This window comes from Chenopodium album, chromosome 11 (genome assembly GCF_948465745.1).
Source record: "Chenopodium album chromosome 11, dcCheAlbu1.1, whole genome shotgun sequence".
In the NCBI taxonomy this organism is placed as follows: domain Eukaryota; kingdom Viridiplantae; phylum Streptophyta; class Magnoliopsida; order Caryophyllales; family Amaranthaceae; genus Chenopodium; species Chenopodium album.
The window spans coordinates 39,090,634-39,234,812 of record NC_137844.1 but is presented as its reverse complement, the minus strand read 5'-3'; the positions used below and the strand labels follow the sequence as shown (position 1 = coordinate 39,234,812).

Below are 144,179 nucleotides of genomic sequence, written 5' to 3'. Positions count from 1 at the left end.
GCTTCTTTGGGTATGAAAAAGGTACTTGGGCATTTAAGAAGTACATTTGGTCATTAGGTCCAAAGGTTCGATCTTTTGGGATCCAGGGGATTTTCACAACTTTCCTCCTAGGTTCATACTTGCGCTCCACACAGTGCAAGTCCCTTTTAAGGCTAGACATGGTTGCCAACCACTTCCCTTCATGATGATGCTTCTCATTCCACATTGTTCCATCTTCCTTGATCACATCCCCATATTTGTCAAAGAGAGGTTAGTATTTCTTAATCCTAGGTAAATGGGCTAAAGCCAAAAGGACCATCCAAGGTTGTAGGGTCAAGGCTTCCTCACCATACTTCTCACAAAGGGTCAAGGCCAAAGTACAAATTCTAGTCATGAATTCACTAATTGAGACTCCACTATCTTTCAAATAATGAATGTCAAAATATTGATGTCTCATTTGATCAATCTTTTCCATCTGTTTCACACACACACATGCAAAACAATTAATTAAATGTCAAATCACAAAAATAATCCAATTCAAAATCCATTTGCAATAAGCAATTCATAACTCAATAAACCAAGTATAACTCAAAATCACCCAACCATGGGTAATACTCCAAAATTTCGGACCCTTTATACACACTTTCAGGTGTTTTAACACCAACTTTAATGCACACATAATCACATACTCAAGTTTCAAATAATTTCAATTCTTTTTATTTTCAAAAATAATAAATATGTACTTGAATCATGATTATAGGACGGTCGAGCCCGCGTCTCCAGGAAAGTTACCTACGACGTTAAGGAGAGCCTTTCCTAGACAGAGATTCGTACCCATTATAGGCCTCCGTAGAGAAATCGAGCATCCTTTTCTCATTCATCTTTCCACAAATAGGAAAATAGTTTTTAAGTAAAATAAGGCTTTTAACTCATACACAAATGCGAAACTCTATCTATCATATATGCCCTCTTAAGTCTACCCATAATTTTAATTACTATTCCAATTTTAATCTTTTTAGGACCTTGAAAACTGATACCACTTTGTAACACCCCCAAATCTCCCTCTACGGAAATACCAGTATAATACGTATAATTATACCGTAGAGATAGACTTAGGCGTATTACCGCCGCGTGATTACGCAAGGCTACCCAACTTACTAACAAAACCATACTTTGCAGCGGAAACTTCAAAACTCTTCTTTATTAATAATAAATATAGATAGAAACCAATGTTATGAGTACTAAAAAATAGATACAAAGACCAAGATTCCTAACTTAGTGAAACCAAATCCCAGGACTCCAATGCATCAATTTATTCACTCCACCTGAAATAACACTGCTTACCATTACGGTAAACAGGGCGAACCAAAACAAATAAGAAATACGGGTTAGCAAAATATGCTAAGTACGGTAAGTGCAAGATAATTAAATTCAATTTATTTGCAAACATGCTTTTGAAATCAATTCCAATAATTATTCCAATAATTCCAAACTCATGATTCAAAACCAATTCTCAATATTCAAATCCCAATAATCAATAAAACCAATTCCAATTATTTTAAAACCAATTAAACCAATTTAACCAATTCCTCTCCCAAGTGTGCACACCCCCCAAGCTAGTCTCCTTATGTTACAAGGCTATTCTTGAGGAAAGACCCGGTCATACAAAGTCCAAGGCCTTATCAAAATACCAAATCCGCATAGTGGGATTACTAACATGCTTATAAAGCATAAATAATAAATTTAATTCAATGATTAAATAAATCCTCTTTAAATCCAATAACTCCAATCTTTAATAATAATAATTCAAACTCCCTTTTTTTTTTTTTTATAAATCCAACAAGCTTTCAAAACCAATCCTTTTTAAACATGAATAATAAATTAATTAATCAAAACATGTTATAAAAATCAATACTCCAATTTAACTATTAAAACCAATCTTTTAAACATACTTTTATTTCATAAACCATAATTCAAGTCAATTTAATTCAATCACCATAAAATCATTCAAACATGCTCATTCAAATCGATCACTTTCAAGGTATCTAGCCACCTAACGTACCTTGATCCTTGCTTAGCCAAAATCACTTCAAAAGAACTCTCAAGTAGCTTAATCAAAAACACCCTACAAATAAATATAACCTTAATTAATATAAGGTTAATAAATAATCACAACAATGAAATTAAAAACCCCCAACTATATGTACATGAACCTTTTAAATTAATTTTCATAAACATCATTAAAAATCTAATTTATATAATTAAAACTACTCATAATAATTTTTATAAATCCCCCATAATAATAATAATAATAATAATTGAATAAGAGAAGAGAAAGAGAAAAGATAAGAAACCAAGGAAAAGAGAAGAATTGGATTTTCGTTGGAAAGAATAGGCAGAACTTGCAGAGGCTACAACTCCTTTGATATAACTCCGAATTGGGTGATTCTTGAGCCTAACCTCAAGGATTTTTCGAGAGGAACAATCTTTTGTGAAACAGCAATACCCCAAAAACTGACCAGAAGTGCCCGAAAATTGGCTTCAAAGATAAACGGGATGATTTGTGTAAAAAGAGGAGAAGAAAAGAAGAGAATTGGTGTGAAGAATGTGAGAGGTATGGAGGGGTATTTATAGGCTAGCTCATGCAAGAATTTTGGTAAGAGAATTTGGGAAGAATTATGGTAAGTAGGGTTTAAGGGATTACTTGGAGAAGTGAGTAAAGATTTAAGGAAAGTTTTGATATTGAAGAGATTGTGTATAATTGAATATGGAAGGTATGATTGTCATGAAAAATATTAAGGAAATTGGAATTACTTGGGGAATAATTAAGAAAAATAGATGACAAGAAAATATAATGATTGGATACTAAAAAGATGGAGAATTAGATTTAAGGAAAATAGGTGATTTTAAGGAGATAATTAAAAATACAATTTACCAAAAAATATTTTTCCCAAAATCTACATGGGATGGCTAAAATTTTTGAGCTTTCCTAAGCTCATATTTTCAGCCCTCCTATTTAGTACTTTAGGAAATTATTTTGCTAGTTTTAAGGAATTAAAATAATTGTGTAAATAAAATTTATTGTAATAAATAATTAAATAATAAAATACCAAATAATTTAACTAATAAAATCAGATTTTCTCTTAGGAAAATCTGAAATTTATTAGCCAAATAAATGGGATTTTCGGACTTATTAAAATAATAATAAAATATAGCTATTGCCTTAATTAAAATATCCAAAATATATAAATAATCCGGTTTTTAAAATAGGATAAATGGATAATAAATCTTATCCAAAATACTAATTTGTTTTTAAAATACTTTTGGCGCCAAAATTCAAATATTGTTTTGGCTCCAAGATTTAAATAGTAAGTTAAATTACTAAAATACCCTTTTTAGAAAATAATAATTAATTAATTAATTAGGAAAATACGTATAAAAATACGGGGTATTACAAATTCCCAATACGATGGTAAAGCACCGAGTATAATCCCGAAGATTTACTCGACAAAACACATTGTATAGCTTAAACTCCCAAAGTACAAGGATTCTAGGCGGCAGAAATGTCAAATAGAAATCTCAAAGGTACTCCAAAATGCAGGAATTCAAAGCCTATGCGTCAAATAGAATTCTGAAAGCAAGGGCAAGAAGTGACAGATGGTCAACTTTCGCCCCAACTAAGTCCGAGCCCAATTGAGTCATAAGTAACAAGGGCATAGGACGAAACTTCTTGTTAATAAGAACTTGAAGTTATTGAGAGGGCCAAAAAGATAATGTCAATTGACCTCTCAAAGGTTAGTCCAAACAACTAAAAAATCGTTGGACGCCTAGAAAAGACAAAGGAAAATTCATCCCACGTGGCATAGAGACGAGACTAAGAATCTCGACAAATGCTATATCTAATTCGGCACAGACACGAGGCAAAGCCCCTTGGCAAGTGCTAAATGTTTCTCGGCATTTTCCTAGTCTAAGTTAATTGAAACCTTCTAGACTAGATGCCGAATGAATGCAAAATTAGCATCTAAGCCTAATTGGCCATTAAAGAAAAAGTGTCTAAATGACAAATATCTTTTAACAAGCCTAGGTCCAAAATAATCCTTAAAAAGGATACACCAAATAGGGCAAACCTCATGAATAAGAGGAATTGAAAAAAGCTTAATAGCCAATCAAATCTTGTAAGAAAGGTACTTTAAGTAACCCATTAGTCGCAAGACAATCAAAGTGGGGCTTAAAAGCATAATGATCGACATCTATCTAGTTCAAGGACAATCATTATTATGATTGATTAACTTAGAAAATATCATACCGGCCAAGGTATAAAAATTTTCCAAGTTAATCAAACCTTTTTTAATTGAACTAGACAAGATGTCGAATCCAAAGAAGTTATAAATTCATTTTCGAGAGGTATAATCCCTCTTGAGAAGAGAAATCACCCCTCTCGAGGAGCTTATGTTTCGGGGTATTTTTACCCCCTTTTATAGACAAATGAGAGGCCAACACGTGGCCAAATTATAGGCCGACACGTGGCATCCTGCTCAGCTAAATAAAGGCCAATAAGAGCATGACACGTAGCCTAAAAAGAGATATCATAAAATAAAGGGCTCAAAGCCCATCAAGGAAACATACCTAGCATGAAGGAAACCTTAATACACATGTCAATCACGTATAGGGCAGCCGATCTTCCTAGGTTATGAAACCTTAGGAGCATGATCTCCCATCTTCCTATAAGTACCCCATCATTTCATGATAGAAGGAAACAACACACAATTCCCAAAGGCACAATGCCTAAAATATGCTCTCACTTCTCTCTACTTTCTCTCTCTAAAATTCCGTTTTCCGGTCACTAACTTGATTGTCGGAGGCGGATCTCCGGTAAATCGGAGATTCGTTGTTTTGTAGGTGTTCAGGCCATACGAGTGTTGCATCCCGGATCTGTCTCCCGCGGGAATCCATACCCCCCTTTCGGGTTATCCAAAAAATCCCCGAAACAAGTACGATGTACAATCAATACTCTATAATTAAAAAATTCCAAAGATTAAGATACGGGTGATTACGAGAAAAAAATATAAACATACTACTCCAAAATATTAATAGTGTGATTACCTTTTGGGAAGAAAGAAAATGATACTAAAAAATTATCATTCAAGGCCACGTAATCACGCATGAATGAAATTGCTAGGAAACTATCAAACTAGCAAAATTTTGATGATGAGAAAACACTCAGGGATGAAAGGAAACGAAGAAAAAAAAAGAAGAGAGTCAAAGCATTTAATAAAAGCTGCAAATTTCACTTCATATAATTAGGGTTACGAGGCTATTTAAATAATATCTTATAAAAAGAATCCTAGTAGACTTAAAATAGGTTTTATAATTTAATAAAATAATAAATTAAATTGTAACTTATATAGAAAAATAAAATTTATAAAATCACAAAATTTACGGGTATTACAACTTCTAGCTCAAATCTTCCGGGATTTCCCAGCAATCCATCTACCATTGTCTCCTAGAATCACACTACCAGCACCTGCTCGTCCGTTGTTTCTCCAAGTCCCGTCAGTATTAAGTTTGACATATCCCTCTTTAGGCTTCTTCCACTTTATCTCGTTGATGCCAATCACAACCTCTTTGCCATGTCCCTAAATGCATTAATTGTGGCCAACAGATCACACGCAAACTTGTTAAACATGGATACTGGATAATCAAGGATAACTAAAAAAAAATTCGTTCCTAGCTCTCCATGAGTGCTAGAGAGCTACTGAAAATGTAGTTTTCGTCTTTTCGAGCCATTATCTCTCCCAAGATTGTAATTAATCCATTTCTTCCATAATATGTTAATTTAATCTAAAACTTGATTAATTTTAGATAATAGTAGATAGAAAGAATGCTCATAAGGAGTCCTTTAAAACCAAGAAATATAGGCCTGCCTGCCATCCACACCAGAATAAATAGATTTTGTCGAAAGAAATAGTGAGAATTCTTAAATCTCTCTCAATATCTCTCTCAATTGGAAAATCAATACATAAATTATTTTAATGCCGAATTAAATTTATTCAAATAAAATAATTTTGGGAAATTCTCTTTGGTAACACCTAATTTCTTATTTTTCTCTTTGGTTAATTAGGGAAAAAGTTATTGTCTTTGGTAAACCTGAATTTTTTATTACCAATAATAGTAGTTATTTTAATTAAAAATACTTAACCACAGTTAGTTTTATAACCACAGTTAATGATGGAGGGGTTATATATATATATATATATATATATATATATATATATATATATATATATATATATATATATATATATATATATATATATATATATATAATATATATATATATATATATATATAATATATATATAATATATATATAAATTTTAAAAACCCATCCATCACTAACCCGACCACCCTTTCCCCTCCCCCTCTACTGCCTGCGCGGGATGATCTTCTCCCCTATCGTAGCCTCGAATTCTCCCCTGTTGCCGTCCCGAATTCTCCCCCGCTGGCTGATTTTCCCCCACCCTTGAACAAATTTTTGGGAAAAAAACGCATAAAGATTTTTCACTTTCTTTCCTCAATTTATCCCCCAAAATCTTCCCAAAATTATTTACAGTGTTTTCCCAAATTATCAATGCCATTTATGGGTTTTATTCGACTCCAATTGCGGGTGCTCCCAATAGAGTGGCAAACCCTAATGGTGGCGTTGTCGTCGGTGGTTCTGGTACGACATTTAGGATTTGGAGGTGATAATTATTCAGGGAGGGTGATGGGAAGGGGAAAAGGGAGTGGGATTTTCGGGCTGGGGAGAAGGGAGTGGGGTTGGGGTTGTCGATGGGGATAAGGCTGGACGCCAGCACAGGGGATGGGCATCGGGCATTGGTACCGATGTTGGTGGGGAGGGAGGTGGCTGGTGGGGCTAGGGAGGGAGTTGGGATAGTTTTTTTTTTTTAAAAAAAAAAAAAAATTATAAAGTAAAAATTTTAATTTTGTAAATATATTTTTTAATTGTTAAAAAATTAAAAATTCCTAACTAGAGTTAAATATTTAATTTAATAAAAAAAAACCATCATAAATGTCATATGTAACTTAATATCAATTATACAATGTTACCAAAGATAATAACTTTTTTCTCAATTTATCAAAGAGAAAAATAAGAAATTGAATGTTACCAAAGAGATCAGATTTTCCCAATAATTTTCAAAAAAAAAAAAAAAAACTCACTGTTTAAAACTTTAGGTGCCTAAACACTTTAAAATGACTTTAGCAGTAATTAAAATGTAACCTAAGCTCTGACACCAATTTGTAACACCCTTATAATTCTCCCCTTTCCAAACCACGCACATACTTTAAATAAAATAGAGGAGAACTATTGATATGTTACCGCCACGTGTTAAAACGTTTTATCGTAATATTGCAGCGGAAAATCCAAACTTAAATCATAAAATAATATAGTAAAGAAAACCAATAAGTCAAAGCTTATAAATTGAAGCCATATATAAGGCCCTTATTTAAAACCAAACCAATATTCAAAATTCAAAGCATAAACTAAATTCATATATAAGTTCAACACAAGAATCGATTACTCTTAATCACACCAATCCCTTCACAATGCGTATGCTAAATTCATGAACTTCACATCATCAATAATCTAACATGTGCAATATTTCTCCCTAATAACACAAGTGTAATATATAATTGGATCATCACTAGGTCATTGAAAGGCGAAGTCCATGACGAAAGAAAACACACAAACAAAGCACGTAATTAATCAACAAAGCTGAGTATATACAATAATTTATAATGCACTAAACCTAACATGCTCAACAATTTAAAGTAGATAAACATAAAACATGACTTCATTAAAGACTCCACACTTAAGTAATTCAATCACCTCAACATTCTCACTAACCAATTCTAATCACCTCAAATACTCACTAACCAATTCTAATCAATTGAATCTTTATGTTTTATTTATCTAATTAATTTAATTTGGATTAAGCAATAAACAAGTTTCTCTAACCCACAAAATCATTTTGGTCAAATTACCATTTAAAATAAAATATAGTGTGGCTGCAAGAATAGGCGAGACTCCAATTAATTTTCACAAAATTAGTCTAGGATCCCATTTAACTCTCTTAATAAAATGTAATAAATATTTAAAGAAAAGAGAACAAGTTGATCAAACAAGACTCGAAAAGTAAAGGGCTACCATCGTGTACCCCAACCTATAATTGTCAATACTCTAAAAGGGCATACTTTCCAAAGTTTTATTGCTCATCCATGTTTCACTTTACGTGTTTACAACAAGTTTAATTATTAACCAACTCATTCAATTAAACATACATAATCATATATAGGAATTCACTTTTAATCTTATTTAAGACAATGATGATCACATCACAAAATATCCTCATGGAATAATTTATAAATTCATTATTCCACTTAAACCATTCAATTCCAATCCTTCAAACCAATATGATTAATAAATCGATCCTATAAAACATGCTTGTATCAATATTCCATACCAACAGTTAATCTAATCCAATAATTTCATACAAACATAATCAACTCACCAAAACATGTCTCATAAACATAAGCACATGCATTAATTTAATGTTTAACCAAACAATTTCCAATCAAGAGTACTATAAATATGAAACTAAGTTTTTGCTCATTTGGTACCTAAACATAGTACTATGTACAGCGAAGTAGGCATGTATGTACCTCGTATAAACAATTCTTTATGATGCCACTTTTAACCACTTAAAATAATTCTAGAAAATAATCTCCTCTTAGAAAAATAACTAACATTAATAACCCAAATAATTTCCTGAAATATAATATGATGAAAAACCTCTCAAAACTTAATTAAAAACATATATTTATGCTTAATTAATGATTTTTAGCATAGGTACAAGTACAATGCCCTAAATCAATTTCTCATAAAATCCTAAAAATCATAAATTCAATAATTAAAAACCCTAGGTTATAAAATTTACATAATCTGAAAAATTTTATAACATTTATAAAATCTGAAAATATAAATTTTAAACCATCAAAATGTAATTTATCATACTAATTAAACTAGTTTCAAACAATTAGTCAAAACCCAAAATCAATTACCTACATATTTACACATTTGATATCAACAAAGGAGAAAGAAAGGAAAAGGCCACATGGGTTGATGGGTACGGTTGCTGGTGTAGTGGTCGAAGGGTGGTGGTGTTGCCGACGGACATCAAATGGCGTCAATGAGTTCTCGTGTAAGGAAAGAACAAAAGAAAAGAATAAGAAAAAAAGGGAAATTCTCAATGGTAACACTAAACTTTCTATTTTTCTAAGTGGTAAACTACAAAAGTACTTATTATCAATGGTAAACTCTAATTATTTACTTATGCCAATGGTAACATTAATGATTAATTTCTTTTTATTAATTTCTTAACTGTAGTTAAAGTTAAAAAAAAAAACCAATCCCATAGCCTACCCACCTGCCACCATCTTACCCCTCGCTGGTCGGCGACCCCCTAGCTCCCGTCGGCGACCCCCTAGCTCCCGCCGATGACCCCCCACCGCCCCCCTATCTCCCCTGTCGGTGACCCTGACCTACTAAATTCCCCTATTTTCTTTCTCCTCTTTCCGCCATGAAAACACACACAATTCTCCTCAACTCCACTCTCTCTCTCCTCCATTGTCTTCGGTCATCTCTTCTCTCTTTCTTTCTCTCTCTCTCACACACACACACACACACACACACACACACTCTCTCTCTCTCTCTCTCTCTCTCTCTCTCTCTCTCTCACCCAATCTGGGCTGCAACCTACCACCACTAAACTGGGCAAAATCCTAATTTTTGTATCAATCGATTCTTTTGTCCTTAAATCTCGAAACCTATAATCTCAATTTCACTAGATTATTAAGCTTGTTCAAACAAATTTACAAGAAAAGAGGCTGATTTATAAGACATTGTTGTGCGTGGATTCCGTGGAATGATGCATATTGTCGCATTTGGCGTTTAGGGTGGCAGGGAACAAGGAAAAAGGGCGTTTCGGGGAAGGAGAGACAAGAGGGTAGGTTTTTGGTCGGGATAGGAATCGGAGTGGGAGAGGAGAGATGGGAATCGAGGGTGAAGGAGGGTTGGGGATGGCCGGAAGTACGGGAGGGAGGGGTAGGGAATCGCCGGTGGAGGTGGGGAGCTCGGCGCCGCCGGCCAGGGAGGGGTCCGGTGGTGGTTGGGTGAGTGGGGAGGGGTTTTTAAAAAAAAAATTAATACAATTTTATTATTAAAAAATAAATAATTAACCATGGTTAGGCTTTAGTTAACTAGAATTAGGCTTATAATTGCATATAAATATCATTAATGTTACCATTGACTATTACAGGTAATTAGAGTTTACCATTGATAATAAGTATATTTGTAATTCACCACTGAGAAAATTAAAAAGTTTAGCGTTACCATTGAGAAATTCCCAAAAAAAAGGAAAAGAAAAGAAAAAAACGCGGAAATTCTACATGGTGGCCTCTAGGGAGAGTGCCCAGGTTACTCTCGGTGAGATTTTTAGCTGTTTCTCTCACCCGCCACGTTGGACAATTGTATTTTTAAATTATTAACACAATATGGGACCCATCAGTCGTTAGTAGGAGTAAGTTAACTCCGTCAGTTCCTTTTGCTCTTTCTCTTTCTTCACTTCACCCCCACCTCTTTACTGTTGTTCCTCTTGTTCCTCCCTCTCTATAATTGTTCGTCAGTCTCTCTCTCTTTAGTTGCTCGGTTGCTCTGCTCCTCTTTGCTTGATTCCCCCCATGAATTATCTCTTGAATTGGTAAGGCCCCTAGATCTGATTTATCTCCTATTCGATGTTATCCCAGTGAAGCATTTTCCGTAGATCTGATGTAAATTACGCAACTTTATCCAGTTAAAATTCTGTCTAGTCTTACTTTGAATTGTTGTTGAATTGCTAATTGTTGTTGAATTGTGAATTCTTAAGCTTAATTGTCTTGTTTTGGCATTAAAGTTTCAATTCAATCTTAATTTGAATTGTTGTTGAATTAGTAATTGTTGTTGAATTGTGAATTGCTAAACTAATTAATCTCATAAGTGGCTTAATTGTCTTGTTTTTGCAATATGCTTTCAAATTTCATATTAATTGAAATAATGTTGAACTCGTACATCTGTTGTTTTTTTAATTCTGGTAATTGGTAACTATAATCTTAAAGTGGTTGGAATATGTGGTTGGGCTGTTATGCGTTGGATTTATTTATTGGTTCTTGGTAGCTTAATTTCATAATGATTTACATTTAATTGACCTGGGTTAACAGTGCGTGCTATTGTTGTTGGGATAGGTATGATAGTTGAGTAATGGTTTGATATGGCTGAGATGGATGAGTTTCTTGTAAGGGATGTAAATGAAGTAGGTGGGTGTGATCAAGTATGTAATTTGAGTGATGTTGACTGTAGTAGTGGTGATGATGATGAGTATTTAGATACAAAGAAGTTGGAAAGTATTTCCCTTACCAAAAATGTGGAGAATAATGATATTAGGGGTACACCAATCTAAACCTCTTCCCTAATTCAGTCTTTGCATATTTTGAAACAAATGTTTCAACAAATAAGGTCTCTGTTGTGACTGATGTTGATCCTCCAAAAGTTGGTATGATATTCAATGATTGGGAGGAAATTCAGGTGTATTATAAGTCTTATGCAGAGCAATGTGGGTTTAGAGTTAGTAGAGATCAAACCGCATATACCACTAAGAAAGAGATTAGGGGAATGACTTAGAAGTGTGAATGTTAGGGTCCACCCAATATGAGGGCGCAGCGGGAGGCAAAGAAAAGAGCAAAGCTAATGGAAGTTGGAGGAAGTGTTGGGAATAGGAATGGGGATATAGTAGAATGACCTTGCGCGGTGCAAAAGAAAATACAAAAAATGTGAGTGTCAAGCTAGGATTTATGGTAGTGTTAATAGGGAAGGGCTTTGGGTCTTGATAACGGTTGAATTGGAGCATATTGGACCCCGCTATGGCTAAGTTAGTTAAAGAATATCGTATGAAGAAAATGACCTCTACAATTCGTAAGAGGTTGATTTAATTATTTTGAGGTTGGAGTACTGGTGACTAAAATTCGTGGTTGTTTGGGAACTAAAAGTGAGAACTTGCCTAATGTCAAGGATATGCAACATGAGGTGTATAAGAAAAGACGTTTGAAGATGGCGGGGGGAGATGCAAATGCTATGATGGAATACTTTGATTACATGCAAGCAGACAACCATAAATTTTTCCATGTCCATCGGTTGGATGAAAAAGGTCGTTTGAAGGATGTACTTTGGATTGATGCGTGGAGTATAGTAGCATATGAAGATTTTGGAGATGTGGTGTGTTTCAATGCAACGTATCTCACCAATGAGTATGAGCTCCCGTTTGTTAATTTTGTCGGAGTTAATCATCACGGTCAATCATTGTTGTTAGGTTGTGCTCTTGTATCTCGTGAAGATTCTGACACATTTCGTTGGATATTCCGTCAATGGTTGTCCTATATGGGAAATAAAGCTCCCAAAGCCATCCTTACAGATCAAGCACCTGCAATGAGGAAGCCCTTAGTCGAAGTTATGCCAAACACACGGCATCGATGGTGCATATGACATATCTTAAAGAAATTTCTCGAAAAACTTAGGAAGTGTGAACTGTAAGTATTTATTGTTTCCTAATGGATTACGTGCATTTAGATGTTCTGATTTAGTGTATGTAATTGCCTTCTTCATGAGCACTCTTTTTCTGCATTGTATTCTGCATATGTTTCCATGTTCCCTTATTTTTCTACATGAGCACTCTTTTTACAAATATCAATTTCTGTTGGTATTTAGAGTATGTTAAAGTGTACTTACAGTATGTAAATTTCATGCATTCTATCTTCAGCTAATGGTAATGTCTTGTAAGGACTGTTTCATCATAGAGGATTGTCCCTTGTGATGTACTAGTGGACTAATCAGATATTAGTTTTCCACTACTATATTGATAATGTTGCTTGTCTTGTAATGTTGAGGTGCTGTTAAGTCCTGGTCCTGCCTTGTAAGGACTGTTTCATTTTGTTTACCCTTCAGCTATGTCAAGTATAATGACTTTAAGAATCCTTTGAAGAATGTTATATACAACAGCTTCACTATTGATGAATTCCAAAAACGATGGTGTGAAGCAATGAAGTTGTATAAGTTAGAGGATAATGAATGGCTGCAAGAGTTGTTTGTAGAAAGGCACATGTGGGTGCCTGCTTACATGAAGAAGTACTTTTGGGCGGGGATGAAAACGACGCAGAGGGTAGAGAGCATAAACAAGTTCTTTGATGGTTTTGTTGATAGGTACACTAAATTATGTGAATTCCCTGAAAAGTATTGCCAGGAAATGAAGAAGAGGGTCACTGATGAGACTGATGCCGATGATAGGGATTCAAAATACATCAGGCGGCTTGTTAGTGGATTTAAAGTGGAGAAGTTTTTTCAAAAAATATACACTGATGCAAAATTCCAAGAAGTACAAAAAGAATGTGGCCATATGTTGTATGTGATTCCCAAGGTCCAGGATATTATAAGTTCTGGGGCTATTCAGTACTTAATTGAAGATAGAGTTTAGATTAAAAAAAAGTGGAACCACTGAGGAAAAGCTGACTGACTTCAAAAGATTTTACTCAGTTACCTTTAACCCTGTTACAAAAGACAGTTCTTGAGACTGTCGCAAGTTTGAGAAGGACGACATTCTATGTAGGCACATCATAAGAGTGTGGGATGGTAATAGGGTTAAAGATATTCCTCCCAAATTTGTACTTGTTCAGTGGCGGAAAGATGTTGTGAGGAGGAACACCCGTGTAAAAGTCGCTTACCATGATCCGTCATAGACCAAGCAGGCCCGTAGAACACCATGTGCAAGGTGTTCCCTTGCACAGGGCCCCCAATTTAAAGGGGCCCAATTTTTTTCCAATTCTTATTTTAAAAAAAAAAAATTAATCTTGTTTATAACGCCAAAGCAGACAACAAGGAGCAAACAACACTGATAACATTCATGCATTGAATCAATTACCCAATTCCCATTCAATCAATTCAACCTTCTTTATTCAACCTTCCATATTAGTTTCTTCAAGTTTCCAAATTCCTCCATAATTACATCAATCAACTTATCAACTATGGAAAATTGTAATGCATATTTTCCCATTGAAGGATTTTCAACGGAAAAAAAAATAAACTCAGTCAAGAAATCAAATTCAATCTATCGAAATTTTTGTTATCAAACGGTTATTATTTTCCCATATATATGGGTTATCTTCCATTCAATCATCTATTCATCTTCATCTATCTATTCCCAATTGATATAATTATACAAAATCAAAAACGAATTGAAGGTTTGAAGCAATTTTTTTTTTTTTTTTCTGTTTGAGGGGAACAAATTGAAGCAATCAATTTTAGGTAAATTTTTGATTTTTTTTTGTTAATTATTTCTGGTTTTGATAGTTTCAATTGATATGAGCTTTGAGTTGTATTGAGTTACTATTATCAATATGAATAAAATATCCGAATTTAATTTTGCATAATTGAATTTATCATTTTTATATGAAAGCATTTTTCATTTTGCAATATATATATAGGAAAATTGTGCATTGTCTAAATTATAAATTTTTTAAAAAATGTATAATTTTCACATTATTAAGGGCCCCTTTTTCGATTTGGAACAGGGCCCCAAAAATCATTTCTACGGCCCTGAGACCAAGGAATGAAAACGGTACAGCACCTTGATCCCTGACCTTGAGGCTTTGTATGACGATGCGTCTGCAGTAGATGATGATACGGTTGAGGCTGTTCGAGAAGAAATTTCCAAGCCTCGTGCGGTGGTGAAAGAGAAGCGTGCAAAACTGTTAGAACAGTTGGTGGTACCAAATCCAGAGATTAACTCAACAACTTATCCCCCTGTCCCTACTCCGATGTCAACCCCTCTTCATCAAGCAACACCCTCCGCAACAACTTCTCCCCCTGCCACTACTCCATTCGCTGCTATCAGCCCACAAATTTTAGGGGGCGGTACCTCCGAGTTGATGCCCTTAAGCAATCATCCTATTAACTCCACTTGCAACATTTTAGATCCGATTATTAAATAGAAGCCTAGAGGGCGACCAAATGGGTCTAGGAACAAAACCCTTGCTGAATTAGGGTACAAGACCAGCAAGTTAAAAACTGCTAAGGTATTACTATTGCCTACTTACTTAGTTAAAAAACATTTATAGGGGCACTGACTACTTATTTAGCTAGTGCATTCTGTGTTTTGCCTTTAGGGCTGTCACACTCAGACGCAACCCACTGATGCTCCTGAGTCAAGCAAATTTGTGAAGAAGCCGGTATATTAATATTGTTTATGTTAATTATTTGTATCTTGATGAAGCTTGAGTGTTTCTAAAGCTTGATTGTGTCAACTCAGGTGAGGCGTAAGAAGAAGGGTCCAAATTCTTATGTTGAGTTCTGGGAGGCTGCTGGTGAAGCTCAAGTATTAAGCAATGATTAGTTACTGGATGATTTTAATTGTTACTCACCAACTTCTCCCCCTGCCACTATTCCGATGTCTCCATTCTCAACTCCTTCTCAGCAAGTGATAACTTGTTATTTGATATGATTTTAGGGAGATTTTGAACCTTGTTTACTTAGTGTTTTGGTTCATTTTTACTCTATTATCGTGCATTTTGTGTGTATCCTTTGCTTCACGGTTGTTATTGTTTTTGTTGAGTTTTTAGGTCCAAATATTACCATTTTGAAGCATATGGATGATAAACCGAGGTTAAAAGCCGAGACATGGGAGCAAAAAAAAGAAAAGGAGAAGAAAAGGGCCTAAGAGACCCTGCACGGTCGTTCCACATCCTACACGTCCGTGCAGGGGTGTTCCAGCAAGCACCATCCTTCTGCTAGAGCCTGCACGGACGTGCAATGATGCAGCACGTCCGTGCAGACAAAATTTGATAGGCTATCTTCAAGCTTACCAAAGATAAAATCCTATGTTGGTATCACTAACTAATGGCAAGGGTAAGAAAGGGTCGAACCCAAGAGAGGCATTGAATCAACCACCGAGATACTACCGTTTAAATAAGCTAAATGAAATCGACATTGGATTGGTTTTACGTAACATGAACTAATTCAAATCAACTAAGGCTAAGGGGAGATTAACAATATTTAGAGGATTCTAGGGCTCGGGATATACCACTCAACTTCATTACAAATCACAAATGTAGCAAACAATGGTAAATTAAGGGGATAATATAGGGGAAGTCATCTAAAGCACCCAACTACTCTCTCAAGCTAGAGGGATTACTTGAATCATGAATACAACCTAGTCTCGTGGTTACAAAGCATAAAACAAGCAATAAAGCATAATCACGATGACAAAAACATTCCCTTGACTGGAAATTCCTATTCTCATGGCATTTCAAGTCAATTAAGCATAAGGGAGCTAACTCAAGTTCATCTCTCGATCCTTCGTTGAAAAAGCTTGGATAGTAGTTCTAGCAATGGCCATATACAAGAACTACGCAATTAAACCACTTAAGCTCAACTAATTAACACCCAACAATTACCAAATTAACACATGCAACAAGTAATTAGTAACTACATTGAGGGTTTTACCTAAACCCTAGAAAATTAGACTACTCACAATCCATAGAGATTAAAGCAATTAAGGTTTTCAAGCTACTCATGAATAAGATTCAAACTAAAGATTAAGCTAATTAACAATCTAAGCATACAAGAATTAGGCAAATAATTAACAATCAAAGTAATTAAAATGGAAGAGAAGAGTAAGAAATGTTACTAGAAGCTTCAACTTTGAATAACAATGGTGAAACTTGTCTTCTACTATGATTGAGATTGAAATTTCCAAGCTAACAATTAAATTCTAACTAATGATTTGAGAGTATTTGTGTTTCTAAGATTACAAACTAAGAGGAGAGCTCTAAAAACTTGGATCCTCATACAAAAGAGTTAAGGGGAGTATTTATATGAAAATAAGAGTCGGGCTCGTCTACAGGTCAGCACAGACGTGCCAGGATTGGCACGGACGTGCAGCCTAAGCTGCACGAACGTGCCACCTAGTGCACGGCCGTGCAGAGCAAGGCAGAAAGCCTGATTTGATCTGGGCAAGTCGCACGAACGTGTAGACTTTTGCACGGACGTGCTTGGGGTGATGCACGGACGTGCTGCATCATTGCACGTCCGTGCAGGCTCTGGCAGAAGGATGGTGCTTGCTGGAACACCCCTGCACGGATGTGCAGGATGTTGCACGACCGTGCAGGATGTTGCACGACCGTGCAGGGTCTCTTAGGCCCTTTTTCTTCACCTTTTCTTCGGTTTTGCTCCTATGTCTCAGCTTCTAACCTCGGTTTATCATCCATATGCTTCAAAATGGTCGTATTTGGACCTAAAAACTCAACAAAAACACTAACAACCCGTGAAGCAAAGGATACACACAAAATGCACAATAATAGAGTAAAAATGAACCAAAACACTAATTTGTCAAGTAAACAAGGTTCAAAATCGCCCTAAAATCATATCGAATGACAAGTTATCAAATCCCCCCAAGCTAAGCTTTTGCTAGTCCTCGAGCAAAACAAACATGTCAAATCAAGAAGGATAATAACTTGCTAATGATCAAACTAAGGAAAGGTGATAAAGAGGAAGCACAAAAACACAAATCCGCATGGTAACAACCATAATCACTTTTAGCACAAGTGAAAAGCAATTTAAACCCCTAAATCGCCTAAGAGGATGAGTTTTTATCTCGTGAGGGTTTCCATTGAGCTTAACCCACAACTCACACAAACCACAACAAAACATCGAATTACACCAATTTCAATGTTTTCATCACCCAAGTCAACTCATTGGGATATAAATCACAAGCAAGAAAAGTGAGCGACTTTTCAAGAATTACTAATCATACAAATGTGCACATGAGTTGGGGCTAAAGAGGACAACTAAGCAAGGTTGTACTAGGATACTTCTTTAGACCTTTTACTAGTTCATTAGAGCACGTCTAGATATTCCAAAGTTGCAACAAGCCCTCTTTCAGTTATAAAATCTCAAAATGCAAGTCCACCTCCCAAAATGCACTCCCAAACCCCTTTAACTACACTCTGACTTGGGAATTACACAAGAAACATCATAATATAAAATGTGTGGGAGACATCCACAAGTTGACCTCTAAATTGGAAAAAGTGAAAATTTTTGAGAATTTTGGTGGAGTTTTTGTTCTCCTTTTCTTTTTCTTTTCCTTTTCTTTTACAACATTTATTGCCCTCGCCTCTTTTAACTGTGAGAGGCTCTTTCTTTTATTCGAAACATGTGGCTTATTATGCCACTTATTACAAAAGATACAAATAGAACCAATTCCCTAATAGAGTTTCATTTCGGGAAGGAAAGGAGACACATCAAGGCACAAGGGACCGCAATTCGATGCAAACATATCCTACTCTGGGAAAGCTTGACAATATCCTATGCTAGACGTGAAATTGAGCATTCATCGGTTTTCATTTCATATGCTCTGATGCAATCAAGATTAATAGGTCTCTAAATGACACCAACACTTGCACACACCCATTTAAAAGAACTTTTACTCATCACTCAAGAGTAAAGCAAGCAAAAAATATAAGCATCGTCATTTGAGTCTCATCCTTAGGCTATTTTTTTCATTTTTTCATTTTTTTTCTTACTATAAAGCAAGAATAATTACAAAGTTAAGCTAAGCTAAGCATAAAAATAAAGCATAACTATACATCTAAATAAGGGGGAAAGAGAAGTATTCACAAAGTAAGAGATTTAGATTTAGGGTATTGGTTTTCAAAGGGAGCAAATTTGGATTCAAGGGATTTGGATGTTAGGGGAAACGAACAAACAACATGCAAAATCAACACCATCGACACAAGAACACACATGAATTAACATATGAGCCAATGACTCCCCCCCCCCCCAAGCTATCATAAACATTGTCCCCAATGTTAAAACAATATATGCACAAGAGGAGGGAAAAAGGAATACTAACTCATTGGCTTGGGCCACCTTGGGAGCTTGAGCCCCCGAGGTAATAATGTCGGTATATGTTTCGGAATTCACCCAATTCCGATCGAAGACCTTCAAAGCTTGTCCTCATATTGTCGTAGGAGGACCTCATGTTTTCGTGAGAATTTCTCAAAGTATCAAATTTGGTTGACATGCGGGTGAAATCCGCATTCATTAGCTGCATTTGTTGCTCGAATGAAAGGTGTGGGTTGTCCTCACCCACACCTTGACCTTGGTAACCTTGTTGGTACCCTTGTTAGTGCTCATGTTGTTGTTGTTGTTGTTGATAGAATTGTTGTATTTAGAGTTGTTGTTGATGTTGGAATTGTTGTTGTTGTTGTTCTTCTTCTTCTTCTTCTTGTGGTTGCTCTTGCTCTTCTTCCTCTTCACCGGGAAGCCATGGGAGGTCCCTCTCAAAGACCCAGTTGCTCTCGTCGGTAATGAATGTCTTCTTTGGGTCGGGAAGGTATGCATAAGATCGCCCACCCACATACCACAAGTATGGGTGTGCCCCTTCTGCGTCCACGACCCATCTCATGGTCCTCAATGATTGCATATCAAGCTGCATCGGTCCTGGAAAAACCTCCTCATCTGCAAAATCAAGATTAAGAGAAGCAGCAATAATAGTGATCATGCCACCTATGGTGATGTTATTGGACATTGTTGCAACATCCTCAAGGTGGTCAACTAGCCAAGACCCTACATCTAAGGCCGTGCTCCCCTCAGTCAAGTGCCAAAGGAAGTAAAGCTCACTTCTGGACACTACCCCTGAGCTATCACCCCTAGCAAACGTCGTGTTTGCTATAGTCCGCTAAGAAAGCCTAAAACCGGGGTGGATGATGGCCGTGGCATTATCGGTCCTAGGGTTGTACTTAAAAAGGCCCGTGATTTTTCTCCAAAATTCACCCGCATTATAATTACGGGGGTACCTATCCCTTAGACCTATGGTTTCGGTCGTGGGCCACCCAAAGGCTTGGTTCACCCTCCTTATGGTTAAGTTATGTAGGGATTTCATGAGTTGGAAGGTAATGCGGCGGGGGGTTTTATTGGTGTCTCGTTGCACTTGGAGGGTAGAAAGGAACTCGAGGGTTAGTCTCTTGTAGGTTGGGGCATGCAATCTTAACCAAGACCCTAGGTCGGCGCCTTCAAACAAAATCCTCACATCGTCCCCTACCCCTACTTCATTGGCCACCTCATCATTGTAGAACTTAGTTGGCCTAATTCGCCTCCTACTATTTCTAAGAAAATTAGTCAAAAAGGTTGGGTTATTAAAGATTATTCCCATTGTGTCCACTTGTGGTGGATCAACGGGGGGAGGAGGCGATGGGTTGCGGTACATAGCATCGGTGTTTCTAGGTCGGTTTCTACGAGACATGGTCGGTCTTTATGCAATGCAATCAAACAAACCAAGACAAGGAAATCACCACACAACCACACAAAGAGTACTAGGTCCACTAAGCCGACAAATCAAGGCTCACACAAGACCAACAAGCACAACACAATTAAGCCAAGCTCTAAGTCCACCACCTAAAACAAGGCAAGCAAATCACCAAACAACCAAGGCTACCTCAATAATGAAATTCACAACAATTTCAACATTACTTTCATGCACTATTATCAAACAAACCAACACAACAATTCACTTAAACATGCATGTTCTTCATTCACAAAAATCAACTCCTTAATTCCATACTTACTTACAAAATTTCAATTCTCACAACATTCACCAAATACCTTCAGATTCACAAAGACTTGACTATTTCCAACAATCAATCACATACAACTAATACAAGCAAACCTTCCCAAGCAATTTCATACAAAAATTCAAGAATTTAAGTAAGAAAGTAGTGAAAGGAAGGAACGATTATACCGAACGTATCGTGGGTGTAAATGTAATACCCCGTATTTTTATACGTATTTTCCTAATTAATTAATTAATTATTACTTTCTAAAAAGGGTATTTTAGTAATTTAACTTACTATTTAAATCTTGGAGCCAAAACGATATTTGAATTTTGGCGCCAAAAGTATTTTAAAAACAAATTATTATTTTGGATAAGATTTATTATCCATTTATCCTATTTTAAAAACCGGATTATTTATATATTTTGGATATTTTAATTAAGGCAAAAGCTATATTTTATTATTATTTTAATAAGTCCGAAAATCCCATTTATTTGGCTAATAAATTTCGGATTTTCCTAAGAGAAAATCTGATTTTATTAGTTAAATTATTTGGTATTTTATTATTTAATTATTTATTACAATAAATATTATTTACACAATTATTTTAATTCCTTAAAACTAGCAAAATAATTTCCTAAAGTACTAAATAGGAGGGCCGAAAATATGAGCTTAGGAAAGCTCAAAAATTTCGGCCATCCCATGTAGATTTTGGGAAAAATATTTTGGTAATTTGTATTTTTAATTATCTCCTTAAAATCTCCTATTTTCCTTAAATCTAATTCTCCATATTTTTAGTATCCAATCATTATGTTTTCTTGCCATCTATTTTTTTTAATTATTCCCCAAGTAATTCCAATTTCCTTAATATTTTTCATGACAATCATACCTTCCATATTCAATTATACACAATCTCTTCAATATCAAAACTTTCCTTAAATCTTTACTCACTTCTCCAAGTAATCCCTTAAACCCTACTTACCATAACTATTCCCAAATTATCTTACCATAATTCTTGCATGAGCTAGCCTATAAATACCCCTCCATACCTCTCACATTCTTCACACCAATTCTCTTCTTTTCTTCTCCTCTTTTTACACAAATCATCCCGTTTATCTTTGAAGCCAATTTTCGGGCACTTCTGGTCAGTTTTTGGGGTATTGCTGTTTCACAGAAGATTGTTCCTCTCGAAAACTCCTTGAGGTTAGGCTCAAGAATCACCCAATTCGGAGTTATATCAAAGGAGTTATAGCCTCTGCAAATTCTGCCTATTCTTTCCAACGAAAATCCAATTCTTCTCTTTTCCTTGGTTTCTTATCATTTCTCTTTCTCTTCTCTTATTCAATTATTATTATTATTAATATTATGGGGGATTTATAAAAATTATTATGAGTAGTTTTAATTGTATAAATTAGATTTTTAATGATGTTTATGAAAATTAATTTAAAAGGTTCATGTACATATAGTTGGGGGTTTTTAATTTCATTGTTGTGATTATTTGTTAACCTTATATTAATTAAGGTTATATTTATTTGTAGGGTGTGTTCGATCAAGATTCTTGAGAGTTCTTTTGAGGTGTTTTTGGCTAAGCAAGGATCAAGGTACGTTAGGTGGCTAGATACCTTGAAAGTGATCGATTTGAATGAGCATGTTTGAATGATTTTATGGTGATTGAATTAAATTGACTTGAATTATGGTTTATGAAATAAAAGTATGTTTAAAACATTGGTTTTAATAATTAAATTGGAGTATTGATTTTTATAACATGTTTTGATTAATTAATTTATTATTCATGTTTAAAAAGGATTGGTTTTGAAAGCTTGTTGGATTTATAAAAAAAAAGGGAGTTTGAATTATTATTATTAAAGTTTGGAGTTATTGGATTTAAAGAGGATTTATTTAATCATTGAATTAAATTTATTATTTATGCTTTATAAGCATGTTAGTAATCCCACTATGCGGATTTGGTATTTTGATAAGGCCTTGGACTTTGTATGACCGGGTCTTTCCTCAAGAATAGCCTTGTAACATAAGGAGACTAGCTTGGGGGGTGTGCACACTTGGGAGAGGAATTGGTTAAATTGGTTTAATTGGTTTTAAAATAATTGGAATTGGTTTTATTGATTATTGGGATTTGAATATTGAGAATTGGTTTTGAATCATGAGTTTGGAATTACTGGAATAATTATTGGAATTGATTTCAAAAGCATGTTTGCAAATAAATTGAATTTAATTATCTTGCACTTACCGTACTTAGCATATTTGCTAACCCGTACTTCTTATTTGTTTTGGTTTGCCCTGTTTACCGTAATGGTAAGCAGTGTTATTTCAGGTGGAGTGAATAAATTGATGCATTGGAGTCCCGGGATTTGGTTTCACTAAGTTAGGAATCGTGGTCTTTGTATCTATTTTTGAGTACTCATAACATTGGTTTCTATTCATAGTTATTATTAATAAAGGAGAGTTTTGAAGTTTCCGCTGCAAAGTATGGTTTTGTTAGTAAGTTTAGTAGCCTTGCGTAATCACGCGGCGGTAATATGCCTAAGTCTATCTCTACGGTATAATTATATGTATTATACTAGTATTTCCGTAGAGGAAGATTTGGGGGAGTTACAAAGTGGTATCAGTTTTCAAGGTCCTAAAAAAATTAAAATTGGAATAGTAATTAAAACTGCGGGTAGACTTAAGAGGGCGTATAGGATAGATAGATTTTCGCATTTGTGTATGAGTTAAAAGCCTTATTTTACTTAAAAACTATTTTCCTATTTGTGGAAAGATGAATGAGAAACGGATGCTCGAGTTCTCTACGGAGGCCAATAATGGGTACAACTCTCTATCTAGGAAAGGCTCTCCTCAACGTCGTAGGTAACTTTCCTGGGAGACGCGGGCTCGAACGTCCTATAATCATGATTCAAGTACATATTTATTATTTTTGAAAATAAAAAGAATTGAATTTATTTAAAACTTGAGTATGTGATTATGTGTGCATTAAAGTTGGTGTTAAAACACCTAAAAGTGTGTATAAAGGGTCCGAAATTTTGGAGTATTACCCATGGTTGGGTGATTTTGAGTTATACTTGGTTTATTGAGTTATGAATTGCTTATTGCAAATGGATTTTGAATTGGATTGTTTGTGTGATTTGGCATTTAATTAATTGTTTTGCATGTGTGTGTGTGAAACAGATGGAAAAGATTGATCAAATGAGACATCAATATTTTCACATTCATTATTTGAAAGATAGTGGAGTCTCAGTTAGTGAATTCATGACTGGAATTTGTACTTTGGCCTTGACCCTTTGTGAGAAGTATGGTGAGGAAGCCTTGACCCAACAACCTTGGATGGTCCTTTTGGCTTTGGCCCATTTACCTAGGATTAAGAAATACCAATCTCTCTTTGACAAATATGGGGATGTGATCAAGGAAGATGGAACAATGTGGAATGAGAAGCATCATCATGAAGGGAAATGGTTAGCAACCATGTATAGCCTTAAGAGGGACTTGCACTATGTGGAGCGCAAGTATGAACCTAGGAGGAAAGTTGTGAAAATTCCCTCGATCCCAAAGGATCGAACCTTTGGACCTAATGACCAAATGTACTTCTTAAATGCCCAAGTACCTCTTTCATACCCAAAGAAGCGACATGAGTATGTGGAATCTAGTGATGAGTCCATACCACCTCTTGGTAGGAGCAAGCATTACCGTTCTCTTAGCCAAACTCCAAGCTATGAATATTCAGAACAACCTAGCCCAAAAGTCCATTTCCATGTTGCAAAAAGGCTTAGAACTCGTTCACAAACTGCAAAAGAAAGAGCCTAAAACCCTAAAGCTTCTTCAAGCCAACCTCGTGGGGATGTAAGCCTAACAAAAAGCCCAAGTTACACTCCTGGCCCGGACAGAAATATAAGTAAATCTGGGTCAAGCTCATCAGGCCTTATTCCAAGCTATAGTGGTTATAACCCAACTTTCATGGCCGAACCAAGTAATAGAAGTGAGGATCCGGATTATGATCCTATTGAAGATGGTTATGCTCATAGTGTTATGTGATTAAATGATTTTTGAACTATGGTTTTGTTTCATGTCTCAATAATTATCCTAAATGACAAAGTTGTATTTTCATTAATTATTAATGAAATAAAATGAATTATTTGAAATTTCTCTATGTTGTTAAGTGAATTAAATGCTTATATGATAAAAACTTGTTTTAATTTTCAAAATGTGATAATTAAACCCAGGAAGTATGTCTCCAAGAATGAGGGATCAATTAAGGAGTAAGCGCACTGGTTCCAAAGTTGGGAAGGTCCTTAAACAGTTAGCCCATATTACTGAGAACATCACGAAAGTGGTGAAAAAGGAACACCGAAATCCCGAGCTTGATTCCTATAGTGAAGTCTTTAAGAGGGTAGCTACAGCTAAACCACCTGTTTATTTGGGAAAGGAGGACCCTGCCAGTCTTGAAGACTGGATTAGGGAGTTTGACAAGTTGTTTGATGCTATCAATTGCCCAAGTGAGATGAGGGTGAAGAATGGGATTTACTACTTGAGGGAGGAAGCTGATTTATGGTGGCCCAAAGAAAAGATGAGCTGTTGAAGAAACCAAACTTTGGGTGGGATGAGTTTAAGGAAGCCTTGAGAGAAAAGTTTTACCCTTCGTACCTGAGGAAGCAGAAGTGCATGGAGTTTACCAACCTAAGGATGGGGAACATGTCAATCAGTGAATATTACAACAAGTTCATTGAGTTGATGAGGTTTTCCCCGGAAGTAGTCCCTACTGAAATCATCAAAGTTCAGATATTTGAGCAAGGCTTAACCATGACCCTCCAAGGGAAGCTAGGGGGAGTAACCTTTGAGACTTTAGATGAAGTTTATGGCCGTGCAGCCCATCTGTACGGAATTAAGGGGAGAGAGATGGAGCAGGTTGGAGAGAAAAGGAAGAACCCGGACTCTTTTCACAGGGGTGAAAAGAGGCACAAGCCCAATGGGAATTACCAAGGGAATTCTGGTGATAGGAGGGACAACAAGGGAAACTTTGGGAAGGGGAATGGAGGCCAGTCGTCCAACCATAAGGGGAATGGGAACCAAAGGGGTGAGAAACCCAAGAGAAGGTATTTCTACAAGCGGTGTGAGAAAGACCACCCAGGGAAGGACTGTGAGGGAAACCCGGTAACTTGTCGTTACTGTCAGAAGTTGGGACACCATGAGTACGAGTGTTTCAAGAAGGAAGCTGATGTTAAGTCTGGGAAGGTGAAAGAGTCTAGTGCACCTAGCAAACCACCTCAATATAGTGGACCTACAACCAAGGCTGGAACCAGTAGCGGTGCGGGAAGTGCCCCAAAAGGTCGTGTGTTCGTGATGAATAGCCGTCAGGCTGAGTCTGCTAGTGATGTGGTAATTGGTGTTTTCTTTATAAGTTCATCTCCTGTGAGAGTCTTGTTTGATTCAAGGGCGTCGCATTCTTTTATTTCTAAGAAATTAGTTGGGAGTCTCGGTTTAGAGAGTCCTGAGTCAGTTTCTCTAGATGTGTCTATCCTGTCTGGGGAAGTGAGGAGTTGTTCAAGATTGTTTTTGAGAGTGCCTATTTCTATTTCTGGGGTAGAATTTCTGGCAGATTTGATCGAGTTCGATTTGAACGACTTCGATGTAATTCTGGGTATGGATTGGTTGGGAAAGTATGAGGCAAGGATCGATTGTGCGGCTGAAAAGGTCACCTTAACTAGCCCAAATAAGACGAAAGTGGTATCCAAAAAGGAAGGGAAAACTTCAGGGTTGAGAATTGTGTCTGCAATGCAACTACAGAAGCTGGTTAAGAAGGGTTGTCCTTTGTTTTTGTGTAGTGTTCAAGAGATTGAAAGTGAGGAAAAGAAAGGTGAAGAGGGTATTCCTGTTGTAGAAGAGTTTCCAGATGTGTTTCTAGACAAGATTCCGGGTATGCCGCCAGTAAAGGATGTTGAGTTCACTATTGACCTAGTGCCTAGAACTGGACCTATCTCTAAGGCTCCATATAGGATGGCTCCAGCTGAGTTGAGGGAGTTAAAGACCCAGTTAGATGATTTATTGGAGAAAGGTTATATTAGGCCTAGTTCATCACCCTGGGGAGCTCCAGTATTGTTTGTGAAGAAGAAAGATGGGAGTATGAGGTTGTGTATAGATTATCGAGAGTTGAACAAGGTGACAGTGAAGAATAAGTATCCATTACCAAGGATCGATGATTTTTTTGACCAGTTGAAAGGAGCAGGAGTATTTTCAAAGATAGATTTGAGATCGGGTTATCACCAGTTGAGAATTGCGGAGCAAGATATTGCAAATAGTGCTTTCAGGACCCGTTATGGTCACTATGAGTTCACAGTTATGCCATTTGGTTTGACCAATGCACCTGCAGTGTTCATGGATTTGATGCATAGGATTTTCAGGCCATACTTGGACAAGTTTGTGGTAGTGTTTATTGATGATATTTTGGTCTATTCAAAGGATGAAGAAGAGCACAAGGAGCATTTGAGACAAGTGTTATTATGTTTAAGGGAACATCAGTTGTATGCCAAGTTGTCTAAGTGCAAGTTTTGGTTGGAGGAAGTAGCATTTTTAGGCCATGTGATTTCCAAGGACGGAGTTTCAGTGGACCCAAGCAAGATTCGAGCTATGAGTGATTGGCCAACCCCAAAGAATGTGTCAGATGTAAGGAGTTTTCTGGGTTTAGCAGGCTATTACAAAAGGTTTGTGAAGGATTTTTCAAGGATCGCGAAGCCCATGACAAGTTTGATGAAAAATGAGCATAAATTCTTATGGACTCCAGAGTGTGAGGAGGCGTTTAAGATCCTAAAAGAAAGGTTAACCACAGCACCTGTGCTGGCCTTACCGGATGGGAGTGATCTGTATGACGTGTACAGTGATGCATCGAAGTTGGGATTGGGATGTGTGTTAATGCAAAATCAAAGAGTGATTGCGTATGCCTCGAGGAAGTTGAAGGTTCACGAAGGGAATTAACCAACCCACAATTTGGAGTTAGCTGCAATAGTGTTTGCCTTGAAAATTTGGAGACATTACTTGTATGGGGTGACTTGTAGAATTTTCACAGACCATAAGAGTTTGAAGTACATTTTCACCCAGACGCACTTGAATGGGAGGCAGAGACGATGGTTGGAGTATATGAGTGATTATACATTGGATATTCAGTATCATGAGGGAAAAGCTAATATGGTGGCAGATGCTTTGAGTAGGAAGTCAGAACATACGGTGAATGTGATGGTAGTACCAGATCAGTTGTGTGTGGAATTTCAGAAGTTGAACTTGGAAGTGAAGGAGAATGGTGAAGTGGCTAGGATGTTGAATGCCTTGGTGGTTCAACCATCCATTTATGATGAGATAAGGGATAGCCAATTGGAAGATGAGAAGTTAAAAGCAATTAAGAAGAAGATTGATGAAGGACAAGTGTTGGATTTCACCATTGGCGATGAGGGAAGTATTCGTTTTAAGGGACGATAGTGTGTACTGCAGAATCGTGGTGATCTGAAACAAAGATTGACGGAAGAAGCTCATAATTCTCCTTATTCAATGCATCCTGGAGAGGATAAGTTGTATAAGGACATGAAGAAAACTTTTTGGTGGCCCAATATGAAGAGAGAAGTGGCTGAATTTGTGGCGAAGTGTTTGACATGTCAGAAGGTGAAGATTGAGCATCGCAGGCCTCAAGGAAAGGTCCAATCCTTGGAGGTACCCAAGTGGAAATGGGATTCGATTTCTATGGATTTTGTGGGAGCTTTGCCAAAGACTAAGGAAGGGAATGACACTATTTGGGTAATAGTGGACAGGTTGACGAAGTCAGCAGCGTTCATACCCATGAAGAGTACTTGGACTATGGATCAGTTGGGAAGAGCATACGTGAAGTTTGTGGTGAAGTACCATGGGGTACCCACGGATATCATTTCGGATAGAGATTCAAGATTTTTGTCTAACTTTTGGAAAAGTTTGCAAAAGGCGATGGGAACTAAGTTGCTAATGAGCACAGCATTTCATCCAGCAACAGATGGTCAAACGGAAAGAACGTTTCAGACATTGGAGGACATGTTGAGAGCTTGTGTGATGGAGTATCAAGGGTCTTGGGAAGAGCACCTGGATTTGATAGAGTTCTCTTACAACAACAGTTACCATGCAAGCATTGGAATGGCACCGTTTGAAGCATTGTATGGTCGGAAGTATAGAAGCCCAGTGTGTTGGAATGATATAAGTGAGACTATGGTTCTTGGGCCAGAAATGATTGAAGATATGGTGAAGCAGGTCAAGTTGATCCAGGAAAAGATTAAAGCAGCCCAGGATCGACAGAAAAGCTATGCTGATTTAAAAAGGAGGGAGGAAGAATATGAAGTTGGAGAGAAGGTTTTGTTGAAAATTTCACCCATGAAAGGGGTGATGAGGTTCGGAAAGAAGGGGAAACTGAGCCCAAAGTACATAGGGCCTTATGAGATCATCCAGAAAGTGGGAAAAGTGGCTTATAAGTTGGATCTGCCTAACGAGCTAGAAAGGGTTCACAATGTGTTCCATGTGAGCCAAATTCGAAAGTATATTCCGGACGTGACACATGTGTTGCAACCAGAAACCATCGAGATGGATGAAAATTTGACTTATGAGGAAACACCAGTAAAGATTCTTGACTCTAAGGTAAGGAGCACAAGGAACAAGGATGTGAGCATTGTGAAAGTGTTGTGGTCAAATCAGAAAACTGAAGAGGCTACATGGGAAGCTGAGGCTGATATGAGGAAACGATACCCAGAGTTGTTTACCTAAGGTTAGTGGTCGAGTTACGGGGGCGTAACTCCTTTTAAAGGGGATAGAGGGCGATAGAGTTTCGCGCGTCTACTTTTCGAATCATTTTTTAAGTGATTTCGAGTCTTATTTGAGTTTAGTTGGAGTCTTGAGTCAAATTAGGATGTGCATGAACCAATAATTTGAAAATGATTTTCGTTTCTTTTGACTAAGTTTCGGGTCGAAACTTATTTTAAGGGGGGTAGAATGTAATACCCGGTATTTTTATACGTATTTTCCTAATTAATTAATTAATTATTACTTTCTAAAAAGGGTATTTTAGTAATTTAACTTACTATTTAAATCTTGGAGCCAAAACGATATTTGAATTTTGGCGCCAAAAGTATTTTAAAAACAAATTATTATTTTGGATAAGATTTATTATCCATTTATCCTATTTTAAAAACCGGGTTATTTATATATTTTGGATATTTTAATTAAGGCAAAAGCTATATTTTATTATTATTTTAATAAGCCCGAAAATCCCATTTATTTGGCTAATAAATTTCGGATTTTCCTAAGAGAAAATCTGATTTTATTAGTTAAATTATTTGGTATTTTATTATTTAATTATTTATTACAATAAATATTATTTACACAATTATTTTAATTCCTTAAAACTAGCAAAATAATTTCCTAAAGTACTAAATAGGAGGGCCGAAAATATGAGCTTAGGAAAGCTCAAAAATTTTGGCCATCCCATGTAGATTTTGGGAAAAATATTTTGGTAATTTGTATTTTTAATTATCTCCTTAAAATCTCCTATTTTCCTTAAATCTAATTCTCCATCTTTTTAGTATCCAATCATTATGTTTTCTTGCCATCTATTTTTCTTAATTATTCCCCAAGTAATTCCAATTTCCTTAATATATTTCATGACAATCATACCTTCCATATTCAATTATACACAATCTCTTCAATATCAAAACTTTCCTTAAATCTTTACTCAGTTCTCCAAGTAATCCCTTAAACCCTACTTACAATAATTCTTCCCAAATTCTCTTACCATAATTCTTGCATGAGCTAGCCTATAAATATCCCTCCATACCTCTCACATTCTTCACACCAATTCTCTTCTTTTCTTCTCCTCTTTTTACACAAATCATCCCGTTTATCTTTGAAACCAATTTTCGGGCACTTCTGGTCAGTTTTTAAGGTATTGCTGTTTCATAGAAGATTGTTCCTCTCGAAAAATCCTTGAGGTTAGGCTCAAGAATCACCCAATTCGGAGTTATATCAAAGGAGTTATAGCCTCTGCAAGTTCTGCCTATTCTTTCCAACGAAAATCCAATTCTTCTCTTTTCCTTGGTTTCTTATCTTTTCTCTTTCTCTTCTCTTATTTAATTATTATTATTATTATGGGGGATTTATAAAAATTATTATGAGTAGTTTTAATTTTATAAATTAGATTTTTAATGATGTTTATGAAAATTAATTTAAAAGGTTCATGTACATATAGTTGGGGGTTTTTAATTTCATTGTTGTGATTATTTGTTAACCTTATATTAATTAAGGTTATATTTATTTGTAGGGTGTTTTTGATCAAGCTACTTGAGAGTTCTTTTGAAATGATTTTGGCTAAGCAAGGATCAAGGTACGTTAGGTGGCTAGATACCTTGAAAGTGATCGATTTGAATGAGCATGTTTGAATGATTTTATGGTGATTGAATTAAATTGACTTGAATTATGGTTTATGAAATAAAAGTATGTTTAAAAGATTGGTTTTAATAGTTAAATTGGAGTATTGATTTTTATAACATGTTTTGATTAATTAATTTATTATTCATGTTTAAAAAGGATTGGTTTTGAAAGCTTGTTGGATTTATATAAAAAAAAAAACGGAGTTTGAATTATTATTATTATTAAAGGTTGGAGTTATTGGATTTAAAGAGGATTTATTAAATCATTGAATTAAATTTATTATTTATGCTTTATAAGCATGTTAGTAATCCCACTATGCGGATTTGGTATTTTGATAAGGCCTTGGACTTTGTACGACCGGGTTTTTCCTCAAGAATAGCCTTGTAACATAAGGAGACTAGCTTGGGGGGTGTGCACACTTGGGAGAGGAATTGGTTTAATTGGTTTTAAAATAATTGGAATTGGTTTTATTGATTATTGGGATTTGAATATTGAGAATTGGTTTTGAATCATGAGTTTGGAATTATTGGAATAATTATTGAAATTGATTTCAAAAGCATTTTTGCAAATAAATTGAATTTAATTATCTTGCACTTACCGTACTTAGCATATTTTGCTAACCCGTATTTCTTATTTGTTTTGGTTCGCCCTGTTTACCGTAATGGTAAGCAGTGTTATTTCAGGTGGAGTGAATAAATTGATGCATTGGAGTCCCGGGATTTGGTTTCACTAAGTTAGGAATCGTGGTCTTTGTATCTATTTTTGAGTACTCATAACATTGGTTTCTATTCATAGTTATTATTAATAAAGGAGAGTTTTGAAGTTTCCGCTGCAAAGTATTGTTTTTTTAGTAATTTGAGTAGCCTTGCGTAATCACGCGGCGGTAATACGCCTAAGTCTATATCTACGGTATAATTATACGTATTATACTAGTATTTCCGTAGAGGGAGGTTTGGGGGTGTTACAGTAAAACCCGCAAATGAACCTTCCTAAGCTTCCTTATGCTTGCTTGAGTACTCTACTTCAACCAATTGCTTCAATTTTTAGCCCACAAGAAAACCCCCAATTTCAGTTTTTGTATGTTAGGTTTTGAGAGATTGGGTGATTTTTGGATTTGAATGTGGAAAAAGGAGTAGTAGTTTGTGAAATTGTTGAAAAGGAGTGAAGATTTTTGCAAAATTTGTTGAATTTGAGTGAGAATTTGGGTGTTTGAGAGGATTTGAGTGAGTGTGGAGGAGGAGGAAAGAAGTTTAGAGAGAGAAGGAGAAGGGGAAATCGTGGGTGAGAATGAGGGAGTGTGAGAAAATTTCTTTTTTGGTTTAAAATCGTGCTGCTGCCACGTCTTTTTGGGGCTGCACGGACGTGCCGATGTTGGCACGAACGTGCGGCCTCGGGCAGAATGGCTGTCACTTCTGGTATGGAGCGCACGGACGTGCAACAGAATCTGCACGGGCGTGCTTATATTGGCACGTCCGTGCCAATCTTTGGATTTTCAAATTTGGGTTTATGCCTACCTCTGCACGGACGTGTCATATGCTGCACGTCCGTGCAGACCTGATGATGTACGGATTTTTTTTTTTATATAACAATAAGGCATAATAATAATAAAATTATTATTATCACCATTATTATTATTATAGCTACTACCTCACTTCCAAGGATATTTTTCTTACTTCCTTTTCTTCATCAATACCTACAAAAGATATTAAGAGGAAAGTTAGTAATAATAAAAATGATTGACAGGAAATAATAGTTTATGAGAGAGAGGTTGAGAAACTTGGGTTGCCTCCCGGAAGCGCTCTTTTAACGTCACTAGCTTGACGACATTGCAGGATCAATGAGAGTAAGGAACATCAAACTCATCAAGGTGAACAACCTTGGCTTCTTTATGCACAAAACCATCAAAGTATGCCTTAAGCCTTTGGTCATTCATTTTGAACGGTTCACCATTGTCATTTGAGATTTCAATTGCACCATATGGAAACGCCTTCTTAACGGTAAAAGGTCCACTCCATCTTGACTTAAGCTTACCTGGAAACAACTTCAACCGGGAATTGAATAGTAGGACCTTGTCACCTTCTTTAAACTCCCTTTTGCTAATATGCTTGTCATGCTAAGCCTTGGTCTTTTCTTTGTAAATCCGTGCACTCTCATATGCATCCAACCTTAATTGTTCCAAGGCATGGAGGTCAAGCAACCTCTTTTCACCGGCACTTTAAAGGTCAAAATTCAATGTTTTGATAGCCCAATGAACACTATGCTCAAGTTCAACCGGCAAATGGCATGACTTTCCATAGACAAGCTTGTATGGTGTGGTGCCAATGAGATTTTGAATGCGGTGCGGTAGGCCCATAGAACATCATCAAGTTTCGTTGACCAATCCTTTCTAGACCCATCCACCGTCTTTCTCTAGGATCATTTTTACCTCCCGGTTTGAAATCTCGGCTTGACCACTTGTTTGTGGGTGGTAAGCCAATGACACCTTGTGCCTCACACCATACTTCTCTAGGAGAGCTTTAAAGGATCGCTTTGCAAAATGTGAACCTCCATCACTAATAACGGCACGTAGCTCCCTGAACCTTGGGAAAATTACTCTTTTGAAAAGCTTGACCACTACCTTAGCATCATTAGTAGGAGATGCAACCGCTTCTACCCACTTTGACACATAATCGACAGCCACAAGAATGAACTTATTTCCAAAAGAGGTCGGGAAAGGCCCCATAACATCTATGCCCCATACATCGAAAATCTCTAGCTCAAGAATGTTGTTCAAAGGCATCTCACTTCTTCTTGAAATATTACCGGTTCTTTGACACCGGTCACAAGCCTTCACCACACCCCACACATCTTTGAACATTGTAGGCTAATAAAAACCACATTGCAAGATTTTTGCCAAAGTTTTTTTAGCACTCATATGCCATCCACAAGGTGAGGAGTGGCACATTGTGATAACATCTTCAATTTCATCATCCGGGACATACCTTCTAAAAAGGCCATCAACACCTTGTTTGAAGATCAAGGGGTCGTCCCAAAAATATTGGCGAACATCATGTAGAAACTTCCTTCTTTGTTGATAGGAGAGGTCGGGAGGAAGAATAGAGCAAGATAAATAGTTTGCAATGTTTGCAAACCATGGTTCCAGTGCTTGAAGAATAGCAAATAGTTGATCATCCGAAAGTGAATCATCGATTGGCAAGTTATCAAGATCACCTACAAAGATAGGCAACCGTGAAAGATGATCGGCCACAAAATTTTCGGCACCCTTCTTGTCTCTAATCTCAATGTCATAGTCTTGTAAGAGCAAGACCCACCGTATCAATCTTGGCTTTGGTTCCTTCTTGGACAAGAGGTACTTCAAGGCCGAATGGTGGGTGAAGATTATGACTTTAAATCCCAACAAGTAGGACCTAAACTTGTCAATTGCATGAACAATGGCTAGAAACTCCTTTTCATGGTTGTGTAATTCCTTTGTGCTTCATCCAATGTTTTGCTAGTGTAGTAGATAGCATGGATCTTCTTGTCCTTCCTTTGTCCAAGAACGGACCCAATGGAAAAATCCGAAGCATCACACATGAGCTCAAAAGGAAGCTCCCAATTAGGGGGTTGAATGATAGGAGTCGAAATCAATGCCTCCTTCAACCTATCAAATGCTAGCAAACAATCATTAGTAAACATAAAAGGGGCATCCTTTACCAACAATTGAGTGATCGGCTTTGCGATTATTGAAAAATCCTGTATGAACCGGCAGTAAAAACTCACATGTCCAAGAAAGCTCCTTATCCCCTTCACATTTGTAGGGGGTGGGAGGCTCTCAATTATCTCAATTTTGGCACGATCTACTTCAATGCCCCTACTAGAAATCACATGACCAAGAACAATACCCTCCTCTACCATGAAATGACATTTTTCCCAATTCAAAACTAAGTTCACCTCTTGACATATTTTTAACACTTTAATCAAATTCGAAAGACAAATGTCAAAAGATGAACCAAAAACAGAAAAGTCATCCATGAATACTTCAATTGATGATTCAAGCATGTCGGAAAAGATAGACATCATACACCTTTGAAATGTGGAAGGTGCATTACATAGTCCAAATGCCATCCTTTGATAAGCAAAGGTGTCAAAAGGACATGTGAATGTAGTTTTTTCTTGGTCTTCGGGTTGGATTGGGATTTGAAAGAATCCCGAATATCCATCCAATAAGCAATAATGACTATGTGATGCTAGTCTTTCCAATATTTGATCAATGAAGGGGAGTGGGAAGTGGTCTTTCCGGGTGGATTTATTCAATTTTCTATAATCAATGCACATTCTCCACCCCGTGACCGACCTCTTAGAAATGGTCTCACCCTTATCATTATTGATGATGGTCATGCCTCCTTTTTTAGGCACAACTTGAACCGGGCTAACCCACTTACTATCGGAGATAAGGTAGATTATACCGGTTTCAAGAAGTTTTAAAACTTCTTTTTTCACTACTTCCTTCATGTTTGGATTGAGCCTTCTTTGGTGCTCAATCAAAGAAGCATGACCATCATCAAGTAAAATGTTATGCATGAAAATGGTTGGACTTATCCCCTTAATGTCATCAATTTTGTACCTAATGACATCTTTATACTCCCTTAAAACAACTAAGAGTTTCTCAAGAGAGATATCATCGAGCTTGGCATTGGCAATAACGGGATAACTCTCACTATCATCAAGAAAAGCATATTTAAGTGGAGGGGGAAGGGGTTTAAGTTCAACCTTATGAGGAGGCGTAGTCCTCTCCTCTTTTACTTCCACATTAAGCACTTCCAATTTCATTTCGTTGTGGACTAAAGGTTGGTTGAGCAAAAGATCATACCCCCTTGTTTTTTCACCTTCCTCAACTAAGCCTCCCCTTAGGTTAGCTTATATAGGATCTACTTCAAACAAACCTTCTTGGAACTCCTCTAAGTCCCTTTCTAACGTGTCGATTCTATGAACTTCATCAAACAATGGCTTTTTCAACGTTTGTGAGAATGGAATTGAAATTTTCTCATCTCCCACATTCAATGTCAATCTTCCTTCTTTTATATCAATTACTACACCCGCGGTGTTCAAAAATGGTCTCCCCAAAATGAGGGGTACCCTTGTGTCTTCTTCCATTTCCATCACCATGAAATCACAAGGAAAAAATACTCTCCCAACTTGAACCGGTACATCTTCAAGAATTCCCAAAGGTAGCCTAACTGTGCGGTCGGCCAATTGTAAGGACATTCTTGTTGGATTCAAGTCTCCAACATTCAAACTCTTCGCAATAGAATAAGGCATCAAGCTCACACTTTCCCCAAGATCACATAAAGCATGCATAGCTCCAAGTCTCCAATCTTTACCTGTATTGCATAGATACCGGGGTCACCAAGCTTTTGAGGAAGCTTGTTTTGAATGATTGCACTCACCTCCTTAGGAAGGGAGATGGTTGCACTCTCCTCAAGCCTACTCTTGTTGGGTAGAAGATCCTTCAAAAAAAATTGCATACGTAGGAATTTGTGACATAGCATGAAGAAAGGGGATATTCACTTGAAGTCCTCTCATGACTTTAAGAAATTTTGAAAACTTCTCGTTTAACTTCTTCTCTACAATCCTATGAGGAAAAGGAATGGGAGGCCTATATACTTTCATTGGGGGATTTTCTATTCTTTCCTCATCTCCCTCATGTGGCTCCTTCGTCTCTCTTTTGTGGCTCCTTTTTCTCAACATCAACTATTTCATTTTCAAAATCATCCTCACCTCTCACCACAACTCCCTTATCTCTCTTTTGTGGCTCCTCTTCACTCATGACCGGCCCTTCATAACCTCTCCCCGATCTCAAGGTAATAGCCTTAGCTTGCTCCTTTGGGTTCACAACCGTTGAGCTTGGGAAGTGACCACTAGGATTGGAGGGTGAACTTCCAACTTGTTGCGCAATTTGAGTCAATTTATTTTCAATTATATTGTTGTATGCTTGGAGTTGTTGGATCTTTGTCATCATATCCGCATTGTTTCTTACTTGTTGTGTCATGAAAGTTTCAAGCACGGATTCAAGGCTAGTCTTTTGAGGAGGTGGAGGAGAAGGAGTGGGTTGGTTATATTGTTGTCTTTGTTGGTTTTGGTCCCTTTGATTAGGGTGACAGTATGGAGCTTGTTGGTTTTGTGGATGGGGTTGGTTGTATTGGTTTTGAGAGGGGCCTTGGTTTTGTTGCTTCCACCCCGTGTTTTGTTAGGGTTTCCAACATTGATTGTAGGGTTGGGAGTATTGCTCATTTCTTTGCCCAATGGCCGCCGCTTGTTCTTGGTTAGTTGAGTTGCAATAGGAGGACTAGTGATCATTTCCTCCACAAGTCTCACAAGACATGACTTGTGAAAAAGAGCTTGGAGATGTAAGGGTGGCTTGATCTAGCTTGTGAGCTAGCATATCAAACTTTGATGCAATAAGGTCTATTGCACTAAGATCGTGGATTCTGCCCTTCTTTGCTTGAGGTTGCCTTCTACCACCTCCATATGCATAGTGTTTTGCCACTTCTTCAATTATCTTGTATGCATCATCCACCGATAGCTTTTTAAGGCTACCACCGGCCCCGGAATCAAGGTTGGCCTTTGAAGTAGGAGTAAGACCATCATAGAAGCTTTGAATAATGATCCATGATGTGAAACCATGGTGTGGGCATTTCCTAGTGTAATCCTTGAAACGCTCACAAGCTTCACTTAACGTTTCATCAATCTCTTGGTTGAAATTGGTGATTTTTCTTCTTAATTCGGCGGTGTTTTCGGGGGGACAATACTTTCCAAGGAAAGCTCTATTGACTTCATCCCAAGTGCTCAATGATCCCTCTTCTACCTTTCTCAACTAATGCTTTGCTTTGTCACGCAGGGAGAATTCAAACATGTGCATACGGATGAACTATTCCGTAATGTTGTTTTGCTTGATGGTTGTGCACAACTCGAGAAAGTTATCCGAATGAGCAAAAGGACACTCATGAGAACTACCCCCAAATTGATCACTTTGAATCATATGGATGAGTTGAGGTGAAAGCTCAAAATTATTTGCATTCGTAATGGGGAGACGTATGCCACTCTGTAGTTGGAATGCGTTAGGGTGGTCATAATCTCGAAGCAACGGTTGAGGAGGAGGAGGATCATTATCAGCCATGTTGTCTTCTTCGTTGTTCCCGAGAACCTCTTCTGATTCGGAATCCGAATAGACAATGGAGAATTCTGGAGTACCTTGCAAGAGTCTCCTTACGTTCCTTAAGGTCTTGCTCAACTCTAAATCAATGGGAATAAGCGGTGATTGCTTACTCTTTCGTGTCATGCAAAGTCAAACAAAGCTAAGAAATCGTTAGCAATGACTATCACAAGTTAAAAACACAATTAAGCAAAAATAAATAAGAAAAATTATGATATAAACACACACACTTAGACTCATTCAACAATAATACATTCAATGTGACTTTGCCTCCACAGCAACGGCGCAAAATTTTGATAGGCCGTCGTCGAGCCTACCAAAGACAAAATCCTATCTTGGTCTCACTAACTAATAGCAAGGGTAAGAAAGGGTCAAACCCAAGAGAGGCGTTGAATCAACCACCGAGATACTACCGTTTAAATAAGCTAAATGAAATCGACATTGGATTGGTTTTATGTAACATGAACTAATTCAAATCAACTAAGGCTAAGGGGAGATTAACAATATTTAGAGGATTCTAGGGCTCGGGATATACCACTCAACTTCATCACAAATCACAAATAGCATGTAGCAAACAATGGTAAATTAAGGGGATAATATAGGGGAAGTCATCTAAAGCACCCAACTACTCTCTCAAGCTAGAGGGATTACTTCAATCATGAATACAACCTAGTCTCGTGGTTAAAAAGCATAAAACAAGTATTAAAGTGTAATCACGATGACAAAACATTCCCTTGACTGGAAATTCCTATTCTCATGGCATTTCAAGTCAATTAAGCATAAGGGAGCTAACTCAAGTTCATCTCTCGATCCTTCGTTGAAAAAGCTTGGATAGTAGTTCTAGCAATGGCTGTATACAAGAACTAAGCAATTAAACCACTTAAGCTCAACTAATTAACACCCAACAATTACCAAATTAACACATGCAACAAGTAATTAGTGACTACATTGAGGGTTTTACCCAAACCCTTGAAAATTAGACTACTCACAATCCATGGAGATTAAAGCAATTAAGGTTTTCAAGCTACTCATGAACAAGATTCAAACTAAAGATTAAGCTAATTAACAATCTAAGCATACAAGAATTAAGCAAATAATTAACAATCAAAGCAATTAAAATGGAAGAGGGTACATCCGAGTTTGTTGAATTCACTAAACCGTGAAGCGAGTTTAACTCGCGAGGTCCCATCCACTCGCCCCAACCCTTCCAAAGGTAAGGCTTCCGCGCGGTGCATCTGGACTCATAACCATGGACCCTCTTTGACTAACCCATATCCTTGAACTTTAGAGAACTAGAGCCATGGTTAAGTTGAAAACTCATTGCATCATATTGTGACTATTTGATTACTTGTGCATTATTTGTTTGTGCATAACCTATATGTGTTTGACTTGTGAATGAGTCTAAATGAACTAATTAATGACTAAAGGACTTCGCTAAATTAATTAATTAATATAAATGATTGAAGTTTAAATAAATTGATCCAACTTGGCTTAGTACGACTTTAGGCTTGTCCCTTTAGAGTAAAATACTGGTAACAGTCCCAGACCAATGTTCTAGCAATGGCGCAAAATTTTGGGCTGTAGCACCAGGCGCCATTGTTGTCGTCTGGCGCTGGTCCTTAGCATTTGGCGATAGTCCTGTTGCTCCGGCGACAGTCCATGTTTTTGCTCGAGCCCTCATGACGAGTCTAATTAATCAGTTTGCTTAATCGGTTTAATCAGTAGTCATGTTTTTTAATTGAGTCTAAGCACATAGTCCCATGGTCTCACACAAGATTCAAAGCATGTCACTCACCATTAAAGCACACACCCAATATGTATGTCACACTTTGACCATGTCTAAAGAGTCTTGTATGCGCGTGTTTTCCGTCATTTTTTTAGGGGGGTAAGTCGGATATTAATCCTCCAATTAAACCATACTTGTTTGAACCCTTACTTGATTCCCAAAATATACACCCTAATTTTGCTTTTTTTTGTTCTTTTTTTTAAACCAATAAAGTCAAAGTCAATTTGAGTCAAGTTATTAAAACAAATAAATGGTTTAATTTACAGCGCTTAGTCAAGAAAGGAAGGGCGATTAATCAAGGACAGCACCTTTGTTCAAGTACTACTTTAGTTAGAAAAGAAAAGCTAAGAGGATAATGGAAACTCAAGAAGAAGTCAATGAACTTAGGAAGGACGTGGCTAACATAACTAAATTGATGAAGGCTATGGCCCTTCAAATCAATGACCCTATGAAGCAACAACAAATGAAGCTCATGCAAGAAAGCTTGAGCAAACTCTTCAATGACTATAGATTCCAGGGCATTAGCTCACAAGAGGTCTCAGTGGACAAGGAACTTCTTCCGCATAAGTTCAATGCCAATGACATCCGTAGGTTTAAAGCGACAGACAATCCTTATTTCCACCTAAGGGCTTTCGAGACCATAATGAATATTAAGGGGATTGATAGGAAAGTCTTCCATTCATTGTTTTCTCTATCTCTTGAAACCGTTTGTCAACAATGGTTCTTTTCCCTTAACAAAGAGAAAACCTCTACTTAGGATGCTATTGTAAACGCTTTCATTGATAGATACAAATGTAATATTCAAGTTGAAACCGATCATAGGGAACTTGAGACACTTAAACAAAAAGAGAATGAAGGTTTTACTTCTTTCTTTAGTAAGTGGAGGGAAACTTCCGCTAAGATGATTGGGGTGCCTACTGAAAAAGAGTCTGTGAGATTGTTCATAAAGAATCTCCAGGAAAAATATTCCAAAACCTCAAGTACCTAAGCAACTTGAATACTTTCAAGGCCGTTTATGACATTGGAATCAATATTGAAGACGACTTTGCAAAGCAAAAAGCTGTTAACAATAATTCCAACAATGGCTGGAAAGGAAAGAAGAGCGACAATCCTTCTTCTTACAAAACCACCCACTCAAATAATGTTAGCACCTTTAATTTGAATGAAGTCCTCGCTATGAATAATCAAGGATAAAAGAAACCATTTAGGAGAAACTTTACTCCTATTGGTATGAGTTATGACACTGCATTTGACCGTCTTCATGCAAAAGGTCTTATAACTCCTATTGGACCATTTGGGGATCCACCAGTCGAATGGAGAATGGCTAATTGGAATACCAATATACACTGCAAATCCATTTACATCCGATAGGTGTGTAACCTACGGGTAAATAAACCAAGTCCCATACTTGATTTTCAAACATGGAGTCCATTTCGGATTTCATGGCCTCTTGCCATTTTGTAGAGTCAGGGCTCGTCATAGCTTGCTTGTAGGTTGCCGGCTCATCTCCATCGGCTACTAGGATGTCCTGATCTTCGGTTAATACAACACCGAGATATCTGTCAGGTTGAGATCTTGGCCGAGTCGACCTACGTAGGGTAATGGACTGAGCATTTGCATTATCAGTTTGAACAACGTCAACAGCTGCTTGGTAAGCACTTTGATTGTCAACTTGTCCTTGTTGCTCGTCCTCGTCCTCCCACTTGTCATTTTGGAGAGATGCTCCTTCTCCAAAAAGACACCATCACGAGCAACAAACACTTTGTTCTCGGATTTGTTGTACAAGTAATACCCTTTGGTTTCTTTTGGATAACCCACAAAGTAAACCTTATCAGATTTTGGATGAAGTTTGTCAGAAATGAGTTTCTTGACATATGCTTCGCATCCCCAAATCTTGAGAAAAGACAACCTTGGTGGTTTATTAGTCCATAATTCATATGGAGTCTTTTCCACTGCTTTTGACGGAGCATGATTCAGTGTGAGTGCCGTAGTTAAAAGTGCATGTCCCCAGAAAGAGATTGGAAGTTCACTAAGACCCATAGTCGATCGGACCATGTCTAACAGGGTTCGATTCCTCCTTTCAAATACTCCATTCCACTGAGGAGTTCCCGGAGGTGTCAACTCTGAAAGTATTCCATGTTCTTTCAGATGGTCATCAAACTCTTGGCTCAAATATTCGCCACCTCGATCCGATCGAAGTGCCTTGATTTTCTTGCCGAGTTGGTTTTCAACTTCTCTCTGAAATTCTTTGAATTTATCAAACGATTCAGATTTCTGCGACATTAGATAGACATAACCATATCTACTAAAGTCATCCGTGAAGGTTATGAAATACCGATAACCATTTCTTGCGGGTGTACTCATTGGTCCACATACATCGGTGTGTATAAGTCCCAATAAGTCACCGGCCCTTTCTCCTAACTTGGAGAATGGTTGCTTTATCATCTTGCCTAATAAACATCCTTCGCAATTCTCAAAGGATTCTAAATCAAATGAGTCAAGAATACCTTCTTGTAGAAGTTTCTTGATGCGTTTGATGTTAATGTGGCCAAGGCGACAATGCCACAAGTAAGTTTGACTAGACTGTGTAGTCTTAGCTTTCTTTGCAGGATTATTAACGTTATAAATTTCTTTGTCTAGAGATAACACATAAAGACCATTTTCTGAATGTGCCGTACCATATAAAACATTATCGAGATAAAATGAACATGTTTGGTCTTTAACTCGAAATTCAAAACCTTTGGCGTCCAACGCCGAAATTGAAATGATGTTTTTGGTAATGTTGGGAACACAATAAACATTGTCAAGTTCCAAAACTAGCCCCGTGGGCAAAGACAAACTGAGAGATCCTACAGAAATAGCACTAATCCTTGCTCCATTTCCTACTCGGAGCTCGATCTCTCCCTTCGCTAGCTTCCTAGTGTTCCTTAGTGCCTGTGAATTGGAACAAAGGTGTGAGCCACATCCTGTATCTAATACCCATGAAGCCGAGCTAGTGAAGTTAAAATCTATAACGTAAATACCTGATGTAGAAGCAACGGTTCCGTTCTTCTTATCTTCCTTGAATTTGAGGTAGTCTCTCTTCCAATGTCCCTTCTTCTTGCAATAGAAGCATTCAGAATCAGACTTAGAAGATGCTACCTTTTTCTTCTGGTTGTCTTTGGTAGCTTTCGGCTTAGGCGGAAAGTTCTTCTTCCCTTTCCCCTTGAAGCCCTTCTTCTTTTTGCCTGCCCTTTTGAACGGCTTACCCTTCTTAACATATCATGCTTTCCCTCATCATTGAACGTCTGCTCAGCTTGCTTCAACATCCCATGAAGCTCGGTGAGGGTTTTCTCCATGCTATGCATGTTGTAGTTCATTTTGAACTGGTCATAGCCTTTGTGAAGGGAATGGAGAATGATGTCAATAGCCATTTCGGTTGAATACCCCGCATCAAGCCTTCCCATGTTCTCAAATAATCCGATCATTTTGAGCACATATGGGCTGACTGGCTCTCCTTTCTTGAGCTTAGTCTCAAGGATCTGCCTGTGGGTTTCAAACCTTTCAGTTCGAGCCTGTTCTTGAAACATATTCTGTAACTCAGAAATGATCTCATAGGCCGATTGCTTCTCGAAGAAGGTTCTCTGAAGTTCAGGAGACATAGTGGGTAGCATTATGCACTTGACATCCCGATCGGCCACTTGCCATCGGTTAAGGGTCGCTTGAGTTACCTCCTCATTGGGAGCCTCAGGCATTTCCTCATCAAGGACATACTCTTTCTGTTCTTGCATAAGAACGATGCACAAATTCCTTTGCCAATCAAGGAAATTGGTACCACTCAACTTCTCTTTGTCGAGAATTGAGCGTAATGAAAACTAGTTGTTTGAGGTTGAAGACATGATTCTACAATTGAAAGAATTTTTAATGAAAAACCATTCAAAAATTACTTAAATAAGATTGAATTTTATTCATGCAAATTTTCAATACTTATTTAACGTCTTATTTACACGTAAAATTGTCCCTATTTGGTGAAAATAAGGCGATTCCAAGATCCGAAGAAACAAAGAGTGGTTAAGCATGCTTTGGCTTGTCTTAAACACTCAATCTTCTAGGGTAAGCATTGCCTTGCTAATGGCTCTAAGCCATTCTTGGTTAGACAATCGTCGCATCTAATGCATCTTTGACGGTGTGTCTCTTTTGCCACGGTATGTGAGGACTCCTCACTCATACCGATGAGTTAAACCAAAACCAACGTGCACACCCGGTGTGCCTTATGCCCCTTAGAGGAGTGATGGCACCTCGCTTTGGCGTAGCCTACCATCACCATCGTCCGGTTAGTAAGTGTTGTTTTGGAAAGGCAAGTTTTACTCAATATTATTAGGGACCTAGGATTTCTATGTTGGTTGATTTAAGTGAACTTAACAAATCATCGCAACATCAAGAAAACCTAAACATGCATCTAACGAATATTTCACACACATATATATAACCATAAAATATAAAGCGAAATAATAGATGCATATTGACAACTAGCATGACCCCTTGAAATCTTCATATCTTCAAAAGGTCTTCATTTGCATTTCAAGGCTTTGTCTTCCAAGATACGCCGTCTTCAAGACTTAACCAAACTATGCAAAAAACTAGTGTCTATAACTAGGAATAATCTAAATATTAAAGTACAAAAATACTTAACGGTGCGTAGACCGTATTTAGATTTACAAAAATACATAACGGCACGTAGTCCGTATTTTCTATCCTAGTCGGGTCCCACTAGTTTCCATTTCATAAAACCTGTGAGAGAGAGAATATATATATTCCATTCATCCATTCACTATTTGTGAATGGCCCATGCAATTTACAAAATTAACAACAAGTAAAATGCATTCAAACAACGCGCGCACTAGTAACTAATCTAGGTGGTTAATCCGATTAACACGCCTAATTAAACTAGTCAAAGTTGTTTAACCGATTATATAAATTACGTCATTAATAATTGAAGCTCCCACTAAATTCCGCATTTCCTTAATTAATCCAATTAATTAAGTCGGTAGCACCCATACTTGTCAAAATGAAATTTTGCCAATGCCGCTCAATAAACCCGAGGCCTAGCCTCCCAAAATTTTAATTAAAAATAACAAAATTAATTAAAATATATAAACGGAAAAATAATTAACATCAAGCCTACTACGGCTAGTCACCTCACCGCACCAAGCATACGCACACGCCAAGACCACGAACATACGGCCCACGGCACACGGCCGCAAGCCGCTGCCACAGCACAGCCGCGCGTGAGCTGCTGCTGTGCGTGGCTGCTGCCGCGCGTGTGGCCCACCATCGAGGCGTTGCAACCACCGTGGCAGCCACATGCGGGCTGCTGTGCAGCCCGGCTCGCCATGGTGGTGCATTGCCTCGTTTTGCGTGCCACTACCTTGGGATTTGATCCCTTTTCCGCGAGACAAAAATAATTAATTCTAAATTAATTTTAGAACTAATCTAGTGAGCAAAGTAAAATTTTAAACAAGTCTAACTTAATAAAATTTTCAAAGTGCAATAACCAAAATAATTCCAAGAACCATCTTTAATTAAATTGGTTTAGCTTGGTGCAAAATAAAATTGAGGCAATTTCTCACTTTCAATTTAATCATTTTAAATTAAACTTGAGAATTTGACAAAGTAAAGGGAAGTTGGAAAAATATGAACTTTAATGTTCAAATGAAAATTCCAACATCTAAAATTTGTGAATCCTTGAAAATTATATCTTCCAACATGAAGATAACCAAATTTCTATCACAAAAATCGAAACTTTATGTTTCTAATCAACTCAAAATGATTAAAACATCAAAGTTCAACTCAAAATAACATGGAATTTAGTGGTTTTTCAAAGTTTCAATCACTTATCATAAATAAAGATTGAATCTTTAACACTTAGGAAGCCTCAAAAATAAAATTTTCACACTAAAAAGCAATTAGTTTGCAATTATGTGAAAATAAATCAACCTTTAAGCATCAAATACTACCAAGTAAGTGTGCTATAAGGGGACATAAAAGTGCAGAAAAATATGCAAATAATCAACCATATAATCAACAATTTATGCCATTAATTTCAAGGTTAGAAAAGACTTAAAAAATTTCGTCAAAAACGAAAAACCCCTCGAAAAAGGCATTTCTGGTCAGAATTTGGCTAAAATCACTGCCCCTACAGAGTAAAACCATTTCCAGAACACGTTTTCCACCCAAAATTCACTAGTCTTGGGCGAAAATCTGGGTTCTGGGCCAAATTCGACATTAAAAACGGGATTAAATAAATAAAACCGAGCTACTAATCTAATTAGCAACATAAACCAGAAAATTAAGCCAAAAATAAACCTTGAAAAACATGATTATAAAAATAAACGAGCGGGGCTCCGATACCGCTGTTGGGGTTTGGTGAGTCCGACTCACCGCGGAAACAACCCCTTCCCGAGGAACCACTCGCAATAATTAAAATCACAAAGCATAAATAAATATTCACAAAGAAAAGATAACGAATCTTACCCTCGAAGCGAGCTTCGCCCAAAACCCGGGGCTCTTACTTGAAAGCTACTAGCACGTCAAGCGCCGCGCCTCCGACGGTTTCCACCCACGAATGGGCGAACACAACTTTAAGGTCTACTACCTTGGGGTTAGCAAGGTCCGACCCAAACCCGAGTGTTATGTGAGTTTAAGAGTTTTCCCAAAAATTATGGAATGCTCTTTTTAACTCCCACTCAAGCACTTTTCTCCAAAACCCAAAGCTTGGTATTTATAGAGGAAAGTATGAGTGGGAATTTCTATCCCATCAATGTGGGATCATGAAATTCCACAAATTAATTTAAAGCTAAATTAAATTAAAATTGCAAACTAATAATAAATCTACAAGTGGCATTACCATGTGAGATGGGTTGGTGAGGACCACATGGAGAGTAGGGGACCATACTTGATCCCCACTCAATACTCTCCTTGTGCCACATGTCCTCTCCCACTTACTCCCATATTCCAAGCTTCCCCTTTATTTATGGCCCTATGGCCCGAGCCAAGCCACGAGCCAAGCCCGGCCCGAGCCCGGCCCACACCTGGCCCGAGCCCAGCCCGCACCTGACCCGAGCCCAGCCCGCACCAGCTGCTGCTGTGCGGCTACTGCTGCGGTTTGGTGCGGCTGCTGCTGTGCCTAGCCGCGGCTGGTCGGGGCTGCTAGCACGGTGTGCTAGCTCGTATTGCCCCTAGCATTCGGATGCTCGGGGCACACCGATGCTAGGGGTATTTTCGGGAATATGGTCGATTTATTATTATTTTGCGCGTCTCGTCTTTTATCATTTTAGACTCGACTTCCGACGATCGGTTTCGACGCTCTAAACCCGAATTACCGACGTCTAAATATTTAACACTCAGGCGACGAATTAATTTCTTCCGAATTAATTCGTCGAGTTGGTTCGCATATATTTGCTTGGGTGTGACCCGAAGGGTTCAGTCAAGATTAAGCTGTAATATTAATTATATTAATATTACTGATCGGAAGCGGCCTCCACCCAGGCATTCCGATCACTTGACCTTATTGAATATATTAGCTTTCTAATAATTCTGAACCCGCTATCAGAATAATACACTTGTTCAAAGGACACCATTCCTTTCAAAAATATTGTTTTTCTACCTGTAATAAAGTTGGAGAGCCTCGAAGAGGTACTTTTGGATTTTTCTTTAATTCATCTAAACTAAGCATAGTTTCTCCAACAATTAATGGCATTGGATTCCTCCTTGATTCAATTTGTTCCATGATAGATACTAAAATTGCTTGACCCTCGGGAATGTTACCACTAGTGAGGAGATATTGGCTAAACATGCAAAAGAGGAAAGTTCTCCTCCTATAAACATGAAAAAATTCAGAATGTGGTCTATCAAAATAACGACGTGCAAATTCTTTCAGATTAACTACATTCCCATCTACAATATTTGTTAGATCCCTGTCCTTAAGATTAAAGAAACGCTCAGAGTCTTTATAATAATATTCATTACATTAGGAAGTACCGCAAGATCTAAAGAAGGGAAGCCTAGAATGGCACCAAATTCTTCCGGTAAAGGACTAATTTCATCATAGCCTAGTCTAAAGCAATGGGTGTCTGGATCCCAATATTCTAAGGCGGTATGAATAAAATCTATGTCTATATCTACCCCCTTAATACCATAAATACCTCCCAAGTTAAAAATGTCAAGCTCTTTTCTCTCCTTAGCAGTCAAAGACCGGCACCACTCACGAGTAAAATCACTAAAACTCTTAGACATGATTGCTTGATTAGAATTAAAGCTATAACTATTTTTTTAAATCTGTTCGAAAATATACAAAAATCGGCAAATTTGGGGAATATTAATGCACAAAACTAGGCTAATTTGAATCCCGAAAGGATTCGGAGAAAACAAGATTAGCGCCAGGCGACAAGCACAGCGCCTGGCGACAAGGCCTATCGCCTGGCGACAGAGGGCAGCGTATGGCGACAGAAAGCCAGCACGACGCCAGCTTTGCGCGCTATGCAAACCAAGTTTTTCCCGGCTATGACTCGATTTTGTACATTAACTTTACGATTTTGACCTCTTGTCTCAAAGCCTTATCCAACATTACCTCAAACACTTTTTTCGATTAATTTGAGCTTAATTAATTTTGGGCTCATTTTAGTCAAAGTTTATTTTATTTTTCATTTTTTTTCTTTTGGGGGAGAAAGTCGGATACCCTCCATTGATAATAAAAATGACGGAATTTTTTGCGCAAAATTAGTCACATTTTTCACACACTCACATGCACATAAAATGAAAAATAAAAAATGAAGAGATAAAATAAGCGTAAATAGATAAAAGTTTGTATACTGATGAGCGTCATTTATGTCACTCTTCAGGTAGTGTTTATGCTTTGTTTTAGCTTGTCTTAAGGTGTTTTATAGTTGTTTTGTTCAAATAATGCGTTCATACATGTCTCAATGTGTTTTGGGTGAAATCGCGTATATGCTTAAATCCTTCCCTTTATTGCGTGTTTTCACCGTTGTCTATACCTTATTTCTTCCCTTGGTGCTTGTGCTTAGGTATTTGAAGTCTTGGATTGCAAAGAAGAAGCCAAGTAAGCACGAGAGTAGAATCGAAGAAGCAAGATGCGAGGGAGCGCAAAATGTGCGCGAGAGCACGGCAATAGTGCGCGGGCACGCAGCCTTGTCAGAACCCGCGGGGAAGGAAGTAAATTTCAGAATCGAGGCAAAGAGCTTTGCGCGGGTTGTGCGCGACCTATGCGCGGGCGCTCACCCAAGGCGCGCGGGCGCACAACTCAGCCAACAAGTCGCAACCCACGAAGACGCAGAGGCACAGCCCGTTGTGCGGGCGCGCAGCTGCCTTGCGCGGGCGCACAACGAGCCCTGTTCAGCGTTTTTGCGCGATTCTATTTATATTCGAGGCTTGTTTTTGTACGGAACTTCTTCATATTATTAGATCTTTTTTCTCTAGTTTTAGGAGAGCTTCTCTCTCTAGGTTTAGCTTAGGATTAGAGTAGTTTAGAGAGATAAAGTGAGCGTTTCACCATTGTTGAGCTTGGATTTTGAAGAAGAAGATTGATCATCTTGTTTGCTGACTTTCATCTTCAATCAATGAGAATCTCTAACTCTCTCTCCTCTATTTTATTTGCTTTCTTTTGATTATTGTTTTAGTTGTTAGTGTTTCTTGTTAATCATGTTGATTCTTGGTTATTTGTTAATTAATCTTCTTATTATCATGATTAGTGAGTAATTTCCCCATTAAGGGGATGGTTGTGGTGTAGTTGGATCTTGAGCATGTTCTAGGGATTAGAGTTGATTTGTTTGTGATTAAAGTCTTTATATGCTTGATATTCTTCAATCTACTTGCAAAATGCATGTTGTTAGTTGATTGGGAGTGAATTATTGTTAGAAGATGCGATAGCAAACCTAGCAAGATTCATTTATATTGATTCTTATTTGATAGCACCTCCTAGTATATGGTTCTAATGTGGAAGCATAGAGGCTATGTTAGGAGAAGCCAATTGACCCTAAAAGGTGGCTAGATTGGACCCCTTATATCGATATTCATGCATGTTTAGTTCATGATTAATTCAACTTCTATGCCTTTGTTTATGTTCAATTGAATGCTATACCTAAACCATTTCCCTTAATGTTTTATTATTTGTTTTAGCATTTTTAGACTTTAGTTTACGTATCTCCTATTCCGGACTAGATTAATTGTTGATAACATTTGGTGGTGTTTATTTGTTCCCTATGGTTCGACCCTATGCTTGCCTTATACTCGTATTAGGTTTGTTTAGGTTGTATAAATTGTATTTGATCTAGGGATAGGCATTTGACGACGTGTTTATTCCCTTGTCATATACAGTGTGTCTAAACATATAAGTCATATGATACAAACTAGCAAAGTCCTACAAAGTCAAATAAAATTAAATACAAGTACAACTACGGTGTTGGAGGACGCAGGTGGGGAGGAACTCCCAACGTGTCAAAGAACAGTGTAGTCCATGGGGTATGCCCCTCACCAACTCTAGAAACATGTGCACCCTCAGACGAAGAGCCTAAACCCTCCGATCTCTCAGTAGGAGCCGTCTCCGACCGGCCACCCTGGCCCCCGGAAGAAGTACGACGACGTCTCGAGCCAGACCCGGATCTCTCTCTCCTAGCCTCGGGTCTCGTCTGAGTATGTGGCGGAGGAATAGGATGTCCCTATAAAAATAAATCAAGTCAGACTCAAAATAGACAAATAAAACATGTAATAAGGTTAAGAGAAATACCTCTGCAGCAGTGTCGTCACGACGGCAGGAGGCTCGATCTCTCAATCTCACCAGCTGATAGCGAAAGGCGTCTATACCCCTCGCCATCCTCGATACCACCTCGCGAGAGAACTGTCAAGAGACAAAGTCAGTAACGATCAAAGATATATGTATGAATAAATGGAAAATAAATGACTCACCCAGGTCTGGTGCCGAGGTATCGATCGCTCGATGAAGCAATGATCCGGAGGAGGCAAAGGAATCATTTTCTCAACCGGACCATACATCCCCTAATAAGTGATAGATACGGGGGGAGGAACGAACTCTGCACGCGTATCCTGACAAAATAAATCCAAGTAATTAGTATCTACTTGGGGGCTACACAAAAGAAAAACACAAAAAATGAGGAATACTTCTGCCCCCTCTAACAAAACAGGTGGTGGAGCCAAAAGCGTCAGCAACGTCTCCCCATAGCACAGCTCCGCACGGGCATGAGTCTGCCAATGTGTTCCCGCTGGTGACCTACTCGGGTCCTCAATCTCCTCTGGTCAAACATGTGCCGAGGAGGGCGAACAAGAACAACAAAAGCCTCTAAGGAGTGCTGAATAGCCACTCTCTCGCCTAAGTACACCACAGCGTCGTACGTCCCCTAAAAATACCGACGCTGAGCAGTGTACTGCGCAGCAAGCGCAGGAATGTCCAAATTGGCTCACGGCCAAAACTCTACAGCAGGCTCCTACAAAACGCATATTCATGAGATGAAGTCCTACTAAAAGGTGATAAAAGACAAGTACTCGAGGAACATACCGAGAGGATCAACTCTCGAACGCGAGCGGTAGTAGCCTGGTCATTGAGGCGGCCTCCCCAACAGGCAGCAACGGGGAGCTCGCGAGGCAAAGGTCTCGCCGGCGCAAGAGACGGGAAATACTTGTAGAACCAGATCTACGAAGTAAAGAAGTATCAATAAATGCTAATGCACATCTAGAGTTAACTTTAGTAAAGGAAATAAAGTATACCTCTACGAGTCTCTAAAAGCTGGAGAGCGCGATATTTCCCTTGAAAGAACCGTGACGACTAGAAAGTTGTAATCCGAATAGGAAGTCCGCATAGGCCAAGCTGGCCCAATCATATGACCCGACCATGTAAAGGTCGCGAAGAGCAGGCAAGTAGTAGAGTAAGACTCGACTACCTCTGTTAGGAGAAAAGGTCCCCGACAACAAGATAAGAGTAAAGATGCACACCCGCTGCTCTGGGGTGGACCGGCGAATACACCGAGAGCTAAGATGCAACGGCTCGGCCTCGCTACGAGCCCGGATAGTAATAGGGCTCAACAGCTCCAGTACCACCGATGAATAAACTATGATCTCGCTATCGAACGGAAGCGCGACCGAACGAAATTCTAGCCCCGTGATGAGACTGAAGTCAGTAGGGGTAATAGTCATCTCACCCCAGGGGAAATGAAAGGTGTTGGTGGTGTCCCAGAAGAACTCCACCAAAGCTCGAACCACGTAACGGCTCAGCCCAAAAGAATACAGAGCTTGAGTGGCTCGGAACAGAGGAGTCAAGCCACAAGACTCCCACAGTCGGCATAAACCATCGTGATCGCGAAAGTAGGTATAGTACAAGGAGCTAATGGTGCCGTTGCCTGAACCATGGCTACGAACTCTCCCACTATAAATCCCGCACCGAACGCGCTCCGAGATGTGGAACTCGGGCGCAAAATACAAAGTACGCTTGTCCCACTCCGGGAACTCCCCTTGAGAAGAAGAGGTCCCCACACCGGCGTCAACGGGATCGTCCTCCCGGTGAGCCTCCCTAGAACGAGAGCCGAGAACCGCGTCGTCTAGCCATGCTATATTATGCAAAGTAACAGTAAATTAAGGATTCTATAGTATCTAAGGTTCACCTAGCCGCATGATACTATGTTCGTCAAAACAAAGTACATAGTACTAAAACAAAGCATAATTTCAATACATGCAAAAATAGCATTTTTCAACAATCAAACAATTTCTTGCAATACTATGACAAATAATGTGACAAATTGGACAAGAATGGCTAGCAAAAATACGAAAAACAAGCCGCATTGTTCTCACGAACTCAAAGGGCTCAACAATGGCAATTTGCTCATTTCTTCACCAAATTGAGTCAAACCAGTCTCAAAATACTCCCAAGGCAATATACAAGCATAAAATTCAACAAATAAAGCAAATTAAGCAAAACATGCAAAATTCAGCAAAATCGAGGTGAGTTTGAAGAAAACTTACATAGATTGGGAAACTAGATGAAATAAGCTTTGATTTGCAACAAATTTGAGCGAATTTGGTTGAGAAACGGAGGAGAACGAGCAAGTTGAACTTCCGAGCAAAATCGAGCAATCGAACAGCAGCAGCAGCGGAAATGGAGAAGAAAGGGGTTTTATTTCGAAAACCCGACTCCAGCGCCAGACGATAAGATTGTCGTCGGGCGCTAATACCTGTCGCCTAGCGACAGAGCAAAATCCCGGCGACAGAATGTAGCAGTGTACGCTGGTGCGGCGACAAGATACGTGGCCCCCATAAATGACTATGCATACCTTATACAGCAATTTCGGGTTCCTTGGTACGCCAGTTAGCCCCTATAGGCAATTTGACATGATTAAGTAGTCGACTCAATTACAATCGCAGCAAGTGTATCGACCTGACAAATGATCTTCTCACTAAGCTTAAAGCGCCTAAGTATTGGCTCATCGCAAGCACCGAAGTAATGGTTCACAAAGACGCATAAGCGCCGAGGTACCGGCTCATTCACAAAATGCGTCGTGGTATTGGCACAGCGACAATTTCAGCGAAGCATCTGCACAGCAAATATTCAAGCAAAGCACTGAGGATCAACAAGCGATGGTCTTCGATATTTTTCCTCGGAAGATTATCACTATGAAATTGAAGATAGCTACATGTCTTCGACGATGTCCTGAAGCAGAGAGGAGATGTCTATAACGCCGAGGCACCGCCACAACCCCTGAAGATGGCAGGCACAGTCACCTTCGACGATGTTCCCGAGGCACTGTAGAGGATTGTCACAAGAAAATGAAGATAGCGAGGCACTGTTACCTTCAAATGGTGTTCACGAGGCACTGTGGAGGTCGTCACACCAACAATAATGCAGCAACAAATCGGTTACTCTAGAGACGTGTGCTCGACGGTGCAAGATACGCGTTTCTTAACTCTTCTATCTATTTTACTAATGCTAGTTTGCAAGTATCGACGTTACAAGAATGATTTAGGATCGCAGAACGTTCTGAATCATTCTCCGTCCCTATCGCTTCTTTGACTTTTGTTTTCGAAACTTGCGTTTCTCCAAACTCAGTCAAAGTGGGGGCTTCTGTAGACACCCAAATGTGTCTCCCCAAAACCAAACCCAGTGATGAATACCTTTCGTGTCATTTGATTATCGATCAAAGTGAAAGTGTGAAAAGTCTAGTGATGAGGTTGTTTTTATTAAAATATCTCTCTTTCTGTTTTCGAAAATATTTCTTTTTTATACTCTATTTATGAAAATAGCCAGTCCAATTTAGTTTGTTCCATGATAAGTTTCAATAATTGTGTGGTGGGATTGGGCTCGAAAAGAGCTTTCCAACGATATATTATAAGCCCAATTACGATGAATAATGAGGAAGTTATGGCCAAAATACTAAAGTGGGCCCGAAATGAATTTTATATGCGACCCAATGATCTAGAGGAGGGACTATTAATTATTATTCCTAATGTTATTAGGATTGACTTTTAATCTTCTAGAATAATCTAGAAGGTTCTTTTAAATTCTAATGAGGTTAGGATTAATAATTATATTTTAAAGAGTTTCATTTTGAATAAAATAAGTGATTTATCACAAACCTGATTTTAATTTGATAAACGCGGAATTAGCTGCTTAATCGTATTAAGAAGAGGATTCCGCGTACAAAGCGCGTTTTATTCCTGACTTAGCGCAAGACGACAAGTCTGTCGCCTGGCGCTAATAGCTGTCGCCTGGCGCTAAGCTTGTCGTCTGACGCTAACTCCTGTCGTTGGCGACGGGAGGTATTTTATTCCGAATAGGACTTGATTTGTTTCCGGACTATTTTTTCTATAAATAGGGGTCGTATCTCCCCATTTTCATTCATTCACAACCATCATCTCTCTCTATTCACTCTCTAAAATCTAGAAGCTTTCTCTCTCTATTCTTTTTCTAAACCTTCCCTCTCACAAAATTCCACATACATTAGTTCTAGACACACCTAGCCAAGTTCGAAGTTGCCTTCTCCCTAGACGTAAAAGGTTTATAATTTCTGAGGGTTTGGTCCCAAATCTCTGTTTCTATTATTTAATTTTTTACGGATTTTTCACCATATACCACTGAGTTTTAACTTAATTCACCATACACCACCAAAAACTTTCTAATTCACCATGTACCACTCAATTTCTTTACATTACCACAAAATACCTTTTTTGGTAACTGTTGAAGCTTAAAGGTTTTAATGATGATAGACTTAAACTCAAGCAAACTTGACTGAAGATTTCTTTAAGTGTTTGACTAAGAACAGGTGAAGTGGACCTTGGTGATGGAAGAGTAACCTTGACTAAGAAGAACATGAAGAGAATACTTTAAGAAGGTTAAACAAGATAAAAGAAGAGTTCCCTAACAGGAACTTAGTTCTCTAACAAGAACTATCTAAGTTCCCTAACAGGAACTTGAAGACAGCAGGAACTTGGTCCTGGTCTGCGTGAAGCCCAAGCAATCTTCGAGTACAGAATAAAACGACGCAGCAACTTAATTTAGTTAAGATATTATCTTCTAGATATGTTGTTAAATATGTTAAGTAGGATATGCAAGAAACCTATTAGAAGCGTGGCAATAGCTTGGTAAATCTAATAAAACGAAAAGGATAAAAATATAGATTTTAGGAAAAGATTTTCCAAGTAATTATTTCTTAAAATCAGAATATCAAAAAGATATTATTCTTTTTGATAATCTTTCTTTATCATATTTTCCGAAAAGATTTTCTTTAAAACTAGATTTACTTAAAAAAAACCGTGTTTTGAGATTTAGTTAAAATTAACATAATCATCTTTTGAAAACCCTATTTGCTATACGAGTTAATCTTGTATAAATAGTAGAGATCTTATTTCATAGTTTTTGTGAGTTTATGCTTGAAGAAATCATTCGTGCTTTAATTATGTAAGTTTGCCAAGCTTATAACTTTGTCATATTAGTTTCGGGTTTTGTGCATAGCTTGCCTAACATATACTAGTGTATTTTGTATTGGTTGGGTTCTTGGGTAAGTGTGTGAATTATATTTTTCATACAGTGTGTAAGCTTCTATTGTGAGGTTGTGAGAGTACTTTGGGAGTATGAGTGAATCTAAGTTTAGGACTTAGATTGGGTAGGATAGGGTCCTACTGTGTAGCAAGTTCAGTGTGGAACTTGTGAGTAAAGGTCTGTGTATAATAGGTTGTAATTCGGGATTGCCCTATTATAGTGAAGTGATTTGGTTTTGGAAATCCCTTAGGAAGGGTTGAGGTTTTACTTCCAGTTGGGCCCTGGAAGGTTCTCTCGTAAAAATCTGTGTGCATTGCAAGTTTCTTTACAGTTTTATATTCCGCAAAAAGTAGGTATAGAAACTCACATACAATTCCCCCCCCCCCTCTTGTAGTGTTCCTCTCAACTAACAATTGGTATCAGAGCACGGTTCTCACGTGCAAGCAGATAACTTTGCTGAGTAAGTTCCTGAGGAGAGATTAATTACAAGGAGAAACTTGAAGAAGGGTATTCTACCCAACGTCCACCTATGTTTAATGGTAAGTTTTATGCCTACTGGAAAAATAGGATGGAGATTTTCATCAAGGCTGAAAATTACCAGGTATGGCGTGTGATTGAATCTGGTGATTTTGAGGTAACCGCAACCAACGACAAAAACGAGGTAGTTCCTAAACTTATTTCTGATTATGATAAAGAAGACTATCAGAAACTTGAGTTAAATGCTCTAGCTATTAAATATTTAAACTGTGGACTTGGACCCCATGAACATAATCGTATTATAGGATGTAAGATAGCTAAACAGATTTGGTATTTGCTAGAGGTAACTCATGAAGGAAGTAATGAGGTAAAACGTTCTAAAATTGATTTATTGATGTCTAGGTATGAAAGGTTTGAAATGCAGTCTAAGGAAATCATAGAAGAAAAGTTTACAAGATTTAATGATATAATTAATGAACTGAATTCCCTTGGCAGGCACATTCCTATAGATGAACAGGCAAGAAAGATCTTGAGGAGTCTACCACATGATAAACGCTGGAGATCCAAGGTTACTGCAATGTAGGAAGCTAAGGACTTCACTAAGTTTAATATGGAACAACTAGCAGGTTCCTTGATGACTCATGAACTTCACCTGAGTTCCAATACTGAAAGTTCCAAAAACAAGAGTCTCGCACTTAAGGCACAAGACTCAGGTGACTCGGAAGTTGATGAGGATGAGATGGCAATGCTAGTAAGAAGATTTAAGAGAATGATGAACAACCGGAAGTTTGATAGGAACAAGAAGGCTACAAGTTCCAGAGACACTACCTGTTTCAAGTGTGGCTCAAAAGATCATTTTATCAAGGACTGTCCAATCAAGGAAGTAAAGACTAAAGGAAGGATCAATCCAAGGATTCCAGAGTCTATAAGCCATAATTTACTAAGGACAATGTAAAGAAGGCTATGCTTGCTGCCTGGGGAGACACAGACTCGGAAGAAGAAGAAGACCAACCTTCTACGCATCTATGTCTAATGGCCAAAACTGATGAAAAGGCCAAACTGAAGGAACTCGAGGCTGAGGTATGGTTTTCTCAAAATGAATTAAGACATTTTTCTAAAGATAAACTAATATGTGTTGTTTTGGACATTCAAGAAGAGCTAAAAGAAGTTCAAAGAGAAAAACAGCAAAGTGATAAGACTTTGTTAACTTACAAAGAAAACAGTGAATGGGTAGACAATATGAAGTTTGATATTCAATACAGGTTCTTTAGTCTCTTTGATGACAATGTTTTCCTAAAAAAAACTATAGAAAAACTGAAACATGATAACATACTTTTGAATGTGGAATTATCTTTGTTAAAACTTAGTATTGATACCCCTAACTCTGAAGTTCCTCCACTTATGCATTATCCGAATTTTGAAAAATTAAAATCTGATTTGAAAGATCTAAAAACGGATAAGGCAAGACTTGAGGGGGAACTTGAGAGAGCTAGGAAAGGAAAGAAACCCATAGAATATAAAGTTCCAAATTGGATTGCTAAAGCTCAGACCAAGAGAACAGAGGGACTAGGTTTTAAAAAGAAGTTCCTAAAGGAAAAGAAGTATGTAGATCTGCCAAGTAGTATTGTTTGCTATTTCTGTGGAAACACAGGACACAAGCAGGTTAAGTGTCCTAAGAAAGAAAAAGGCACAGAAAAGAATAAAAACATGTAGAACAGATTTGGGTTAAGAAAGATAACCCCACTCATGTTACACAGGAACCCAAGGAAACCTGGGTTCCTGACACTAACGTTTGATTCTTCATGCAGGTTCCAGTGAGGGGGAACAACACTTGGTACCTCGATAGTGGTTGTTCTAAGCACATGATTGGAGACAAATCTAGATTTCTCTCACTGGATGCCTATTATGGTGGGAATGTGACCTTTAGAGATAATATGAAAGGAGATATAGTGGCTATTGGCAAAGTAGGAAGGTCAAGTTCCCATGCTATTGTTAATGTATTTTTGGTCAAGGGTCTCAAACACAATTTGTTAAGTATCTCATAATTTTGTGACAAAGGTAACTCTGTTAGCTTTACTTCCAATAAGTGTAAAATCAGCCACAATGACACTGGGAACATAATTCTAGAAGGAACTCGTAAAGAGAACACATATGTTGTGGATCTAAACGAGGTTCCTAATAGTAGTCTAACATGTCTTAGTGTTATTGAGGATGATCCTCTATTATGGCATAAAAGATTTGGTCATGCAAGTTTTACTTTGCTTGATAAACTTAGATCAAAGGAATTAGTGGAAGGACTTCCTTGCGTGAAGTTCCTATATGATAAAGTATGTGATGCTTGTGTTAGAGGAAAACAGACTCGAATTTCCTTTAAATCTAAAAAGATGGTAAGTACCAAAAGACCTTTGGAACTTATTCATATGGATCTCTGCGGTCTAATGAGAATCCAAAGTAGAAGTGGTAAGAGATATGTAATGGTTATTGTTGATGATTATTCAAGGTATACTTGGGTGTTCTTTCTTGTTAGTAAAGATGAAACGTTTGATGAGTTTGTTGCCTTTGTGAAGAAAGAACAGAGAAGAATAGGTAATCAATTGATACATCTCAGATCAGACCATGGAACAAAATTTGAAAATTCCAAGTTTGATGAATTCTGCACAGAACATGGAATGGATCATAACTTCTCTGCACCAAGAACTCCACAACAGAATGGTGTTGTGGAAAGCAAGAACAGAAGCCTTGAAGGCATGGCCAGAACTATGCTAATTTTAAGTAGACTGCCTAGAACTTCTGGGCAGAAGCAATGAACACAGCATGTTACATTCTCAACAGAGTATCTGTTAGAGCCATCACCAACAAAACTCCCTATGAACTCATTAAAGGGAGAAAGCCTAACATTTCTTACTTTAGAACTTTTGGTTGTAAATGCTTTGTTCATAACAATGGTAAAAGGAATTTGGGAAAATTTGATGAACGTAGTGATGAGGCAGTATTCTTAGGATATGCCTCAAATAATAAAGCCTATAGAGTATATAATAAGAGAACAACGTGTGTTGAGGAATCTGTACATATTATATTTGATGAAACTGAACAACTGATTGATGTACAGGACTGTGATGATGATTTTGAAATTGGACTTGTACGCAAGCCAGATCCAGATGAAGAATCAACATCACTGCAGAAGCAGCAGGTTGAACATGAAGGTGAAGCAAATCCAGAATTAAATGAAGCACCTACAATGGAGAATGCAACAGGAACTCCACAAGATTTAGAACAAAATGTAGAAAATGGAGAAGTTCATGAAGAAGCGCAAACTGAGAATCAAGTTGAAGTTCCTACTGAAGAACCAATCAACAACAATGAAGAAAGATTGTATCCAATCAAGGATTTTACACCAAAACCTTGGAAATATCAGAAGTCACATCCAGTGGATACAATCATGAGCGATATCTCAAAAGGAACTCAGACCAGATCTCAGCTTAGGAACTTCTGTGCATTCTATGCATTCCTTTCCTCTATGGAACCTAAGAACTATGTTGAAGCTTTAAATGACGCTGACTGGATTAGTGTTATGCAAGCTGAACTTAATGAGTTTGAAAGAAACAAAGTTTGGCATCTGAAACCCAGACCTAACAAGAAGAAGACAATTGGTTTAAAATGGGTGTTTAGGAACAAGCTAGATGAGCATGGTATTATTGTCAGGAACAAGGCTAGACTTGTTGTACAAGGTTTCAATCAACAGGAGGGAATTGACTATGAAGAAACATTTGCCAGGTTAGAGGCTATACAATTACTTATTGCTTTTGCTGCTTATATGGGATTTAGGCTGTACCAGATGGATGTTAAATGTGTGTTTTTAAACGGATTTCTTGATGAGGAAGTCTATGTGGAACAGTCTCCTGGATTTGAGAATCCAGAGTTCCCAAACCATGTCTATAAGCTTGACAAAGCTCTTTATGGGTTGAAGCAAGCTCCTAGAGCATGGTATGAAAGATTGTCTAAGTTCCTTTTGAAAAATGGTTTTAAACATGGTAAAATTGATAAAACTTTGTTTTTAAAATCAAATGGAACTGGTATCTTAGTTGTACAGATTTATGTTGATGATATTTTTTTTTTGTGCAACTAATGAATCTTTGTGCAAGTATTTTGTTGACCTAATGAGTGGAGAATTTGAAATGAGTATGATGGGGGAGTTAAACTTCTTCCTCGGTTTGCAAATCAAACAAACTGAAGAAGGAATCATGATCCATCAACAAAAATATATCAAGGAACTGATCAAGAAATACAAAACGGACAATGCAAAAACCAACAAGACTCCTATGGGTATTGGAACTAGGTTGGATGAAGATCCAACTGGAACTTGCATAGATCAAACTATGTATCGAGAGTATGATTGGCTCTCTACTCTACTTAACAGCTAGTAGACCTGACATATCTTTTAGTGTAGGTCTATGTGTCAGGTTCCAAGCCAATCCAAAGGGATCTCACTTGATAGCAGTAAAGAGAATCTTTTGATACTTGAAAGGAACTGATGACTTGAGTCTCTTCTACCCTAGAAGTGATTCTTTTGATTTAAATGGCTTTACTGATGCTGACTATGCAGGTGATTTGGTTAATAGAAAAAGTACTTCAGGTATGGTACAGTTTTTAAGACCTTGTTTAGTTTCTTGGGGTTCCAAGACGCAAAACACAGTTGCATTATCTATAGCTGAAGCTGAATATGTGGCAGCAGCAGCATGTTGTTCACAAATCCTATGGATAAAGCAACATGTTAGGGATTTTGGTATTATATTTAAATGTGTTCCTATTTACTGTGATAATACCAGTGCTGTATGTATTTCAAAGGATCTAGTTCAACACTCAAAGGTAAAGCATATCCACATTAGGCATCACTTTCTAAAAGATAATGTGGAACAAGGGAATATTAAGTTAGAATTTTGTCAAACTGAAAATCAATTACAAATATTCTAACCAAGCCCTTGAACAGAGAAAGATTTGAGAAATTGAGACTGGAACTTGGGATGATCAAGCTGATTTGATTGCTTCTAAAGTTCCAAGATATGGCAAAGTCAAAAACAATGTAAATAGAGAAAAAAGAGCATTTAGCACAATCTTGGTGTGCTAAACATAGCTAAAGTGTCACCGTTGTTGATCACTGAAGGTTAGTTCACTAAACACTTAATTGTATAAGTAATTAGTAATGTACATTACATGTGTGTAAAAAGCGTGTTCCAAATACGTGTAAGTAAATTTGTTTTGGAAATTAAATGAATTTGGAAAGAAAACATTTTATGAAAATACATCCTGCTTAATTGTATTTGAAAAAAATAAATTTAACTTATTCAATTAATGACTAAAAAGCGAAAACCATTCAATTTTCTCACATTGCTTCATTAAATATAAAAGCCATCTTCACCCTCCTTACATCATCACTGTCAAATCAAATTTACTCTCTGTGAAAAATTTCTACAACCTTCCTAAAACCCTCAATTGCTAACTATGGCCATCACTACTTCCATCACCTCCTCCGAAAACTCTCAAAAAAACCACAATTCTGAACAGGAAGAGGTCTCCTCACTTCCTATTGTAACCTTCAAAAACACATAAGCCGAACCAACCTCATCCTCCAACATGCAAAACCCTAAGTCCGCTGAAACAGAGAAGTTAACCTCTGAGTCGATTCTTCAAAAGCTAAGAGAATGGAAGGAGATAAAAGAAAAGAGAAAAACAATTGAAGAACACATTCAGGAAGTAGACGATTTTGCAGAGAAAATGGAGAATTCTGAGAAAGAAGATTCTGAGAAGGAGGAAGAAGAGGAAATCGCTGATCAAGTTGAACTTGAATCACAAGCAGGGAGGTATGTTGTTGGTCATCGAATTGATTTTAGTTGGTGTAGAAAAGCTAGGTTTCTAGAATTCATTTATTTGATTAAGTTCCAAGGATGGGAATATTTGTTGTCTAAGGCGTCCGATTTGTATCCAATTGCTATGACTGAATTCTGCCATAATTTTCAGGCAAAATTAGGAGTAATTTCGAATGAAATTAATGGTGTAAAAATAGAATTCAATGTTGAAACCCTAGGCCAAATCTTGAAAACTCCAACTGAGGGATACGAGACTTACATTAAGGGTAAGTCAAGTGTTAAGGTAGGAAATTACCTGAGTGGTGAAATTGTTGAAGCTTTAGGAGGAAAAAGGGGGAAGAATGTAATGAGTCATAATGATTTAAGCCCCATGAACAAGCTGTTGTTTAATCTTGTCAAGAAAACCATTCTGCCTAGAACTACAAAGAAAGGGGAAGCATGTTGTAGACACCTAAATGTGTCTCCCCAAAACCAAACCCAGTGATGACTACCTTTCACGTCATTTGATTATCGAACGAAGTGAAAGTGTGGAAAGTCTAGTGATGAGGATGTTTTTATTAAAATATTTCTCTTTTTGTTTTCAAAAATATTTCTTTTCTTAGTCTATTTATATAAAAATAGCCAGTCCAATTTGGTTTGGTCCATGATAAGGTCCCAATAATAGTATAGTTGGATTGGGTTTGAAAAGAGCTTTCCAATGATATATTATAAGCCCAATTCCGATGAATTATGAGGAAGTTATGGATTAAATTAAATTAGGCCTAATGATTTTAAATGTGGCCCAATGATCTAGAGGATGGTCTATTAATTATTATTCCTAAAGTAATTAGGATTGATTTTGATCTTCTAGGAATATCTAGAAGGTTCTCTTTAATTCTAATAAGATTAGGATTGATAATTATATTTTTAAAAAGATGTTTTATTTTGAATAAAATATATTAAATCTGATTTTAAATCTGCTTGGACGTAGAATTACCTGTAACTAGTTTAAAAGGTAATTCCGCATGTAAAGCGCGTTGTACTTTTGAACCAGCGTGAGACGACAGAGTCGTCACCTGGCGCTGACCTTCGTCGTCTGGCGACGAGCTTGTCGTTTGGCGCTGACTCCTGTCGTTGGCGACAGGAGGTATTTTATTCCGAATATGATTTTCTTTGATCCCGTGCTATTTTTCCTATAAATAGGGGTCGTATCTCTCTGTTTTTAATCATCTACAATAATAATTCACGATTCAGCCATCATCATCTCTCTCATATCTCTCTAAAAGCTAGAAGCTTTCCTTCTTCTCTTTCTAAACCTTCCCTTTTACAAAATTCCTCATACATTAGCTCTAGACACACCTAGCCAAGTTCGAGGTTGCCTTCACCCTAGACGTGAAAGGTTGATAATTTCTGGAGGTTTGGTCCCAAACCTTATTACAATTCTTTGATTAGATTTATTGTTTTAATATTTTTCCTTGAAGTTACTAACGCGTGTATTTTGTTATTAGAAAGAGATACGAGGCATCCAAGTAAGTACTTTAATTGTTTTATTGATCTTTTGATATAGAAATCATGCTTAGATTATTTTGATTCCCAGTATCATGTTAGGATGTTTTATTGCTTCCTAGTATCATGTTTAGGGTAATAATTAAGATTTCTAATATCATGATGCTTCATATTCTTTATATCATGTTAGTATCATGCTAGAAATAAAGCTTTGATTATTAATGTTTAGTGACATGCTAAGGTTTGTTATTAATATTGTTAGTATCATGCCTAGGATCTTGCTAATCATATTATTATGCTTTATTATGATTGATGATTGTTGTTGTTATGTTGCTTGATATATATATTGTTATATTATTGTTATTGCTTGATCACACCTCTCATGCATGTTTAAAGGGAATTTGTACTTGTAATCACCCTTAATAAGATAATTAATAATCTTGTTTAGGCTAATATGATTATAATTCAAGTGATCACCAATAATAGATTTGTTTGTGCATTAATATTCAACCAACATAGATTAAACAGGTTTAGGGTTAACCTAATGGTTGCATGTTAGTCAGAAAGTGCACATGAATACGAGAAGAATAAAGTAGAGACCTTTTTAACACTAGTAGAAAAAAGTGTTATTTGTAACTGGCGAAATTGATTTTTTGTAACTAGCATTGTTGGGAATGCCACCGTTACAACTAGTGAAAATTATTCGTAACCGGCTAATGTTAGTTACAAATAATGTATTATTCGTAACTGGCATAACCCAACACCAGTTACAAAAAGTCTATTTTCCAAGTAAGAAATCACACTATTTGTAACTGGCATTAAGTTACGTCGATTACAATAAGGGTACTATTCGTAACTAGCATAACCCAACGCCAGTTACAAAAAGTCTATTTTCCAAATAAGAAATCACACTATTTGTAACTGGCATTAAGTTACGTCGGTTACAATAAGGGTACTATTCGTAACTGGCATAACCCAACGCCGGTTACAAAAAGTCTATTTTCCAAATAAGAAATCACACTATTTGTAACTGGCATTAAGTTACGTCGGTTATAATAAGGGTATTATTAGTAACTGCAAATCATAACGCCGGTTACGAATATATTTTTTATTTTTTTTTAAAAAAAATACTATTAGTACCTAGCACTAGATTACACCAGTTACTAATAAATAATTTTTTTTTAAATATTTGATTCGGATACAAAAATGGTAGTATATCCTACCAAACGACCCATCGTCAAATGGGTTATAACCTGTTACAATTCAACCAACAAAACACGTACTACGAATACTTCCATATAACTTAAAGTCACCCACAACATACAATACAAACACTCTAAATAGTTCCACACAACTCGAATTATTCATCCACAACCATACAATACAAAAAAAAATAATTATACTTTAATTTCCAAAAAACAATTAAAACTTGAATTAAAAAAGCATTGATTTATAATTTAGAAATGTAATAACAATAACCAATAGGCTAAATAAAATTAAAGTAGATATATAAAAATGTGTTATTTTATTTTATTAAGCTAAATGCGATTAATCATAACATCGATTAATAAGATAACTAGTCTTTCAACAAAAAAATTAAGCCTAAAAAACTTAGCCCATTGTTCTCGAATTTCATCCAATTCTACATCGTTGTAGGCTGCAAGTCTTGCCAAATACTCCTGAAAAAAAAAACGTGTATATATAGTATACTTTATAAAAATAAAACATCAACCAAAACTCGTAATATATCTCATCACTAACCTCTTTCAAATTACCCTTGCAATCGCTATGGACAGATACTATCTCATACATATATCTCATCACATAATAAGCACGTTCGGTACCACCACATTGTTGAGCACACTAATTCAAATGAACATAGTACAATTATTTAATATATTAAATAATACTTTCATTATTAATAGAACGAAAAAGCAAAAATTATACGCTTACCTCCATTCTTATGTGTAGTAATTGTGGCTTACTCATTTTGAAAGCATTTCCTTTGAGATGTGACCTATATACATTGTAAGGTCTAAAAAAAATCATAAAAAGCATTAGATTAAACGAATGAAAAAAAAAACTTTTAATCACATGCATATGAGTACGTAGTACTAGGAATGTTGAGTACTAACATCTTCATTATTTTGGACAACTCTGAGTTTCGAGCGTTCGGAGGTGATTGAATAACAGAATCAAATTCATACACAAGACTCATACGCAAATCAATCACATAGAGTACCCAATGATTCCTACATTTCAATAAACTTGTTTATATTATTCACATGATTAAAATAATAAAATTATGAAAAAGTAAGGATTTCAAGGATCAGTAGTACACATGCTTCCATATATGGAGCCAAAATGAATTTGCATTGTGCATCCTTTTTCCTTAATTCAGCAAGAAAAGCATTTTTCAAATACATTTGGACTTCAAGGAAATCTTTCTTGATTTCAGCTGCAGAAATTTTTTAGGGGCACAAGAATTTGATTTTAATCTTCTAAAATAATGAGATATGCTCTTCAATTAAGTACCTGCATTTTACAGAAAAAATAAATAATTAGTATAATAAATGGATCTAATAAAATATATTTCATAGTGAAACAAATTCAAATAACTTAAATGTATGTTAGTATTTACAATATGTAGACATGGATTAATGAAATATTAGCCCATGCTCCTCGTAGTAATTCAGAGACATCATCACTAGTAACATAAATTTGTGTGTCTTCCTCTTGATAAAACAATGGAGCCTTCAATGGAATTGTCGTAGTATCATAATCTCCACTTCCTGAATTCATGCAATAATACAACATAGAACACTGTTCACCAAGACTCTCAACAATATTTTCCGGAATAGTTATGCCTTTGCCTTTAATAGTTGAATGCTCTGAGTTAATAGGTCCGCAACTATCAACTTTCTCTTTGGTTTGCACCAATTAATTATCCGTCTTTTTTGCCAAAGTCATAACCTTCAAGAAAAGATAAATATTAATATAATTCAGTTACAAATATCTTAGATCATTACGTAGTATATCAATGAATTACCTCATCAGTAAAGAAGACTAAATCTGCCGGCCACCCCAAAAAATAACCTTTCGCCTGACCCAACTTAGTGATACCGTCATCAGTCTCTTATGGGAGATTTAAGTGAGAATAATCACTGTAAACATGGTCAACACTAACTCTGTAGATGTCACGGTTCATTTTCTTGTTATGAATCACTCCACTAGGACAAGGTCCTGCCGTTCCATCGGCCATAATCACTGAGTTCCCACTGAACTCATCAACTAAAGTAAGACGAAATTTAGTTGGGACCTACATAATTGATCATGTCGTAAGAAACATGAAAGCAAAACATCTACATAGTACATTACAGACATTTTTGAATATGCAATCTAGATATCTTTCGAGTTTTTTAGCTATCATGCTGGTTGATCCTAATCTACAAGTATACTAGTCAGGTGTACTGAGAGACTCAGTTAGAATTAGTGTAAAGATGAGCTCAGAATCAAGGTTGCGAAAGAAGTAAAGAAGGTTTCAGACACGAAAGATGGTGAGAACACTGCAGAATTTGCAGCCGGTTTAAATGAAGAATTACTCAACAAAATGCAGTATCTACACGCAGCATTTATGCAAGTGGCTCAAGAGCCGCGGGTAGTCTCTCCACCTTGTTCAACTCTATTGATCAAGACATTCAAGACAAGATTGATGACATTTCAGAGCGCTTGCAAGATATACAGGACCAGACCCATAGTTTGAGCCTCACTGCAGCACACATGTTGCAGCAGCAGACCCTCCAAAAAGAAACTATTTGACGCTAGAGAGAATCCACTTCTTTGGTAGGCAAGGTTTTTGGAAGGGATGACAAGAAAAACAAGATAATTACACTACTATTGAAAGATGATCAGAGTGCTGAGAATTATGCTGTGATTCCTATTATTGGAACGGGTGGCATTGGGAAGACGACCCTTGCTCGGTATGTATACAACGATGTGCAACTGAACAGTTACTTTGATCTTAAGGCATGGGTGTGTGTCTCAGACGACCCTTGCTTAGTATGTATACAACGATGAGAAGGGGACAGCAGAAGCAAAGAAAAGGGAGACTTTAGTCAACAAGCAACAAAGAAGCAAAGTGACAAAACTCATTTAGGGAAAGCAAGCAACAAGTAGTAGCAATGTCTTAGGTTGGTTTAGCTATTTTGGTTAAGTAGTCACATGAAGGCTAATTATTCCTTAGAAGTTTGAGTATAAATGTAGTAGTAAGCTTAGTAGGGGAATTATCCAGAAATTAAATGAAGGACAAAGCTCAAGCTCGAAATTTGCCTAATGCTAGCATCATAACAAGACATAAGCATGATATAACAACCTTCAAAATTACTCATCTACTGTATATTGTACAATGAGGCCCAGGGCAGCTATCTGGTCAGCATGTAAACCTATCTCCAAAATATATCAATCACACAAATACGCTATAGCCTGTGCCATCTCATCCAAGATCATCAAGTGCACACAAGAGGTCACTAAGATAACTTAAATGGCAATATAATGACCTTAGAAAAAAAAGCCACAAGGAGCACATCTGTATCAGATTTCGCTAAATAGCATCATTCCAGCAAGAACCCGAAGAAGGGCACATATATTAAAGCTTTGGCACATATGATGGCAAAAGGTGTCATACTAAAGGTCAGCATAGAAATGTACTTTGAGAATGAGTGAAATCATAAATCATTTTGCTATTTTAACACATGTCAAGTTAAATATTCACAGATATGAATGAAAAAGCTTAGATACAAAATTAAGAAGCTTAGATACAATCCATTGTATGAACAACAAAAGGTCAATACTAACTTTTATCTTCAATAAAAACATCAAATAGCAAGAAAAAGAATACCACTCCAACAGCAAATTCTACAAACAATACCAACCAACTCCACAAACCTAAAATTAAGAAGACTAAACAACGCTGAACAAACTATCCATCCTAACTCAGTTCTGAATTCAGTTCTGATTTTCAGTTCTGAAAGTCAGCTCTGAATTCCGTTCTGATTTTCAGTTCTGAATTCAATTCTGATTTTCAGTTATGAATTCAGGTCTGATTTTCAGCTCTGAATTCAAGTCTGATTTTCAGTTCTGAATTCAATTCTGATTTTCAATTCTGAATTCAGGTCTGATTTTCAGCTCTGAATTCAGGTCTGATTTTCAGTTTTGAATTCAGTTCTAAAAGTCGGCTCTGAATTCAGTTCTAATTTTCAATTCTAATATTCAGCTTTAAATTCAGTTCTAATTATCAATTCTGTATTCAGTTCTAAAATTCGGCTTTGAATTCAGTTCTGATTATCAATTCTGCATTCATCTCATGTGATAATAATAAGAGTTCAATCTCAGTCAAATGAAGGTTTACCTCTAACAAACGAGGACTTAGCTCCGTTGGATTGGTTGAGGAAGATGGGGAAGGTTGAGCATCATTTACTTGCAAATCATTAGCAGTCATGTGTGGTATGAAAGCAGAAAGATAAGAATTTACAGCTGATGCAATGCCTTCCTTTAATTTTTCTTCAAATTCCCGGGTTAAGTTCTCTTTAAATTCATCTAGTTCTTATAATGAGCAACCACTTTTAGACATGTTTTTACCTTTTACCGGGCCAAATGCTTTTCTATAGCCGACACCAATCCCACATCCACCAAGTCCTTTCACAAATCCACGATGGTCCTTTTTCCCAAATGCCAAAGTAAGGGCATCAACGCCTCGCTCTGATTGTTTACACTCTCCTTCCTCAGATTCCTTTGCTTGTTTTTGCAATTTCTCTTCCTGTTTGACAAAACATAGAAAAAGTTAATTAGATGACTAGAAATCTGTAATGTCAGTAGATTTCTTTATTTTGATAAACTATGACATACAACTATATTGGCAATTCGAATAGTCTCCGTATCTTTTGGGTCAATGCCACATGTTCCATCTGGCAACCGCTTTTCATGAGCTAAAACCCACTCAAGAGCTCGACGATCAAAAAAAGAACCGGTTGATGTACTGCTCTGGGAAGTATTGCCAGTAGTTGAAGATTCTGTCAGAGCAGGAAATCTACTTTCAAGTCTCTTTTGCTTATTCCAAATTATCCGAGCTCTTTGAAAACTGTTTCGACCCAAGTGATGGCGACATTTGTTTAGCTTTGCATTTTCCTTCCCCTTTTCACTCTTTTCCTGTTTTTTTTTTTTTTAAGAAAAAGAAAGAAAAGAGAGTTAAACATTATCATATTCTTCACAATTAGTTTTTGTTTGATTAATTAACAGTGCATGTGAATATGTAGTTACCTTGAATTCTGCTGATTTACTATATATTTCGAATCTCTTCCATTTCTCCTTTGTAAAGTAACCTTCATACACTTCCCATGGCTCCATATTTGCTTTAGGAGAAGTGGCCGGGTATGGGTTTTTAAAAGTGATGAATCGTGCCCTTAAATTTGACTTGTGACAGCTGAATCGCGAAGCCACAACACTATGAAACCTTTTTTTTACTTTCTCCACTTGGATCCTCAATGTGGAACATTCATTGTGGATTAAAAAAAAAGTTAACTAATATTTTGAATAGCAACATGACTAACTAGTAAGTGAATAGTTTATACCTTTGTCTCCTCCCGTATATTTTCCCGATCCACTTTATCTATTTTTGCATACTCACTCACAGTGATGTCTAATCTCTTAGCACATGCACCAATTTGTTTGCCATAAGCGGGTTCCCACTCACCAGTAGGCAAGTCAAAATCATTAAATTCAAGCACCATAGGCTTACTTGATTGTATTTCCTTCGATGGCCCCCTACTCCTCTTCTTAGATGATGTGGCTTGCAAAGCAACATCTTGGCTTGAGGAAGTTTGCTCTTGACTTTGTTGAATGGCCATATTTATGCTCCTTGATCTAGAAGTGCCTACATAAAACAAAAGACAGAAACTGATAGAATTAAATATCACATGAAAAGAGCTATATTTTTACAGATTATATACAAGTAAGTAACAAAGCAAGCAAATATAAATAATAAAAGCAACCTGCAGAGACATTATTTTTCAATTCCTGAAGTTATAATACCAATAAAAACAGTCAAGCTTGTGCCGCATATATAAAAACTATGTAAAATTCTATTTAATCTGTCAAAGCTCAAAAGACTAAAATCCAAGTGAAAATGGAGATTCTATAGTCATCTAACATTATTGTCTAACATTACAGTTACAAATTAATCAAAGAATTAAAAAGAACTACAGATTGATAAAAAATGAAGCCTAGGTATCAACATATTCTCCCTCCTCATGGGCATACTCTTCATCAGCAACAATGTCTTCCCCCTCTCTTAAAGGTTGGACCCCAATAGATAGAGGCGGTGTATCATCAAATAGGTCATACTCTTCCTCATCGACAACATTTTCGACACCAACAATTCTTCTCTTGCCTTGAACAACAACCTGCCAGTGATGATCAATGTTATCCCTTATATAGAAAATTTGTTTTGCTTGTGAAGCTGAAAAAAAGGGCTCTTCCCCATCAACGAATCGACTTGAATCCACTAAAGTAAAACCAAATAGTTCATCTATCTTTTTGCCTCGCCGGTTGTCAGCCCACCTGCATCGAAAAACAAGAACTACAAAATCAACATAATTCAGCTCCCGTATCTCTTGAATGACCCCATAATATGACTGTGTTGCATTAATAGGCCTAGTGTCCTTAGAGCTTGAGTATTCCGTAGAAGATGCGACAACCATAACACCACTATTTTGATGTACACTCTTATCATCTTGGCGACTAGTGTAGAAACAATACCCATTGATGTCATAGCCTTCATAAGTGTTCACAAACAATTGAGGACCCCGTGAAAGCCATCTGATCGTATCAGATACATTATTATTCGGTCACCCCAACTCACACTTCACTTGGTTTTGGAACCATTCAACAAAAGAATGATTATGTTTTTGTATCAAAGCATATGTACCTATTCTTGGATTCATTCTTTTCAAATAATTGAGATGAGTTTCTATATAAGGATGGACTTCTGAAAGGTTTTGAAGAACATAACGATGAGCTTTCAGGATTCTATCTGATGGAGGCTTCACAAATTGACGACCAATCGTCCCTTGCCCTTGAAGTCTCCCCTCATGACGAGATGTTGGAACTCCAATTTCTTTAGCCTTAGTTAAGAACACAGAACAAAAGTTACTAGCCTCCTCTGCCATGGTACCTCGAATAATACTACCTTCTGGATGTGCTTTGTTGGTCGCCTTTTCTTTCAAAGTTCCCTTGTGTCTCTCATAAGGGTACATCCAGCTCAAAAAAACCGGGCCACATTCCTTTATTTCTCGTACTAGATGGACAACCAAATGAACCATTATGTCAAAAAATGAAGGAGGAAAACACATCTCAAATTTGCATAATGTTTCTACAACATCAGTTTGCATTTCATCAAGTTTATCTGGATCAATCACCTTGTTACATATGGCATTAAAAAATAGGCAAAGTTTAACAATAGTGTGCCTAACATATTTTGGCAAAAGACCTCGAAGTGCAATAGGCAACATCACTTGCATCATGACATGGCAATCATGGGATTTCATACCAATTAATCTCTTATCGGCCATTGAAACTAGACGCTTAATGTTCGACGAATACCCTGTAGGTACTTTGATGCCGTACAAACACTCACAAAATATTCTTTTCTCCTCTCTAGACAATGTGTAGCAAGCTTGAGGTAAAAATGTCTTTTTTGTTTCGTCATTTTCCACGGGCCATAACTTTGGTCGAATATTTACAAGCTTCATGTCTTTCCGCACATCTTTAGTATCCTTTGTCTTGTTAGGTATATTCAATAATGTCCCGATGATTGAATTGCATACATTTTTTTCAATATGCATAACATCAAGACAATGACCCTCGCGCTTGTAGCGATCAACACCGCACTTTGGACAATCATCAAGGTTTTCATATTCATTTCGAAAAAGTACACAATCATTAGGACATGCATCGATCTTCGTGTACTCTAGACCTAAGGGACATAATAGCTTCTTTGCATAGTAGGTAGACTTAGGAATGTCATTCCCTTCAGGAAGCATGTCTGATAAAGCTTCTAACAATGAATTGAAACTTGTATCTGTCCAACCGTTCTTCGCTTTCAAGTTAAATAACGTTAAAACCCCTGAAAGCTTAGAATACTTTGCACATCCAGGATATAAAAGGTGTCTCGGCGGCCTTTGACACATTTTCAAACATACGAGATTCTTCGTTCACATGATCACCCAAACCCATCCATCATCTCAGGAATGCGATCCTCCTCAAAATTTTCATCTGTATCCCTTTCATTATCATCATATTGTTCTCTATTCTCCATATCAGCGTCATTGATTGATGACCTACTAGTTGTAGGAATTATTTTCTCACCGTGCCAATACCAAATGGTATAATTTGCCATGAACCCACGGCGAAATAAATGGTTTTCAACCACACTAATTTCCTTCCACTTCTTCACATTGTTGCAATCACGACAAGGGCAAAAGATTGTCTCCCCTTTAGTAGTCCTCTGGTGTTCTATAGCAGTTATACAAAATTCCTCAATCCCGTTCAAGAGCTCGGGTTGAGTTCGATTTTCAACATACATCCAATCACGATTCATTTCTAACTACAAATTATAGAAAAAGCAAGCATATAACTATTAGAACAAGTACATTAGAGACAAACAAAGACAATTACAATAGAACAAGTACCAGAGATTATCAATCAACTCCCATAAGATAAAATACCTCAAAAAACAGTCAAACTCACAAGTATGATCAAAATGCAAGCACACTTCATATAAGCATACCGGGCTACCACTAATTCATTTTCTCTCTAGAATTATAGTTCGGTAAAATCAATACAACCAATTGGAATAACCGAATAAAATTGGTGTGTTTACTCATTTTCAGCTTTGAATTTCAACTCTGATCATTTCAGTTCTGAATTTCAGCTCTGAAATCAGTTCTAATTTTCAGTTCTGAACTTCAGCTCTGAAATCAGTTCTGAATTTCAGCTCTAAAATCAGTTCTGAATTTCAGCTCTGAAATCAGTTCTGAATTTCAGCTCTGAAATCAGTTCTGAATTTCAGCTCTGAAATCAGTTCTGAATTTCAGCTCTAAAATCAGTTCTGAATTTCAGCTCTGATTTTCAGTTCTAAATTTCAGCTCTCATTCCCTCTCCCCTTTACTAACCTTTTTGGGCTTTACTTAATCAAATAATATGGAATTGATGTTAAAGTGTGATAGTCTGAAACAGTGGCGTCGAAAGCAATATATCTTACTTTGCTGATAAATGTCAACACTTCTAGCTCTCGAAATCAGTTTTGATAAATGTCTGAGTTATGTCTCACTAAACTCTACCATATGCTCATTATCTTATTGGATATTTTATGTCTCACAATACTATACAAAGTAGTGTTTCAAATTTTGATTGCAGGCTTGGCCTTTATATTCTATCAAGAACGAACAACAAAGCAAAAGGATGTAATTCAGCCACTTAATACACACATTAGCATGACTATTAGACCAAGATAAAGTAACAAGCAACTACAATTACAACACAACAATAACCACATCAGCCTGATGTACTCGGCTAGTTCAACATTGAAGCAATAACAACAACAATAACTTGCCAATAATAGCGTTCAACACAACAACAACCACATCAGCTTTCAACATAGAAGCAATAATAACAACAAAAACAGCAGCATTCTCAATGTGACGGTTATTTCAATTAACTTGCACACACAAATTTACACACGCTTCAAAGAGAAATACAGCAACCTAACATACTCGGCTAGTGTACCCCAATTACAACCTTTATCTATTAAACCTCAATCAAAATAAAATCACACCAGAAGACATAAATCCTTCCTTGACACTGAAATCAGATCAAATAAAGAAATAGCAGACCTAGCGGCGAACACAGTCACACACACACGCAGCAGTCACACAAACAATGATAGATTCTTAATTCTGTCTATCACATAACAACTCTTGATAGAGTTTTGCTCAGCATTTTATGTAAAATGAAAGTCAATATTTGTTCTGAAAAATATATTGAAATATAACATTCTCTAAAGAGCCTTAGCAGCACCACATCCAACCTTAGGAACATCCTATATAACAAAACCACAGTATCAAAAACACCAACTAACTTCAGAGCATGACCTCAAGTACACAACATTCATCATCAAACTAATTTCAGCTCCGTTTATCCAACCAAGAACATAAAAATAAAAACTTTTATGACTTAAAATATAAAAATATGAATTTTATAAATAACAAAAAAAAAATATAAAGCAATACCTTTTAAAAACCGAAGTCAACCAAATCAATAACAGATATCCCTGAAAGAACAACCCAAAAAGAAAGGATACCAAAAACACACACAAAAAAAAAAAAAAAAAAAAAAAAAAAAATTAAAAAAAAAATTGTCAGATAACAAAGAAATGATAGAAAATATATAAAAAAAATTAATTGAAATTAAATAGGTCAGAAGTAACTACAGTCATCTAGCAACAATTTTAACAGTATATCCTTCATCTATAATCCTTAATTATTTTAACTACTACTTTACCACCAACCACAGTCCACAACAGATAGGTAAAATCAATAGCAGGCTTTGCACCTAATCATATATTTATACATTTATATGCTAATTCTAAACAAACATGTCAGGGTCCTTATGATCCCATTCTCACGAAAGCTTGGGAAAATTGGGATACAAAGCATGGATCAGAGAACACAGCAACACCAGCTCCAAAAATTCACCCAAATAACACATTTTTTATTATATTTGTTCGAAAATATTCATCAAAACCTAATTTTCTTGGTTTTCAATAATCGAATTTCATTAAAAATTAATCAAGTAATTGAAAACAACAACATTCAATTCGAATTTACATGTAAAACCACTAATTCGAAAGTACAAGAACCCTAATTCAAAAGGAACACATACCTCAAAACCTTGATAAAAATCCACTAAAGCTGATCCCAGATTCAAACAAACCAAAACAACAATGAATGGCGTGAGATGCAGCGAAGGAGAAGGAGGAGCAGTGAAGGAGGAGCACTGGAGCAATGAAGGAGGAGCAGTTCGTTGGAGCGAGCGAAAGTTTGAGTCGTTTTTTTTATTACATCGAATTTACTGGCATTCAATACAAATTAATTTTTTTTTTCTTTTATATTTTAAACCTTTAATCAAAATTTAAATGAAAATTAAATAAAATTAACAGAAAGTTGAAACTTAATATTTGTTACTTAAAAAAATAAATAAATAAATAAATAAATAAATATTATTGTTTGACTTATTATTTGTAACCGGCGTTTGTAAGCTAGTTATAAACTTTTTGGTCAAATTTTCTTTGACTTATTATTTGTAACTGGCGTTTGTAAGCTAGTTACAAATGTTTTGGTCAAAATTCCTTTGACTTAATATTTGTAACTGGCGTTTATAAGCTAGTTACAAATGTTTTGGTCAAATTTTCTTTGACTTAATATTCGTAACAGGCGTTTATAATCTAGTTACAAACGCTTTGGTCAAATTTTCTTTGACTAAATATTTGTAACTGGCGTTTGTAAGCTAGTTACAAGTTTTTTAGTCAAAGTTTTTTTGACTTAATATTTGTAACTGACATTTATTTAGTCAGTTACTAATAAAACTTCAAACAATGATAAACCACATATTAGTAACTAACATTTACTACGTTGGTTACTAAAGTCATGAAATTTGTAACTGGCCTTATCTCAGTCGGTTACTATTGATGCTTTCGTAACTAGCATAATATACGCCAGTTACTAATAGGGCGTTACAAATAGCATTTTTTCTAATTTAGGGCAAGTTCAATCTCTTTTAGGTTGGATTTGTACCTTCATCCCCGAACTTCCAGTCATGGTTCCAGACCAATTGGAGTTAACGATCTCCTAGATCGTTAAGAGGTGTAACCTTCACCCTGTGAACGGTTTACAAGTTCTTAAAACTTGTTGGCGACTCTTTTGCTCTACTTTCCTTCCCTTTGGACGCCACCATGCTTAAGTGTATGATCACAGTGGGGCTCAAGTGTGGGATGCTTGAAATATTCCCTACACATGTCTGATGGACATGGCTGTAATTTTTTGTCTGTCTAGAAAAATGAAGGTTAATTTTCCTGCTTTGATGTATCAACACTTGGCACATTGTGTCCCTGGAAAGACTAAGGTAGGATATGGAGCTATTCTGTCTATTGTCTTTGAGTCTCTTGGAGTTGTTTTAAAAGGAAAATATGGGGGTTTGAATGAGAAGCCTGAAAATGTGATCAATGAAGAAACTCTTCTGGGAATTAGCCTAGAGGTGGTTAATGGAAAAGTCCAAAAGGTGGAGGATAAGAAAGAGAAGGGAACAAGAAAGAGGTACCAGAACAGCCTCTAATAAAGAGTAGAAGATTGTCTACAAGCTCTTTCCCTCAGACCAGTATGGAACCGCCTCTTGAGTTGGACACTGATGAAAAAGTTCTTCAAGGGCAAGTTTCTGAGCTTACTGATAGAGTTGAGATAGCTGAGAAGCAGCTAAAAGAGGCTATGGGAAAAATTCAAAAGCTGGAGAGAGGAGTACAGGGACTGGAAAAGAGTCTTAGGGAACAGAAGGAGGAGTTCCAGAAGACTATTCAGGACTTGGAAGATAAACTGGAAGCCAATATTGAGCATCAAAAGAAAGACAACAAGAAGATACTGGAGTTCCTTCAGAGTTAACCATTTTATATCTCATCAGCCTATCATCAACCTAGCCCAAATTGCCTAGCCTATCTCTTTTCTGTTTTAGTCATGAACAATTTCAGTTTTTGTTTTGGTTTTTGAACAATTTGCTTTGGCTTGTAATAATTTTTAACTAGCTGGATGATAATATTTTGGTTTTAATTGAATGTTTTGGAACTCTGCCTATACATGTGTGTCTGTGTATGTTATGAAAACTTATGCAGGGAATTGGAACTAACTTAAGGGAAGTTAGCAGCGCTGCCCTTAGTTTCCCACACTCGATGAATTGCTTGTGGGGCTGTGGCTAGATGCTTAATACCCTTGAAAAAATAGGACTTTTTGATAATGCCAAAAGGGGGAAAAGAAGAAGCAAACTTTGAAGCTGAAGTTGTTCTGGGTTCAAGTTGAGAAAGTACCAGAAATTTCTCAGAGTATCAGAAAGTTCTATCTGATATTGATGCCAGTAGTTTCTTTAACTTAGTTTAATTTTGTGTTTTGTTTTATTTTTAAGTTTTTCTTATTTTTGCTTTTGTTTTGTCTTTATTTTCTGTTGTGTGTTTATTTTCAGTTAATAAAATCAAAAATAAAAAAATACGAACCTTTTGTTTTATTTAATCTTCTAAAGAGTTTGTTTAAGTTTGTTATCATCAAAAAGGGGGAAATTGTTGAAGCTTAAAGGTTTTGATGATGATAGACTTAAACTCAAGCAAACTTGACTAAAGATTTCTTTAAGTGTTTGACTAAGAACAGGTGAAGTGGACCTTGGTGGTGGAAGAGTAACCTTGACTAAGAAGAACATGAAGAGAATACTTTAAGAAGGTTAAACAAGATAAAAGAAGAGTTCCCTAACAGGAACTTAGTTCTCTAACAAGAACTATCTAAGTTCCCTAACAGGAACTTGAAGACAGCAGGAACTTGGTCCTGGTTTGCGTGAAGCCCAAGCAATCTTCGAGTACAGAATAAAACGACGCAGCAACTTAATTTAGTTAAGATATTATCTTCTAGATATGTTGTTAAATATGTTAAGTAGGATATGCAAGAAACCTATTAGAAGCGTGGCAAGAGCTTGGTAAATCTAATAAAACGAAAAGGATAAAAATATAGATTTTAGGAAAAGATTTTCCAAATAATTATTTCTTAAAATCAAAATATCAAAAAGATATTATTCTTTTTGATAATCTTTCTTTATCATATTTTCCGAAAAGATTTTCTTTAAAACTAGATTTACTTAAAAAAAACGTGTTTTGAGATTTAGTTAAAATTAACATAATTATCTTTGAAAACCCTACTTGCTATACGAGTTAATTTTGTATAAATAGTAGAGATCTTATTTCATAGTTTTTGTGAGTTTATGCTTGAAGAAATCATTCGTTCTTTAATTGTGTAAGTTTGCCAAGCTTATAACTTTGTCATATTAGTTTCGGGTTTCCTACATAGCTTGCCTAACATATACTAGTGTCATATATTTTGTATTGGTTGGGTTCTTGGGTAAGTGTGTGAATTATATTTTGCATACAGTGTGTAAGCTTCTATTGTGAGGTTGTGAGAGTACTTTGGGAGTACGAGTGAATCTAATTTTGGGACTTAGATTGGATAAGATAGGGTCCTACTGTGTAGCAAGTTCAGTGTGGAACTTGTGAGTAAAGGTCTGTGTATAATAAGTTGTAATTCGGGATTGCCCTATTATAGTGAAGTGATTTGGTTTTGGAAATCCCTTAGGAAGGGTCGAGGTTTTACTTCCAGTTGGGCCCTGGAAAGTTTCCTCGTAAAAATCTGTGTGCATTGTAAGTTTCTTTACAGTTTATATTCTGCAAAAAGTAGGTATAGGAACTCACATACAATTCACCCCCCCTCTTGTAGTGTTCGTCTCAACTAACAGTAACTGCCGTTAGTTTGTCGTTAATCTGCCGTTTGGGGTAATTTACTAATTCACCATGTACCATTAAGTAAAAATTATTTCACCATATACCATTAAGTTAAAAGTAATTTAACCATATACCCAAAATTTCCATCGGCTACTTTTTTTATAAAAAAAAAAAAAAAAAAAAAAGTATATAGACGTAGTACTTCAGGGATTAAAGTAGCAATTCACACTTCTAAAAGCATTTGCAAAGATGTCCACACACTTGAAATAATCATCATCATTTTACAATTCTCCGTACGTAAGAGTGCCAAACAAAGCTTGCTGTTGTGGTACGAAGTTTGCATTAAGGAGCTATGATTTGGCAAAAAATCCACAAAGGTTGTACTATGAGTGTGATGTATGTGAGACATTCAAATGGTGCAAGGGTAATACCGAGAAATATGTCCTTTCGGGTTATCCACAAAGGTTGTACTATGAGAAGTATGCTGACACAAAATCCCTAGGTTCAAGTCTTTGGCTGTAAATGACCTTTAAACCATGCTTGCAAGGTATTCCTGATCCTTGCTATTTCCCACACCCACAGCTCATATTCAATTCCCTAGTGTGACAAGAAACTTGACATGGCCACCCTTGACTTCAAACTCTCGACCTCCACCTGACAGAAGCTAGACTCATCACTCCTTATCTCCAAAACCCCTTTAATAAACTATGTTAGTTCAGTAGGTTCCTTATCAATTGCTTTATCAAACCTAGTACCTATCCTTTTCATGCACCAATTTCTTACATTTTATTAATTCCAAAAAAAAAAAAAAAAAAAAAAAAAAAAAAAAAAAAAAAAAACCACAAACATGGTCTTAGGGTATATGGTGAAACAACTTTTAAATTAATAGTATATGGTGAAATAACTTTTAACTTAATAGTATATGGTGAATTAGTAAATTACCCCAAATGGCAGACTAACGACAAACTAACGGCAGTTACCAAAAAAGGCATTTTGTGGTAATGTACAGAAACTGAGTGGTACATGGTGAATTAGAAAGTTCTTGGTGGTATATGGTGAATTATGTTAAAACTCAGTGGTATATAGTGAAAAATCCATTTAATTTAATTGTTTATTATTTTCCTTGAAGTTACTAACGTGTGTATTTTGTTATTAGAAAGAGATACGAGGCCTCCAAGTAAGTAATTTAATTGTTACTATTTTGACATAGAAAGCATGCTTAGATTATTTTGATTCCTAATATCATGTTAGGATGTCTTTATGATTCCTAGTATCATGTTTAGGGTAATAACTAAAATTTCTAATATCATGCATGTTTATATGATACTTCCTATTCTTTCCTAATATCATGTTAGTATCATGTTAGGGCTAAAACTTTAATCTTTAATGTTTAGTGACATGCTAGGATTTGTTATTAATCTTGTTAGTATCATGCCTAGGATCTTGCTATCATTATTATGCTTTATTGAGATCATTATTATGATGATGATGATTGTTATTATTGTTGCTTGATATATATTATTTAGGAAAAATTGCTAAAAATAATACAACCTTTGTCCCATTCTTTTTTAATAATACAACCTTTTGATTATTTTGTAATAATACAATCTTTAGAGGGTGTTCATTTTAAACAAGATAAATTCGAATTTTCGGTGAGTTTTGAGGTGGGAGAAGGGGAGGGGATATTCTATCCTTCCTCATCCCCACCACCAAAAACTCATCCGTCCCCTTTCTTAACCTCAAGTCCACCGAAAATTTGATTTTATCTTGTTTAAAATGAACACCCCCTAAAGGTTGTATTATTACAAAATAATCCAAAGGTTGTATTATTAAAAAAGAATGGGCCAAAAGTTGTATTATTTTTAGCAATTTTTCCTATTATTTATTGTTATTGTTTGATCACGCATTTTATACATGTTTAAAGGGAATTTGTACTTGTAATCATGCTTAATAAGATAATTAATAATCTTGTTTAGGTTAATATGATTAATTCAAGTGATCACCAATAATAGGTTTGTTTGTGCATTAGTATTCAACCAACATAGATTAAACAGGTTTAGGGTTAACCTAATGATTGTATGTTAGTCAGAAAGCGCACATGAATACGAGAAGAATAAAATAGAGGCCTATTTTTAGGGCAAGTTCAATCTCTTTTAGGTCGGATTTGTACCTTCATCCCCGAATATCCAGTCATGGTTCCAGACCACTATGGAGTTAGTGATCTCATAGATTGTGAAGGGGTGTAACCTTCATCCTATGAACGGTTTACAAGTTCTTAAAACTTGTTGGCGACTCTTTTACTCTAACTTCCTTCCCTTTGGACGCCACCATGCTTAAGTGTATGATCACAGTAGGGCTCAAGTGTGGGATACTTGAAATATTCCCTACAGTAGGACTTTGCTTATTAATGTGGATTTATGACTTAGTTATACATTACGTATATATACACTAGACTTATTATGTACATTTTTATTCTTTGCATTTTATTTTTACATTTTATTATGTGCATGTGAGTGTGTGAAATTTTCGTAAAAATTTCATCATTTTTATTATCATTGGAGGGTATCCGACTAACCATTTTCAAACACCCTTCTTTCAACGGCGCAAAAATTCCTTCATTTTTATTACGTGTCATTTTTATTCTTTGCATCGTACTTTGTATTAAATGTCCTTTAAGAAAGAAATAATAATAATTCTTTCTTAAAGGATATAAATAGAAAATACTGTGCAATATACTTCCCTACATATAACTTTCAGAAATAATCCATTTATACACATAATTAATCGTATATGCAATACTCCCATTATTACGTGAAAATTACCGTACAATGACGCGAGACGTAATCCACTTAAGTCAATAACTCATTGTGCTCCTTAGCTTTTATGCGGGCCGGTCACTTATTATGCGGGCCGGTCATCTCTCACAAGTAGTTAAACCCTTTAAACCCCATTTTTCCTCCTCCTTCCTCCTGAATCTCCTTCGTCGGCCGCCATGACTGTGCTTGAGCAAATTCTCGAAGCTTCAAACCTCCAACAATCCATTAACGAACCTCTCAATTACCCCTTCAATCTCAGCGCTGAATCCATCATCCCTAATCTCAAACCTAACTCTGAAAACCCTCTTTCTCTTTTGCAGCCATTATCTGGGTTCGAAATCTCTCAACTTGATGTCAAGCTTATCGAATTAACTTCCACTTTCTTCAAGAAACTCAAGCGTAAGATCAAATCTCCTCAATCTCTTTCCTCTGCTTCATTTGTTAAATTGCTTATTTCTTTTCTTGAACAAATTGGGGTTATTAAATTTGGGGGTTTAGATGGGTTGGTTTCGAAGAAAGATAGTGGTGAAAATGGTGAAGGGTATTGTTGTAAATTGGTTGAAAAGCTCGGGGCTTTTGTTGGGAGGGATGTAATGGGGTTGATGATTGAGGGTTGTTTGATTTTGGGTAATTGGATGATTTTGGAAACATTAATCATCAACAAGTTTATCGTTGATCACGGGGTTCGGTCCGATTTGCTGTATATTTTGGTTACGAAGGGGCGGTCAGAATTGGTGTGTTTGTGTTTAAGGTATTTTGATGATTTAGAGTCTGCTGATTTGGGTAGGGCTTTGAAATGCTTTCTTTTGCCGTCGAAAGAAGGGTGTTTGAACATGGTTAGTGTTATGAGTGAGTGGGAGAGTGAGGCTACTGCTGCTATTGAAAAAGTGGGTAATAAGAAGTTGAGTGGGAAAAAAATGGGGTTGGCAAAGGATGCTGCATTGCTACTTATGGTTGCCTATGATCAGTTTTCGCAGGCCGAGTTATGTTTGCATTTTTTGTTGTCGTCATCGAATGTTGATGAAGTGGTGTTTTCGAGTGCATTGAGTAAGCTTAATGCTGAGGAAATGTTGAATTTTGTTAGGTATTTAGGGAAGTGGTTGCATAAGTATGAGAGATTTCCTCATGTTGGTCCATGTCCTAAGGCCACTACTACATTGGGATTGAACTTGTGTCAATGGGTGCCGATGGTTGAAGATGTTGTGAAGGCGTTTGGTTTGGTTGTCGATGAGCACTTCTCTTCATTGGCTTTGCATTCGGAGTTTCATGAGGTGCTGAAAGCAGTTGAAGGGGTAGTGAGCTCTTTGGTTTCTGAAGGGAGATTTTGTTGCTCTGTGGCAAATGTGATTGAGGTTTTGAAACCAGAAGTTGGAGGTGCATAACGTGGATGTTCCTTCTTTTGTAATAGCTTTTGTTTAGAAAAGAATGTCAATTTTGATATTTTAAACCGATGCAATATCAATAGAACCTAGTGTTAGATATAAGCTGAAATATGTGAGGTGCTGACAAAAAATTGTATGGTATTATATCTGATGAATCCCTGATAGTTTTGGAATTTAAAGTAATTTTTTCAGTTTACTCTTCCTTTGCAATGTATGATACTTTGCTTATTTTTGAATTTTGTCATCTATGCTAAGCCTACCGAATTCACAGGGTTTTGTAGAAACGTATGTATGGTTTTGCTGCTGAATCTAAATTATTGCCCTACTGCTGCAATGATTATGTTTTTAATGTTCAATCTGTTGTTAGTTTGTTACCTTAAGCATATGATGTTTGGACTTGGTAATTTTCAAGCACTCTGCCAGTCACAAAACTTCCAAAGGCATGTTGGTAAGGTGATCACAGAAACTCAAGGAGCTGCTAGCAAATTTGATCTATGTATCTGCTATAACGTTCCTAGAAATGCTGTACTTCAGGCTTGCCTCCTACTCTCGGCTATGAGAAGAACCTAAGCTTCTTTACTCATATGCAGTCTGGTATTATATGTGATGAATTCCTGATAACTCAGCGTTGGAATTTAAACTAATATTTTCAGTTTACTCTTCCTTTGCAATGTATGATGCTCTGCTTATTGAATTTTGTCATTAATTGTATTTTGCATATTCAGGTGCGACTTATTTCATGCTAAGCCAATTGAATTCGCGGGTTTTTGTAGAAACGTGTGTATGGTTTTGTTGCTGTATCTAAATTATTGCTTGCAATAACCATGTTTTATCTAAATTATTTCCCTGCAATAATCACATTTTTATTGTTCAATCTGTTGTTACCTTAAAGCATATATAGCTGAGTAGCTGACATTCTTGCTGTCATATCAATCATGCATAAAATCATTTCGTGTATAGGAAGATTGTTAGGAACGCAGTTGATTCATAATAATGTTTGTACTTTGTAATTGTCAAGACGGACTGACTGGTGGCTATCCAAGCACTCTGCCATACACAAAAATTCCAGAGGCATGTCCGACAGGTGATCACATAAATTCAAGAAGCTGCTAGCAAATTTAATCTTTGTATCGGCTGTAATGTTCCTAGACCTACTCTCGGCTATGAGAAGAACCTAAGCTTCGATAATCCTCTGCCCCAAAAAATATGATGATGCTTTATTGCATTTAAACTTCTGGTGAAAACCACTAAACCCAATTACTCTTAAATCTTAAACGCTTAAAGCAATCATGCATCAATTATCTTAGATAAGATCAAATTGGATATGTTCACCTGTTGCGCAGTAGATTAGATTTATCTGGCAACATGTCTTTTCTTTGCTATGTAGAACAAAGGCAATTGTTCAAAAGAACAAATGAAATAGGGACTACTGAGCGTAAAGTTTGCATATTAATGTAAAGGGCACTAGATTGGTACGTGGAAGCAGTGACAGAAGATGAGAAGAATTACGTTTTCTGACGTCTTTGGTGAGATTGCCTAGTCATTGTTTTTAAAAAAAAAATCCTGGATGTGGTTGTGAAGAGTTAAGCATAACTTGTTAGATAAACATAATCACCTTGGGTTAAAAACTTAGTCGCTTGTAGTTAACCAATAGGAAAATAGCAAGAAAAAATATATTTTAATTTAGATTTTTTTTTTAAAAAAAAAATATCCTCTCCAGCTTTTTTCTCCCTCCTCATGAATGACCAGTTGACAACCTGTCTTCCTCATTCCTCCATGACCAAAACTTTCATCCTAACCTCCTTGACCACTTTCTTCATCCTTGAACACCCATTTTAATCCCAAGAGACATATCAATACCACCAAAAACTTCTATAATCGAAATTTGTTTTGGGTTCATAACAAATTGAAATCCTTAAAAAGAAAATCAAAAAGGTCGAATTCCATAACCAAACCCACACAATTCTGTATGATCATCTATCAATATTTCAATTGGAGTTTATTCTGATAAAGCTTCAATCATTAATTCCATAGCTGCCTTCTTCCCCTTTTTAATCATTAAGTCTATATTTAAAAATCTGGGTGGTCCGGTTTCGTTTTTGAGTGGTAGACAAGGTGGCTACGGGGAAGGGGAGGGGCAGCAAAGGTGGCTCCGTGGTTGTGGGGGAAGGGGGGCGGTAGCCGGCTTGAAGAATTTTGAAGTCAATCAGAAATTATTTGTATATGTTTTTTTGTTAAATACAATGTCAAATCACCCAAGCAACAAAAATGCGAGGAGAAGAATAACTATTTCACCATTTAAGCCAATTATCAAGCATGTTATTAATATGTAAAAAAAAATTATATAAGTACAAACCACAAGGTTTAATTAAAAAAAAAAAAAAAAAAAAAAAAAAAAAAAAAAAAAAAAAAAAACTCAATTTTAGTTTGGCAATAACAATTATAATTTTAAAAAGTCTTTAAAAAAATTTATAAATTGCACGTCTACAACAGTACCAACCCGGGGCAACGCCTGGGCTACTCAGTAGTGGAGTATTAAATCTATACTTTAAAAAACGTTCCGAAAACAACATATATTATCATGTCACCTTTTTCAAGTTCGACATGTCAGCAATATGTGTCACATGTCATTATAAACATGATATGTCACTTTCACATGTTTAGGTTTGCATCTAAAAAATACTTATAACAAGACTTGAACTCAAGACCAACAAGTCTTAAGTTAAGAGTCTTACCATCTTAGCCATTTATTAATTGTGTTTTTTATCCAACAAAATTATAGTTAACTTAGATAAGTTAATTTGTGTCTTAATATTCCATTCGTTTTTAAATACTTGCTCCATTTGTCCATGCGCAGAGTTTTAGGAGAAATTGGAAAAAGTAATAAAACATGAAGGAAGTGGGATAGGTGGAAGAATAAAAAATTGTGATAAACAAAAGTAGTGGAGAGAAATGGAGGAGAATGAATATGAAAATAATAAAATATGACTTATGTTGGGTCCACTAGGTGAGAACTTGAATTAAATATTGTAAAAACATTCCAAATAAGGAAATGGAGCAAGTATTTAAAAACGGCCGAAAAAGAATTGTGGAACAAGTATTTAAAAACGGAGGAAGTATTTGTTTCCATTATGTAATGATTGAATTTGACAACTAAAAAATGTTTATAGCAAGACTTAAACTCAAAACCAACAAGTTTTACTATCTAAACGGTCGAACTTAATTAGCAAATTAAACAAGTACAAACTAGCAATTCGGGACATCGCCCGAGCCACACACTAGTTTGAAATTATTTGTTTAAGTTTATTTAGTTAAATATTAAATTTCTGACAAGGTGATTATGTTTATGTTGGGTGTTTATGTTTTTGCTTGGGTTAAAGGTGAGTTAAAGGCAATTCAGGTGAGTTAAGTTGCCTGAATTTAGATTCAATCACCAAAGGGTGAAAAAAAAAAAAACTCGATCACCAAAGGGTGAAAAATACAAAAACTTAATCAATTGTTGTATGCTTAACTCTGGTTGTGAAAGTCTGATAGTCTCCTACTCGCCTAGCCTATCTGAAAAACCGGAAGTTTTGCAATCTTTTTATGAAAGTTTATAAACACATAAAATAACATGGCTATGGACTACAAGGAGAAAGAAGAAATGGAGGAATGTTATGTATTTGTTGGTACATAACATGAGGTGTGAAATGTATCATTATTATTATAATAGTACTCTAAATAGTTAAAATTACACTAAAGATTGTTACAATGGTATACATTTGAAGCTAATATATGTACCAATAGATTGTGAAATTACGCCATTGGAGTGTAAAGGTATAATTGTAGTTGTAATGGTATTAAAATGACTATAAAGGTACAATTAAAACCTGAAAATTAAAGTGTTGATCTCATCACCTTTTTGTTATACTAAGTTACTATTATGCCCCTGTTATGTACATAACTTTCCTTCCTTTAAAATGCCTCGGAGTACAAGCACATTGTACTCGGTATTACACATGAAAATACTTACACCATTGATCTTATGAAAGTAAAACAGTTCAGTATTAAAATTAGTCGAAAGTTGTTGCAGGGAAAGGGCCGATTGCAGTTAAGTGTGAATCTAATGGCCTGAGCCCAAAATAATTCATTATCAAGAAGAGCTCCCACTGGGATGATTATTGTATATAATTATACATCTAATTGGGCAACGAAATGATGTAACAAATGAATTATTGCTTCCTACAATAACTATCCTACTCAATAAGTATAACTTTTAACAATAATAATAATAATAATGAATAAATAACTATAACCCTCGAATTAAACCACCCTCTTCTCCTACAATCACTAGTCAGGGGCTATGCATCTGAAACAGGGTCTACATTAGCTTTAACGGCATCCTAATGCAGGGTACACCCATTTATATAGCTGTTGATAGTGCAGGTCCGTAGCCATTTCGATGAGTCTTCTGCCATCTCCATGCTGTCTCCAAACTCTCTTGGAGATTTGTATGCCTTGCTGTCCAGTTCAGCTCCTCCCTAATCTTTGTTGGGTCGCTGTAAACTTCAGCGTAATCACCTGGGCGACGAGGAAGATAATCAACCTTTATGTCTACCCCAGTCGCCTTCTTACAAGCCTCCACAAATTCTTTGACAGAACTACCTGGCAATACAAGATCAGATGCAAGTTACCACAGATAAACTTCAGTAAGAAATTTTAGGTCAAAAAAGCTAATTAACCTCCCAATGGATCCTACAAAAACTGCAACAAGAAAAATTCAAAACGAAAATTTGTCTTAAAAAAACCACCTTTCAAAATACATCTTTCAATTTTTTATTTTGCGTAAGAAGCCACTTTTTAGAATACATCTTTCTTTTCTTTTTTTTTTTTTTATTATTATTATTATTATTATTATTATTTTTTTTTTTAATTAGCACCTTATGCCTGATTTCGACATGGAAATTCCTTTTCCGGTATTAAGCACCCATCTGCCATGCACCAAAAATACCCATCTTAACCACACTACCACCCAACCGACCAATGGTGCCCCCATGGAACCTTGCCAAAATCCACCCAACTCCTTCAATAGTCTCAAAACCACCAAACACCACCGAAACCAATCACCCACCAACGGAAACCCACCACCCTCTAAACCACTCAATTACCTCCATAACCACCACCCTCCCCCAAAAATCACCCACTAAAAACCATAACTTCCCTAAACAGCACCTCATCTACTTCAAATTCATGGCCACCCACCCCCAAATAGCCAAAACAACTTTTAACAACTTAAAAACTATATCATTTACCCTAAAATCAACCTCAATCATCAAGAAAAACTCACCAAACAACTGGAATTAAGAGAGATAAAGATAGAAAAGAAGAGAAGAGAAGAGAAGAGAAGAGAAAGGAGGCGGGGAGAAGGATGATGGATACAAAGGTGGGGGAGACATAATGGCGGTGGAGAGGGGAGAGGAGGAGGTGGTACAGCCAAGAAATGAAAGAAAATGAGAGTTTAAGCGGAGTCAAAGCTGAATATAGTGAGTCAAAGGGTGAAATCCGGTTAAAGGTGGTGTTTGAAATATATATATATAAATATATATATATATATATATATATATATATATATATATATATATATATACTAGTTTTGTGCCCCGTGTGATGCCCGGGTTGTTTATTAAATTTTGAGATAAATTTTTAATCTATATGTCAAATTTCAAAATATATTTCTAACACAAAATTAGTTAGGAATTAATGTGCTTTTGTAACGATTTAAAATTTAATTGAAAATAGAAATCTAAACTAATTAATTATCTTTTAAAGTCTATCTAAGTATATCCAACGTGGCTCAACACTTGGCAAAAAGTTGGAATGCTAAGTGTCGCTGTCTCGTGGTCTGGCTAAAAGTTTAGCTTTATATATATACATATATATATATATATGATTTAAGGTGTCTTCTTACAATATAGATTGAGAGGAATTTTTGACAAAAACCCAATTTTAATAGGTGGAATATGACAATTTCCAATCAACAATAAATTTCAACACATTACCTTTTCCTGTTCCAACATTGTAGATTCCAACCTTGCCTGGCATTGCCTTTTCAAGAGCTTTGACATGAGCATCAACCAGATCCGTCACATCAATGTAATCTCGTATACAAGTGCCATCTGGTGTTTTGTAATCAGTTCCTCTAACCTGTATAATCAATATCTGACATAAATATATGGCTATAACTGCAAGAATTAAGTTCATCAGAAGATGATAAGAAATGTAGTATCTGTGTCTTTTGTCTTCTAGAGATTAACAGTGCCACAAATCAGGGAATAAGAGCTTGCAAACACAGAAAAGAAAAGAAGCTGCTCAGCGGCCACTGCACATTCACTCATGAAAGTGCTCCCCAGCCAAAAGCTAAGGGTAGGACCATAAATACGAAAGTCTACTAGTACTTATTCATAAGAGAACGTGTCCTTAGATAGCTAATTAAAAAACATGTAGAGGACAACTTAAATTCACATGATAAAATCTGGTTGGAGAAAAGAAGAGGTTTTCCGAGCATGCAGAATAGTAGACTACATTCAATCATAGAACAGACTAACGGCAAGATCAAAGTTGTCACTTTTAGACAATTTTTAAAGATTTTCCACAAAATACTACCATCCATATTCACAGACAGATATCATGAAAGACTAAATGACAGTGCACAATATGCATACATAAAGGATACATATACATGCATACCTTCAGTCCTTGAGTAATTCCACGAGCTGCATCAAAACATGCACCTGAAATGCGTCCATGCTCACGCAACTCAGGTCTAGGAGCCTCCCCCAATCTTCCATCAGGATCTGATCCAATGACGTTAAAATATCTAAACATACAGAAACAAGATCCAAGTTAGAAAAATCATGTAGACAGATCGAACAAAATGGCTTGAAACTTGTGCAAACATCCAAAAGCACACAGCATAGTATGTACTGTGATGACTAATATCAGCAATGCATAGACCAGACGATGTTTGTCACATACAAAAGTGGACACTAGAAAGAATATCCTACCTACTAGAGCTCAGGAAAAATTAGAAATTAGTTTCAGAGATTATTTTCAATGCATGTACAATTTCCATGTGCAAGTTAAAGAAGTCTATAGTCTAGACCCAAAGAACACACTAAAAAACAAATATGAAAGATAAATTTCACAATATACAAGACAAAACAAGTACCATTCTTGGCCTCTAGGGTACTTCTAGCCCGGTTTCATGACTACCTCTCCCAACCTCATGGAAGAAAGCAGTGTTAATCAAGATGTTAAAAAGGGCCAACAAAAGGAGCAAAAGAGGCCAATCATTGCCAGATAGCTGATAGAAAGCACACATTTGGCATGAGCATATAACCATTGGATGGGATAACATAGGAATTGTAGTAGGGTAAGGTGAGGATAAGTGCTCTAAGCCTTTTATTGTGATCCAAGGGTGATGCCAAAGTGTTCAGAAGCACACAAAAGATGAAAATGATACCATGACAAGGATCATGCATTCCAATCAGGTTGCTAATAGATCCAGCTCCCTGACCTCAGTGTTTCGAAGTCGTGTATAGATTACATTAATTAGTTGATGATTAAAGCTTTGCAAACTTCCCCAAGTTTTTTAGTTGCCCTTAGTTAGCAAAATATGTTCACAAAGAGCTTTATTTACCTATTATTAATAAAGACCCTGTTGATAACCAGGTAAATTTAGAGCTAAGAAAGTAAGTACTTTGGAAATTCAATAGAGATGTCCTCTTAGAAAGTAGGATGTTGCAAAGAAGTAATATTTCAGAACAAAGAAATTATTATACTTCCAGCTGCCATCAGATGCATCAGAATAGAGAAATGCTTGGTAGAAAAAATGTTCTAAGTTCAGTGAAACTGAGTAAGAGGGGAGAAAAAAAAAAAAAAAAAAAAAAAAAAACTAGACCTCTACAGGCTAGTAAAAAAGGGCGACCCTAATCAGATAAAATACTAAAAAATTAGGAAAGTGACAGTATTTATTTAAATGCAAAGCAGACTAGGGAAGAGGTAAAAAAAAAATAAGAATTACTCTATTTCTTAAACTAGAAATCTTCCTTATTATTTACAGTTTACACCTTATTATCACTTTGTATCTTGTGATACTAAATTTTCGGATACTTTAACTGAGATTAAGCTCTGTACGCAATACTCCATTATGCATACAGGTTTTAGTTTCAGGTAGACATAACTTGTAATACAATGGAAATGCTTAAGGCTAATTCCTGTTAGTTCAGATAGAAGACTTACCTTAATATCATAACTGCCATGTCCTTGTTTGGCTTAGTGAGATCCAAAATAATATCTTCTGACATCTTCTTAGCCTTACCATATGGGTTAATAGGAACCTGAAACAGCAACAGAGTAAATTGAGGACAGAGCCAATAGCTTTTGACAGCATGACTTTCTACCCAAAAAAGTACATAGCAAGTAGACTGATGAAAAAGAAAGGGAATTTTCAACAGGCTCTAACCTGAGGAGTTTCCTCTGTTATGGGCATCTTCTCAGGCTCACCATACGTTGCACATGTACTTGAATATATCAAAGTACGTACTTCATGCTTTACCATTGCCTTCAATACTACCAAGGTGTTTGACGTAATATTGTGATAATATCTGAACAACCAAAATTGATTGTACATGGAAACATTAATAACCTTTTAAGACATGGACTAATACTAGAAAATATTACATCAAACATATGACTGGCAAAGATATTGTGAGTGGTTTGATATTTCAATTGACCGCAAATTACTTAACCAGCAAGTTTAAGCAACCAGTAAAGATTCCTCTGGAATCTCTTTAAGTACAGAGGCAAGGTCTCTTCTCTCAGATATGTGAAACAAACTTTAGATACAACACAGTACATATTCACATGGTTAATCACAAAGTCAATCCTGGAAAGATCCATTCAATACTAAGCTATTGGATTTCACTAAGCCATCTCTGTCAATCAATCAATCATAAATTCAAATTGCTAAATTAAAAAAAGGTAATGTAAGGAAGAATGTATTTAACACAACAATTTATACCTATAAAACAATTTGTTACATTTCATTTCAATGTCGACTATCAGCAACTGTAATCACTCTTAAAACTAAGTTTAAAACAATAAACGTATCGGAAACAATAAAATAGTATGATACTACTGTTACCCAAAACTTCATAGAAACATTCAAACAAAGCTAAAATAAAGCTTACCTAAGAGGGTCAAGAGTACTCTCTCCAACATAAGCAACAGCAGCGAAATGCATAACAGCATCAAAAGCATTTTCGGAAAAAAGTTTGTTTACCTGGCATTTACATTAAGGAAAATAATGGAGGATAAAGACTAACTCTGCCAAAATTACTGTTTGGAAATGAGATAGGTCAAAAGAGAATGATACAAGTCTGGTAGAAAATCAGTAAAATGAAGATGCACTAAAGTGCCAAACAGGAGGCTCGTGGATAGTGTTTAAATCACATTTCTTTCAGAAGAACTATGTTGAATGTACTATTAGCAAGTTGCAGCAGGGCAGAAAGATGTAAAAATACAAATAAAATAGAAAATTGATACGATGTGGAAGCATACTGCTAATACGCAGTATATAAAATACATTGTTGAGTCCATTAAATATCGATTTCTAATTCTGATAGAGAAGGAACAAAGGAATATAAGAAAGTTAAACAAATAAACAATGGCATGCCACAATAAGGATACAGCAGTAGCATCTCCCAGATCAGCATATACAAACTGAAGTCTTCCTGGTTCTGGAAACATTTGTTGCAAAATCTTAACAGCAGCCAGGTTCCCTCGAGAAAGATTGTCCTACACATTATAAAACAATCTATTTGTAAACCTCAAGAATGAATGACTAGTGAACAACTGGACAATAAGGATGATTAAAAGGAGAGGATACCACAATTGTCACGCGATAAGAGTCTTTTAAAAGTCTTAGTGCTGCGTGGGATCCAATAAAACCAGCGCCCCCAGTTACCAGGACATGAGTGACCCCCATTTCACGGCGAGAAAACTGAAGGGAAAAAAGAAAACACGATGTGAATAAATGTAAACATTAGAGGATTGCTTCAACATCACCAGATTCAAGATAACACTATAAGGAATAAGCTACATTCTATCTTTCCTTGCAGTATAATATAATGTCAATCAAATGAGACACAACTACCATGAAATGCAGCTTAATAATTTAAGCAAAATTACATAACAAAGTCATAATTATGTTAAAGAAGCGAAATTTATGTCTTCAAAAAAATTCAGCCCAGGATTCATACTTTCAATCAGCCTTAAATTACCAGCACTAGTAAAAATATTTCGCGATCAAGCTTAAGACTAACTCACAAGTCACAACTATACCATCTTGTCTGTATGCAAACACTCCTATAACCCATACACATATATATACAAGTATAAATGAAAATTTTACGGTAGAAATCTTACTTGGCTTGGGCTGTTAAATGTTGGAGATTGCTTGATCATAATAAGGCAAAATGCAATCAACCCAGCAGCTATAACTATTTTACCTACGACATTACCCTTCCGCTTCGGATCAGCGTAATCCATGCCTACAAGCCAAATGCAAACAAATAACATCAAAACTCTACATTATACAATTCAGATACTTCATCAATAAATCTGTAAACCTTCTATCTTAGCACCATGTAATTCGTGACATTAAAAACATGCGAAAAAATACCACCAAAATCATCATTATAAATCCAACAAACACAAACAATTCAACTTTGATAGAAAGAAAAATAAAAGCTACAAAAAAACAAGATCCAACACTTATCTCAAAAATACACCAAAATAATATCAGCTTTTAGTTAGTTTTCCACACTTTCCATATTTCCCTTTCTTTCTTTTTCAATCAGCTAAAAGCACAACTTCCACACAACACAAAGACAGGGCCACAACTAACCAAAATTTTAAAAAAAAAAAAATATGCCGGATATCAACTAGCTTAGTTCGCTAAAGACTCGGCACAATACTTCAATCGCAACGAACCCCGTTTACATCATTGCACGCAATACTACGTGGCAACTTATACACCAAAACAAGAATATAAAATTGAAGATGAAAAAAAAAAAAACCACCTGCAACAGGCAAAGATCTACCGTTTCTGGACTGATTTCGTGCTCTGGTAAACCCGAGCATTTGTATAACAACAACTTCAAATTAACAATGTATATAATCAACCAAATTTAATCATCTGCAAAAAAAACCAACATAATCATCATCAAAATCATTAGAATCCCATGATTAAAAATTGCATATATCTATCAACCAAATTCAAATTTTTAAGGTACAAAATTTAAATACCCAGAAAAATCTTCAAATTCTAGTGAATGAATGAATGAATCTTTCAATAAGAAATTGATAAATAAAGACAGAAAAAGTAGGAAAAAAGGAGACGATTTGAGAAATAATTGCGCAAGATCCCAATAAGTGGAAAGTGACAAATGAAATTTCAAAATTAATTGAACCTAACACATGCATGCCGCTGCCACCCATGTAACAGTATTAAAAATCAAACAACCCTAAAGTGATATTCATTCAAATTTTCAAAAAAGATGTGAAAAATCAAACTTACCAAAATCCAAAAAAAAAAAAACAAAAAAAAAAAAACAAAAAAAAAAAAAAATTAACAAAACAAATTAAAAAACACAAAAAGGGAAAGTGAAATCATACCCAAATTTAAATATCAAAGTCACAGAAACCGATCAAAATAAGAAGGGTATAAATAAAAATAATAATCTACTTATTTAATTTAATTTAATAGAATAAAAAAAAATTGTACAGAAATTGACAGAAGCAGTTGGAATGGTAGGGGTCAAAGATTATGAATGAAAAAGAGGAGAGAGAAAGTGAGAGGAGTGTTGTGAAATTATGATTCGTCAAAATATATAGAAATGGTCCGGCGTTAGCGGAGTGCGTGATGTTAACAAGTGTCAAATTAGCGCGTTTAATGTTAAATAAATTACGTTAACTTTGTGGAATTTTAGTACCACTTTTTTTTTTTTTTTTTAATTTTAAATTTCACTTTTTCAGGTTTTGTTTCATTTATTAATGTTGGTCTGTCTACTACTCTACTTTACCTCACATGTACGTACAACATATACAACGCCACCGATGAATAGAATAACAATTACTACGAGCCTACGAGTAGAGTGTATCGGTGCAAAGTTATGGGATGTACCGATGTTGGAAGTTACAAAATAATGTGTGCATGAATTGAGGGTTAAGGGTTTGGAAAGTTGGACTGAGAAGTTGGGAAATGATAGTTTAATTTATATTTAGATTGTTATGTTATGTGACTTATGTCCATGATTGTTTGCTATTTACAATAAATTTGTATGTTGATAAAGTTTTCTCATGAGATTGAGGTGGCTTAGATTGTTACGAGATCTAATCTCAAAATAAACCTAATTTCATGCAAAAACAATCAAAAGCAACCACATGCGCAAAAGAATTACTAGGAACATGCCTTAAAACTAATTTCATCGTCTAAAAATCAAAAATAATCATTGTGGTTGTATATAGGGTTTTAATTTGAAATTGTACCGAAGTTAGCCCCAAACAAAATTAATGTAGTTCTGATCATGTCAAGCCTTGTGCGGCAACTTGTCTCGACCTGACCTAATAAATGCCCGGGTTTGAAATAATTTTTGGGCTCGAAATTCGGGCATGCCGCAAGTTTCACAAATAAAAAAAAGGTTTATGTAGTCCTAAAAAATACGTACTTTTTAATTAAACTTTTAGGCCGGCCCAATTTAAGCCTGATTTTCTTGGACCGGGAATATCTGGTTTGGGCACGCCTTTTTCAACCGAAGACTTGGCCCAAAATAGTCCGAAACTTTTGTTCAATGCTCGTCCTGACCATGATCTACTCTAATTTGACGAAATTTGCAAGTAATTAGGGAATTTTCCAAGTAGAACGTAGAGTTAAGTTTTGTTTTTCCTTACATTAAGAGAGATAAAGAGGAGAGAGAAAGTAAAGGGGTTAAGATTGAATAAAAAAAATAGCAGAAAAGGTAAAATGATTATTGCGCTTTTTTAAAGAAACTATTGTGCTTTTTTTTGTAAAACTTATAGTTGATGATTTAGGATTATTAATTAATTGTTGAATTGGGTTTTGTTTGGAAAGTGCAATGGATGTTTAATGAATCAATAAATTGCTATATTTATGTAGGATGTAATATTTAGAGCTTTAACTTCTAATCGAAGCAAATTGGTTTCAAAACCCGAATCTAATGTGCAATTATGTTGAGGTCATGAACATTCCACATAAACAAGTTGAATACGTATAAGTTACACTATGATGAAATTCGATTAGTAAAAACTAAGGAATTCTTTTTTATCATATATAGAATGATTTTAAATGGGAGGAACTTTTTGAACTTTCCTAATTGAAAAACGTAGAGAATAAAAATGATAATTCATTTATTTCAAAAAACTGAGGATTTTTTTTTAAAAAAATATATATATTATTAATTTCAATATCTTCTTTAAGCAAATTAATCACTTGATGACTAGCTACATATAGTCATAAATGAAAATAATTTGATGGGAGTGTTTCCATCCATTTGTAGACAATTTATGCTTTTGCTAATTCATTTTTGTATTCCTCCTTCACTCAAACTGAGTCTTTAGCCTCTTGATTGATATACTGTTATCTTCAATTGTTTGAAGTTTCTTCATTGTCGCGTCAATCTTGTAAATGCGTTAAATCAATATATCCTTTTTATTACCAATCAATTTAAGTTTAGTGGTTCAAATTATAACTCAATCATAAATTTGCATTGAATTTTTTGTATTTAGTATAGATGAATAGGTCTTGTTATATCATTTTTTATGTAGCGCCAAATACATTAAGGGAGGGGCGACACATGTCAATACCATGTTATTCCACTGAGTTTTAATAATACTAGTTTTGTGCCCGTGCGATGCCCGGGTTGTTTATTGAATTTTAAGATAAATTTTTAATCTATATGTCAAATTTTAAAGTATATTATTGATACAAAATTAGTTAGGAATTGATGTGTTTTGTGACGATTTAAACTATGTAGTAGACATGTAATGACTACTAATAATAATAATATTAATGAAAATGTTCGATTAAATATATTTTTAAAAAATAGCAAAGTAAGCATGAAATATAAGAAAATTCTAATAATTAGCAAAAATAAATTAAATAAAAAAATTGTTCTAAGCCTAATGGGTTGCCCCGAACCCAAAACCTTGGGTTAAGGTTGAACATTTCTTGACCCGTAACCTGAAATAATGACCATGTCAGAAATGACTCGTGACTCGACCCGATTGACAAGTCTACACACAATAATAAAATTATATGAACTAATTCCTTCGCTCCAAAAAAATTATGATACAAAAAATAAATTTATATGATAATTTATGAGAGTTATAATCTAATTATTTTTTGAATAAAATTATAATTCAATTTGTACATATGAAATATTGGTACTTTATCGAAAATAAAACTCTAAATTAACAATTTCATCCTAAAATTCTATCCAAATTTGATTGAAAATAGAATTCCAAACTAACTTTTTTATCCTACAAATTGAATTCCATATAACTCTATCCTACATGGCGAGACACTTGGCAAAAAGTTGGAACGCCAAGTGTCGATTTCTCATCACCTGGCTAAAAGTTTAGCTTTATATATTAGTTATATGATATGCCCGTATGATTTTTTTTTTTTTTTGGTTTAAAATAATTTAAAACTCTCAAGTCTTAGCTACATGGTGATTTGATATATTTGGTTTTTTTTCGTTTTTTTTTTGTTGTTCTTTATTATCTATATGGAAAAATCCTTAACTCTATCTCATACATCACTTTTTCTTGGGTGGCAAGTGATTTTTTAACTCTAAAATAAAATATACAAATCTAAATTTTAATTGGTTAAAATAATACTAATAATACCTTTGCTTATGTGGCAGACCTAATGCTCCAAAAAAAAATGCCTACTTTAAATATAGGTGAGAAGTATTATTAAAAATAACAATAAAAAAAATATGTATACCATTTAACCATAGAATCATCAACTTTGTTCACAACCATACCTACTACATCAAACAAAAGTGGATAAATAGAACACAAAAATGTTAGCAAAAGTAAAATTGATATTAAATAGGAAGAATAAATTGTTACGAAATTGATCTAAAAATTGTAATTGTACAAAATCAAATCCATGCATTGGAATTTTTTCTAACATCCCCAATCGCCCAAAAAACTATTTCCTCCATTTTTTTTAGTTGACACCGTTTGATTTTTACACTATTCACACACTACACTTTGACTCGCTTTTGTGATTTATAGATATGATAAAATATAATCATGTGGGATCTTGTTTGAATCGTATGTATATTTTATTAATATCCACTTTTTATAATTTTACGATGTTGATAATTAAAGTTATTAAGCGTTAAAAACATGCGTTGGCAAGCGTGATAATAGAAAGGTTTCAACAAAAAAAAAATTAAAAAAAAAAATTAAAAAAAAAAAACAGAGGAAGTATTTTGGAAATTGAATCATTATTTTGTTGTCACTGACAACACGATATCATTTATTATTTAGATTGACTGAAAAGTATGTAATGGAGTATTCATTAGAAATTTAGTTGGTGTCGTATAATGCGTCAATTTATAATGGTAGGTATCACAAATTTTAATTTAATTATAATTAAGTAACAATTTTTTACTAATAATTTAAATTCTAATATCAATATATAATTTATATAAAAAAATTTATATATAATTTAAATCCTAATACCTAAAAATGATTTTTAGTTTTTTTTATATAGATAATTTTTTGTTTTTTTTGAATAATTTAAATTCTAATAAATCACTATTCGTTAATAATTTTTTTATTATGCATTAAAAAAAATCATTTGTGTAAAAAAAAAAAAAGTGGCAATTGTTTTTTGTTTTAAAAATGTATAACACATATTAAAAAAAAAATAATAATTGATGACATCACACGTAGAAGTGGAGGGAAATTTTTAATGTGAGACCGACATGTAGGATAGATTAGAGGTTGATGTCAGCAATGTTTTGTTTTAGTAATAGGTAATAGATATATATTTACCCCAATGTGGAAGATGAAATGTGCAAGTCAAAATAAACTTTTCTTTTGTTTTGTGTATTCTTCTTTTGAAAAAAAAAATGAAAGAAAAGAAAGTGTAACACGTCTATATGAGTTATTGTTTTCATAATTTATGTATAGATGTATAGAATTGGAAAACCATTCACAACAATGAAAACTTTGACCAATAATATTTTTAGTTATCAATGAGTATAAATTATCAAAATTGATGTTCAATTGAGTCAAATCCTAAAAGGCTACAAGATAACTATTATTTAATTCTTGGTATTGCACAAACATTGGTCAAATTGGTGTAAGTAAATTGTATAAAAGTCAAATTGAGATATTTATTTTGAAACAGAGGATAGGTACTTTATTTTAATTTCAAAATAGAAAAAGATTTAAACTTTACAAAGTTTAATTTTGATATATACTTTGATAAATTAATTCCAAATCACAAGTACTCTGTAATAACACATGGCATTGCTCAGGTTTAGTGGTGTTAATTGAGCAGAGTAACTTGCGAGTAGCTCAAACTTGACTCTATTAACGCTAGGTCAAAACTCGAGTCAAGTTAGCTTGTACTCGCTCGAATTAGATCGAAACTTGATAAGTGTACTGATACGTCTACTTTATATGGTGTTTTACCCCCGTCCCTTGGTCGTAATTAGTAGTGTTTTTGGCTCGTTAGAGCCACTTTTATTACTAATTGGTGTTTTCTAGTGTTTTCGTAGTTTCGGTTGAGTTTTGTAGGGAATTGCATCTTTGGAGCTTTTTCCCGGGATTATTGCGGTACAACTACGAGCATTTGAAGGCATGACCGATTGCTTTTGGACACCGAGTATTCAAGACCCGAAGTGGAGATTCGAATTGGGCCAAGAATGGAGCCCAATCCAAGTCCAGCATATAGCCGGGCCCGATCGGGAAAGCTTTAGCCCGATCGGGCGGATGCCCAGAACAAGAGGGCGAAGAGAAAAGGCGGGCCCGATCGGGCAGCCCTACGCCCGATAGGGCGCGTGTTTCTGGGTAGGCTTTTTCGACGATTACGTAGTTTCTATTTAGGAGTAATTTCGGGTTATTGTATAAATACGATTTTAATGCTTTTGCTTAGGACCGCTTCTCTTAGACGTTCTCTTTCTACTTAGCTTTAGATTAGTTTCTCTCTCTACAACATTGTTCTCCATTTTTGTTCTTAATTCAACTCCTTAATTCCGATTACTTTGGTAACTATTTCTTCTACTTTAATCTCATTTATTTTACTTTATTTCTTTCATCGTGTTTCCTTTAATTGCTTTGTTTAGTTTATGTTCGATTATGTCTGAGTAGTTTTCTTTCTAGGGTTTATGGGGATCCATAAATAATAAGAAGGGGTAAATTATTATTGTTGGTTATCAATGCTTGATTAATTTCTTATTGATTGATTTAATGCTATGCAATTAAATTAGGCTTGGTTTAATTGTATGAGTTTAGCAATATTGATTCGAGATTCGAGAGATGAGAATTGATGTTTAGGCTTAATTTCAATAGGCGAACTAATTTATAAATGGTTAAGTCGAGATTCGAAAGATGAGATTTAATATCGGTAAATTAACTCTGTGATTGTAATACGTAGCGAAAGCCCTTTATGATCTGATTAATTGATGCATTGATGATTGATTGTTATGTTTTACCCTGGAATATTGTTTATTGGTGAACCTATGTCCTAGGCTTTTATTTCATTGATTTTCCTCCTACTTTTATTCATTCCCACTTATACTCTTAGTAGTTTAGTTTCCTTTTATAATAATAAATTGGTTACTTGATAATTTAGATTATATTGATTAATTAGGAATAAATTAACTCGTTTCCCTGTGGTTTGACCCTTCTTCCCTATCTGCATAGTTAGTGGATTTAGGTATTATTTTTAATTGGGTGACTACGACTTTAGCCTATCAAAATTTGGCATCGTTGCCGGGGAGACGGTTTTAATTTTTATTTCTGATTGTTCTTTGTAGTCTAGATTATTTTCTCTTGTCTCAGAGAACGTTAATTCTTTGAGGCAATTCTCATAGTTGTCTTTTTAGTTCTTTGTTTATGCCCAGGGGTTCCAGATGAGGTTATATTCCATTCGATCCTGAGATCGAGCGCTCTTTCCATAGACAAAAGAATCTCTACAGACAAATCCTGGGAGTAACGATATTCCTAACGATCCGCCAACTGATTCTAGTGATTCAGAAGTTCCTTCAAATTCAGAATCAGAGATGACAGCACCTAAGAAGCTCAGCGATTACTCACAACCGTCCCTGACGGATTTTCCACACCTTTTGCCTACTCCAGATCTCGAGGGAGTCCAGTTCGAGATCAAGCCCCAATTCATAACTATGATAGAAAGGAAGCAGTTCAGTGGAGCCAAGGGTGAAGACCCAAATCTTCACATTGCAGATTTCTTTCAGTACTGCAATACTATTAGGCAGAATGGGGTTACGCAGGACCAGATCAGGGAGATTCTTTTTCCCTTTTCATTATGTGGAAAAGCTAAACTGTGGTTTAATGGTTTGAATAGAACTGCACTAGGTATTACTAACTGGGAAACTCTTGCTTTGAATTTTTATAATAAATATTACCCTGCAGAGAAAACAACTCGATTGAGAAGTGCAATTCAGAATTTTTCCCAAGAGCCAGATGAAGCGCTATATGAAGATTGGGAGAGATTCAAAGATCTACAGAGGGAGTGTCCCCATCATAATCTGGCACAGTGGCAGTTGATTCAAGCCTTTTACAATGGATTAGGAAATACATCCAGGACGATTCTAGACTCCGCGGCTAGTGGTAGATTTATGAATCTTAATGTTGATGCTGCAGTTCAAGTTATTGAAGATATGGCAATAAATAATTCCCAATATGGGAATTCTAGAGGCTTTGCGAACAAAGGCAAACACCACGTTGATTCAGTATCCTTTTTGCAAGCCCAACTTACATCTATTTGCCAGAAACTAGATAGTCTTAGTACTGCTATTCCTACTTCTGTTGCTAATGTTTCTGCTGTTTCTAATAATTCTAATGAAGCTTTTTGTGAAAATTGTGGTATTGTAGGACATTGGGAGCAAGATTGCAGGAGTTTTATAGAGCAGGTTAATGTCTTCCAAACCTATAGGCAAAATAACCCATACTCCAACACCTATAATCCTGGCCTCCGGAACCATCCATACCTATCCTATCGAAGTACCAATGTTCAAAATCCTTCACCTCCACAACAACCACAACAAGCACCCCCTTCACAGCAGAAATATTACCATCCCCACTCTAACCAAAAAGCCCCAGCACAAACCCCTACCCCATCTTCTGACCCTGCATTGTCAGAAATTAGAGCGATGTTAACTAATATGCAAAAGCATATGGAGAGTAGAGATACACAGATTGACTCAATTATAGCCCATAATAAAGTCATGGATACCCAAATTGCCCAATTATCTTCTACTCTACAAACTCGCCAGCAGGGAGTTCTACCATCGCAAGGAATACCACCTACGGATCATGCAAATGCAATTACCCTGAGAAGCGGTTCACACTACGACGGGCCCCCTATGCCCAAAGAGGATGAATCTGATTTAATTAAAATTGCTAATCCTGATTCCGTTATACCTGATGTTCCTGCAGGGCTCCAGGGTAAAACTAACATTTCTGATACTACATTGCAGGATACAACTTCAGGGAAAGATATTACTCAGGAGAAGAGTAGAGAAGCACAACAACCAGTTATCAAACTACCATTCCCAAATCGTCAATTGAAAACTAAATTGGATAAGCAGTTTGGTAAGTTTTTGGAGGTTGTGAAAAATTTGCAGGTAACAGTTCCCTTTACAGAGCTTATTACACAGGTTCCTGCATATGCTAAATTTATGAAAGATATTCTGACTAGGAAAAGGGCCTTTAATGAGGTAGAAACTGTAGCTTTTACAGAGCAATGTAGTGCTTTATTGCAAAATAAATCCCCTCCTAAGTTAAAGGATCTTGATAGTTTTTCTATCCCTTGTCATATTGGTAATGTCTTCATTGATAAAGCATTGTGTGATTTGGGTGCTTCTGTTAGTGTTATGCCATCGTCTATATGTTCTAAACTTAATATGGGTGATTTAAAAGTTACTAATATTACTCTGCAAATGGCAGATCGTTCTATTAAATACCCCTTAGGTATTTTAGAGGATGTCCCTGTTAGAGTTGGTAAATTTTTTATCCCTGTTGATTTTGTTGTTTTAGACATGGCTGAGGATACACAAATTCCCATTATATTAGGTAGGCCTTTCCTCCATACTGCAGGAGCCATAATTGATGTTAAAAATGGTAAACTAACCCTTTCTGTTGGAGATGATAATATCACTTTTAATTTAGGGAAGGTTTTGAAAGGACCTATGCTAGAGGAAAATTGTTGTTTAATTGATGTGATTGATATAATGGATGATATCTGTGAAGAAAGCTTACCACAGGTTCTTGCAAGGGATCCCTTGGAAGAAATACTTTGTGGAGATTTGTCTGCACGTGATGCGACTATTTGGAGCAAAGAGGTGGATGCCGTTGAGAAAGCTCTTGCCATAGAAGAACTCGATCCTAAAGAGAGTAAGAAGGTAGTAAAATTGGTTCAGGAATCAAAACTTGTAGAGGTGAAGAAACCTGAACTAAAACCTCTCCCTTCTCATTTAAAATATGTTTTTCTTGATGAGCAGGAATTGTACCCTGTAATCATTAGTACTGCACTTGATGACCCTCAAACTTCCCAACTTCTAGAGGTTCTTAGAACCCACAAAAGGGCAATAGGGTACAATATTGATGATCTCAAGGGTATTAGCCCTTGATTTTTGTATGCACAGGATACATCTAGAGGACAATTATAAACCCTGCATTCAACCCTAGAGGAGGTTGAATCCTAATATGCAGGAAGTAGTTAAGAAAGAGGTGATGAAATTACTTGATGCAGGTATTATCTATCCTATTTCTAACTCTAAGTGGGTAAGTCCTGTACAGGTGGTTCCTAAAAAGGGTGGGATGACTGTGATTAAAAATGAGAAAAATGAATTAATTCCCACTAGAACTGTTACAGGGTGGCGTATGTGCATTGATTATCGTAGACTAAATATCGCCACTAAAAAGGACCACTTCCCCCTTCCCTTTATTGATCAAATGCTTGAAAGGTTAGCTAATCATAAATTCTTTTGCTATTTGGATGGGTATTCGGGGTTTTTCCAAATTCCGATTCACCCTGAAGATCAAGAAAAGACCACATTTACGTGCCCTTATGGTACTTTTGCATATCGTAGGATGCCCTTTGGTTTATGTAATTCCCCCGCTACCTTTCAACGTTGCATGATGAGCATTTTTTCTGATTTCATAGAGTCTATTATGGAAGTCTTTATGGATGATTTTAGTGTGTATGGTTCTTCATTTGATGCATGCTTAGCAAATCTCACTAAAATTTTGAAAAGATGTGAAGAATGCAATTTGGTATTAAATTGGGAGAATTGTCACTTTATGGTGACAGAGGGAGTAGTTCTTGGTCATATTGTATCTGATAAGGGTATACATGTAGATAAAGCTAAAATTTCTGTGATTAAGCAATTACCTCCTCCAGTTAATGTTAAGGGGGTTAGAAGTTTCTTAGGTCATGCTGGGTTTTATCGTCGCTTTATCAAAGATTTTTCTAAAATTTTTAAACCACTAACTCAGCTCTTACTCAAGGATGCCCCTTTTGTTTTTACTGACGAGTAACTTGAGACTTTTAACAGGATAAAGCAGGCTTTGATATCGGCACCCATCATATGTGCACCCGATTGGAATCTTCCTTTCGAGATTATGTGTGATGCAAGTGACTTTGCACTAGGAGCCGTGCTCGGACAGAGAAAGAACAAGGTTTTGCATGCTATTTATTATGCAAGTAAAACTTTGGACGAAGCCCAAGTTAACTATGCGACCACGGAGAAGGAGTTTCTTGCTGTGATTTATGCTTTAGAAAAATTTAGATCATATCTAGTTGGTTCTAAAGTTATTGTTTTTACTGACCATGCAGCTCTGAAGTATCTGATAGCCAAGGCAGAATCAAAGCCTAGGCTACTCCATTGGATTCTCTTACTCCAAGACTTTGATGTTGAAATAAAAGACAAAAAAGGTGCAGAGAACGTTGTGGCAGATCACTTGTACGTATCAGGTATGATGAGGGTAAGAATTCTCTTCCTATAGATGACTCTTTCCCTAATGATCACTTGTATGCAGTTGTAGAGCAGCACCCATGGTATGCCGATTTTGCTAATTATTTAGTGGGTGGTACTCTACCACCTGATGTATCCTACTAACAGAAAAAGAAATTTCTTTATGATGTTAAATATTATTTTTGGGATGATCCTTTTTTGTTTCGTGAGTGTGCAGATGGATTATTTCCCAGGTGTATTCCCGAATGGGAAGTCCACGACATTCTTACTAGCTGCCACACTTCACCTTATGGTGGACATCATGGGCCCTACCAAAACGGTGGCCAAGATTAATGAGTCAGGTTTCTATTGGCCTACCATGTTCAAGGATGCTAAACTTTTGTGCAGGCTTGTGACTCTTGCCAGAGGACTGGCAACATTTCGCGGCGGCATGAGATGCCTCAAACCGGGATTTTGGAAGTAGAAATTTTTGATGTTTGGGGTGTTGATTACATGGGACCGTTCCCTTCTTCAAATGGGAATCGTTATATACTAGTCGCCGTCGACTATGTATCCAAGTAGGTTGAGGCCATTGCCACTCCTACCAATGATGCCAAGGTGGTTCATAGACTTTTCAAGAAGATCATCTTTCCACGATTTGGAGTACCTAGAGCTATAATCAGTGATGGAGGATCTCACTTTCATGAGCGGAAGTTCGACACCCTTCTCAAGAAGTATTGTGTATACCATAGGACAGGTCTCGCCTATCATCCCCAAACTAGTGGCCAAGTTAAAGTTTCCAACAGGGAAATCAAGGTCATATTAGAGGAGGTGGTAGCCAAATCAAGGAAAGATTGGAGCGATAAGTTGGATGACACCCTTTGGGCATACAGAACTGCATTTAAGACCCCAATAGGTACTACCCCCTATATACTTGTGTACGGTAAAGCATGTCATCTTCCGGTGGAATTAGAATACAAGGCATTTTGGGCTATTAAGGAACTCAATTTGGATGCTAAGCTAGCGGGAGAAAAGAGGTTACTTCAACTTAACTAACTCGATGAGTTTAGGTTGATGGCTTATGATAGTGCACGAGTCTACAAGGAGAAAACCAAGAGATGGCACGACAAGATGATCCTTCCAAGAGAGTTCAAAGAGGGTGACAAGGTGTTGTTGTTCAACTCTAGACTTAAACTTTTCCCAGGAAAGTTGAAGTCAAGGTGGTCGGCTCCCTTTACTATAAAAAGGGCTAATAAGTTTGGTTCTGTGAAATTGTTTGATGAGCAAGGTAACGAGTTCAAGGTTAATGGTCAAAGACTCAAGCTATACCATGAAGGGGCTACGATCAGTGCGGTTGAATTAGTTCACCTAACCGGTTCCGGTTCACCTTGAGTTACATTGTGGTAAGAGGGTCGTGCGGGACCTAGATAAACCAGCGCTTTGCGGGAGGCAACCCGTATTTCTTGCTTTCTAGACTAACTTTTTTCCTTTATTTTATTTTTTATTTTATTTTGAGAGGTGAGAAGAGTGCAATTTTACCTTTTCAAAGTGTTTTTTTGCACAGGTTTTGAACAAGTAAAGAGTATTCAAGAGAAAAAAGTTAAAGAAGATTGAGTGTCCCGAACTGGGCAGGGGCCCGATCGGGCGCGAGAGTAAGGTTCAGATCGAGCCTTATCCTCGCCCGATCAGGCGCGCAAGCGAGCCAAAAATCGAGCGAAAAATCGCCCGATCAGGCGCGCAAGTGAAGGAAAAATCGAGTGAAATTTCGCCCGGTTGGGCGGATGCGCCCAATCGGGCGCGAAATCGGAGAAATCGAGTGCACAAAAAAGAAATCCCAGGTGAATCTCGCCCGATCGGGCGAGGGAATCGAGCAAGGTTCGACCCCCCCTCTCGCGCCCGATCGGGCGGAGCTCGCCCGATCTGGCGCGCAAGCTGAGAAAAGGAATGCTGAAGATTCGCCCGATAGGGCGCGCCTTTTACCCGAGTTATCAAACCCTCCTCTTCCTTTTTTTTTCTTTTCACTTTCCTCCTTATTTCTCTTCCTTCAAACACTCTTTCTCTCTCTAAAATCCATTAACAAACACTCTAAACTCATCTTCTCTTCAAGACCTCCTCAAATTCTTCCATCCAAACTCAAATATTTTTACATATTCTTAAACCTCTCACCTTCCTCTACATTCTCCATATACTTTCCACTACTTTCTCTTATAATTTTTAAAAACCCTAAAAGAGAGAAAGCTTCAAAGTTTGTCAATTCACCTTCAATGGCTCTCAAGCGATCAAGAACACAAAGGGGTGAGAGTTCAAGGCAGCAACAACCACCTATGGTTGATCCGGAACTCCAAATTCCGGGGTGGAGCGAGGTGGTGGTCACTTCCGCCGAACAAAAGGCTAGGATGCTCAACATCATTACGAGACAGGTAATTTCTACCCGTTTTGTTTATCATCCCACTCTAGCTAGATTAGGAATTGATAAACCTATGGAAAAATTGTTTAAGGGCATTGGCATGAGTGGTTTCTTTCAAATGCATTATGATACATATGATTATTTGACCGTGGAATTTATTTCTAGCTTTAATATGATTAAATCTAATGCTATTATTACTCATGTTCAATTCCGATTGCTTAACAATGATGTGAGAATGACTTTGAAGGAATTTGGTGAATTGTTTGAGTTAAAATCGGATAAACCCATTGAACCATCCCAAGACCATATTGCCTTGGTCTATCAAAAAATCACAGGGGAGGGTTTAACTAACCTCCAACATGTCAAGGGAACTTGGATTCAACATCCCGTGTCAAAATTTTGGCAACGGTTTGTTGGCCTCACCATCTTTGGGAGGCATGAACCGGCCAATGTAAGGAGGGATGAGATAGAGTTGTTGGCCTCCTATGTGATCCTTAGAGGCGAGAAATTGAACATCCCGCATAGGATAGCCCAACACTTCCAACGGGCGGCCAATGCGGCCGAGGGCGGTAGGTATAGGGCACCTATTTATTTTGGTGGGTTGGTTACCCACATTGCGGTCAAACACCTAGATTTCACCCCTACTGACCATAGGAAAGTAGAAGGCTCTACCCTTATGGACCTTGCTTACCTAGGAGGCCTTAATTGGATCCAACCCATGGGTGGCGAGATGTGGTGGATAATCCACCGAGAGTCGGGTAGGAAGGACCAAGCCTTTAAGCTACCTAACCCCACCTTGACTAAGTTTGAGAAGGGTAAGCCTTCCTATACATTCGAGTTAGATGGTTAAGGGGAGGCTCAAGCGGCTCACCATACACCACCCCACCCACAACCTCCATTCCAACCACCGCCCCAACCCTATACGCATGACATCCCTACTTCTTCCGTTGATTATAACATTGATCCTAATGCCCCATATGAATTCTCGGCTTTTAGGAGCCAATTAGATATGATTGAGAGGGGACAAGGAAGAGTAGAGGGTTTAGTGCAAAACCTTGACACTAGAATAGGTTCTCTAGATAGACGGGTTGGGCATGTGGAGCGAAACCTAGGGAGGGGTTTATACCCCATGTATGATGACTATGCCCGCCGAGGGGCTATTCCCCCCAGGCTCTTGTTCCCGATTGGTTTCAATACCCCCAAGGAGGGTATTCGACCCCCGGTGCCTATGGTAGTTATGTGGACTATTCTTCGGTCCATGGTTATGGGGTCGATGCTCCTTTTGGTGGGCTTGGGGGGAATGTGGACCCTAACTATTTTGCAGGTGGTTCGGGTTATGGAGGTGTTGGTTCGAGCCATGGAGGTGCCAGCTCTAGCCATGGCGGAGGTTGCTCGAGGATGGACGAGGATGAGGATGAGGAGTAGCTACTCCTAGCTACACTCCCAAGTCAATGAGGGCATTGATTGATTTGGCTTGGGGGAGATGATCTTGTACATATGGTAATTCTCTCTCTCCTTTCTCTATTTATTTCTTTCTAGTATAGATTTATTTGCTTTCTAGTGTAGTTTTTATTGCTTTCCTATATGAAAAATACAAAAAAATTAAAAAATTAAAAAAAAAATACAAAAATACGTTCCAATGAATTATGAATCATGCTTCCCTGTGCCCCATACTTGAAAAATATTGTTCTGATTCTTGGTATATGATGATGAGCATTGTGGATTTGTTGATCATGATTTGAATTTTGATTGCTTGGATGCCTTAACATGCGTCAATTTTGTCCAACTACTTGTGAATATAGTGCTTGACTAGTTGATTTGGTTAGGAATGTGTGTTAGTTCCTGGTATGTCAATGAATTTGAGTATTGGTTTGCAACTATGAGTAGTGTTTCATGGCTCATTATTATGCACATGAGGAGGACGAAGGCATTTGTTCTTTAGGTGGCCTTCAGATGATATTAGTTACATTTGTTCCCTTCTTGCTACCCATGTTGTTGCCTTGAATTTTTGTTGTTTATTAGCCACATTACAAGCCATATTTGCCCCATTGGTTACTAGTCCCAAGCTTGGCTTGGGGGAGCTATTAGTGAGTGAGGTGAGGGAGTTTGTAGTGTGCTTATTATTTGCACAATTTGGGTGGGTTTTGAGAAGTTATTTGTTCTTGATCGTATTTTATTTTTAATGAGTTTGGAAGTTGAATTGTCTTGAAAAAATAAAGTACGATGATATGAAAGGAAAAAAAAAGAAGTTCGAAAAAAAAGAAAAAAAAATGTTTAATGTTCAAGTGTTCTAAGTGAAGGTTGATCAAAAGAAAAGAAAGAAAAAAATTGAGTTTGTGATTCACTCGAGTTCTACATTATTATATTTTTATGAGTGAAATTGTAAGAGTTGGGATTGTTTGATATTTTTGGAGTTGTATTTGGTGGGTTTTTGTTGGAGATGTTGATCATTATTTATTTTGATCATGGGTTTTATTAGGATTTGGCTCCCTTTAAGCATAGCTTTTCTTTCACTTATTCCCAAATATATCCTACCCTTTTTCCCTAGCCTTACATTACAAGATTTAAAGACCTTTAGACCTTGTGCATAGAGTTGTGTAGATGTGAAAGTGTTGCTTATCAATGCAAGTTATGATTTGACATATTTCGAGTCGACTAGTAGGTTGAGTGTATGTCTTTTCAAACACACGAGAGTGTGAATTGGGAGGGCATTGTTCACATTAAAGGGGTTGGGATGGAGAACGATCGAGTGCATCTTTTACTCGCCATATAAATGAGAGTTGAGTGTGTGAGCACTAGTCTTGAATTCTATATGCTCATGTGGTTTGCTCTACTTGACAATTGTTGGGGAGGATGAGTGATTAGATGAATGAGATTGATTGACGTTGAAGCATGTTTATTGGATTTGCCTTGAATTGTTGGTTCTTGATTTTGATTATTTGGGGTGAGGCATGTTTTATGTATTCATTGATGAGCTCTTTGCTTAGGGACAAGCAAAGATTTGGCTTGGGGGAGTTTGATATGTCTACTTTATATGGTGTTTTACCCCCGTCCCTTGGTCATAATTAGTAGTGTTTTTGGCTCGTTAGAGCCACTTTTATTACTAATTGGTGTTTTCTAGTGTTTTTGTAGTTTCGGTTGAGTTTTGTAGGGAATTGCATCTTTGGAGCTTTTTCCCGGGATTATTGCGGTACAACTACGAGCATTTGAAGGCATGACCGATTGCTTTTGGACACCGAGTATTCAAGACCCGAAGTGGAGATTCGAATTGGGCCAAGAATGGAGCCCAATCCAAGTCCAGCATATAGCCGGGCCCGATCGGGCAAGCTTTAGCCCGATCGGGCGGATGCCCAGAACAAGAGGGCGAAGAGAAAAGGCGGGCCCGATCGGGCGGCCCTACGCCCGATAGGGCGCGTGTTTCTGGGGAGGCTTCTTCGACGATTACTTAGTTTCTATTTAGGAGTAATTTCGGGTTATTGTATAAATACGATTTTAATGCTTTTGCTTAGGACCGCTTCTCTTAGACGTTCTCTTTCTACTTAGCTATAGATTAGTTTCTCTCTCTACAACATTGTTCTCCATTTTTGTTCTTAATTCAACTCCTTAATTCCGATTACTTTGGTAACGATTTCTTCTACTTTAATCTCATTTATTTTACTTTATTTCTTTCATCGTGTTTCCTTTAATTGCTTTGTTTAGTTTATGTTCGATTATGTCTGAGTAGTTTTCTTTCTAGGGTTTATGGGGATCCATAAATAATATGAAGGGGTAAATTATTATTGTTGGTTATCAATGCTTGATTAATTTCTTATTGATTGATTTAATGCTATGCAATTAGATTAGGTCTGGTTTAATTGTATGAGTTTAGCAATATTGATTCGAGATTCGAGAGATGAGAATTGATGTTTAGGCTTAATTTCAATAGGCGAACTAATTTATAAATGGTTAAGTCGAGATTCGAGAGATGAGATTTAATATCGGTAAATTAACTCTGTGATTGTAATACGTAGCGAAATCCCTTTATGATCTGATTAATTGATACATTGATGATTGATTGTTATGTTTTACCCTGGAATATTGTTTATTGGTGAACCTATGTCCTAGGCTTTTATTTCATTGATTTTCCTCCTACTTTTATTCATTCCCACTTATACTCTTAGTAGTTTAGTTTCCTTTTATAATAAAAAATTGGTTACTTGATAATTTAGATTATATTGATTAATTAGGAATAAATTAACTCGTTTCCCTGCGGTTCAACCCTTCTTCCCTATCTGCATAGTTAGTGGATTTAGGTATTATTTTTGATTGGGTGACTACGACTTTAGCCTATCATGTACAAGAAATTCAATATTTTTCTATTTTTCTATCTTTGAAAACAAAAATTTACCATAAAACTTTATAAATCAAAGTTAAAACACTTTCGTATGAAAAACTTTTTTTATAAAAAGAAAATATAATTAAGGAAAAATTGACATTTGCTACCACCGAAAGCACCCTGTATCACATTTGCTACCCGTTTAAAAAAAATATTTTATTTTGCTACCACCTAAAATCACACAATTAAAATTTCACTACCACTTAATGGAATCCGTTAAGTTTATTCAAAAATAAAAAATTAAAAAAAAATAAAACAAAGTAATCCAGCCACCCCTCCACCTCAACTGCCACCCCTTCCCCCTCCCCCCTACCGGCGGCCAGTGCCCAGAGCTTTGGCTGGTGCCGGCGCGAACCCACCCCCTCCCTTTCCCCAATCCTTACGCAGCCAACGAGCCTTCCCTTTCCCCGTTCTCGCTGCCCTGACCCCCACCCCCGAACCTAAAACCACCCCTTTCCCCTTCCTCCCACCGGAATCCGCCCCCAGCCCCGTTCTCTCCACCGAAATCGACCCCTCCCCTTCCCTTACCCTTTTCGGTCATCCCTAACCCTAAATTACCACCCCAAAACCATCTCAAGCGAAACCCTAAAATTCGTTTAGGGTGGTTTGGGGCTAGTGGTTTAGGATTAGGGATGGCCGAAAGGGTAAGGGAAGGGGAGGGGGGTTGATTTTGGTGGGGAATAGGGAGGGGGGGATTTCCGGTGGGGGGAGGGAAATGGGGTGTTTTCCGTTTCAGGGTGGGGATCGGGGCTGCAAGAATGGGAAAAGGGAGGGGGGTTTGGTTGCGTAGGTGGGGGAAAGGGAGGGGTGGGGTCGCGCCGGCTTGGGGGAGGGGGTGGGGTCACGCCGGCGCTGGCAGGGGGGGAGGGAGTGGCAGTTGAGAGGACGGGTGGCAGTGAAGTGGAGGGGTGGCTGCAAGGTGGTTGAACGGTGGCTAACGGAATCAGTAACGGCCTTAGTCTTTGATAGTGAAATATATATATTTTAGGGATTTGTATGGTAGTAAAATAAAATATTTTTTTAAACGGATAGCAAATGTAATACAAGATGCTTTCGATGGTAATAAATGTCAATTTTTCTTATAATTAACCGTATGTTTAAAATTCAAAAAACCTAAACCTTTGAGCGGCTTGTGAATTCGTGATTGACCCTCTCCTCGTCGACCCTTACTCATCTACCCAATTCGGATACTAATTGTCTTACTGAGTGCCCAATTCCAATTAACTATGAGAGATGGTTGAATAGAAAGGTCAAAGAAGGGATCAGAAAATTTCACGAGCAAAGTCTACAATGGCGGAACCAAAAGAATCTTCAAAATCCTCAGAACTCCCTCCTCCACTTGTAAGTCTATCTCCCTCAAATCAATCTCTTCGTTTATCTCTCAAAAACCCCAACTCAAATCGGTCAAAATTCAGTAATTTTGCAACTTTTTTGGTGCTCAATTTTGAATCATATACTATATAAATTGATGCAGTTTTTAGAGGTGACTTGCAAAAGTTCTGGGATTGTGAGGCGATTTGCCCCAGGAACAAAAGCAGGTTTTGCAATATCATTGATCAATAATAAACTGGATGCAACTTCCCCTCATGCTTTGTACATTGAAGCTGTTAAATCTGGTGAAGAACCCATTAATTTTGGAGAAGAACCCATTAATTTTGGACCCAGTTCTGTTCTTCTAAGTTATGGCAATGGTTGGAAGTTGCAAACTGTTTTGGACTCTCAACAAGGTTTGTCCCAATTTGATTAATCGTTACGTTACTTGTTCAAATTACACTATATACGATGTGACTATTAATTTCGGACGGAGGGACTGCTATTTGTTGTGTTCCTTTATTCATCACAATTGTTTTGGGGTCATAATTTAAGGAACACATTACTGTTGCTATCATTGTTATGTAATGAATGTCATTTATTTGTGAAGTGATAAAAATGTCTATTAGTTTTTGGCCCGACAAAGATTGAAGGCTTGTGTACAATAGGTCGCAAGTTTTGAATCCTTCTCTTCCCCAATTGTAATTTGTAATGCTCTTGTGACTCATTCGGACTAAAAAAATTACTAAGGTTTTACCATAGAAATCAAATGTGGCCCCCATATATATGTGAAGGAGACAGTAATTATTTTATCCCATTTCTACCTGCATAATGTGGTTATGTTTGCACTGATATATTTTTTTTCTTTTGATGTTGTTTTGCAGTTAACAAGAAACGCGACGGCGTGCAGGTAATGGCAACGAACCCAACTTCTTGTTGTTAGTGGTTATGTGATTTACTCAGTCTTCTGCTATATTTTTTTGGTGAATGTTGGGCTTGTGTGCATTATAAGATCTTACCTTTTGACTGATTTAGGTGCTGTACCACTATAAGCACTAATCATTTGTCCTTTGAATGGTCAATTAGGAGTGCACTTTTTGTTTTTTTGATTCTTCAAGACAAAATAGTTGTTAGTAAAGGTTGATCAAGTCAAGTAAAAAGTCTATGGGAGATGACAATATTGATTTTCTTCTAGTGTGGCTTGCTTTGATTTTGTCTCGGAGCTTGCTTCCAGTTATTCCTGCAAGAAGAGGGTGCTTGCCGCACCTATGCATTGATCTTTGTTTTTTACTTCCTTTCGGTCTTTGTAGCTTTGAATGTAAATGGCGGTAGAATTGGACAGGGTAGGATTGTGTCCGGCAATTTGTGGAACTGTGAGCAATTCTGTAAGGAAATATTAGAGTTTTGCCCTTTAGTATTTGCGCAATAGTTCTAGTTGGCAGAAGTACTTATGTGCTTTTTGCAAGGTTAAATGAACTTTTACAGCTTACAAGGATAATAGAGATGTATATGGGATTAAGACTTTGATTGATTAATTGAAGGATAATAGAGATGGATGCTCTGTTATGCTACGTTTTTTCTTTAGATGGAATCAGTTATGCTGGAGAAATCAATGAAAACTTGAATAGGAATCTATTGTGCAGCATAATTTTCCATGGATAATGTTTCAACTTTCTACATTACTTCATATTCATTGGCACAAAAAATGAGAGATTCTTTTATTCTAATGAGTATGCGTGGTTCTATTCATGCACTCATAAAGTCATAAGCTAATTAGTCTTTCTATTAAAATTCTATTATGCCTCTTAGCAATCTAGAACTGCTTTAGAACTGCTTTGCTGGATGGAAAAAAGATAACAATACCTAACATGTATTCTCTGGAAAGCCTAGTGGTCTTAAATTTGGTTTCATAACATTGACAGAAGAGAGCTGTTTTTGGAGCTTGTTGCAAATAAATAGCTTCCATCTTATACATTCCTCTATTTCCATAAAACTTCATTTCTTGTCAAGGCTCTTGTCAAAGTTATTTTGGAAATTTCGAGATAGTTCTTACTTTCTGAGAATAGGGTTAAGCACTATTATGTGAAAACCACTGACTAGTGCAATTGAATATCTTTGAATGAAATGAAGCTTCAAATATTGATTAAGCCAATTATTCTTTTCTTTTGTTGCTCCCAGAAGAATCAAGCAAAAACCTCGAGTAAAAAATATTTTGGAACTTAGTTGTTGGAACCCCCAGACTGTAAGCTTGGCTCCACCCTGTTAGTGATGTTTTTACTAATAATGTCTGATGAGTTTAATGATTAAGTTATAAGCGTGAAAGTGTTGTATGCAAAGTAGTAAGCTTTGTAACACTAGAATGCTGCTGGATTTACTGCAATATCAGTTGGAGATAATTTACTTAAGAATTTTATCTTTTGTCTTCCATTAAAAAGCATGCGAAGCATTACACAAGCTTGGCCTGAATAAAAAAAATGAGCTTGAGAGGCTCCACCATCCAATTGCAGCAGAATTAGGAGGCCAACTCTTGTTCTTTGGATTTTCCTATGACAGGTCTTTTGTGGACAGTATTTAGTGCTGTTGCTCCTACAATCCTGACTACCCTACCCTCAGAATTAATAACTTTTTCGCTGGACAAAAGGTTGTTTGAACTTTTGTGGCAGTGTAGTAGTGTTGTCCTTGTCCTGTTAAAGGACATGTTTTTTTTGCACATCTTGTGATAGGAATCATAGGATACTCCTTTGTTGAAAAATTAAAAATGAGAAGACCATAGAATTGACTAAGATAGTATTTTTGGCTTTCTAAATCATGTCCTCGAATAAAGATTGGGCGAAAAAAAAATGTATATGCTGTTTTGATTGGCTTGGAAAAGATCAGAGGGAAAACTATCAATTTCCTTTATTCTGAATCATATCGGTGGGCAACAAGTGCCCATGTACAATGTCCAAGTAATGCTCAGTCTTGCAGATTCTGTTATAAACAAAATGATTGTTATGAAACAGATCATAAGTTTCTGAATAAAGTAGATGGAAGAACATATAAGGAAACAGATCAGAAGGACCTTGTTTAGGATAATGTACTTGAAAGAAACCCTTTAATATGTGTCGTAAAATTATAACATAGACTAGTATTGGTATTTATTCTTTGTCAGCTGATTGGAAAACGATAGGATTTTGTCCTGTAAAACTTAAGACATTTGATGAAGAAGCAATGTTGTACTGTTAAGAGTTCATTATTTCTACGTAGAACTTAGAGCAAAAGCCGTTGGACGAATCTTAGAATGCTGGGTTTGGCCTGCATTTTGATGAAATTTGTTGTCTTTTGTTAGGAGACTAGATAAAATGTCATACTTATATCATCCTCAGTTTAGATAACGGAATTCATCTAAACAGGAATGTTTTGGATTAATCATTTGATTAATGTCTGAAAATATCTGTCTATCTAAGCAGCATGTTCACGAAAATATCCATCTTCAGGTACTGTCGGTGGGAAGTTGGTAACCTACTTACCTCGGTCTTGATTTGATTTATACTAGTATGATTTACTATTTAGCTTCCCAAAAAATAGGCTGCATTTGTTGTTTGGTGGCCTAACTATTATTGTACCGTCATAGAAGTTACCACCCGTGTGACTGTATCCCAAAAGTTCTTTCCATTTGGACCGTGATTGTCTCGTTAAAATATTTTAAAATCAGAAAAACTGTTAAGAGACTGAGTATAAATTTTAAATATAAATCTAAGAGAGTATTATATATTTATATTCACAATCAATCCCATAGTTGAGTACTAAATATGGAATACCCCGTAGTTTTCCTTGTCAAATTTAACGGAGTAGCTTTTTAAGTTTTATGTAAGTGAATTACGTGTTAGTATGTTGGGACGGAATGAGTATTAATTAATAATTAAATCACTGTCGAGATGAGTATTCTGTCATTACGGTTTTGTACTGAAGCCTGATTTGAATGTTCTGGTTCATAACTTTTGCAGGAATTAAATGCTGGAGCAAAGAGACAAGATTCAGAGCCAACAATCAATTATCTTTACATTGGGAAGATATTTGTTGCTCTTCTTTTCATTTTTCTACTTGGTGGAATTTTTACATTAGCTCTTGAAAATCTACCAAGACTTGTGCTGTTCATCAACTCGTTTTTGTAGTACTTGACCATCTTACACTATAGAAACGATGTGTCAATACGATAATTTAGTCTGTTCTCTTTTTACCTGGAGAGATAATGTAAATTCTAGTTCTAATTCAGTGTAATAGAAATTACAGCTGCAAATGTTGAGACCTAAGGCTGTTCGGGTTCAATTCAAAGTTAAATTTAAACTTTCTCAAGTCAGTTTGAAGAGCGATGTCTGCTGGAAAACTGAAAAATACTGAGAAAAACCTAATAATAATGTATTCTAAATGAACATGTTAAATAAGTTGCATATGTATTGTCTGTCCTCAATCCTTTACAATCTGGTCTTTGCTGCATTGTCAATCATTGTATACTACAGTTTAACACTTACCTTACGCATCAATAGAGAAACAATAACTTAAAACATTGTATGTAGGATGAGAATTTGCATAAGATTACATATTTACATTTTTGTAAACGGTAAACTTTTGTAACAATTTGATACACGTATACACAACATACAGCCAGCAGCGGATACAATAAACTGCCCCCTGTAACACATGCAAACTAGTGTACACCTAAAACATTTAAAGCACAACAAGAAGCCTACTGGCTGTAAAAGGCTACGCCAAAATATCCTGTGAGCTACTGCATATCTCATCGACATGAGCTGTTGGTACGTACACTACATTCTTTAGGGAGCTGTGTCTTCTTCCATACACTAAGTAAACAAGCACCCCAATTAGAAGCCACACTGAGACTCGCATCCAAGTATCAACTCTGAACCAGTCAAAAGAAATTCAGTCAGGCTTAAGACATTAATTTATTCCAAATACTTCGTATTTAATAGGTAAATGGTAATTATATTAAGCAATAAATGATCTCCAATTTTTAAATTTGCAAATCTCTCAGTAGTCAAATGATCCTCAATTTTTTTGATTAACACATAAATTGAAATGTATGAGAACGAGAAAAGTAGTACTTACCCCAAGTTTATCAGCAAGTAGACATTGATCAAAATGCAGGCAATTGGCAGTAGAGGAACCAATGGGCAGATAAAACCTGGAAGAACATATAATCAAATATCGCAAATACTTTAGAAATTGATGGCCATGGCAGTCTAAACTAATGATTTATAAGCACTAGAAGCACATTTCAGGCAGATCATTGATATTGACAGCAATAGACAAAACTCCACTAGTACAATAATTTACAGTTACAAATTTACAGTAGGATATATCCAAGGATTTACTGATCAATGAATAAGGAAAATGGGAGAGGAGAGTAAATAAAATTCTAGTAATATATACTTGGGTATTATCTGGAATTCTGGATAAAAGGAGTTAACCACCATTTTCAATTAAATTTCTGGGTACCAACAGAAAATGCTTTTAATTCAGCAGAAGATTCTGCCTGATCTAAGCATTTCACACCCCTTTTAATTTTCTTACTGATGCGAGTAGCATCAAAATTCATTATGAAGTCACTGGCCATGGCACTGCTGTTATAGCCAGTTTGCCTTTTACTTTTCATACTTACCCGCACAAAAAGCCTTTTCATTGTCAAAGAAAAAAAAAAAGTTATTTTGCAATGAAATATTTATTCTCATTTAAGCAGAACATACCTCCAGTGTGGCCAAAGCTATGTCTGGCATCATCTTGTTCAATGCAAGTGAGCACTGTCAGACCAGATAGAAGAAGACCACCACCCACTCCGCACAACGTGTATCGAAACACGCTGATGAAAAAACCAAATTAGAACAGTACTATAATTAACACATTAGTCCCAAAATGATTTGGGGTCAGCTAACAGGAATCATCATAAGGCACCATCCGCAATTTATGTAATAAAGAAAGAAAATGATACAATGACAAAGGACGTAAAACGAGGAAAAAAAATAGTGAGCAAAGAACTGCTGGGGGAGGGGGGCTATGGAACACAAAAATCCAAAAAGAGAACCAAAAAAAAAAAAAAAAAAAAAAAAAAACAAATCGAGAAAGTTTCAAACAAGGGGGCAAAGGGAAAATAAAAAGAGAGGAAAAATATGCAAGTAAAACACAACAATTTTTGAAAAAGGCTTAACAATGAAAATAAATAGAATTTGCAAAACACAAAAAAGTTCACACACATGCACGCAAACACAAACACACACACAAAAGCTATATATAAAAGGTCATGACATGTCCTCGGTGTAGATTTTCTCCCTTCACTCCGCCCTAACCAACAGATCTTTTTGTCAATCCCCATAAGATTCATATCAATCTCAATCACTCCTCTGTGTTTACTTAGGTCTTCCCCTACCCCTCATGATTCCATCACTTAGCCACTTTTAAGCTTCCTTACCAGAGTCTCACTCAATCTTCATCTTACATGGCCAAACCACCTAAGGTGATTCTTCCCCATTTTGTTCTCAATAGATGTATGTAACCCTACTTTCGTCCTAATAATTATCTCTTTCCTCAACTGATCCTTTCTTGTATGACCACACATCAAATGTAGTACGCGCAACTATGCCACATTCATCTTATGAACGTGACAATGCTTCACAACCCAACATTTTGTACCATATACTTTCTCCGTTTTTGATTAATTGCAACACTTACTTATTTTTGAGTATTTGATTAATTGCAAATTTTGCAGCACTTCTTTATTTGGCGAGAGCAAACTATTATATTATCATTTCTCTCAACCAATAACAACTAAATATCCCCCTCCCTACAAACTATACTCTATATTAAAAAGTTTTCACTTTGGTTCCCAACTCTCCACCCTATAATTTTTGCAAAACTATGTCTCAATCCTAGTGTTACTATTAATTAGAAATGGAGGGAGTATATAATAGAATAGATGGCTAAAAATCAAAATTTTATACAAAAACAAATCTCATTTATAATGTTTCCCACCAAGATCTTCCCCCTCCCCTCTCTTTATTTTTTTTTTAAAATATCCTTTTTTTAATTATTTTATTTTATTTTATTTTTTTATATTGTTCTTGCTTTGTACTATAGGTAATGTTAGGTATAATTTCTTTCTGAAATTCTAAGAAGTACCCTTTATGATTTTGCAATTTCTCATGGGACCTAATATTAATATGAGGAAAATGATACACACAAGTACACAACCATTATATAAAGCTAAAAGTGAAGTATTAAGTTTAAATCAAACATTAATCAAGCATTTCTAAATTAATATCAATTTAGAAAATGTATTTAATGTTTATATGCAGCACTTAGATGTACATGATTTATATAAATGGTATTCCTCATGACCTATCTTAGTGACATAATTCTTACATGTACAGGGAGTACAATGACCATAATGTCCTTAGATTATCTACTTTATCAAAATCATATCTTTAAGTACCCAAAATTGATTCTGAATAATTGACATGGCATTGAAAAATGTTCAAACAATGGCATTGCAACTTATGTACACGATGCCTATCATCACTATATATTGATGGATGCAAGGACCCAACTTCATTTGTGAGAAAGGAACATTTTAATGTGTTAAAAAAATGTTAAAAGGTTATTTTAGGTGAAATGAGACAACACAGGGGCATAGCTGTAAAATCTAATACATGTGATGGAGAATACCCAATTATAAGGATTTCAATAACATGTTTGAAAATGTGTTTCATTGAATCACATACCTGGGAAGACCTACATAAGAAGCAGAAGATGTGAGGAGCAGCACTCCGATACAAGTAAGCATGATAGTCCAACCCGCAACTTTTCTTCTATTGGCATCACTTAGAGTATCTGTCAAATGATCAAATCACTACTGGTTTTTGATTGAGAAATGTGAAATATAAACACAAACAATTTTGGATACAGCTCAAGAGTAAAATACAACTTGAAAAGTAATTTGATTTTCTCCTTCTCATTTGATAGAGTTCCATGTTCTTACCAGAAAGACCGAAGTTTAGATTATCTACAGCAAAAGCTAGTCAACTATCCTAGTCAATCTTAACCAATTTTAACAACCAAACCCTACCAAGATAGAAGAAAGTGCTATGTTGAATGAACTTACAACTGCCATCAGCTACTTGCTTTAAAAGCAAAGGAAAACTGGCTTCCACGGTGGCTCCACCAAGTAGTGGTTTGGCAATATCCTCAGAAGTGCCAAAATCCTTTGTAAAGTCATTGTATCGCAATGTAACAGCATCTATAGAATCCTGAAGTGATGACGGAAGTGGCACCACATCTGGTGGCACATATCTTATTATTAGAAGTGAGATAGCCACCATAGTGAATGCCAGTAGTGTACCGACACTGACCTGCACCACAAATGCAATAAATTAGTTTGGCTACATTTTTGGGGTATGACAAAACCAATCTGACATCTAAATCTGCAAATCCAAGGGCTACAATCGATCAATGGAATTATACACACAGCGTTAGACAATGTCATGCTAATTGAAGCTATGCCAAAGAAGTTGAAAATTTTAGACATTATCCACCACAAATCATGACAAACCAGTCATATATATTAATAAAAGGTTTATACAAAACTTACCATCCCTGCCAATTGTGAAACATCCATAGAGAACGAAAGCAGTGCAGAAACAATTCCAGTAGTTATAGTGCTCTTCACAGGGACCTGAGTTTTTTTGCTGACATCTGAGAAAAAGGATGGCAGCAAACCATCTCTAGACATTGCCATGAGAATTCGTGGCTGAAATAATACAGACGGATTTATTAGAAACATATATAATGTTTTTCAATTATAAAAATATGTTTACAGAAGATTTCAATAGCTTGAAACTTATGCTATCCTTCAGGCTCCAAGAAAAGAAAAAACCTAAAAGCAGTAGCCTACCTGGGGCAGAAGTGAACCCATCAATGTTGAACAGAGAGCTGTAACTGCTCCGACAGTAATGATATATCTGCAGATGTTTTAAAAAATTTCTTAAAAACTTGTCACGTTTCGCATGTAGCTGTGATGTAAATATATGCGAAAACACATCTAATAAAACTTACGCTGCCCATTGCAACCCATGATTTGAAAATGCAGAAGATATAGGCGTATCGGGATCCATAGCATAATAGGGTACCAGACCAATGACAACAATAGAAACCAGCATGTATAATGCACAGCATATAGATAGTGCAGCAGCTATTCCTATTGGCAAATCCCTTTGCGGATGTTTCACCTGCCAAGAAAAAAAATATGCATCTTTCACGTTCTTTGAGCAAGGAAGCAATATCAAAACAGTTCTTTGAACAAAATTTAGCAGGTAATGTACTACCTCCTCAGCAGTGCTTGCCACTGAATCAAAGCCAATGTATGCAAAGAAGACAGTTGCAGAGCCAGCAAGCATTCCATCCACCCCAAATGGAAAGAATCTAGAACAAGGGGAGGGTATAAATGGTTATAGTCATTGATCTAAGATGACAGGTCAGAAGAAAATTTGAATATGTTAAAATATATTACCCTGTAGATAGATCATATCCAGGCCATCCATTCTGGAATCCAAGATACCCACCAGCAATTATAACAAACATCATAGCACATACATTTCCTGACGTGACAATGCCTTGTGCAAAAGTACTCTGCAAAATTTAATAATGTCTAATTATATTAGCTTTTACAACCATACAGAGATTAAGTTAAAGTAGAGACGAGAGAGCATTCAGAATTGATAAAGAGAACTGTATACCTCCTTGATTCCAACACATAGAAGTGCAGCGACGACTAATACAAGTACAGCGGCACAAGGGTCAACTGTGATGTCAAGAAAAGGAATATATTGGCGGGCCAGAAAGGAAGGCAGACTGTTCTCACCACCAAAGAGCAATGCCTAACATATTTAAATGCAAAATAAGGGGTCAGGTCCACAAACTTTCGCCAATAAGCTAACATAATCAAACCAAGTGACAGAGCTCAGCACAGTTTGCACTGCTGTTGGTTACAAAAAATGATGCAGCTTTCAACATAACAGCATGGAACCAAGGGACATCTTAAAATAACCTACTTGCATAGCAAGTAACGACCATGAAGATTAGGATCACAATACAGTTCCTGAATAGGTACCATTAAATTAAAGTACTGTACAGCTTGCCAAAGCAGATCTGGGCTAAGTATCTCAGGCATTTAGATGAAAAGAAATGAAACACACCAGATTTGGCGAGATACCACGAGCAACAGCAGAACCACCGACAGTATATTCCAGAATCAAAGCCCAACCAATTAACCAAGCAACACTGAATTACAAATAAGCCAACTTCAGATCATAAGCTTATTTTTGCAAAACCTTGTTTAAACTCTACAAAGTACCATTTAGCCTCTAGGACTAGAAACTGAAAATTATGAAGACTTCAGAACAAAAGAATTACTTATTTATCACCTTTCCCCAACACATATGTAGGAGTAATGATAAGCACTTCCAGCAGAAGGACATCGACTAGCAAGCTCTGCATAACAAAAGGCCGAAATGCCAGCTGCTATACCAGCTATAAGGAAAGAAATAGCAAGTGATGGTCCAGAGTGCTCTCTTGCTACTGTGCCAATAAGTATATAAACGCCAGCTCCAATAGTTGAACCAACACCTAGCACAACAAACCAAAAGCTTTAGTGTCACAATTAGATGTATAGTACTACCACTTTCCATGTGTATGTAACAGAAAACAATATGATACAAAGTAAGGGGATAAGATCAACCAGAAGTCAAGGAAAAAAAAAAATCCAGTCTCGTAATGCATCATTACATCAGAATGGGACATGTTAAAGGATGCCCCATGATCATAAGACCAAGAGAAGCTAAATAAACTACATGCTTCCATTAAAGTAACCAAAGAATACTCTCAAAGTCCCAACTACAACTCAGCATATCATCCTTTCAAGCCAAAGCACCCACATAAGCATCTTGCCACAAAATCGTGTGCTCCCTTTGCCTTCCAACTTCTATCTGCAAAAGGCACAACCAAGTTTATACAAACAAACCAAATGACTTGTGCCAAATGGTTCCTCACAATAGCTCTTGGAAGTTCAATTGAAGGGCTCGCTTCATTCCTTGGTCAATTGTAACATGGATAAGTATAGCACTTTGTTATTAGAGAGGATTCTTGGACACGAAGTCAACCTCTTAGTATCCTTTTTCCATTCTCTTTAAAGATTGTCAACTTCACATCATCCTCATTCATCTTTCATTTGGCTGAGCGATGATGATAGCTTTTCTAGGAATATACATGATTTCATTCAAAAAGGGATTGGGAATTATAGGAGCTTAGTGGGAGTTCCATCCTTTGTAGAGTTTTAAATCTATTTCTTTGTCAAACTCCCATGTTTGACAAAGAAATAGATTTAAAACTCTACAAAGAATTCATGAGCTTTTACATCTACCTTGACATCAACACAATGAGTGCTTCACCCATAGCATTCATGAGCTTCCATAGATGTTTGACAAAGAAATAGATTTAAACTCTACAAAGCATTCATGAGCTTTTACATCTACCTTGACATCAACACAATGAGTGCTTCACCCATAGCTATCATGAGCTTCCATACTCTAATATTGGAAACCAAACCACACATATAACCCACTCTCTCATACTCCCTCCGTATCTGAATAAGTGCATCACTTAAATGGAAATATCCCTTTCTTTCTCCTACCGTTAACCCCATTTGCTATTTTTTTAAAATTATTTCTCTAGCTTCCCATGGTCCTCGCATATACTCACATTATCATTTTTTTGAATAAAATATTCTCCCACTCAACTTTTACACAGCGAGTGTTGCATAAGAATGATCATAAGTATCATATTCATAGCCCTATTACGGCTTAAAATGTTACTTTACCTTATGCTACACCTTTCCATATGAATTAGCTTACACATCCAAAAAGCAAACTACTAATAGTGAACTGCTAACTTATGAAAAACTTATACATAATATGCCATCTCCTTTTGACTAACACCAGCTGTTATAAGCATATATCTACTTAGTATATACTTATTGAGTAATTTCATACAGAACCTACAATCACAAGTAGCAAAATCTCAACTTGAGTAATTGAATATTCCCAGTTTGAATCCCACCTCACTTTTGCATCATATACCAACCTTCTATATTGATATATATGATTATTACTATAGTCAGCAATCGATTACTTAAATATAATGCGAATGCCAACTAGTTTGTTTGGTTAATGCCTGAAGGGTAATACCCAAACCAAATAATAAATCCCGTCTCCATTAGTGTCCTTTGTCCACTCTCTACATCGAAAATATAATCTACGAAAATATACTCTACCATAACAGAGTTCTAAAACGGTAACACTACTTCATACATAATATAAACGAATGATTGTCAGCAATAAAACAAGGTCATATTCAAGTAAACCATTACATAAATTGAATTGACATACAAAAAAATATTACCATAACAAAACTTAAACAAAGGAAAGTGAAATTACCAATAGCAACAAGATCAGGAACAGTCAAAGCTTTAGCTAATTGGTGCCCACCAGTTGAAGAAGAATTGTGGTTGCTATTTTCTGAATCCACACGTTTTCTCCTTACAAAACTTCTCAATCCATCATAATTATCACCACCCCCAAACATAATTTCTTCCCCAAATCCCATCTAATTTTCTATCTCCTCTTTCTTTATACTTCTTCAAAATTGGGTCCTCTCAAAAACCCACCATCAAATTCAAACAATACCCAATAAAATTCAACAACAAACCCAGAAATTATTGGTTCAAAACACTTGATTGCGTGCAGTTATAGATTTTTAGGGTTGAATAATTGGGTAACGTGAAGAGGAGAGAGAATGGATAAGTGGGTAGTGAGAAGCTCTTCACCTCTAGAGAAGAACTTGCTACTTAACCCACGTTTTTTGGTAGCTATATAACCTCTTGAAAGTCCTTATTTTAGTAATATGGATGATTGAATTGGCAATCGAAGGTGGGTGATTTATTAAGACAAAGATTTCATCATTATTGATGTGTGATAATGTGTGGGGTTTCGCAATCTTGTGCAATATGGCCGATGGATCGAGAATCTTGAATAAAAAATCGGTAATCAAACATCCGTTTATTGATGTGTGATAATGTGTGGGGTTGAATAATTTGATGTTCATGTTATTCCATCCATTTTAAATTAATCGCAATGCTAAATCTTTGATTTGAGCTAACTTTAAACCCGTAATTTTTAACACATAAAGATCATACAATTACCATTTAAACCAACTTTTTATTAATCTATTAAATTTCACATACAATTATACAGTATACTAGATGAAGCCCGTGCGATGCACGGTTTGTTTGAATTTTTAAAAATATATTTTTTTTATTTATGTGCTAAAATTTGTTACATATTTAGATAAAATTCCTAATATCAAAAGATAATATTTTATATTTAATTAATTTAAACTTAAAAATATCATTCGCCAACTTTGCTTGCGTGGCATTTGAATTAATTAATTCTAAAAGAAATTAATAATCTCTTATTTAATTGGCTACAACTAAAATTTATAATCTTACATGGCCGCTAAGAAAATTAAATCCTACGTAGCTCTCTAAAAACATCGGGAAAAAACTCCCTTTTATATATATATATATATATATATATATATATATATATATATATATATATATATATATATATATATATATATATAAAATCTCCCGCCATTGGAGAGTTTTCCGAAGAAAAACGATGAGAGATAAAGTAGAGAGAGAAAAGGAGAGATTTCAAAGCATACAAAAAGTGCAGCTTCGAAACCCCCGAAGAAGAAGAAGGAGAGACGTGGTAGAATGACAAAAATTGAATTATAAAAGAAACAGATAAAATAAACTAAATCTCGTGCGATGCACGGTTTGTTTGAATTTAAAAAAAAAATTATATATATATATATGTGCTAAAATTTGTTATGTATTTAGATAAAATTCCTAATATCAAAAGATAATATTTTATATTTAATTAATTTAAACTGAAAAATCTCATTCATCAATTTTGTTTACGTGTCATTTAAATTATTTAATTATAAAAGAAATTAATAATCTCATATTTAATTGGCTACCACTAAAATTTATTATTCTACATGGCACGCTGAAAAAATAAAATCCTACGTGGCTCTCTAAAAACTTGGGAAAAAACTCCCATTTATATCTATATATTAGATTAGATTCTTTTCATTTATTAAGTACTCGTAAATTAGAGATTGTATAATTTATTTATTTTTCATAAGATTAGAAAATAAACACATATGAGGTAAAAAAAATAACCTAATAATAATAACACCCAAGGCAACGCCTGGACCATACACCTGCTATACAAATAGCCGAACATAATTATCAAATTAAAGAAATACAAACTAGTAACCCGGGGCATCGTCCAAACCACACACTAGTTCCGTAGCAACCACTCTATTTGCATTGAATGAGGTATGTCAAAGTGAGGGGACTCTTAGGGTTTAATATACATTAGGCCGGGCTTAACACATAATTATAATTTAACCCTCTTGGTTGAACTTTTACCATTGAATTAATAAGTTTAATTAAAATGACTAAAATAAACTAGTTTAATTTATTTCACCCTAATAACTTATTTTAATTAATAGTCAAACATCATTGAGTTTTTTTTTTTTTTTTTTTTTTTTTCATATAACATCCAATGTGCCAATGTGGGCACGTGGCACATGTACAAATTTTCATGCCTACAATCGTTCAAACTATAACCAACTTTTAGTTGTTTGAATAACAATCAAAGTAAAACAAGATCAAGAATGCATTACATATTCCCAAATAGACCTAATCAAAGTGCGAGTCGGGCCAAGGCCAAAAAATCAATCCGTTTCTCGAGCTGGGTCGGGCCAAGATTTGAGTTGGAAATCGCTTGCCCAAACTCGCCAAGAATGACTGGGCCATACGGGATTTTTAGGCTTATTATAGGTTGGGCCAAAAAAATGCTTAACACGCATGTCCAAGCTTGAGGCAAAACATGGGCTGGGCTAGGCCTGACTTTTGAGCCAGAAAAATTTGCCCAAACCCGAGCCAGCAGTTGGGCTAACTTTGATCAGGTCTACTTTCAATTATGGAGTAACTAATTGTTTTAATGCTAAAAATAAATACTTATATTCAAACAAATAATTATACGATACTTTTTATTACTAAAAATGTATACTTGTACTTAAATTTTCAAAACACATGCTTCATGGAAAATTCCATCTACTACCTCCGTTAACAGTTATTTGCAACATTTGCCATAAACGAGTGCTACCTATTATGTGCAACAAATGAATTTTTTTCCTCTTTTAGTAAGTTTTTTTTGTAAGAAATGGCCAAACTGCCCTTACTTAACCAACTTACTCCCTTAATCATTTCACTAACCATACTCTATTATAACCAACTTAACTCATCTAATCTTACAAAAAAAAAAAAAAAAAAAAAAAGGATCTCAAAACAAAAACCATCAGAATCTCAACATTCATCTTCATCATCAAATTTCTCTCTCCTCCTTCATCATCTAAATCTCAATCCTCCTTCATCTTCAAAATCTTACTCCTCCTTCATCATCTTCCGCATTTGCTGTCCAGATTTGGAGGTGGTCGCCTATGAGTTTCGTGGGTGTGGTGGTTCTAGGCAGCACGAGTTTCGTGGATGATGGTATAAGTTTTGTGGGTTTCGTAGGTGGATCTAGATGTCATGGGTCTGGGTATAGGTTTTGTCGTGGTTGATTTCCTAGGGTGGTAGTTGGCGTGGTGTTGGGTTTCATGGGTAGTGGGCGGCGTGGTGTTGGGTTTCGTGGTGGTGGTGGTTCAATTAGTGGGTTCTTGGTTTTGATGGGTTTTGGTTTTGTGGTGGTGGTTTAATTGGTAGGTTCTGGTTTTCGTGGTGGTGGTGGATTAATTGGTGGGTTCTGGGTTTCGTGGTGGTGGTGGATTAATTGGTGTCCTGGGTTTCGTGGTGGTGGTGGTTTAATTTGTGGGTTCTGGGTTTTGTGGGGGTGGGTTCTGGGTTTCATGGTGGTGGGTTCGATGGTGATGGTTTTCGGTGGGGGTGGTTTTCGGTGGTGGGGGTGGTTTTTCGGTGGGTTCTGAATTTCGGTGGTGGTGGTGGTGGTTTTCGGTGGATTCTGGGTTTCCGTGGTGGTGGTGGTTATTCTCGGTTTTGGGTTGGGTGGTTTGTTTTTGGTTAATTTTGGGGTTTTTTTTTAAAAAAGAAATTGGATTAATACTTAAGTAATGTCCTTATATTTCAATAATCATGTTTAAAAACTTTTGTCTTGGAGTCCGTGCTACCCCTTTGTTGCAAATAACGGTTAACGGAGGTAGTATAAAAGACTAAAAGACTGAGTGTAATTCGAAGTTACATCCACTGTCAAAAAAAAAAAAAAAACCAAAAACCACATTAAGAGAACCAATCAAATTAAGTGACTAATATTAAATTTTACCAACTCTTTCCTTCAAAACCAAAAAATCCTTGATTTTTATACACAAATTATTGGACAATCAATTCTTGGCTTGAGCAACCCCAAATGAAATCGCTAACATGTAATTTCCTCCAAAAAAAAAAAAAAAAAAAAAAATACCATTAACATGTATAATATGCTCAAAAATAAAATAATATAAATGATTTTGCACTTTTCTCAGTTGTCGAATATAATTTGAGACGCTTTGACATATGTTATAAGTGAAAATTACTAAATGAAATTCTGTTACATACATTATATTAGCTTAGATCAGTTTGTAGTTCCTTTGCTTTTCGATTGGGAGGTTGTGAAATCAAAATTTAATACTCCCATAAGGTGAAAGCTAATGAAAGTGGGTGGCAAAACGTGTTAAGAGGTAATTTTCTTCGTTATTTAAAGCCTCAATTTACTCTTACCATGTGCAATTTAAATACCAATAACCAGTTGAATGCTACCAATAAACAGCAACTGAAATTTGAGATTTTTACTTTTACATCTACAATAACAGCTTAAAGGATCTAGCTGTTTATATTCACCCACATGAGCAAAAGTAACCATCAGTTAGTCTCCCCGTACGGTTTCCCATTATTTCCGCTTGGGAGTGGCGGGATAGAACAAGGTGTGTTAGCAAAACTTTGGTCTCACATTTGAGAATGATAGGCTACCACCAACCACTTCAACCTTTTCGACCTACAAATCTCTCGCTGAATTCACAGCCAGTCTTTCAAGGTCGTAAATTCATACAAGACCTGCCAATTAACCCAAAAAATGTCAGAGCAAAGAATGGCACCTTCAGAAAACATTTGGAGAAACTGTGGCAATATTGGTTATACTCTACTTTTGCACTTTACATTTGGTGAACCAAATATTTTTTTTTTCGCATTGCACCAAAAAATCCGTGTGCTTTTATTTAGTAATTTCCAAGACCTTAAAATGTATTTTCTGTAACAATGATCAGTAAGTGTTTAAAAAGAAAAGAGAAAGCAAGTTTTTTTCCCCTAATTTCATTTACTTCCCTTATTCATCTCCTCTGCTCTCCTCCACCTTGTCACATCTGAAACCTCAGCTTTACTAGCTGAGTAGCCTTACCTGTGCCACCAACAGTAACCACCACCCCTTCCCCATGCCACCAGTAGACATTTCTCTTCCTCCAGACCGCCTAATATGAAGGGAAGAGGGGGAAATGGTAGTTGTAATGGCCCTAATGGGTGCCAATGACAAGGGGGTAACCCAGTGAATAATGGCAAATCAAAGAGCAATGGGCGCCGATTGTTGTAGAGTTCGTGTGTGGAAAAGGCTAAAGGGGAAAGGCTTGGCTTGGGATAAGGGAGAGATGAGGCAGCACGTGAGGAGCTAGATATTTAATGTGAGGAAATGGGAAAGGCAGTAGCGTTGAGGATTCCGGATAGCTAGAGAATTTATGTCAGGAAACGGGAAAGGCAGTAGCATTTAGGATTCTGGATAACTGAGATTGGGGTGGTGGCTGGGTAGTTGGTGGTAGGCCATGGCACAAGGCACACAATAGAGGTAGGGAATTCAGTAGCTGTGTTGCGGAAGGGGCTGTTGGGGCAGAGGAGGGAATGATTGCAAGAAAGGGTGTTAGCTGGTGGTGTGGGGAAGGGGGGTGGTGTTTGTTCAGTTGACTAGCGGCTGGCCAGGTAGGCTGGGGCATTGTAGCTTGGTGCTGTATGGGAGTGGGGAAATATTAATAAAATAATCTTATATATAATATAAGAGTCAATTTTGCAGCACTTAACCACAACACTCCAAAACCCCAACTCTCAATTCTCATGCACTTGGTATCCAATCTTTGTTTTCTAGTACACCTCTCTACTGTCTCTCTCTTTTCAAAACTTCAGTTGCTATTGCACATAATATTGACAGGTTGATGCAGGGTTTATTATATAGGGGAGGTTCAAAAAATAAATATATTGGAAGTTGGGAATTAGTATGTCGTCCAAAATTAGAGAGAGATTTAGGGCATGAAAGAAGAAAGATCTTCATATGGTCTTTATTGATTTAGAGAAGGCATATGACAAGGTGCCAAGAGAGATACTTTGGTGGGCAATGTTGAAGAAAGGTATCCCACGAAGGTATGTAGACCTAGTTAAGGATATGTATCGGGATGTGTCAACAAATGTGAGGACATGCGGAGGGTTGACAAAAGATTTCCCTATTACAATCGGATTGCATCAAGGGTCTGCATTAAGCCCTTTTCTTTTTGCAACGGTTCTAGACGAATTAACTAGACCAATTCAAGATGAGGTTCCATGGTGTATGCTGTTCGCAGATGATATCGTTTTGGTGGATGAGACTAAGGATGGGGTTAATGTCAAGTTGGAGCAATGGAGGCAAAGGTTGGAATCTAGAGGGTTTAAGCTAAGTCGGAGTAAGACTGAATATTTGGTATGTCGTTTTGGCACTCAGAGGGGGACAAGCAATGAAGTGGTGAGTTTGGATGGAAAGGATTTGACCATGAGTGAATGTTTTAAGTACCTAGGGTCGATCATCCAGAAGAATGGTGACATTGATCAAGACGTGACCCACAGGATTAAGTCAGGGTGGCTTAAATGGAGAGCGGCCACGGGAGTGCTATGCGACCGCAGCATTCCCTTAAAGTTGAAGGGAAAATTCTACAGGACTGCCATAAGACCAGTGTTGCTCTATGGTACAGAATGTTGGGCTTCTAAGAAAGAGCATATTAAAAAGATGGAGGTTACGGAAATGCGCATGTTAAGGTGGATGTGTGGAAACACTTTAAGAGATAGAATCAGAAATGAGGTTATTCGCAAGAAAGTAGGTGTGGCGGGCATTGTAGATAAATTAAGGGAAAATCGTCTGCGTTGGTTTGGACATGTAAGACGGAGACCCGAGGGTGCACCGGTGCGAAGAGTGGAAGAGTGGGACCATGGAGGGATTAAACGAGGAAGAGGGAGACCAAAGATGACTTGGTTGGAAGGAGTGAGGAAGGATATGAAGTGCATGGATTTACGTGAGGATGAAGTTTTGGATCGTAAGGGATGGAGGAGAAAGATTTATGTGGATGACTACACGGAATAATCAATTTTGGTTCATGTTAGCCGACCCCACTTTTGGGATTAAGGCTTTGATTGATTGATTGATTGATTGATTGATTAGGGCATGAAAGAGTGATTTCAACAAAGAAGTTGCTTTAATGGGAAAATGGTGGTGGAGGTTTCCTCTTGAACATCTTGAATACGCCCTCTTGAATGTCATGAATCCGACCCAATGGACATCATCCAGTACGATATCATCAAAAGCAGTGTAAAATTGACGGTCCCCCAAGGTGTTCTTGTGTCTCACTATTATCCATAGAAATTTATTTCGCAAGTTTCTATTCTACTGAAACCGCTGGGCAGGAAGATAATCTAGTTTTGGAAAGATTTTGGATAGGTGAGCAGCCTCTACGTGGCCATTGTCCTCACCGATTCAACCTATCTTTTCTCCATATACCCCAGTGTCCACTTTCAAAAGTGACAATGGGACTTACAGTTGATGAGACCAGCCCATGCCCAAAAGACAGAAAAACTCAGTTCTATGTAAGACCTTTTGGTATTTATATAAAGGATGAGGAGAGTTCATGAGTGTGGACAGAACATTCTACTGTGGTGTTTCAAGTAAACCTTTTTATTTAATTCTTTAATTTGTTCCCCTAGATATCCCGTTATGAGGAATCTTGGGTCAGACCTTTTGCAGTTTGCTTTTCAGGGTGCTGTGCAGGAAAGGAGAAGAAGTTGCTTTGGCAAAATGCGATTATGGCAATTTTGTTATGTGAGTGGTCAGAGCGAAATGGTTATACTTTTAATGGTGTTACTGTTTCATGCGATCTATAGAGGGATAAGGTAACTGTATTACTTTCTTAATGGGCTAAGGCCCTGTTCTTTTGAGCTTCTGGACAGAGCAGAGCTTACTACTACTACTACTACTACTACTACTATAATAATAATAGTAATTATTTTTTATTATTTTTAAATATTAATTATTATGATTATGATTATTATTATTATTACTACTACTACTACTACTACAATTATTAGTATTATTAATATTATCGCATTATTATTATAATCGTTAAATTTTATTATAAAATATTAATTATTATTATTATTATATCAATTATAATTATTATTATTAGTATTATTAAATATTATTTAATTATTATTTTTATTATTATTAAAAATTAATAAATATTATTTTATTATTATTATTAAAATTAATAATTAGTATTATCTTTAAATATTAGTTATTATCTTTAAATATTAATTTTTATTATAAAAAATCAATTATTACTATTATTATAGTTAATATTATTAATTATAAGTATTATTATTACTGTTATTATCATTATTATAATCATTATTATTACTATTTTATTATTAAATAATTAATTATTATTATTAATATTATAATAATTATTATTAATATTATTATTAAATATTAATTATTAATTATTATTATTAAATATTAATTTTTAATATTATTATTATTATTAAATATTATTTATTATTATTATTAAATATTAATTTTTAATAATATTATTATTATTAAATATTAATTATTTATTATTATTATTAAATATTAATTATTATTATTTTTTAAAATTAATTATTTATTATTACTATTAAATATTAATTATTATAATAATAATTCAATATTAAGTATTATTTTTAAGCAGAGCAGGGCAGGCAGAGGAGAGCAGAGCAGAGCAGCTCTAAAGAACGGGGCCTAAGGCAGTCTGGGGCTTTCCCAAATTACTCCATTGGGGACTTACAAAGGAATTGGGCTAACTTATAGTTCTGATTTTCAGTCTCTTTCCAAGGACACGTTGTCCTCTTGATGTACTTATTTTTTGAGCAGTTTAATAATTTTTTTCTTTTTTACAATAAAAATCAAATTTACATAGACACATGCTTAACAAACACCACAAATCAGCCATAACAGATATAAGACCAATATTACTCAACGTACCGGATAGAGATTTGGAATTAGCAGTCGACTTTTGTTGTAGAACCAAATCATCAACAGAATAATAATCTGCAATCAGCCGATACATATATGATGGATTATGCCCTCCGCTGCAACAAAGAAAATTTGATGTATGATATGTCTATGAGCAAGGTACCCAAAATAAAAACCTTTAAACTGATTAATGTAGCTACAGAACAGAACTCAAAACAATAAAAAGTATGACCCATTGACACCAATATATTTAGAACCTTGAGAGATGCTCTATTCAATTACATTAAGGGAAATTTTCTGTGTTACGCCTGTGAACCAAGGATTACTGAAGTCAGGCAAGTTGCCAGGATGCAGAACTAAAATAATTCACCAATAAAGTATTCCAAACCATGTGTTGAATCCAGTATTTTAATCATGACAGTTTAACAAACTAAATAACCAATTACCTCTCTTCCAAGCTGGCCTTTAAAATAACATGCATTTGGTTGAAGCATATATTAACCCCCTTCTCCTAAAATGCCATATTTTTGTATACAAAAATAAAGGTTAAAAAAAAAAAAAAGTCCCATGCTTGCCAAGATTTCAGGTGCAGGAAAAGACGTAGAGAGCGGATATGCTGGCAAGCTTCATTGTCTTCAGGATGATTTGGTTCTAATGGATTCATTAGCATTGGTTTGGAAAGTAAGATCACGACCGAAGATGCACCAGTAAGGAAAATAGAGTTGGGATCATGAGAATCTCTAGTAAAAGGCTTGTATGGGGGTATTTAGGAAAGATATAAAGAAATAGGCTAACAAGAGCACATAATAATTGAAAGGCATGGAAGGAGAGGATCTTGGTTGACAACTGCCAGAGATGAATTCTTGGTCCATTTAGCCAACTCTGTCATTGGGATTAAGGCATTGATGTTAATATTGTTGTTAATCTACATCTGGAGGTCTCTAGGGGATCAATTTAGGAAGACAAACCTTAAAGGTTGGGAGTATTCCCAGGTAATGGAAAAAAGTAGGACCATTATCAGAAGACGAAATAAACATGGGATTTAAATTTCCAAAATAAAATATAAAAAGAGCAGCTTACGTGTCAGTGATAAAGAGGCTAACGAGCTTTGGTGGCACATAGTCAAATGTTGGGTTGACAATATGAAGCAGCGGTTTGCCACTGCCACTTCCAAAATCCATACAATCAGAAAATTCTCCAAAATTTAGTAGATCAGATGGGGACTTCAGCTCATTGAGTAAGACTTCGGGGTTGTGAGGATACAAGGGACATAACTGTCATAAGTCAGACGTTGAGCACAATTAACTTGTAAGCTATATAGATTGCATTAAAAAATCATAAGAAATATAGGAAGCTCAAAGATATTATACAATAATCTCATCTACTAGCATGATGTAATTGGTCAAAAACTTGCAGTCGAATAGCGTAATACTTCACATTAGACATTACCAGTGATAAACAAAGACAGCATCACTGAAGGGTAGCAGATCAAATAGCATATTTATTTATATATATACCAACCAACTAATCTGCAGCTAAACACATACATGTGGAGAATATATCAATAAACCTATTTCATGTTGATGCAACTTCAAAGTAGCTTACGTGTTACCAAGTCATATATTATACTTAGATATTAGATAGTTTACAGCAATAACGTTATAAGCATTTAGTCATGTAATTCATATTTAAAAGTGTACCTAGCATCTTTAAGGTTATTGCTTATCACTGTAAACCTTGTTCTTGTGTATAAAGCAAGCAGAATTAATCATGTAAAATAATTTCAATTTTCGTTAAGGTCTCCATAGGATAAAAGCCTTCTTTCCACAAATCCACAGGTAAACACAATGGTAATCATCTTCAGAGTTCAACACTCAGGTACAGGTCAGCTTTTTCCATGAATTCCTTGAACCTTTGGTGAATGCTCATTCTCTGCAGCAGCCTAATGTTGATCCACAAAGATATTCAAGATCAAACTCATACTAGTGCCATTCAGCATTTCAGCCCCATCAAGAAGTATCCTATAGTTGGCCGGTAAATAAAACAAATAGTATGCAATTTTGTGAAGACTGTGATATTTTGGCCAAAAAATAAATAATGGAATCCACATATACAGGCCTTTAAAGAAATCGTATCTATCAAAGGCCTCTTCACCCAGATTATTAAACTACTCCAGTTCAAACAAAAAAAAAAAAAAAATTCCAGCTCCCTATATCATAAAAGGCATAAGCAACTTTCCCCATTTTAATGAGCAGACATTCAGCCAAGATACTGTAAGATAATTACTAAGCATATTGATAACAGGTCTTCTCCGCATGCTAGTGATCAAATTCATTGAGGTAACATTAACAAGGCATTCACCATAATGATGAGGTGGTTGAATGACTCAAACAAGAACAAGAAGATTTTGAAAAATCATGAGGTAATCTTTACATATTGTTGCCCGATTAAAAAATTACTGCATTTTATCGCTCAGTGGAAAAGCAGATTAAGGCACATAGGCGGATAGGCCTACTGTAGATGAAGATTCTTTTTAAAACACCAAGCATTAAAAGAAGGGGAAAAGCCAGGAGCAATCACCTTGTGACTGCCTGCAACAACAACAAAAGGAACAGCATGTCTTTGAGCAGCAAGAGCAACCATATTCAAGCCAACAGGGGCTATCAGTCCACCATTAGCCATAACAGCATGAGCTCCAACTATGACCTTCAAACAATATTTCAATACATGGATATGACTAAATTCAATTGATAAGAAATTGACACACGAACAGAAGTGGACAAGCGTACCATGTTTACTCTTGATATCATGGCAAAAACAGCAGAGTCAGTAATCACAGTGGTCTGCAAACCTCTAGCCACCAATTCTTTGGCAAGAACATGCCCTTGGTACCTGGTTCCAATGTGACAGCAACATATCAGCAAAAAATTAATGAAAACATATACTAAACATAATGTCGGTTTAGATACATTTGGACTTCTGCGACTTTCCAATATGAAAGTAAATAACCCGCAAAAAATGTATACAGCTGTGCAATTTCAAATCTTCAGCAGTCAGCAGTCAGCATTTAGCACTACCTTTTTACTACATATTTTTTTCCTCTCTATTTTATGGAGTACCAAACTTATTAGATAATCCTCTAAAGCTCTAACATGCATACTTGTAGTCTAAGGAGAACTATTATTCTATCCCACTCACTTGAGAGAGTTAAAGAAGATGTAGACATGTAGTGATATCAACTCACCTTTTTACAAAATCAGAAATATAGAAAAGAAGGCCTAATGTAAGCAAACTTTCATAGATTATCTCAGAAAGAAATTTCAAAATATAGGTTTAATAGGTGCATCATTTTTACTTAAGCTCTCATCTTCTGAAGAAGATCCTAGACAAATGTTATGCGAAGATTGTATATTTACTGGCTTTGCACCTAACTTAACAAAATGCAAGGAAAATGTTTGTACCTTGGAGCACCTTCCGCAACAAAGACCTTGAATGACCGTTTCTTTTCCTTTGCAGCACAGAGAAATTCCATCACAGTTCTTGACCGTCCTAAAGTCAAAATTACCTCACTGCAATAGTCATGGTTTAATGAGCAGATAGAACAAGCCTCGTTAAAAGGAAATTATCACACAAACACACACGCGCCTACGTACACATAGTTGCATGTATAATGACAGCCTCATTCAAGAAAGCCTAGAATAAATCTTAGCAAACAGAAGATGTCAAATCACAACAAAAAAGCATTTTTTTCCTTGTTCATGACTTCATGTATAATGGGCATCAATCATTACATCCTCAAGATCACGAGGCCAGAAAACATGAATTCAAAAACAGGTGAAAATTAGGCAAACGTAGCAGCGCAGCCAAACTAAATTCCATATGCCAGACAGCCAGACAGATTGTGAACAGGTACTTGATCTTAATTGATTAACTAATCAATTAAGCAGGTAAAAGATCATATAGACAAAAACAATCCCTTCTAGATATGAACCTGCTAGGAACCAACACAAGAAGGTCCCACACTCATATCCAAAGCAATGAGGAAGATGAAGGGTAAAGAAGTCAGATGAGGACAACTAAGAATGATTAGAAGAAATGGTTACGACTTACAAGAGAAAGAAGAGACAGGCATCACGAGATTGTCATGTTATTTTTTATTTATTTTTTTTTATTTTATTTTATTTTTTTTATGGCAGTAAAGTAGTGAACAAGCCAAGTAGTATGATGTAATAAAAAGCAGAAGAGAAACATGGAATGAGGCATTGTGAAAATAGGAGAGTCCTGTGGAAATAACAAAAATCATATCCCAAATTATTTTATAATTTTCTCTCTCTAAACTCTTAATTTCTGCAAATATTGATAGGCAGTAGCAGCGCTCGTGAAACTAAGAAAGAACACTCACTTATATCCAACATTTAGATAAGGTTAAAGCATATACTACAAGTAGAAAGGCAATTAAATTGGATAAAGATCAAAAGGAAAATCAACACCTTCCTATGGCAGCAAAACTGTTCAATAATAATTTCACATTTGTTATGCATATACAACAACATCAACAGCAACAACAAATCCTTAGTCCCAAAATGATTTGGGGTCGGCTAACATGAATCGTCATAAGGAACCGTCCAAAATAGGCAACAAATTACCCATGTTATAGAAGTAAAAACAAGAACATACTTTTGATGAATGTGCTCAACTGCTTGCTCAGCAATCTGCTCATGGCAAGTGTCTATATCCTGAATGAGCTCATTAACAGATTCAATGACATCATGCTTCAGTTTTCGAATCCTTAAACTCTTATCAGCAGCTGCAAAATGCAATCATAATTTAATCAGTAGAAAAAGGAAAAATGGTAAGCTCCAGATAATCTTACTATAGCACCATTCTTCCTATCAAGCCCTTTCAAAGACTATCATTCTCCTTATCAGGGTACTGTATCAGCTTCTATTGGTAAACCCAGTAACCTAGAATTCTGAGTTATTTTATTTATTCAACTCTAATTAGAGTAAAGAAAATATATAATAATATCTCTTATTCAAAATGAGCAGCTGAGCAGACAATCACACACATTGGTGGCCCTCAAACAATTATATAAGCTGTTATACAAAGGAAATGTTGACAGCCAAAGGGCAAAGAGTGCAAATTATGACATTTGACTTAAAAGACAATAAGGCAGAGAGCAAATTTGATGAAGTTAATGGAAGGCAGGTACATTGAGGCTGGACAAAATAAGGTTGGCTATGAAGTCCAGCAAAAGGGCTTACAAATACAAATAAAGCTTTAAAAGTGCATCTAGAAGCGCTGGTAGGGATTGAAATATCCATTATATAGCAGTGACAAAACAGACTCATTTTTACATAAAGAAAACAATGCGCTACAGCAAGGTTCGTGTCAAGTGCACAAACTTACACTTGCTTTTTCCTTCAGAATCACCCCCAGATGAAGAAAGGGGAGCAGCAGAAGCATTGGGTACATCTTCAAGAAGAGTATGTAGTGATGGTGGGCGCAAAGTGCTCCTTGCTGCAGCAGCTACTGCGGCTGCTGACAGAACAGGATGATCATCTCTGTCATCTTCATCATCATCACTTCCAACTGATATATTTAGGTCACCAATAGCAGCGGTAGTAAGAGATAAATCCTCCTCTCTAATAATATGTAGCACCCTCCTGACAATATTACCAACAGCAAGCTCTGCAGTTCAAATCAGATGGAAGGTCACTAAAAGCTCCGACAACGTACATTAAAGGCATCACCTCCATACACTGAGATACAAGAAGACGAGTGAGTCTCCCACTTGTTTGTTCCATTCAGTCAGACAATAATAATTTGTTTAAGAAAATTATATTAAAAAAAAAAATTAAGACAATCTTACAAAGGTGTTGGAGGACAAGAGACAAACTCGAGTACCTAACTTTAAAAAACACTTTTAAGATCTTACCTTGTTATTTTGTACAAAAACAAGAGGTTCTTTGCATTTTTAACAACAAAAAACTAGTCTTGTTTATGAATTGCATTAATAATTTAATACACTTCACAATTTTAACAAAGTACAGCAGAACAAAAAATTAAATGAACCTTTAAATACCTTTTTCTGATTCAGTGGCATGAAATATAAGCAGGAACTCTACTGCTGAGGATTTCTAAAAGATTTCTTTAATATGTTCACGTAAGAAGTGAGCTCTTATGTGGTTGCCTTTGCCTCCCAATTTTTGAATAGACTCTACAAAATCTGTGAATCAATGTGCTAGAACCTTTCAAGAATCTAAATTCTAAAATACTAGATACTACTCTCGTAGCAACAAAGTACTGGAAGACATAGCATAGATGATCCAAATGATAGCCGATCCAACAAAAAACAAACTCGACTTTAGAAATGTAAACTAATCATATAACTCTTTAGAATTTTCATCAGATGTGAGGTGATGCCAGTATATCACTAAGAAATCCAATTAAGTATGTTAATGACGTCCATAAATTATAGCTTGCTTCATGCTGAGAAATTTACACTTTCTAATTCCTACAATAATTATACTCTTTAACAAATATTGCATTATAGTTTCATCTTATCCTTTTGTCAATGCGTCTTAAATTTTTTTTCTTTTCCTTAAAAATAGTTATTATTTCTCTTATTGTGAAGGAGATGGTTCAAAATAGGATTGTAAAAACATTTCATCAAGGATGACTGCTATGAACTAGGAGCAATATCATTTTCTAGGGTATTGACGATTTTTATAAATATGAAGCACGAACAACTCTAGACCCTTATTTCACCACACTTCACGATTCCTCAGAGATTTTCATATTGATTTCCTTATATAACATTTCTTGTTGCCACAAAGAAATGGTTTAAGAGACTTCTCTCTCTCTCTTTTCTTTTTCTCAACAAGTTGTGTTAAAATGCAACAACATTTTACACCTCAGCTAAAAAGAAAGGCATAACTTGTAGTTTGATGTCAAACAACATTGTCAATTGCAATTTTCGGATTAAAAATAACACATAATAGAGGCCTACCCACAGGGTTGGCAGCAATTAGCTGCTCTCCAACAGCCTTTACCGCATCAATGAGAGCTCCAGCTTGGTTCGTATAAGGAATTCTCTGCTGGGATATAACGGAGCGAAGAAACTCTGCAGTGTGCTTTGCTGTCGCTTGTGACCCCTCAATTTTACTAAAATACAAACAACAAAAAACATTCTTCGTAAAAAAAGCTAAAAACTTCTGTAAAATGTACACAAATCGAGTAACTTAGCATAGTCACCTCACCGTTTTCTGAGTTTGTTAACAAAGTCATTGACTAGAGCTTGTACGTCAGGCATTATTAATTCTCTCTATCCCAAATGTTAGACCTGAAACCATGGATGTCACACATTAAGCTCTATCCAATTTCGCTAATCTTTAACAATAAAAAAAACACATGATTCGTCTAACAATAAACTCTATCCAGTTTCACTAATCTTGAACTTAAAAAAAAAAAAAACGACTCGTTTAACCATCCTCCATATGTTAGAATTATTAATACGAAGTACGCGACTAAACAACGATAATCACAATATGCAAAATCATCCAATAATTGACAGGCAAGTGCCTAAGCCAGGGTTTTGCAAGGGTTTTAACAGTTCCGTCCTAACATTCAAGGGTTTTGCAATGCATTAGCAATTATTTTCAATTAAACTATCAATCAAATTCTTCTTGGTTGAAAAATTGAATAGCAAAACTTTAGCATTTCAGTAATTAAATTATAACCAATAGTTCAATAATCAATTCGAACCCTAAATAGAATTCAATCAACGTTAACACTACATTTGGAAACTGATAATTGATGATTAAAAAAAAAATAATAATAAAAAAAAAAAAGAAAAACAACTTACGCTTCAATGGAGGAGAGAAAGCTGCTTCAACGGAGTATTCAGAGTGTAGCCGCTTCAATGGGGGAAAGAGACAAGGAGGGTTATTTTTTCGTTTTTTATATTTTGAGGATTTCTTTTAATCACTTTGAGCAAGGTGTGCAAATTCGGAAATGGTTAACTGTTTGGAATTTATTATTAGCCCGCTTTGTATCCGGTTGGCCACGTTATTTGGTCACTTATAAAAAAAAAAAAAAAAAAAATTAAAAAGAATAATCTCATCTTTATCACTTTTGCTCAAAATAATCTCACATTTGAATAATGTAGAAATAATCTTATATTTGCCCCCATCTGCTCAAAATAGTCCCTTAACCTGTTTGTAAATTTGCTAACCTGTTAAAGAAGGTGAGTTGCTATGTGTCACCATTTTATTGATTCTTAATATTTTGTATAACAAAAAAAATAATTTGAAAAAAAAATAAAAAAAAAACCCGCAGACCCCTCCCTTCATGTTCCTCTTCCCAATCCCCCACCAGAACGGAGCCAGCCCACCCATGACTACCCCTGCTGGAGCAGCCTCACCCCCCTTTACCGACACGCAAACAGCTAGAAGCA

The 144,179-nt window shown here is 36.2% G+C and overlaps 7 protein-coding genes and 2 non-coding genes across 17 annotated transcripts; 4 read left to right on the top strand and 5 right to left on the bottom strand.

The window, feature by feature from the left end:
• The first annotated feature begins 12,181 nt into the window (after positions 1–12,181).
• On the top strand, positions 12,182–15,512 carry LOC145566600 (protein FAR-RED IMPAIRED RESPONSE 1-like). The gene is made up of 5 exons (XM_081625969.1): positions 12,182–12,603; positions 13,073–13,573; positions 14,745–14,886; positions 15,286–15,348; positions 15,429–15,512. The coding sequence occupies exons 1-5, from the start codon at positions 12,182–12,184 to the stop codon at positions 15,510–15,512; spliced, it is 1,212 nt and encodes a 403-aa protein (XP_081482095.1).
• Positions 15,513–37,817: 22,305 nt separating this feature from the next.
• On the top strand, positions 37,818–37,924 carry LOC145569814 (small nucleolar RNA R71). The gene has a single exon (XR_014096343.1). It is a non-coding gene; the product is annotated as a small nucleolar RNA R71 (small nucleolar RNA).
• Positions 37,925–65,353: 27,429 nt separating this feature from the next.
• On the bottom strand, positions 65,354–76,172 carry LOC145567566 (uncharacterized). Of its 7 annotated transcripts, none has more exons than XM_081626877.1 (11): positions 75,993–76,172; positions 70,314–70,926; positions 69,903–70,202; positions 69,406–69,813; positions 67,048–67,317; positions 66,640–66,971; positions 66,340–66,533; positions 66,134–66,250; positions 65,952–66,033; positions 65,760–65,861; positions 65,354–65,677 (listed from the first exon to the last, which is right to left on the bottom strand). In XM_081626877.1, exons 2-4 carry the CDS (start codon positions 70,398–70,400, stop codon positions 69,601–69,603), a joined length of 600 nt encoding a protein of 199 aa, XP_081483003.1. In that variant the 5' UTR covers positions 70,401–70,926; positions 75,993–76,172; the 3' UTR covers positions 65,354–65,677; positions 65,760–65,861; positions 65,952–66,033; positions 66,134–66,250; positions 66,340–66,533; positions 66,640–66,971; positions 67,048–67,317; positions 69,406–69,600. The 7 variants fall into 6 exon arrangements, with proteins under 7 accessions (XP_081483003.1, XP_081483005.1, XP_081483007.1 ...); XM_081626881.1 differs by having other exon boundaries at positions 65,952–66,015; XM_081626875.1 differs by having other exon boundaries at positions 65,354–65,861.
• Positions 76,173–82,621: 6,449 nt separating this feature from the next.
• LOC145566599 (uncharacterized) lies at positions 82,622–83,827 on the top strand. Its single transcript, XM_081625968.1, has one exon. The coding sequence runs from the start codon at positions 82,622–82,624 to the stop codon at positions 83,825–83,827; it is 1,206 nt and encodes a 401-aa protein (XP_081482094.1).
• A 4,097-nt stretch (positions 83,828–87,924) lies between these two features.
• Positions 87,925–95,746, bottom strand: LOC145567565 (UDP-arabinose 4-epimerase 1-like). Of its 3 annotated transcripts, none has more exons than XM_081626873.1 (11): positions 95,546–95,746; positions 94,972–95,066; positions 94,295–94,419; positions 93,756–93,869; positions 93,557–93,664; positions 93,058–93,149; positions 92,331–92,472; positions 92,108–92,205; positions 90,554–90,683; positions 89,866–90,010; positions 87,925–88,471 (listed from the first exon to the last, which is right to left on the bottom strand). In XM_081626873.1, the coding sequence occupies exons 2-11, from the start codon at positions 95,009–95,011 to the stop codon at positions 88,230–88,232; spliced, it is 1,236 nt and encodes a 411-aa protein (XP_081482999.1). In that variant the 5' UTR covers positions 95,012–95,066; positions 95,546–95,746; the 3' UTR covers positions 87,925–88,229. The 3 variants fall into 3 exon arrangements, with proteins under 3 accessions (XP_081482999.1, XP_081482997.1, XP_081482998.1); XM_081626871.1 differs by having other exon boundaries at positions 94,951–95,066; positions 95,546–95,745; XM_081626872.1 differs by lacking the exon at positions 95,546–95,746 and adding an exon at positions 95,177–95,196 and having other exon boundaries at positions 94,951–95,066.
• A 6,833-nt stretch (positions 95,747–102,579) lies between these two features.
• LOC145569644 (small nucleolar RNA R71) lies at positions 102,580–102,686 on the bottom strand. The gene has a single exon (XR_014096216.1). It is a non-coding gene; the product is annotated as a small nucleolar RNA R71 (small nucleolar RNA).
• An 11,343-nt stretch (positions 102,687–114,029) lies between these two features.
• On the top strand, positions 114,030–118,593 carry LOC145567564 (uncharacterized). The gene is made up of 4 exons (XM_081626870.1): positions 114,030–114,236; positions 114,370–114,622; positions 115,091–115,116; positions 118,193–118,593. Exons 1-4 carry the CDS (start codon positions 114,186–114,188, stop codon positions 118,358–118,360), a joined length of 498 nt encoding a protein of 165 aa, XP_081482996.1. The 5' UTR covers positions 114,030–114,185; the 3' UTR covers positions 118,361–118,593.
• Positions 118,594–118,731: 138 nt separating this feature from the next.
• LOC145567563 (cationic amino acid transporter 2, vacuolar-like) lies at positions 118,732–127,233 on the bottom strand. The gene is made up of 14 exons (XM_081626869.1): positions 126,743–127,233; positions 124,676–124,877; positions 124,448–124,532; positions 123,989–124,129; positions 123,763–123,881; positions 123,578–123,674; positions 123,309–123,481; positions 123,148–123,214; positions 122,845–123,003; positions 122,359–122,605; positions 121,979–122,087; positions 119,951–120,063; positions 119,313–119,388; positions 118,732–119,106 (listed from the first exon to the last, which is right to left on the bottom strand). Exons 1-14 carry the CDS (start codon positions 126,909–126,911, stop codon positions 118,950–118,952), a joined length of 1,914 nt encoding a protein of 637 aa, XP_081482995.1. The 5' UTR covers positions 126,912–127,233; the 3' UTR covers positions 118,732–118,949.
• Positions 127,234–131,106: 3,873 nt separating this feature from the next.
• LOC145568861 (uncharacterized) lies at positions 131,107–143,893 on the bottom strand. The gene is made up of 11 exons (XM_081628249.1): positions 143,589–143,893; positions 142,984–143,066; positions 142,734–142,888; positions 141,131–141,412; positions 140,399–140,528; positions 139,183–139,290; positions 138,511–138,613; positions 138,302–138,427; positions 136,802–136,995; positions 135,731–135,837; positions 131,107–131,490 (listed from the first exon to the last, which is right to left on the bottom strand). Exons 2-11 carry the CDS (start codon positions 143,034–143,036, stop codon positions 131,480–131,482), a joined length of 1,269 nt encoding a protein of 422 aa, XP_081484375.1. The 5' UTR covers positions 143,037–143,066; positions 143,589–143,893; the 3' UTR covers positions 131,107–131,479.
• Positions 143,894–144,179: the final 286 nt, after the last annotated feature.

What these genes read in the sequence shown, in the direction of transcription:
- LOC145566600 (XM_081625969.1), top strand. Translation starts at nt 12,182, where the DNA reads ATGGCGGGGGGAGATGCAAATGCTATGATGGAATACTTTGATTACATG. An exon ending in ATAAGTTCTGGGGCTATTCA is followed by an intron (nt 13,574 to 14,744) that starts GTACTTAATTGA and finishes AAAACGGTACAG; the next exon opens with CACCTTGATCCCTGACCTTG. An exon ending in AACTGTTAGAACAGTTGGTG is followed by an intron (nt 14,887 to 15,285) that starts GTACCAAATCCA and finishes TTTTGCCTTTAG; the next exon opens with GGCTGTCACACTCAGACGCA.
- LOC145567566 (XM_081626874.1), bottom strand. Translation starts at nt 73,240, where the DNA reads ATGTGTCAAAGGCCGCCGAGACACCTTTTATATCCTGGATGTGCAAAG.
- LOC145566599 (XM_081625968.1), top strand. Translation starts at nt 82,622, where the DNA reads ATGACTGTGCTTGAGCAAATTCTCGAAGCTTCAAACCTCCAACAATCC.
- LOC145567565 (XM_081626871.1), bottom strand. Translation starts at nt 95,011, where the DNA reads ATGCTCGGGTTTACCAGAGCACGAAATCAGTCCAGAAACGGTAGATCT. An exon ending in CTTATCGCGTGACAATTGTG is followed by an intron (nt 93,665 to 93,755) that starts GTATCCTCTCCT and finishes TATAATGTGTAG; the next exon opens with GACAATCTTTCTCGAGGGAA. An exon ending in ATCTGGGAGATGCTACTGCT is followed by an intron (nt 93,150 to 93,556) that starts GTATCCTTATTG and finishes TGTAAATGCCAG; the next exon opens with GTAAACAAACTTTTTTCCGA.
- LOC145567564 (XM_081626870.1), top strand. Translation starts at nt 114,186, where the DNA reads ATGGCGGAACCAAAAGAATCTTCAAAATCCTCAGAACTCCCTCCTCCA. An exon ending in TGTTTTGGACTCTCAACAAG is followed by an intron (nt 114,623 to 115,090) that starts GTTTGTCCCAAT and finishes GTTGTTTTGCAG; the next exon opens with TTAACAAGAAACGCGACGGC. An exon ending in AGAAACGCGACGGCGTGCAG is followed by an intron (nt 115,117 to 118,192) that starts GTAATGGCAACG and finishes TAACTTTTGCAG; the next exon opens with GAATTAAATGCTGGAGCAAA.
- LOC145567563 (XM_081626869.1), bottom strand. Translation starts at nt 126,911, where the DNA reads ATGGGATTTGGGGAAGAAATTATGTTTGGGGGTGGTGATAATTATGAT. An exon ending in GGATATGATCTATCTACAGG is followed by an intron (nt 123,675 to 123,762) that starts GTAATATATTTT and finishes CCCTTGTTCTAG; the next exon opens with ATTCTTTCCATTTGGGGTGG. An exon ending in GCAAGTAGCTGATGGCAGTT is followed by an intron (nt 122,088 to 122,358) that starts GTAAGTTCATTC and finishes ATCATTTGACAG; the next exon opens with ATACTCTAAGTGATGCCAAT.
- LOC145568861 (XM_081628249.1), bottom strand. Translation starts at nt 143,036, where the DNA reads ATGCCTGACGTACAAGCTCTAGTCAATGACTTTGTTAACAAACTCAGA. An exon ending in GTTGCGGAAGGTGCTCCAAG is followed by an intron (nt 138,614 to 139,182) that starts GTACAAACATTT and finishes CATTGGAACCAG; the next exon opens with GTACCAAGGGCATGTTCTTG. An exon ending in TTGTTGCAGGCAGTCACAAG is followed by an intron (nt 136,996 to 138,301) that starts GTGATTGCTCCT and finishes GACTTATGACAG; the next exon opens with TTATGTCCCTTGTATCCTCA.